The sequence below is a fragment of the Desmodus rotundus genome, chromosome 4 (genome assembly GCF_022682495.2).
Source record: "Desmodus rotundus isolate HL8 chromosome 4, HLdesRot8A.1, whole genome shotgun sequence".
Taxonomy (NCBI): domain Eukaryota; kingdom Metazoa; phylum Chordata; class Mammalia; order Chiroptera; family Phyllostomidae; genus Desmodus; species Desmodus rotundus.
This window is the reverse complement of record NC_071390.1, coordinates 94,269,967-94,414,145: the sequence shown is the minus strand read 5'-3', so window position 1 is coordinate 94,414,145 and position 144,179 is coordinate 94,269,967. Positions and strand designations below refer to the sequence as shown.

General features: G+C 36.9%; 1 protein-coding gene, 1 non-coding gene and 1 pseudogene across 3 annotated transcripts; all 3 read left to right on the top strand.

Moving 5' to 3' along the window:
- Window positions 1-17,237: 17,237 nt before the first annotated feature.
- LOC112317889 (U2 spliceosomal RNA) lies at window positions 17,238-17,372 on the top strand (annotated as a pseudogene).
- Window positions 17,373-40,565: 23,193 nt separating this feature from the next.
- Window positions 40,566-134,230, top strand: EMCN (endomucin). 2 transcript variants are annotated; one of them, XM_024574910.3, is made up of 12 exons: window positions 40,567-40,782; window positions 74,636-74,770; window positions 78,996-79,073; window positions 91,738-91,848; window positions 102,413-102,451; window positions 116,570-116,662; window positions 117,086-117,136; window positions 118,751-118,846; window positions 122,967-122,991; window positions 124,152-124,213; window positions 129,548-129,621; window positions 133,273-134,230. In XM_024574910.3, exons 1-11 carry the CDS (start codon window positions 40,713-40,715, stop codon window positions 129,580-129,582), a joined length of 795 nt encoding a protein of 264 aa, XP_024430678.2. In that variant the 5' UTR covers window positions 40,567-40,712; the 3' UTR covers window positions 129,583-129,621; window positions 133,273-134,230. The 2 variants fall into 2 exon arrangements, with proteins under 2 accessions (XP_045039726.2, XP_024430678.2); XM_045183791.2 differs by lacking the exon at window positions 102,413-102,451 and having other exon boundaries at window positions 40,566-40,782.
- Window positions 98,509-98,670, top strand: LOC112317883 (U1 spliceosomal RNA). Its single transcript, XR_002976145.2, has one exon. It is a non-coding gene; the product is annotated as a U1 spliceosomal RNA (small nuclear RNA).
- Window positions 134,231-144,179: the final 9,949 nt, after the last annotated feature.

Here is a 144,179-nt window from a genome sequence, read left to right as displayed (position 1 = left end):
ATTGCCCTTCTGTGTGGGACAAGTCAGAAATCATTGCTCCTTGCTCTGTCCCCAACAGGAACCCAGTCAGGTTATTCCTTTTCACAGCAGAGAGCCTATTTGTTCAGAGAAGGAGAATTTGCCTATAGTATCTGTGCGGCGGTTGGCAAGACCAGATCCTCTTGTGTTAAACAAAATAATAAAAAGGGGAAATATTTCTATTTCTGAGATTCAGATACTAAACAGAATTAGTAATATGTATGGAGCCCCAGGCACTGTGAAATGCATGTCATGATCGGATTAATGATATCACAGTTCACCCAGCTTCTCAAGCACGGCAATGATATTCCCAACACTGCACCTTAATTGCACTTTCCTCTGCCTGGAACTTTCTCTCTCCCAGTGTTTGCATGACTTGCTTTCTCAGCTCACTCAGATAGCTGCTCAAATCAAACTTTTCCTGTGCAGCTTTCTCTGAACACCATACCTAAAGCCACACTCTGTTATTTTCTACCCCCTTAGCTTGAATTCCTTTTTCATCATAGCACTTATCATAAGAGGTACCCAAAAATGTTTTAAAATAATTAATTAAATTTTATCCCATGAGGGGGATAATGAACCCTATTACCAAAGCTTAGAGAGAATTAAGTAATTACCCATTTAAACCAAGTTGCCTGACATCCGAGTATGTATTCTTTAATCACCACATGTTGGAATGTCCTTTCACTGATGGGATGATGTCTATTGTTTCAATGTTAAATGCAGGCAATTGAAAGAGCAGAGAGGCACAGAGAGTAAAATATTGCTGATAATGAAATGTCCAGACACTTGACAGATTACTGGGGCTATTAGTATGAAAAACGATGTGTTCTTCCATGCTATCATCAAGCAATTGAAAATACTTTTTTTTTTTTAACGAGAGGGTCAAGATGGTTTTATTTTAAGATCTGTACTTACTGGCAAAATTGACTGCAGTATATGCTGGGATAAATATTTCATTCTCTTCTATCTCTGATAGAAAGTGGAAAGAGGAAACACCGAAAACAGGAAACTGTGTGTGGTATCTGTAGAACAACAGTACGTAAGTCACTGAGCAGCTGAAGAATTAAATCAGAGGTATGTTTTGGCACATTTCACAGCCGCTACTCACTGCCCTTTGAATCTTTTTCTTTTTTATCATGCAGGTTTTGGATCTGATACTCCCTTTCTGTCACTATGCTTGAAATTAACATAATGTCACGGGCTAGGCTCTTCCTGGTAACAAGAGGAAATCAGATGGACACTCCGAGAAACCAAAGAATGGGAAGTCCAGCATAGGGCTGAGTCAGACTGCAATAGCCCCAGTGGCCACCATGATTATTTCTACGGTGTAAAACCTACTGATGCTGCTGTAGGTTTAGGTCATACGTTAGTTACATTGAGGCTTAAAATTCTTACACCTGATCCACTCTCTTTCTCATTGTCTGGGCCAGATGTCTGCCGCAGGGAATTACTGTAGTCTTATAAAAGCTTGTTGCTATCGTTTTAGAGATTGTCTCTTCAAGTTGCTTTAAGCATCTTCCAATTTTTCAGAAAGCTTTATAAGAAGATGAGATAGCATATAGGTGGAGTTGTAAAAATTTACATTTCCAAGTCTAGAGTTAGCATTGACCTCACATGCATTTGAAAGCCTCCCCCACCTGGCCATCTGCATCTCCTTCTCTAACTTTCTATGCTACCAAGTGAGAGAACACAACCATCTGTCTTCAGCACGTACATCCAGTTCCCTTACGGAAGATTTCCATGAATTTCAAACAAAAAAAGAAAGAAGTGGAAAGCAATAGACTTAATATATTTTTTCTCAATACCCACCCATCAGTTTCTTCACTAAATGTCCTGAACATATGTTTATTAGTGGCTGTGTTTCATTAAACTATTATCCAACTGAAAATCAAATCTTTTCTTTAATTGTACATTTCCTTGCTTAAAAAGCTGTTATTTCTAGTAGACTTTTCTATACATAATGGCACTGTATAGTACAACTATGTTGATCTTTGGCCTCCTGGAAGCCAATCAGCCTGGAAGCCATTCAACCTTCCCTAATCAGGCCTCGGTTTCTCTCTGGGGAGCCACTCCTCCCCCAAACCCCAGCATGTGGCTTATAGAGCTGACTCAAGTCTCAGCTACAGTATGGGCTTGTGGTAGAGGCCTGGGCAAATAGAAGCCACAGTAGTTGTTTTAGAAAATTTGTGTGGTCCAGCCAGCTTCAATAAGGGCTGTGTAACTTTTACTTGGGCTGCTGGGGGAGAGTAAACTGCTCCTTTCAACCAAGAGTTGATGAGGATGAGGCTTAACCAGAACATCCTACACTGCTGAGTGGACTGTAAAATGGTACAACAGAGAATTCTCTGTTTTTAAAGGAGTGAAACATAAATCTACTGTATAATCTAGACATTCCACTTCTAATAATGTGCCTAAAATAAATGGAAACATGTATTTTCACAAAGACACAAAGATGTGCACACAAATATTAGCATCTTTGCTCACATGCATGCTCAAACTGGAAACAATCTAAATGTCCAATAGTACATGAATGGATAACCAAGATATGATGTATGAATCCAATGAAAAACCACTCAGCAATGAAAAGAACAAACAATTGATAAATGTAGCAAAATGAATGAATCTCAAATCATTATGTTCAGTGAAAAAAATAAAGATTATAAAGTATGTAATTCCATTTACTTATAATATTAGAAAATGAAAATTAATCCAAAGCGGCAAAAACTATCTCAGTTGTTGGCTAGGGCTGGGAGTGATGGGAGAGGTCCACTGGAGAGGGGCGAGAAGATGCTTTTGGGGTAAAGAAATACTTGTTCATTAAGGGTGGTGGGGATTCACACTGTATACAACTGTTAACATTCATCAAATTGTGCACCTTTGAATATGTGCGAGTAAATTATAGCTCTATAAAAACTGGTTTAAAAAATGAAACAATAATAAAACCAATCAAATATCAGTCTATTTTTATTATTGCCTATGCCAAAAATTCCAAATGATCTTTTATCTAATGATCTAATATAATTATTATCTGACTAGATAATTATCTAATGATATAATTAATTAATTAATTATTAGGGAATTAATCTAATGATCTAAGTTTTAAACAATTTCTCCGGTTATGTTGCTTTCTATATAAAAGATAATTCAAAGAACTCCCAGTAATACAGTTGGTTCCTAACTATACGGATTTACATAGATGATTGTGTTGAGGGTAACTTGTCAACAGTTTGAAATAATTTGGGTTTCCTTTGAGTACGGTCAGTCCGTGATGTATTGGTGACTGTTTAACGATCGGATCTCTGAGGAAATAACGTGATTTGTTACATCTCCTGTACTATGCTTGCCATCTGAGCTAAAGCTACCAATGTAATATCACTGAGCAAAGGGCTGGGAAGAGATGCTCACAGTAGCCACTTGCCAGTGTGAGCCTCCACCAGGACAGGACAGAGTTGGATTATCCAGTCTTCCTGGCACTACCGGTGACTAATTCAAGCATTAAACTTAAATGAACATGATCCCAGTGGTTACATAGTCAAGAAAACAAGATTTTAATTACTTCAGTTCATCATTGTATTTGTAAATTATCTTAAACTTGCACAGTTTACTTTTTGCAACCACATGTTATTTTTTTAAATGAAATAATGTCATTTAAAAGTATTACTGTTTTTATAACATTTAATTAATTTGTTTTCTTTTGCATAGTTATACATACAAAATTTAATGAAAAAATTTACACCTATTTTTACCTCTATTTATTTTTTTTTGCATTATTAGTATTTATTCCATTACATGAATAGTATTGAAAATAATTAAAAAATTAGCTGTCTCAAGTGCCCAATATGCTAATAGGTAAGTAAATAGACTGATTATACAAGTCTGAAAATGTCAGTCATAAACCAAAATATAATTTTTTGAAAAGATTCCAAATGTGGACACAGAGTTTACTATAAAAGTAAAAGCTAGAATTGGTACTAGATGTATCATTTCTAATTAATGCATAATTTATTCTTTTATCAAAATCATAAACTGGAATTAAATTTGTTGATTGTGTTTAATTCATACTGCAACAAAAACTTCTGTGGATTTTATTTTTCAGTTTCCTTTTCAATAAAATTGCGATTGAAAATACCCACCATCTTTCTAGATTTAAACTTCTATGATACAAATGAATATTATTGTTTCTTTTTTAGCATTGACATATTTGTAGCAAAAAGGGTAAAGTTATGTACAAAACAAAATTAAGGAAGGCAAATTTAGGTTTTAGTATCTCAGTATCTAATGAAGCCAGAGAAAATTATTTAACCTGCAGAATTATCTGATCCTTCAAATAATTTTTATAAACTTAAAATAAAACAAATCTTGATTTTGAAAACCTTTTTCCTGGAATTCAGTAACAACTAATAATATTTATTAAGCACTTAACGTGTGTATCACCATGATAATCACTTTATGAATATCACCCCACTTGTTCTATATAACTCAAAAAATTTGAATGTCTCTGTTTCACAAATGAGGAAACTGAGGCATAGACGTTTTAAATAAATAGTTCAGAGTCACAATGTTAGTGAATGGAAACAGAAAGCATTTTGAGACTCTTGTTTGTTTGACTTTAAAGCCCATGTTAACACCAATGCTAATAATTCTGGCATTAAATATTAAAGTACATAGCTAATTTCCATTTCAATTTCACTTGTGTTTATAAACGCAAGGACTTCCTGGTAAGAGATTCAAAAGTTCAAAATGGAAATTATAACAGGAAAAGAAGGTTTGGAGTTTGCTATGATTCCAGTCAAAATTTCCATCCTCTTACAAACATTCCTCTGAACTCGGAAGTGAGTATATTTGTAGTTAATGTTACTTTTTATCTCTGTCTAGGTAATTGTGTATGACAGCTTACCTTGAAAAGCATCATTATTTTTTAGGGTAAAGAACAGATCTATCATGACTATCAATTCAGAATACCATCACTATGATAAAAAGAATGTAAATCATACATATTCTCAGTCTATTTTTTTAAAAAAAGAAAGAAAAGGACATTGAAGATAAGTTTTCTTGTTAACGTTAGCAGAGGCCATGTGCTTCCAACATGAATAATGTTCCTAAGTTATTTTGCAGGTACATAAGGAAAAGGATGGGGGAAGGCAGAGAACTGAACTTCTGTTTTGAATTAATGTGGTTTTGTAAAATTTATCTGTCACATTTAGTAGTTTTTTATGCATAAAATCCTTGAACTCAAAATAATTGTACAGACAAGAGATATGTGCCTGAAATATTCATGTGAATGAGTTAAGCACTTCTAAAGACCCTTTATTTTCCATACAGGAATGAAAAAACATGGGGTATTAGACACTGGGCCACAGTTCTAGTTTTATCATTTACTGCCTAGTAGATCTGAGCTAATCATTTAAGGTCTCTTAGCTTAGTGGTCAGCAAGACACTGTTCAAAAGTTAACAATGACCCTAGTTCTTCATCATTTCATTACATGTTCCCTCTGCTCCCAGCAAGCTCAATAGTCTACACCCACAGTTTTGAGATATGTGATGAAAATTCCCCATGCTTCTCTCCTCTTCAACTTTTACTTCAATCAATTAGTTTCTTCTTATATGTACATGTTTATTTATTATATCCTGATATATCTGTCTTGCCTTATCTAGTTTAGATATGCCCCTCAAGTGCCCCAAGTTTTGTTCATATACTGTTATCGTGGTATAACTATCCAGTGTTAGCTGTTCTTTATAATTTTCTGCACCTACATTTTTTCCAATTTTGTCTGTCTTCATTTATGATGTCGATTTTGTAGAATGTCAAAGCTTTTCTACAACTAAAACTGCAATTACTTTTGCACACCAGGCTGTAACTCAGGTGGACTTTTACATTCTACTTAAGAGAGAATCACACATAATAGAAAGTAGAAAATACAAACAGGGTTAGATTCCCATTCTACACTAAATATAGTTTATGTGCTTGGGCAGCTTACCAACCTTCTTGACCTTCTCTATACCTTGATTTCCTCTTCTGTAAAAGTAATGACTTTAAATTCCTAGGAATATATGAGATATGTGTATATAATTTCATTGGCAATCAAAGTTTCTTAAACTCAGATACTTAATTTATTCATTGCTATATGCCCAGAGCCTATAATAGTACATATAGGAACTTTCAAAAAAGTTAATTGCTAAATAAGTGCATAGCATAGCATATAGTAAATATTAATAAACATAGGTTTAATTTCTCCTTCCTTGCCTACCTTGAGCCTAAGTTCTTTTTGGCCAAGTTTTACCCTGTACACTTTGAAGATCATTGTCTTTCATATGGAAAGTAGAAGTAAAACAAATGTTGACTTGTTCTTCTTTCTTCTTTTTAACAGCACAACATCGGGGCCAAGAGTAACCTTTCCTTATGGTCTTTTTTCCATACAAAACAGAAAAACAGACATTTTGTTGTCCTCAGTATACTTTATAAACTCTAGTTTATCTCAGGTTTTAGTATTTTTATAGGGAATTTTCTGGTTAGAATACTTCTTTATAATCTTCTTTTGAAACGTGCTGCTTCTTCCATCATTTTTGCATTCTTAGATAACTCCCTGTAGAGTTACATTGATGTCTTTAGATGTCACCCCTTTTTCTGTATTTCAGGTTATTATTTATGATTGAATTGTTAGAATTTATTTTCTTAGAGATCTTATTCTTTTTGAATTATCCTCTTCTTTTAACTTTCTGGATATAGACTCATGGGTTTTTTTGTGAATATTTTGAAGCTGCACACATCAGACTATGCCCTGTATACATTCTTCCTTTGATTTTATACCAGCATTATACACCAAACATCAACTCTTCATTTTTTTGCAATGATTTTCAAAGTAGCAATCTCCATAGTTACCTCCATCACCTTCTAGAAGATGAATCTATTAATAAGATATATCAGTAATATATCAGGTTTTCTACTTTAAGTGGAATGAGATTTCCAAAACAACATGTTTTATAAGAGGGTTTCAAAACACTTGTTGTATATTTTAGTTACAATATTGTATTTTGATTGCAATATCCAACTCAGCCAACTGATCTAAGGTGTTAACTCCTACATCAGCATTTGTTAGTGCTTCTTTCTTTTATCTTTTATTTTTTCTCAAACACCTCCCAAATGCATACTACCAAAATAACCCCCTGCTTTCCCCTACAGATTAATGCCCTAATAACTTGGATAAAACTTGGCTGTGAGCTATGGGAGATGCTAATGCAAAAAGATCAGCAAGATGATGCTGGGCCAGGCTAAAATGACACCAACATAGCACGATTCCCTCAAATTTTAAGGCTATCCCTGGGGTCGGGATGAGATGAATAGTAGAAATCCTTTACATAATTTTTCTTCCAGTAAACCAAGTTTGAGTTCAACTGATGGGGGTAAATATGGCAGCATGTTTCAGACTATAAGATAAAACTGGAAATTAGAAGGACATAATCGAGCCCTCACGCCTACTGTTGAGCAAAGATGGGAAAAGCAGGGATAAGTATATCTTTTTACACATACAAGTGTGACACTTTTCTAATCAGTTAGGTTCCACAGATAAAGATTTATTTTCTGTTTTCACAATGTAGCCAATGTTCCAACAACCAGATCTGACTGATACCCATGAGACAGTACACCTCCTCCTACGATAATTTCAACTTTACAACGTGAAATTCGAAAAACCTGATGAGTAGACATCTCAAGAAACAAATATTACTCATGGTTCTTTCTGTTATTTTATCAAATATATCAACATTAATGGGCACTCTTTTAAACATTATCTGTCCTATACTTTCATAACTCACTGGATCATTTATCAATGTATTATCTCTTACTCAAGTTCAGCTTAAAGCAATGATCAGCTTATTTAGCTGTTTAGCAAGAATATAGTGTACACCATCTATTGAGTGGCATGTCAGAGTAGACTAACTGCAAATCTCAGTGGCTAAACACAGTTAAGATTTATTTGCTTTTTGTAGTCCAACGTCAACAGACAGAGACCTGTGTTCTCTGTGGTCATTAGGGACCCATGCTACTTGGATCAAGTGGCTTCACCATTCCTTGGGACCTAGGAGTCCTCAACTGAATCTTCAGCATCAGGTTGATACATAAGTGAAAAAAAAGTGTGCTGCCTTTAATCACATCATCCCAGATATGTACTACTTCTTTTTATATTCTGTTGGAGAGAATTTGACACATGGTTGCCAATTAAAGGGATTTAGAATGTCATTTAGTGGTGTGCTAAGAAAAATGAAAATCCGAATATTGGTGAAAAGAGGGGGCAGTCTCTGGCACAGGAGAATTTCATCTTTTTATTGCCATAAAGTACTATTTAGTGGGCCAAATATTTTTCTTTCTTTTCATTATTTATTTCTCTTATCTTCTCTTTCAAACATAAGATATTAAAATAAAATCTTTTTTTCAGATATCTTTCATTTTCCTATCCCCAAATTTAAGATTATTAAATGTATTCTTGATTTCTTAAGATCTGTTATTTACATGCAACTTTGTGCATTAGGTAAAGGAAGATGCAATCAATCAATAGTTTTGACTTAATGTCTCTCTTCATTGCCCCTTTAATTAGTAATATAAACTTCTTCATGAAAAACCATGTTAGGTGGATGCCACTTGATATGTAAGGGGATGACCACTTACCACTTCAAGCTTTTTTCACTATTGGGATAAAAACGGAATTTTTCCTAATTATTTTTTAGAATATGGGATATTGGCTCTTCTTCACAAGATTTTGTTTAACCTCCAAAGACATCGTTGTAGTCCTCTAATAAAATGTGCTTGGGAACTGGACAGATCTGGACTTGAATTCTATCCTTCCCCCTTTATTAGTCATACAATATTGGTCAAGTTACTTACAATTCTCTGAACCTCAATATCTTCATCAGTAAATGGGAGAAAGTGGGTCAGCTTTTCTGGGTTGGTTAGAGGGACCTGAGAACAAGGGCATAAACACCTGATACCCATTTGAGGAATAGAATATATTTTACAATTTTTCCTGAACAAATTCTTAATTTCAATTTTGAGTATTTCCTACAGCTCCATGGCAGCAGAGACTTCTTTTCCTCATGGTCATTTAATGGCTTCTAAGTGTTTTGGTCATAACTAACTCCTTCATTTTTCCCTACACGTAACTTTAGCTAACATCGACTACAAATGATTAATTTGATTTAAATCCTGTGTCTAATGTTTGGTATGCTGTAGTAATCATGAAAGCATGATCATCTTTTCTTGCTACTAAGAAAGCTATGGTATACAATGATTGCTACATGGAAATACGTTTCTTTATTGAGAAATTTACATTAGATATAAATTTTAGTTTATACTTTTCCTTTCTTTGAACATAATTCTATTTTAAAGTTAATATATATTTTATGTTCCTCTATATTTCAATGCCTGAAGATAAAAGGCTAAAAACCTTTGTTCATCATCTTATTGTCAAATTTTAAAGCATTTTAAAAAGACCTGGATTAGTTGCTTATTAACTTTTTTACATTTATATCAAATGTAAACTTTTGCAATCTTGGTAATGCCATCAAATATGTGTTCAATAGTCATTTTATTTCCATGAATATTAATTTTAAATATGACTTTTTAAAATTTAAACATTAATACTTTCATACAGTAATGTTTATTTTATATTGACATTCATTTGTTCAGTTTTTTGAAGTTAATCTTCTGTGCTAATTGCATTTTTACATAGTATACTTTCTATAGTCCAAAATAATAGAATTTAAATAATTTGTATGCAAAGTCACAGGCACTATAATTTTATAATCTTAGTTAACATTTCATTATTTCTACCCACTATTAACAAAAGGGGAAAGCAAGCTAGGGAAATTTAAACAATGATCTTCGCCGTGCATTAAGGCTGACAGAAGAGAGAATAAATGTGGAGCAAATGCTAAAATACTCTTGGAATGGCACCTTCCCCACTGTCCATCACAGTTAGCCCAGACCCACAGAATGGTCTCCTCCTAATCAAAGAAAAAGACAACATCTGCATCCAGGTAAGGACTGAATTTTCCAGTCTTCTGGAAAATTAAAGCCTGACCCAAACATACACTTCTGTTTGTGTCCTTTGAGACAGCCAAGAGTATGAGGTAATAATTCCAAATATCTCAAACATCCAGAGATGCCAAGGCTGATGCATTGTTTCCTATTTCATGAGCTCAGGACAGGATGCTGAGCTCATAAACACATTTAGGGAGTTTTGTGGGACACAAAATCACTTATAAAGCACTACCAGTCTCCATTTTTAATTCCCCTCCAATTAATTTTTATGACTGCTCAGGGAGTCTTCTCAATTCCCTACACAGATCATGAAATTTTGATTAAATATTTAATGAGATGCTTTGCACACATCTGTCTTATTCCCCAAGCTTCTTCATTCCAACCATGTCTATCCAATTCAGTGGCTCTTCTCTGAAATAAACTAATAAAAGAAACCCATTATCCCTTTATAGTATTACATTATACAGTCTTTTTAGTCTTGGCCTCCACAGTTACAGGTTTTCACCATTGTTGAGAGCCTAGTATAGTATGTGCTAGTCACTGTGCCAGGGATAAAGAATACAAAGATGAATAAAAATAGTGATTTATTTTCTCAAACAATTTGTAGTATATTTGGAGACATCAAAAAAGGTATCAACAGGAAGGTGAGAACGTACATTACTGTGAAATACCTAGTGCACTGATATTCTCTGACACAATTTTTTCAGGATTACATGGATATAGATTTACTCAAAAAATTGAGATTTATCCATTCAGTGCAAAAAATAAAATGGGATAGTGCATGAGTTAATCTTCTTGACTCTTCTACCAATAAATATACCACAAATTAAATAAATACATATATAAAATTGCCTTTGTTTATATTATTATTATGGTCATAGTTATTAATGCGTGTCTAATATTCAATACTTTAAGCATATACCATAGATTGTAATATTAAAATAAGGTAAAATAATGACAAAAGAGGAAATTAAAGCATCTGTGATATAAGAATAGAGAACATAGAACAGTAAAGAGGAAGCAAATAACTGCCTGTGGCTGAAGGGTTAGATGAGGCTTAATGAGGGAGTCACATTTATATGGAGATTCAAAGAATAGATATATAGATACATAGTTAACTAGCTAGATGTTTAGATAGATAGATAGATAGATAGATAGATAGATAGATGATATACAGGTAGGTAGGTAGGTAGGTAGATAGATAGGTGATAGATAGACAGGGAGGAGCTCACAGCCAGGAAGAGATTGAACAGAGAATACCCTACTCAGTAGGAGGAGTAAATGCATGAAAGTGTGATAGGTACAATGGCAAATTTTGGGAATGGTGAAGAGAATTGTCTTTTGCCAAAATTAGAGCTTTTATCATGTATATAATAGAGAGTTGAAGGTGTAAAATTTTTTTCTTTTTTTTGCCAGAGCTGCAAAAAAATTATACATTTGGTTCAATATTGTTTAATGGCTCTGGTTATCACTGTAATTTTTGAAGGAGAAATCGCCAAAATAGGAGACAAGTTAAGACACCCTTGCAAAATATTTTATAACCAAAAAGGTAAAGTCTAATATTTTGCAGAAGCAGGAATGGATTTAAGAAATATTTTAAATAAGTAGATGGTCTATTTTCATATTTTTGCATATGCCAGTCCAATTTTCCCAACACCACTTATTGAAGAGACTTCTTATTCCATTGTATGCTCTTGACTTCTTTGTCAAATATTAATTGACCATAAAGTGTGGGGTGATTTCTGGGCTCTCTGTTCTGTTCCATTGATCTATATACCTGTTCTTGTGCCAGTACCAGGCTGTTTTGATTACAATGGCTTCGTAGTACAGTTTCATGTCTGGTATTGTCATCCCTCCAACTTTGTACTTTCTCAAGATTGCAAAGGCTATACAGGGTCAACAACCAAAGTACCCATCAGTGTATAAGTGGATAAAAACAATGTAGTACATTTATACAATGGAATACCACACAGCTATAAAACAAGAAGAAGTAGAAGGCACTCTTACCCTTTGTGACAGCATGAAAGGACCTAAAGAATATTATTCTAAGTGAAATAAATCAGTCAGAAAAAGCTAAGAACCATATGATTTCACTCTTATATGGGATATAAAACTAAAACTCATAAACACAGACAACAGTGTGGTGGGACAAGGTGTGGGAAGGGGGTTGTACAGGGTAAAGGGAGCCAAATATTTGGTGACAGAAAATGATTTGATTTTGGGTAGTGGGCACGCAATACAATATGTAGATCATGTATCAGAGAAATCTACACTTGAAACCTATATAGTCTTATCAACCAATGTCACCTAAGTAAATTTAATTAAAAAAACTATATTAACTTAAATAAAAGAATGAGGCTGAGGTAAAAATCCTAAAATGAACATGCAAGAATGCCCTTCCTAAAGCAGACTTTTTAATCTGAATTTCCTTAGGTAGTAAAGGGGAGAGTCAAACGTTTTTTAGATCTTTTGTTTTTTCATAACCAGCTTAAAATCAATATCCACAACAGCACATTTTTGGGTAACCAAACTCTGATCCCCCACACAGGAATGCCCAACATAGTAGTATAAATACAAGTTACAGATCAAAAGATTGGTTGAGGTTAAACATAATGATTGTTTTGTTGTAATTAAGAGTTATAGTTAAAGTTGAAGAGGGAAGGCTGATAACAAACCACAAAGAATTTTTCACTAACTTATGCTGTGTTTATTGTTTTAGGCCAAAATCACTTTTGATAAATCAAATTGTTTTGGTTATCTTATTCAATGGCACAGTACTGGAAGCTAGAGGGCCATTGTTTCAGGAGTAGGCTAGGCATTTGAATTTTCTCCATCTCTCTTTTCCCTTTACAAAATGTTTATAACAATATCTGTTTTTACTTAGTTTTGGAAATTTTCAATAAAATATTTAATGAGAAAAAAGTACATAACTAAAATATGTCTACAAGAGATCCATTTTAAATTTATAATCCAGATATGTCAAAAATAAAAAGATGGAAAAAGATACACTATTCAAACTGTAAGCATACAAAAAGCTGGAGTGGCTATATTAATATTAAACAAAATAAATCCATGAGAATAGTATCATAAATAAACAGAGGTATTGCATAATGTTAAAATGATCAATTCTTCATTGAAGACATTACAATGCTATGTGCATGCTAAATTGACATAAGTAAAGAGAAAAATATAGAAAAATCTACGATCATACATGGATTTAAACCCAACTTTCATCAATTGATGACATGAAAAAAATCAGAATAACACATAAAATTTAGTTATATTATCAACTACCTTAAATTTAACATTTGTAGAAGAACACCACACCAAAACTAGAGAACATACATTATTTTAATTTTTTAAAGATTTTATTTATTTACTTTTAGAGAAGAGAAGGGAGGGAGAAAGAGACACATCATTGTGTAGTTGCCTCTCGTGCACCCCCTACTGGGGACCTGGCCTGCAACCCAGGCATGTGCCCTAGACTAGGAATCAAACCAGCAACCCTTTGGTTCACAGGCAGGCACTCAATCCACTGAGCCACACCAGTCATGGCAGAACATACTGATATGGACTCTGGCCAGCAGTGTCTGCGGTGTTGTGGATGAGACGAAACAAATTCACACGGACTACTAAAGTTCTGTGGAGAAAAAGGTGTGGCACAGCCGCTCTCTCAAGGGGAGAGCTTCGACCCTTGCCTTGACGGGCTTTTCTTGGCTTTCTGATAGCATACATCAAAGAAGGTTCTCATTCATTATGTTCAGGTTTGCTTTAGGTGATTACTTTTTCACAGATAGCAACAGAAAGGATGTTACTGATTACTTCTTACAGATTAACAAGGAAAAAATGTTGCAAATGCAAGGGAATGATAAGAGTAATTGGTCTGGTTACACTTCAGTCCTTGGGAGAATTAGCACAGACTTCAGGAAGTTACTTAAAAAATATGCAGTAAGCATTTGCTGCTTCAACTCAGGGTGAGGGAGTTTTAGCAAGAGCAAGTTACAAAGCAGCCTAGGTACAATGCAGGCCTGGTTTCCCACAGGAGAGCAGATCCGTGGGTTTGGTGTCCTGTGTGCCACCACGTGCCTATGAGCTTTCCCATAGGGCTGGGCTACATTTGCCATTCCATGTGGACAGGTTCCCTATACATACATTATTTTTACATGGAGATAGAATGTTCACAAAATTAAATTATGCTGGGCCATAAGACAAATAAGACTCCTACAAACCAATTTGTATTTTTAAAAAAGGCAATCTAATTTTAAAATGAGCATAAAACTTTGCTCCAGTTGTCTATCACTGCATGAGCCATATCAAACTTAATGACTTGAAACAAAAAGTATCATTTTTTTCTCACAAATCTTCAACTTGAGAAATGCTCAGATGAGAGAGCATATATCTGCTTTATGTGGCAACCACTGAGACAGCAGGAAGACTGAGGGTAACTCAATGCCTGGAGGTTGGAATCATCTGAAAGCTTGCTGATTTACATGTCTGGAAGTTGTTTCTGGACAGTGATGGGTAGCTCATCACTAACACACTCACTATTGTTCCTAACACACTCACCTGTCCCATCCAATTGACTGCTTGGCTTCCTCATAGCAGAGTGGTGGATTCCAAGAGTAAGCATCAGAAGAGGAAGTGGAAGCTGCAGGTTATTAAGGTCCAGGCTCAGAAACTGGCATTGCTGAGCAAGTGGCACCTGTTACCTATTAACAGGAATAGAAGCCTGAACACTTCATATTGGTATTAAAGTTGCCAAACATGCACACACACACAACACAGTAAAGCACTCACATAGAGAAGAGACAGAGCTTGCTTCAGTAGTGGGCATCTGTACTAGGTGGCTCATGGGTCCCAACTGGAATCTAATGCAGAGCAATTAACCTACACATGTCCCTTTTGTGCTGCAGCAAAAGGACTTCGTCCCTTCCCCGTGGGGGTCAGATACAGCAGTGGAGTTGGCCAACTGCAGTATGATAGGAGAAAGCAGAATGAAGGAGTACATGGTGAGTCTGAGGCAGGAACAGATATCCCCACACAAGGCAACAAGTCAAGCATGAGCTGCGAGGACTCTTCATCCCTCTGTAAGGAAGTATTCCAAACCCAACACCCATTTTGATGTGGCAAAATAGGGGTTCAAAGAATGCACGCACAAACTGTCTTTTATAGCACCCCAAGGTTTCTTCTGCCATATTAGATCAGTCAAACAGTCACAGGGCCTAGATTCAATGGAAGAGGATTTAGAACCTGTCACTTAATGAAAGAAGAGTAAAAGAGGTTGTGGGCCACGTTTCAAAACTCCCACAGTCCATCCTATGGCCACAAATTTTATCTCTTTCACAACTAAAATACATTTACCTCTCCTTAAAAAACCCTCAAAAATTCCATCAACTACCTGATCAGACTCCAATTTGAAGTCCAGGATCTTGTTATCCAAATGAGATACTGGTAAAAACACGGTAAATTTGTTTTAACTTATTACATATGGTTTCTTTCAATGTAAAGCTCTGTGAACCAAAGCAACATGTTATCTCCCCTCAATGCATCCAACATATATTGGTGAAAAGGTAAAGGACAACTGAATACTGCTATGGTCACATTCCAAGGGAAGGAAAATGTGAGACACACATCAGTCACACACATCAGTCAGCAACAGCAATTTGGAAAACCAGCTGGGAGTATGTTGCCACTTTCTTGATTAGGGTCAAGTACAGCTGCCTGGGAATAATTCTCTGTAGCTCATGGTTTCAAACTCTCTTCATTCAAAAGCCTCTATGAAGCATCACCTTAGATCTTCCTGAGGTATTAACAATGGCTCTCAAGGTCTGTCTTGGATTTGATCTTCGCTCTTAAATTTTTCTTACTTTGTGAATCTTCTGCCATCTGGAGAGACTAGAAATGAGGAATAGTTTTATTTTCACATCTAGAAAGTCTTGGCTCCTTTATATTTAACGCCCATTCTTTAACTGATCTCCCCCCCCCTTTGCATTTTATCACATACAAGAAGAATACATAGGGTGGCCCTTTGGATATTGTACTTGGACATCTCGTTAGCTATACGAGAAGTCAGCAGACCATGCCCTGTGATGTAACATCTATTCTGGTAAATAAACTTTTATTGTAATACAGTCACATCCATTTATTTATTTATTTTTTGGTTGTTTTCACACAATAATGGTACAGTTCAATAGCTGTAACAGAGAACATATAGCTTGAAAGCCTAAAATATTTACTATCTGGACCTTTATAAAAGAAGTTTGCTGACCTCTGATAAACTGATCATGGAGTTCATGGAGTTTCCCAAATTTCTCATTTTCAGTGTCACTTCAGACGCCAGTATTGCCACCTGTCCCACCAACACAAGGATCTGTTTTCCTTTGGGTTCCAGTTATATTTTCTTCACATTACTTTAAACCATCACTGACAGCCACCTAGATTCTCTTAAACTTCTGTTTGATGTCCTTAGGTTCTTATTTATATCCTGGTTTTCTCTCATCATTCAATCACAAAGCCAACATCACATGTTATAGTCTTTTTATGTACAGCAATTAAAATTTGTTCTAATGCTTCGTAGCAAACCATCCCATAGCTATATGGCTCCATACAACAACAGTCATGTACTCTGCTCACAAATCTACAATCCGGGTAAAGCTAAGTGCAGACATCTTGTCTCTGTTCCACTTAGGATTGGCTAAGGCAGTTCAAATGGGGCTAAAGTATCCATTTCCAAAGCAGCACACTTGCATTATGCAAGTTCAAGTTGGCTGTTGGTTCCTATTCACATGGGGCCCTTTACAGATCAGGTTTTCAAACTGCATGATGGCTGGGTTTCGAGAGAGACCGTTCCCACCCAACCAGGTAAAGCATATAGACTTTTGGAATCTAGCCTTTCTAGTCATCTGGCAACACTTCCACCCGACCACATCAGCCCAGGCAGTCGCTAAGCTTCACCCACTTTTAAGATGCAGTGACATACACCCTGATACCTGATAAAAGGAATGTCAGGAACGTATCCTATGAGAAACATATGCTATGAGAAATATTATTGTAGTTATTATTTTGGCAAATACATCTGCCACAGACTTCAACAGGTCTTTCACAAAAGACAGACAGATGAGAAATAAGCACACACACAAAACAGCATTTTTCAACAGAGAAATGCATGTTAAAACTGCAGTGTATCGCTTCTCGGCCTTTTGGCTAAGATCAAGTGTAGGACCTGTTCTTACCAGTTTAAAGCCGCAGTGAGACACCACTTCACAGCCACAGCCATTTCACACGGCTAAAATTAAAAAGACTGATAACGCCACACTAAATGCTGGCAAGGACCTGGAGTGGGGAAATATGGAATTTCCCCGTCTTTCTGGTGAGGCCATAATATGGTATAACCATTTTAGAAAACTGGCAGTTTCTTCAGAAGTTAATAAGAATTCCACACTTAGATATTTACTCAAGAGCATTGAGACCTTGTCCACAAAAGCCTTGTACAAAAAATTTTAATAGATGCTTTATTTTTAAAGGCAAAAACAAACAAACAATCTAGAAACAACCCAAATTTCCATCAATAGGAGAATGGATAAATAAATTGGTATATTCATACAAGTAATACTATTACCAATAAAATGTAGCAAACTACTAATATGCGTAATGATGTGAAGTGACTCTCAAAAGCATTATGATAAGGGAAAGGATCTAGACACAAAAAAGTACGGACTGTTTAAGTTCAAGAACAAACAAAACCGTACTTATATAGTGATATAAATAAGACACTAGTTGTACATGGGGTAAAAATTAATTTGGGCTGATAAATATATTCTATATCCTGATCAGAATGGTAATTCCCTGGGTTATAATATGTCAAAAGTTTTCATAGACTTTATTGCATACAAAATGTATCTCATTAAACAACTTTAAAAGTCACTGAGTTGTACACATGATGTGTTCATTGTTTAGTATTGATATTATAGTAAAAACATCTTTAAGAATTTGAGATAAACCTGTGAGGTTTTTAAAGAAAAATACACATAAGATGTCTAGTGTACTCATGACCCTGCTCACCTCTGCCCCCTCTTAAGAGCTATATGAAGGCCCCTGAGTTATTCTTGGCAGTTTTATATAGTAATTTGAACTTGCTTTTTGAATTTCTCATCTCTGTGTGATTCTGAACTCCGAACTGTCAGATTTCAACATCAACTCCATGTCTTGACACAGAAACCCGAGCTTTCACTAAGGCAGTACTTTTCAAACTTTAATGTGTCCAAGAATCTTGTGAAACTTCAGATTCTGACTCAGGAGGTCTGGAGCGGGATCTGAGCATCTGTACTTCTAACAAGCTCCCAGCTGACGCTGCAGCTGCCAGTCCAGAGACTGTCCTTGGAGGGGCAGAGCTCGAGTGAACACTGGTGTAGTTCCTTCTGCACCTCACAGCCCTGGGCACCTCAGGCAGGAATCTTCCCCAGTTTCTGGCACCTTAAATACAAACTATGACACCATTCTTCAGACTAATTCCTATGTTGGGCCAGCTCCAGGTTCAACATAAGGACCTTTTTTAACCAGTATCCACAGAGAAAATATGTGAGGACCTCATTAATCTGGGGAATAAGTTTTTCACTTCTGTTAATTTTCTAAATAACTGAAATTTCCTCTAATCTATATTTAATATTATTTTTGTGCATCTAACTCTTTGTAAGACTTGTTACACTTCCCCGAAGTCTTAAACAGAGAACACTAAAAATGATTGAATCTTTCATTATTAACTCAGGGACATTGTTAGCTGGTAATGCAGTGATACTCTCTGGAGCTATTGAGATCTGTTCATTCCTACCTAAAGAGGTCCTAGACTACAATTCTTCCTGCGCTCTGTGTACTTTTGGAAAATAGTTTTGTTGTTCTAATTCCCTAACAGACTCTCAGACATTAATTCTTATTATTAGACTTCAGATTGCCAGGCTTTAACAGTCATCTTTCCCTCTTCTAATTGTTGTTTTAATTCAATTATAACATCTTAAAATAAATAACCAAGCAATGGTATTATACATTTGTTTAAAATAAATGTAAAAAGACTCTGGATGAGGACCTAAAGCTTCTTCCTATAGCCTTAGCATCTAAACTTTCACCAATTGAGTAACCTAGAGGCTAATTTTGCTTTATTTTTATTATGGGCTATGTTCTACAGTGTTTTTGTTTTATGTTCAGTGCATAGAACCAGCAATAGAACCAGCTATGATGCTTACTAAAATTTTAGTTGCTAAGGCCTTGCGTTAGGTATGCCTACACACTAGATCCTGAGTTAGACCCAGGATTCTGCACTGACAGAACACCTCAGCGGCTTTCTGTGCCCAGAAAATTTTCAAAAAACACTGTTCCTGTATAAATGTCATTGTCAGTTGAAGATCAAAATACCTTCTTTAAATTCTCATTACATTGTCTCCTTTATCTCCTGTCTTGGTTAGATCAACCTCTCCATGCTGCACTAGAAGACTCATTTGTCACGATTGGGAAGCTTCTTATCATTAAATGACTCCACCTTTTCCATTTGTTGGGAGTGGAAATTAGATGGGAAGGTACTAGCTTACATATCAGGACTCTAAGCCAGGTCTGTGACCCTCCGAACTCAAACACTGATTGGATAGGGCATCCTAGTAGCCAAATCACAGTTAACAAATACAAGTTTGTCCTAGATAAAAAAGACAGATGTACAACTTAAGGTCTGAACTTAAGTTCACCTTGTTGATGTGAAAATAATTTCTTTAATTCAAAATATTCATCAAATATCTAACAAAGAAACTCCCACTGAATTTTAACATGCCCTTTAAAAGTGGCGCATCTTTAATTCTCAACTGCTTAAAGACTCATGAGAATACAAAGAAGCCTGAGATTTTTGTCTAGGGTAGAAATAAATAGAAAAAAACTCTCTGAGACAAATTCTTGTGGCCAAAAAGCCCCTCCTTCCCCTTCCCTGTCACTGTATCCTAGCAATTGACAGCTGTAGAAAAAGAATCACACACTCATGGTCACCCCCCTCAATTAGGTGGCTTGTATTGCCTAGATATCTTAGTACATTTTACTCAACATCTGGCTCTCTCATTTCCACAAGAATTCATTCATTCAGCAAATATTTTTAGAGCATCCATAGCCAGGCACTGTGCTAGCTGCTAGGGATACAGTAGTGAAAAAGCAGTTTAAAAAAAAAAACCTCTGCTCTTGAAGACCTTTACATTCTGGTGGGAAAGATAGACAATTGACAAGACAAAAATTTAAGTATATAATATAATATGTAACTACATGTGCCCAAGATGAGTAGGAAGGAGAAGATGGGGGTAAGAAGTGTGGGCAGGACGGTTGAGATGTTACTGTGGCCAGGAAGACTTCTCTAAGAGGCAAGTTTTGAGCAAATCCTGCAAGATGTGAAAATAAAAAATCTAGCCACTTGGACTTCCAGAGAGAGAGACTTCCAGATACAAGAAGTGGCAGGTGCAAAGGTCCTGCACTGGAATCATCGCTGGTATTCCCATGGGAGGCTGGAGCTGACCAAACAGACAACCGTAGGAGAAGAGCTCAGACAAGAGACAGGTAGCTGCAGAAGTGAGTGATGGCTGCTTACAGGTGTTCCTAAGGATTGTTCTGTTCTTCCCCTGGATGAGAGGGGAAGAAGTGATTGGTGGGTTTGAACAGAGTAACGTGATGTGACTCAAGTTTCACAGGCTTGCTCTGGTTTGTGCTAAGAATACATTGGAGAGAGAGATGAGGGATGGAGAAGCATGAATGAATTGGAGGATACTGTAATAACATAGCTTATAAATGAAACGACATAATTTTCTATACTGTTGTCAAATTCCCAACATAACCTGTTTTCCACTCACCCTTAGCTACTGGGAAAACTGGAGCAATTTTCTGAATTTGAAGATGAGGGAACTCCGTCCCCAGTCCACCACAAACATCTTCATATCTGCCACTGCATTGGACCTCTTTTCTAATCCCAATGGAGGAAATTATCTTATTCTAATTAAAGATAAATAGTAAAATACACTGAATGAGGATATTGGTTCTGGAAACAGATGCTTGAAATATAGTTGTCTCTTCCACTTCAATTCTGTGTGACTTGGAGAAGTTCTTTAGTAGTTCTGTGTTTCATTTTTTCATCCCCAATATGAGGAAAATGATGAAAATTACAACAGATGTTGTGAAGACTAAAAAAACTAATAACACTATATTCCTATCATTAAGAAGGGACCCTGGTATATAATCAGAGCTCAGTGGAACTTAGTCTCACCTTCCATGCATTCTATAGAGACTATCCTACCTCCTCACTTGAAAACTGTATCCCAATATGATTCTCCCTTTCTCCTGCATCTTCAACATTTTTTTCTTTAAAAAAATCCTTCTCTTCAGTAGCATGCTCAGATCTTTGCCATCTTTAAAAAACAACAACAAAAAGGCCTTCCTGGACCCTTAATAGCTCAGGTTTACTAGAAACTCGAGAGTCTGATACAAAAATTAAATGTATGATGCCATATTTGAGAGGAAAGGTGTGGCAAAGAAGGACATAAAGCAACAGGGAATGAGGTTTTAGACTCATGTAGCAGGTTGTTCAACAGATGACTGACGCTTATAATGTCTCTGGACAGGCTGCAAGAAGAAAACGTGACCACAGTAGTCCCAGGGAGAAAGAAAGGTGAGGGAATTGACTTGCTGAGCTCCCTTCTAGCTCTTGTTTTCCACTGGGCCATGTGTGCCCCTTGAGTGGTGTTAACTTCTTGCTTTTTTTAGTTTTGTGGTCTGATACTCTTAAATACCAGATTGCACACTAGAATCTGTAAGTATGGCTGTGATTCATCCAAATTCAGAAGTGATAAAAGAGCCAGATAATCCAGCAGTGCAACTGGTCAGCGTGGCTAATAAAGTGGCTAAGAGGGAGAGGTGGTGCTCCCAGGCAAGTGACGGGCGGAGCCCGGACAAGGAACCTGTATTGGTCAGGAAGAGTCCGTTGGCCTCCGCTGAGATCAACGATCTGAGATGGAGCAGGGCCAAAGGAATGTGAGTCACATGTAGCCCCTCAGATTTACCCCTGCCTCTTCAACTCTTCACAGACTTCTTAAAACGTTTGTCTATGTGCTCTGTCTATTCTTTATTAACTCTGCAATTTGGTTTCCACACTAGCCCTAACCCTACATTCAAGTAGCTCCCGGAATAGCAATCAGTGATCCCCATGACCCCGTATCCAAATAACGTTTAAACCCTTATCAGATTTGACTTTTTAGAATTGTTTGCTGCAAATCGACAATTTTCTTCACTAACTGTTCTCTGCCCTCGGCAAAGACAAGGACCTCTTCTGGATTTCCTCTTATCTTTCTGGTTACCGATTTTCTTTTTCTCTCCTGTGATTCCTTTAAGTGATAGAGTTCCTCAGGGCTGCATTTCAGACGACCTCTCCTCTCTTCACATGTTCTTTCTTGGCATCCCATCCACTCCCCAGCTTTCGTTACCACGTATAATGCAGAGCTGCCTCCTACAAAGTTGAGTCTTTGACTCAATTCTCTTTTCTGAACCCCAGTCCAGCTGCTGACAGTCTATTTTTATTTGGTGTTTTATAAACACCTCAGACTTTAACAAATACTCACACTGTAATGCTCAATATGCTCAAATCTTAATGCACGCTCTGCCCCACAAAGCAGCTGCTTCTTTTTAGTAGACCACTCTTTCACCCGTCTGATTGCTCACACCAGCAATCTGAAAATCACCCTTGACTCCTCGCTCACCCTCTCTTCTTATGTACAAATAACCACCAAGTCTTATAAATTTTACTTTCAAAATATTTCTTTAATTCATCTAGATCAGTGCACTTCTGCCCTAGGTCAAGCCATCTTTTGCTGGTACTAAAACAATGACCTTATCCTAGGCAGTCCTCATCTACCTGTCCCGCTGCAGTAGAAGTGATCCTTTCAAAAACATTTCCTAAATCCTGCACCTACCTCTGAGTAATTACTCTCTTTTTCCCAGTTGAATAAAAATTTTTCTTTATGTACTTGCAATTTGCATTTCCTGTTTCCCATATTTTAATCATAATGGGCCTGCACCAGAAGAGTTTCCCCTTCTCAGTAATTCCTTTTCTCCTACTCTTCCTAAACTGCTCAACAAAGGTCTGTTATGCTTGCAGTCTACATTTCCTCAGGATTTCCCGTCTTCTAATCATGCATCCACCCACATTACTTGTTGAGATATTGCTAAGTCCTTCAGGTATTTTAAAGGCCTCATCTTACTTCATGTGTAACTGTATTTGATAGTGTGGGTCTTTTACTCTACTTGGAAAACTCTTCTCCTTTTTCAGTCAAGAGATTTTAAACTTTTTAGATTTCTTTCATCTTTGTAGACTCCTCATCCTTCACCCAGCAACTAATGTTAGGATTATTGTAGGCCCTTTCTTCCTTGGCAATTTCACTCATTGTTATTCCTTTAAATTAGGGGTCCCCAACCTCTGGGTTATGGACACGTATTGGTCTGGGTCTGTTGGAAACCAGGCTACATAGCAGGAGGTGAGCATCAAGGTAATGCATTTGAATCATCCTGAATATTCCCCCACCATTGCCTTGTCTGTGGAAAAATTTTCTGCCAGGAAACCAGTCTCTGGTGCCAAAATTGTTGAGCACTGCTGCTTTAAATGACAATGTATACATAGCACACACTAAACTTGCAGCCCCAGCTCCTGCATTTTCTCCTCAGATACATGCATGCACATAGATACTTGTATCTTTTCTTGAATATCCCAAGAGAACCTAAGGCTGAAACATAAAAAGCAAACTTAGAGCTTCTGAAACCCTGTGTACTTCTATTGTTCTTCATCTCTGTAAATGACACCATTATTTAAATTTTGCAAGTCAGAAACTTAGCAACACTTTACTCTCCCTCAGTCATTAATTTAACCTTTCATCAAGTCCTCTCATTACGACCTCCTAAGCACGCTCACGAACAATGTTTGCTCTCATAGGGAGCAAGTTACTCTCTTTCCTGGAAGAAGTCCATGAAAACTTTTAGCCCTTAAGATGAAGTTCAATATCCTTGTCATGCTCTATTAAGATAGGCTTTTGCACGACCTGGTTCTTGCCCACCTTTCTGACCTCACTTTTGCTATGTCCTTCTTACTCATTTGTCTGCAGCCATGATGACCTATTTTTCTCTGCCTAGAATTCAGTGATATTTTTCTATTTCCAAATCTTCACAAATTCCCAGTGCTCTTTGTGTTTGCCTATCTAAGACTCACTCATCCTCTGGGTTTGATTTAATGTCTAGTCCTCAGAGAATTTTAAATTACTGGAAGTGCGGGTTTTGTTATATATTTTCATTGTATAATTTACGTTTTTCTTATAACTGTCATCAAAATTACAATTAAATGACAATTTTAATACTTAAATATTTATAATTGTTTCTCTATGTATTTAATCAAATAAGTGTTAAAAATTGAGTTGTGTCCCCCAAATTTATGTGTTGAAACCATAAGCCCCAATGAATGAGATTTGAAGATGAGGTCTTCATGAGGTAATTAGGTTTAGAGGTTCGGTCCTCATGAAGGGATCAGTGCCCTGGAGGAAGAGACACACCAGGGTTTGTTCTGTCTCTTCCACCATGTGAGTGCACAGTGAGGAGCCCCTTTGCAAGCTAGGAAGAGTGTCCTCACAAGAAACCAAATCAACCAGCCCTTTGATCTTGGACTTCCAGGCTTCCAGAATTGTGATCAATATATTTCTGGTTTTTAAGCCACGAGGCTATAGTATTTTGTTATTGCAATTTGAGCAAACTAATACAATTAGTAATTAAATATTATTAATTAAGTAATTTTAAAGTAACTAAAATTTGTCTTCACACCGTAGACACCATGAGGGCAGGTGTCCTGTTCATTGGTGTATACCTCATCCCTGTATCAGTGAAGGGCTCACAGTAGGTGTTTAATAAATTATGCCAAACAAATGATGATTTAATCTTCATAAACTGCCACATTTTATTTGTTTGACTCCAGTTTCTCTGAGAATTTCCAAATTGGTCACAAGTCTGAACTCCATCTCAAGATTTTTAAGATTTTAAGATTTTATTTTGTGAGCTGAACTTTAAGTTTTTGCTGTTACAGTCTTGTCAGCTCTCGTTGGAGTTGCAGACAGGGCAGAGGAATGTAACCAGGAAATCACTGGACCGAGAGCAGGGAAGCTGGTTCAGATTCTGGCCTGACCTACTTAGGTTCTAAGACTTTAGTGTGAGTGTTAGACTAAATAAAGACTTCTCAAGTTTCTTTTAGTGTAAACTCAACCAGCTGAATGGCTTTCCTTTATTTCAAAGACTGTCCAAAAATGTATCCAGTCATTAATCCTGTAGATTTAGTTGTATGATCTACTCATCTGATCAAGGGTTTTCCAGAGATAACAGGACTTTTCTTCCTGTTGTGTTCCAAGTTAGCATCTACAGCATAAATAGTGGAGGGCAACTGCTCAGAAATGTAAGAGGAGTTTAAAGATTACTCTGGATAAATAGTGTTCAGAGGCATAGAGGCTTGAGGAGAGTGAACTTTCCAAGTAGATTTGCAATCGATAGAGGGGAAGTATTAATTGGCCTTTGTGAAGACAAGAAAACAAAGTTAGTGTAGAATTCTCTCATTGAGGCTCAGTGGTCTCCCACGCAAATTATAATGATGAATGTGGAGAATGTCTGCTCTGTTTTCTAAAGTATAAAACGTCTAGACAGTCTGTGAGTATGTGTGTGCGTGTGTGTGTGTGTGTGTGTGTGTATGTGAGAGAGAGAGAGAGAGAGAGAGAGAGAGAGACCGAAAGACAGACCTGGTGCAGTTTATGCCACACTATATAGTTTTAGAGCCCTTTTTCTTCAGAACCATTTTTAGTTGAATATTTTAGACATTTTAATATCCTCCATTTAGCTCATCCACAAAGGACAAGAAAAAGATTTTGTGGGGCCTGAGGTTTATAAAGTATAGTCTTCATTTTTAAGAAAAAGATACAATATATGAAGGTATTGATCCATTTAAAATGAGAGAAAAAGGCACAGAAATTCCATATTTTAAAAGCCAGCAAATATCATAAATGTCACCCAAAACATGTTTCTATAACACTTATCTTCTACATGTTTTGGTTTGGCAATATTTGATCTTTTCTTCATATGACAAAGATTTTGTAAAACCATTTTTTATAGGGAGAAGAGAAAAATAACCAATCTTTCTCAAGATGGGTTGAACAAAATTTGTTTTAGGTCATTTCCAGTTGAGCCACTTAACTCCGTGATTGCGCAGAGATATACACCTGATTTTCGGAACAGTAATCCAAGAAATACTGGCAACCTGATAAAGCCTATTTCTCATAATTCCTATCAAAATAAAAACTTACATTGCATTTATACTCTATCATATGACATTTATTAAATGTTCTCCTGACCGAAGAGAACAAACAGAAATATAACTGATAATCACAAGAATTATCCATAAATTAGCATCTAACTCCATAATTGTAAACATTGTTTTGCTTCCACAATCCATAAAATTCCAGTACAAGAGCCATAGAATATATTCGTACTGTAATCAGACAATGGGCCTTCCCCATGCATGCACGAGGCCAATTAGTGCCGTGGCCAGTATAGATGTTCCTGAATCACTGAACACGACATACTGGAACTGCCTGCTATAACTTAAAGAAGTTGTACTGAACCGAGTGAAAAATAACTATAAACCACCCAAAATATATACCACCAAACTTAACGAAATTCCCAACTCAATTTTCCCTTAGCCATTTTCCCAAAATAGTCATTCCAGTGCTACCCAGCAGGAGAGAAAGAGAAACAATGGAGAGAGAGACAGTAAGTTGAACTGATTTCCATTTAAAGTATCTTCCTTTTGCAAATTTTATAGCAAAAATGTATAGCTATGTGAAAACGTTGCTATGTTCCACCCGCATGACCTTGATATAAGTATTTGCAAGTGAAAGCCTCTGAAGTGTGGATTTCATCAGCTTTGTGGTAAATCTGCCTCTGCCCCTAGATCTGTCTCTGGTGAAGTCTCATCCATCAGTGTATGATTTTTCTTGCAGAAAGCAGACAGGGGAAGGACACCTAAGTGGAGAGGAAGTCTGGCTTCCTGTAGAGCAGAGGCTCTTGCCATGGGCTCTTAAAGGGCTAGTAGTCCTGGGGCTCATATTTTGTCTTCTAGCTATTCTGTCTCCTGAAATGTCAAAGGGAAAATGAATTTATGTTTGGTATAGCGAGTGTTTCTATTTCTTTCACTATTTTTATCATGAAGAAAATCAACAGAAGAGACATGGTCTGCTATTTCTTTTTGGAGGTTGTCTATGCATGAATAATAACTACCATAATAAGAACATATCTGAAAAAATAGAAAATAGAAAGTTTCAGGCTATGGGTTCTTCTCACATCTCCAGTAACATCTTTCCTGTGTTTGTTTGTTTGGTTTTTGTTCTATATACAGTCTTTGTCCTTCTCAAGTCTCAGATCATTGTAATCATTAAATAACTTTCTACTGTAAGATGACTGTCTCAGCCTCAAATCTACCTATGGACAAATTTCCCAAAACACACGTTTTACTGCCCTGCAGGTTTGGGTTTAGAAAAATGTCTGAATCTGTAGTTTCTGGGCCTTTGTTTTCTCTAACAAATGAAGTTACTAACCCAGCATTTAAATAAACAGAAACATTCCCTTTCCTTCACTCCTCACCAACATTCCTATACTTACTAATGAGCTAGAAAGGATGTGTGGGGGGCAGGGCTGGAGTCCAAGGTATTGATGGACTCCCTTATTTGGAAACTGACCTTGAACATCCAATATGGGTTGGATATCTTGGTGAAAACCACATTGATTATCACCAAGTACAAAGGTTCTCTAGGTTGCTGATTGACAGATCCCAGGCTCCACATAGAAGTCACCCTTAGAGAGCCCTAGAGAAAACAAATAAAATAAAACACACACAAAAATAAAATAAAACAAAAACACTTATAGCTGTGCTTCCAAAACGTCAGCATACAGAAGAATTGCCTGGGTGACCCTCTCAATAGTATAATTTGGGGGTCTTATCTTTAGGATTTCACTGTTTCCTCCAGACTGAAAACCTATGCTCTTTATTTTTTCACAAGCATCCCTGGTGATTTTTATGCTTAGGGGAGCACTGTGCTACAATATTTCCAGGCCAGGTTGACAAACTGTGACTCTTGATGGTTATTACTGACACTTAGCTGAATATCAGACTGGCTTAGAGCCAATAGAATTAATATATAAGCAATCGAATATTTTCTCTTTCTGGCCTTTCCACATTTAATAATTTGTTCTAGTTTTTGTTTGTTTCTTTGTTTTATTTTTGGTGTTGTAATCAGTTTTAAAGTTTTATAAAAACTTAAGATATTTTTCACAAGTTAACCTTGGCTTTGGAACAAGAAATCTCTTGGGTAAATCCTCGTATTTTTAATAATTGTCAGATGTCCTTCTAAACTTCATACTTACAAGTTTCATTTTTTCTTGACTTCTTGTCAATGAACTATAAATGTCTTCCAAAAATTACACTTAAGAGACAGCAAGCAAGATCAATTGTGTCCAGTCTGCTGTGGAAATTTGGCGTACATTATTTAAAAGTCAAATCAGTTTTAGAAATTCAGAGCTACTCAATTCAAGAACAGTATCAGCTATGGAATTTATTGGATTTTCTGATTTTTAAAGGACAAAGGAGGAGGCTGAAAATAAAAATTTCAGAATAAAACTCCTGATTGTAATGCCAGAAGTGGGCACTCATTGCATGGGATTGTGGGCATTGTGACCATGGCGCGCTTGCTGTTTAGCTGTCTTCGCTACTTGCAATAAGCCTCCACCAAAGCTTGTCGTAGCTGTTAACAAGAGCGAAAAGAAAAAAATTCTTTCTTTAAACAAGTAATTTAACAAACCAGAGTTTCAATGGAATAGTACTTAAAGAAGCAAATAGACTACCATCAGAGTTTATAAAAATGGGAAAGCAATTTTCAATTATAGAATTCAAGGTTTAAAGAACCATCCTTGAAGTTCAAAAGAGTTGTTTGGAAAACGTTTAAAAAAGTGTACGTTCTATAGAGTTTGGTGGATAATGAAGTTCTGAATTCTTTGCGGTGACAGGAGCAACAACAACGATAACAGTGGGGACGTCACCCAGCGCACTCATGGCTCGGGGCGCCACAGTGGATCAGCTACTGACTTTCAGTGTCAAAAATCCAGACACTCAGCTTTGTCAAATGGGGGGAATTAAACCAACCTAGTTATATTCAAAAGAGCTTGGTTACATAGAAACACAAATGCTAGTTTATTAGTTTATATAGAACATAATTACTGCTAAGGACCTGAGACACTTGCCTTGTTGGTCAGCATGGCATTTTTTCCCAGGAGGATAATTCCACTTTGGTTGTAAACTTAAAATGAGAAGATTATTCGGACAGCATGAAATAAAATGTGGTATAATAAACTGATTAGACAGAACGCCATTCTACTGCAATCCCAGCTTAGTCACCATGTCTCAAATTTGAGTGTTTACCTCAGCCAAATAGAAAGGAAAAAAACCTAAAACCACTTGGAATATAACCATTACCTCAAGAAGATGGAGGTATTGTATTCTTGTTCTATAAATCAGGATGCAAATATAATGAGATTCCAAGGGGGATTCATGAACAATTATTCAAGGCAATTTAGAATATTTGGGATTTAAAGGCTCAAAAGCATAAAAAGTAATTACGTGTTTCCATAGACTGGACTCATTGCCACTTGAAAAGATCAAGCCAGGTTTAATTAGCTGTAAGTTTGGCAATATAAATGGAATTTGTATTTTAATTTAAAGCAATAAAAATTCTGTAAAAGTGAACTTCTAAAATACTGTTATTGCTTTTGAAAATTTCATTACACTGATGTTGACAAGTCTTGATAAGAATCAATTAGAAAGACTGATAGTAGTGATTTTTAACCTTTTTCATTTCCTCTATGACACACATAATCCAATTTCATTTCATGACGCACATAAACTAATTACTAAAATTCTGCAATACACCAAAATATACTTTTGCTGATGTAACACAAACCAGGTATAATTTTGATTCATTTACACTGGATGGCTATTGCTCTGTTGGCTGTTGTCATTTTTTAACTTGAGAATTTAAGGGAAAAGAAATTGATGCCCCTGACTAAACAGTCAGTCGCCGCATGTTTCCAACATTCTTACAGTGTGCCGCTTGTAGTACACCATGGGACCACGGCACAGTGGTTGGACATTGCTGACTAATCGCATCTTAAAATGAAGACTTCGGCATGTTTGCTGAGAGTGAGGACCAGCAAATGAAGTTGCTTTCTTTTAGATATTAGTAAGCACATGTATTAAAAATATATCTTCTAATGATCTAAATCATTAATTATTAACTGAGGTGACTATCAAAATCACCAAGAACATACACAGGGTCCAACTCCTACTTGAGTGTGCTTGGCAGTGGATGTGAATGTCCCACATGAGATGGACAGCAATTGGAACATTTCACCTAAAATGTCATGTGGTGTGCTTGAGTGTGCTATTGTTATGTTACAGAATTACATGCTTATGGTTTTGTAATAAAAGATTTTGTAATAAAAATAGGGCATTATTTTTACTGGACCCTGTACATATTTTCTTATATGTATGCCTGGTCCCCACCCTGGACTTCCTAAATTAAAAGTTTATGGGCAAAGCCTAAAAAATATTTTTTTGAAAAACTATATAAGGTAATTCTGATAATAAGATTCATGGTAAATGCAGGTGAAATCTCAGTGGCGGAACATCAGACAGTCCAGGATATCATATTGAAAACTTCCGAAGACAGGGAATTTGGATTCTGTGGTTGGACGTGTGCTCAGATACAACACTCATCTCCTTGTGAAAGCCGCTGCTATTGATTTCCTCTGACCAATTGAAAGGACTGGTCAGAGTGGGTGCCGGCTTTGTTTTTCATCCAAAATACTGTTATGTTTAGTTACACAGGGTGAGAAAATACTGAGCCAGTGCTAGTTTAATCAAGTTGAAAACATTTATAAACTATTCTAGCTGGTGATGACATAGAAATGACTTATTTTGAGTAGCTTGGTCTAAAAACCATTTGCACTTTGCTAAAACCTTTTGCATTTAAGACAAGCCACTTAATAATGGCCATGTTCTTAATTATTAACACCCTGTTCATAAAACTATTTGTGTTACTTATTGAAATATATTCTTGATTTTCAGAAAACTTAAAAGATAGTGTCTTATTTTTATATAGAAACCAATAGGTTTTAGAATGCATTCATTCCAATTATCTTTACTTTTTGAAACAATACTATCAGTTTGGTAGTTTCAGAACTAAGAACTGTCATTGTCATTTGGTAAATGAGTAAACTAATTGCTTCTATTGTAGTGTCATGTCCCAGGAACGTGAGGAGTGTCAAATGCTCCGGGTAATTTACGTACGTGAATCTCATGTATTATTTCCACAGCCCATGAGAAAACTACTGCTTTCCTCCATTTTAAAGATGAGAAATAGGGTATTAGAGGGCTTTACAAACTTGGCCTTAGTCACATAGAGAAAAAGGACAGAGCTGGGACACTTGCCCCTGACACCATGTTCTCCTGTCATATTAGAGCCTCTCAGTCCAATAAGAAAGTCTACATGGTCTCTAAGAAGCTGTTTGGACTTCGTCCCTCTCCACCCACCTACTGAACCAATCAATGAACCTTCAATTAGATCAATAAGGGCTTCAATGCATTTTATTGCTAAAGGAAAAATGGAGGAAGTAAATGTGGGGGAGAAAATAGAACTCAAAATAAAATTGTTCTAAAAGGTTAGGATCAGGGCTGCGAGATCAACCTAGTTGATACAAAAAAGTTAATTATTTTGTGCCAGGCACTGTGCTAAACTCCAGGGATAGATGACCAAGACAAATGTTCTGCTGTTGAAGACTTTACTGTTTAGTGTGGGAGGCTGGTGATGTCTGAAAAGTATAACCAATTTAATTTTAATTCCATCACATCAACACTTTTAAAAGAAAGTAATAAATGAGACCCTTACTGGTCAGGATGCACCTGAGTAACAAAATAAACTTGAAATCTCAGTGGTTACATCTGGTAGACGTCCATGGGTTGCCCATGCAAATTCACAGCAGATCTACGGTATTGGAGGCAGAGGCTCTGCTCCACACAGCCACACGGGAACGCAGGACGCACCGTCAGGAATGCATAGTCTCAAAGAGTGCCACGAGAAGGGGATAAAAAACACAGAGGACTTGTACCTGTTCTTTCACATATTGTCCTGGAAGTGGCATGTTACTTTTTTATTTTTTTATTTAATCTGTATTGTATTTTTTCCATTACCATTTAGTCCTCTTATGCTCTCCTCCCCCCAGCAATCACGACACTGTTGTCCATGTCCGTGAATCCTTTTTCCTTTTTGCTCGGTCCCTCTGTTCCCTAACCTGCCCCACCACAAGTAGCTGTGATCTACTCTTGATCTATGAGTCTGTCTCTGTTTTGTTTGTTAATTCAGTTTGTGATACATTACTTTTTTAAAAGCCTCTGGCCAGAACTAGCCATAAACACCTACCTAATATGGGGAGCTGGACATTCGGTAGGTAGTAAAAGTCTTGGCTACAAATCTCAGCTAATTTTGGCAAGAGTCTGGATGGAGGATATAGAATACCATCACCTGGGAAATCTCTCCACAGGTTAGCACAATGTTGATCTGAGATCTAGCATCCAAAGGAAAACCACACTAAAACAACAACAGGGAGAAGCATAGGCCAGGCTAAAAGTCAGAATCCTGGAAGAAAATAACCAAAGAAGATTGGGAATGAAATATAGATAAAGAGCAAGCAGTTTCTTGAACCTCTGGGGTATGGCCCAGGGACCAATGTAACTCTTTCATGGAGTTATGTGTAAGTGGTTTATTAAGAAAAGTGACCCAGTGCAAACACTCCGTTTCTAACTTTAAGTTTACATGTTTCTATAAATACCAGAAATCTATGCCTGAAAGTTGCCTTTCTCTGTTTGGGAAAAAAGAGAGAGAAAAACAACACAGTTTTTAGATAATTAACTTCAACTCTCATTCATCTGACATTTGGATGGGAGATGTAAATAAATCACCTCATCAAGCTTTTAAATTGGTTCCGATCTGATGCTGTGAAAGATTCTTTCATGTATCATGAAATGGCCACAGACATGGATAACACAAAAAAGGAATTTGGGAAAATGAAACAAGAACTAAAATGGGTGGGGAAATAAAAGGAGTAAACTTTAAATAAGTGAATTAATAAAGCAAAATGAGTAAATTAGTGGAGCATATGTAAAGTGAAAAGTAAAGGCATTTAGATACTATTTACTTTGCCAACTGAATGTCCCTGGTGGAGCCAATTCAACACCAGCTGGAACCCCAATTGGGGGTGTAGTCAGGGAGGAAACTCTTCCGTGCAAATGCTCCACTGTGATACAGCACTGCTATTAGGAGGCCCTGAGGCAAAGAGGCAACCCTGGGGCCAGGTCTCTCTATAGCTGGACGCTCTGCTCTGCTCCTCCCTGGTCTGCTCTGCCCTGTGCCGGCCTGCTTCACCCTGTTCCAGCAGGATGTCTTCATTGTTCCATCTGCAATGTTCCAGCTCCAGTAAGGGAAACACAGTGTCCTATCTTCCGTGGAAAGGAAAAGTTGCTCTCAGAGCCAGAGGGGCGCTGACTTACATAGACAGAACTCCCCCGCTCTGGTCCCTGCTCCGCTTGTCCTTGTGCAAATGAAAACTCTAAATCCTCACAGTTTGTTTCGTATAAAAAACACTGTCCTGATTGATCAGAAAGGAACTGCTCTGACTGGTTGATAAAGAAGCTGATGGGAGATACAGCTGCACAGCTTCGATTGGATGAAAGCCTCTGTCTCATCAGTTGAAAAAGAATTCCAGAAACTCCTTTAAAAGGGTTGGTTTGGATGGCAGAAGCACGGTGCAGGCAGGCAGTTCAGTACAGAGGCAGGGAGTTTAGTGCAGGCTTCTCCCTGAAATGCAGTTTGTGTGAGAGGCCCCTGTGTAGAAACGGCTGCTAGCTGTGTTTTTCAAATGTGAAGCCAGCTGGCCCTGGGGTCCCTTCTTGGAAGGTATCTGCTTTCTCAGGGTCCACAACTTACATGTCACACTTTTCTAGGAACATATCTATAAAAACTCCCTGGCATATACTACACAGTCAATAACTTTTAATAAATATTACTGAACAGAAGAAAAGGATATTTTTTCCTAAGATACTATTTCTGTCACATAACAAGTGAGACATCTGAGCAGAAATCGCAAATATGGGGTATATGGCAAATGCTAGGCTAAATCGAAAATTGAGAAAACTGTTGGAGAACTTTGTACTTGCCTGTTTATTTTTAAGTCTATTTACATATCCTAGATTTCCAAGGATGTAATCATTGCTGTACTTTATTAGACATAATTAAATAAATTATAAGCTATCTTATGCCCTCAAAATTCTTGGAAAAATCTCATTTACTTATTCTTGTCATTTATATGACTAGTGAAATAAATACACTTCAGTTTAGTTTTGTGCATGAAAATCACTCTATGACAGTGATTTCCAGAGCTTCCTAAGGCAGATAAGGATAAAGAAAATATTTTTAACTTTTTAACAAGAATGGTCCAACAGGAGAATGGACTGCCTCACAGTGTAACGAGGTCCAATCATCTCAACTGCTGAACGCAGGCTCATTCATAATTGGTCAGTGAGTTTCCTAAATGAAAATGTTAGGTAAGAATATGGACCAAAGTAATTTTTGTATATCTCGTTTTTGAGAAACTGTGTTTTATAATCCCCTACCCCCATATTTATGTCATTAAATATCAAGAGTTTTAAGAGATTAATTCCAATCAAGTTAAGGAGTTTGTGTGATGTGAGAAAGTCATCTTTACTTTATTTTATTATTTTTCATTTAAATTTACATTCAATATTATTTTATATTAGTTTAGAGTGTACAGCATAGTGGTTAGACAATTGTATACTTTACAAAGTGTCCCCCTGATATTTCACGTACCCACCTGGCACCACACATAGTTAGTATTGACTGTGTTTCCTATGCTGTAATTTACATTCCCGTGACTACTTTGTAACTACCAATTTGTACTTCTTAATTCCTTCACCTTTTTCACCCAGTCCCCCAAACTGCCTCCCCAAAAGCTACCATCAGTCTGTTCTCTGTGTCTATGAGCCTGTTCCAATTTTGTGTATTTGTTTATTGTGCTCTTTAGATTTCACGTGTGAGTGAAATCACATGGTATTTGTATTTCTGTGACTGACTTGTTTCACTTAGCATAATACCCTCTCGACCCCTCAATGCTATCACAAATGGTAAAATTTCACTTTTTTTATGGCCTAGTAATAAGCCATTGTTTATTGGTAACAATGGACTAGTAATAATACACTCATTTATTGATGGGCACTCTGGTTGCATCCATATCTTGGCTATTATTGTAAATAATGCTGCAATAAACATAGGGCTGTACATATTCTTTCAAGTCAGTGTGGTGGGTTTCTTTTGATAAATATCCAGAAGTGGAATTGCTTGGTTCTATTAAAAGAATAGACAATTCTAAAAATAGACAGTTCTATTTTTAATTTTTTGAGAAACATCCACACTGTTTTCCATAGTGGCTGCACCAGTCTGCATTCCCACCAAAATTACACTAAGGTTCCCTTTTTTCCACATCTTTGCCAATACCAGCTGTTTGTTGATTCATTAATGATAACCATCTTGACAGGTGTGAGGTGATATGTCATTGTCGTTTTAAGTTTCATTTTCCTGATGATTAGTGACATTGAAGATAAAAGTCCTATATGCCCCAAATTAAAAGACACTGAAGAAATAAACTGAAGAAGTTAAATAAATGGAAACATGAGGTCTGTCCAGAAAAAGTCCAACCATTGTTAACATAACAAGGATGGTTTGCACAACATCAGTGTAACCTGGCAGCCAAGGAGAGTGGACTGGAATGTGCATGCGTGAACAATAATGACTTCTTACTGTACTAGTCAGTGGGGGCAGTAGATGCTGTTGAATAAGCGTGTGTATTGTATGGCCACTGCACTCAAAATTACAGGTAGAGCAATGAATCTTCATCAAATTTTGCATTACGGTTGAACAGTTCTCCATGGAAAATATTTGGGTGATTCAGAAGGCCACAGCTATGGGCAACTGGTGATTGGCAGCTTCATGACGATAATGTGCCTGCTCATGCATCACATCTCATGCAGAGTTGTTTGGTGAAACATCAAATCACCCAGGTGACTCAGCCTCCCTACACACTAGATTTGGCACCCTGAAACTTCTGGCTTTTCCCAAAACTAAAATCACCTTTGAAAGGGAAGAGATTTCAGATTGTCAATGAGATTCAGGAAAATACAACGGGGCAGCTGATAGTGACTGGGAGAACTGTGTGAGGTCCCAAACTGCCTACTTTGAAGGAGACTGAAGTGTCATTGTCCTATGTGCAATATATCTTACACCTTCTTCAGTAAATGTCTCTATTTTTCATATTACATGGCTGGATACCTCCTGGACAGACCTCTCTTGTATATACTGTGCTCATAGACAGGAAGGACTAACATCATTAAAATGTCTTTATTACCCAAAGTAATCTATAGATTCAATGCAATTCCTATCAAAATACCAATGGAATATTTCACAGACCTAGAACAAATAATCCAAAAATTTATATGGAACCACAAAAGGCTCTGCATAGCAACAGCAATCTTGAGAAAGAACAACAAAGTTGGAGGAATCATGCTACCTCATATCAAACTATACTACAAAACTATAGTAATAAAAACAGCATGGTACTGGCATAAAAACAGTCATATAGGTCTGACCTTTCTGACTGGACTTTAATGGAACAGAATAAAGAGCGCAGAAATAAACCCACATCTATACGACCAATTTATATTTAACAGATGAGTCAAGAATCTACAATGGGATAAAAACAGTCCATTTAATAATTGGTGTTTGGAAAATTGAACAGATATACACACACAAACATGAAACTAGACTACTTTTTTATACCATATACAAGAATGAGCACAAAATGAATTAAAGACTTAAATGTAAAGTTCATGCCATAAAACTCCTAGAAGAAAACATAGGCAGTAAAATCTTACATTTCTGTTAGTAATATTTGTTCTAATATATCTCCTTGGGCAAGAGAAACAAAAGAAAAAAATCACAACAACTTATCTTTTCAATTAGACAAGGAATGCAGAAGGTAAATTGTGAAAAAACAGAAGCAAAAACATCTGTACATCTCTCAGGTTAGGGTGGTTTAGTTCTTTTCACACGTTATATTTCATTAAAGTACTCTTAAGTCACACACTAATAATTAAAATATTCAATTAAGGTAGAATACAAAATGTTTGTATAAATATTCCCTCAAAATATTAAGTTAAACAAAAGTAAAGATCAAATGAAAGCTTTTTTAAGATAAAAAATACATGTTTACTTAAAAAATTTAAGAAAAATAAACAAATGTAAGATTTTAAAAATCCGTAGTTCACTACCAGGAAATGAACAGTGTTAACACTTGTTAACATTTTCTATTTCTCTTTCTCTCCCTCTCTCTATATGTATATATATACATACATATACATTTGCATATATGTTAAATGCATGTGTGCATACAAATGCATATGTACATGCAATAAAATATCATGAATGTATTTTTATGTGTATAAAATTTCTCTAATACTCTTTTGTCACAGAATAATATTTCAGATTATTCCTAATAATTAATGTTGCTGGCAACATTAACGTGGACTTTAAGGAGCATCTTCATTTTTAACAAACCTTCCTAAACAACTGATTTCAAGTTGAAAGAGTATGATTCTGTAAGAGTTTTAATGTATGTGGCCAAGTCACACCCAGAAAGGTCAGACCACAAAAATGAGACAGTGACCAAACTTGAGCATTCATCAAAACTGAATATTGTCAGAAAATATACCTTATTATTACTCACTTCCTTTCTAATGACATGCTATATATTCTTAAAATTATTTATTTATTTCTAGAGAGTGGGGAAGGGAGGGAAGGGGAGAGAGAGAGGGAAACACTATGTCTCTCCAATGCTCCCAAGCAGGGACCAGGCCCGCAACCCAGGCAGTGCCCTGACTGGGAATCAAGCCAGTGACTTTTCAATTCACAGGCTGGCACTTGATTCACTGAGCCACACCAGCCAGGGTGAGATGCATATATTTTTTCATTTTGCTGAACTTCCTTTATGATGTTCTTTTGTCTACTTTTCACTTTCAGAATCATTGCTTTATTGTTGATTAGTAAGAAGTCTTTATGTATTAAAGTTATCAAATATTTATTGTGTATTATACTTTACAAGTTTGTCACTTGCCATTTCATCCTTGGTCATGGTGTGTCGAGCCAAAATCTTTTACTTTGCACGTAACAGGTCAAATCTATCTTTGAGGTGCTCTGCTTCTGCCGTCACATATAAAATGTCCCCTCCGCCCAGCTATATGCAGACAGTCATCCATAGTTTCTCCTAAAATTTGATTTTGTTTTTTACATTTAAATCTTCACCATGTAAGAAATTTATTTTGGTATTTAAGTAAAATAGAAACTTTATTTTAAGATGGTTAACAACTTGTCAAAAATCACTTATGAAATAATACATCCTACTAACAACATTTATTGTATATTAATATCTCTCTACAGATGTCTGCAAACATATCTATATATCTATACATATCTACAAATATATCTGTATTTATATATTTCTGTGTCTAGTCGTCTTTTCAGTGGCAATCACCACTGTTTTAATGAATTATTTTACCTTAAAATATCTTCTGATTTATTAAGACAATGATGATCCATCATTTTACTTTTCTATTTTTACCTAGTCTTTCAATACATTTTTTTAAATTTTAATTTTAGTTTTTTCATCTATAGGTCCTGTCTTCTAGCTAGACATAATGTTTTTTTATCAAGCATCAGTCTTTTCCATGGAAATGCCTCGCAGTGAGGGCTCAGAAATCACACTGCTATTGAATGCCTGCAACAGTGATCATGACCAACATCCGTGGTGACCCCATGTGCCGAGAGCTCCAGAGATAGAGCAGAACAAGGAGCAGGAAGTGAGGTAATGTGAGTGCTGGACTGTGAGTACATGGCCACACCCCGGCTTATTTCTGGCGTATGCATGTGACATGTATTCATACACATTGCTATCTTTATTCTCCCCAGGATATACCAAATAAAGGGACAACTCCAAAGGCAGTCATCTTAGAAAATTAATTAGAAAAGATGACTCACATATACACAAAATAGAAACTTGGAGGCTCTCCTGAGACGTGGCATAACTTTGGATAAAACAAGCTGGTATTCTGGGGTGTTTTGATCAGTTGACTTGCTCTCACCCCGCTCATAATGAATCCTTCCCAGCCCTAGGCAGCAGTGAAATGAATGTACATCCTCCTTATAAACACGTAAACATATAATTTTGGAATGGTTTTTGTTTGTTTCTTTGTTTTTGTTGTTGTTTTTGTGGAGAAGATGAATCTATACTGATCCATCAACACTGTTTTGCCCAGGAGGCTTATGCCTAAAAGTATAGGAAAGGGCAGCCCGCTGAGATGAGATGCGCCGACTGTGGCTGAGGAGGTGTAGCGTCACTGGCACACACAGGGACTGCAGCCAGGGTTGTGACTGTGTGCTCACCGTATTTTAGTCAATGGCTTCTAATGTTAAAGAGACCCCTGATACACAGAGTGTCTGGCCTGCTTGGCATCCTGATTTGAGGAATTCATCCCTCCCGACTTACTGAGGTGTTGCAAGGGCACCCCATGCCAGTGCCATTGCAATAGCATTTTCTAGAGAAGGATTGTAAGTATTTTTTTCTCAAGGGATTGTAAGTATTTTTTTCCTATTCGTCAAATTTCAACAATAAAACCCAGTAATAATCAGTGAACATTTACATGTCTTTGCTTACTTCTATTAGAAATATCCTGAGAAACTTCCCTGGACATCCCTAAGAAGTCTCTTTGCCTAAGGGCAGAGCATGTTCTATTTAATAAGGTTTTGCACTTGTCTTCAGAAGATGATCACTAATCTGGCTTTCAATTTGGAAACAGAAAAGTTGATTCCTCGTGGATTTTGCTCTAAAATTTAACCCTCAGGCAGTTAAAGCCTCTTTATCCAAACTGAGTCACTCTTTAAAGAGGCCCCTTTATAACCACTCCAAAAAGCAATTTCAAAACAAAAGTTAGAAAGTTGTATGACCCATTCTCAAGAAAGATCTGTTTCTGTTCAAAAGCCACCCTGACCTTTTTGTTGAAGAAGAACAAAATAATGTAGTAACAAAAACACAAGTGGCTGCCAAAGGAAGAGAGAAAAAAAAAAGTTCCTGTAAGGGACTGAAACAATAAATCTCCTCTCTGCTGAACTCCCAAAGGGAGTGTGTGTATTTCCTCCCGTTCTTTATCGGAGCCCCCGAAATAAGTAGGAATGGGCAGTGGTTGTTCACAGTCAGCACACCTTTTCCATTTGCTAATAAGGCCCTGCCAGACTGGGAGGGAGGTGTCCCTGTCTGACTCCGGAGTGAGGAGCCGCTGCAACCCTCCACCGGCACCATGAAGCTGCTTCAAGTGACCGTCCTTTGTCTGCTTCTGGTTTCCAGTCTTCGTAGCAGTGAAGGCAACGGTACCATTTTCTCTTATTCCTCTGGCGGTGTGGATTAGATGTCACTAGCAGGGGCTGTTAGCCTCAGTTTACCACCAGGGAGCTTCCCCTGAAACTTAGATGCAGCAGTGCATTTGCTGAGGGGAGGGTATGGGTGCTGGCTGTGAGTGCCTAGAGCAGGCTCCACAGAGAGGATGCGGCTTTCCCTGAAGGGAAATGTTTGCCGTGCGGCAGCCTTCAAGTGTGGTTGATGGCGTCATAAAGGTTCTGGAAATACACAATGACCTTTTTAGAGAATAAAAGTCTGGGATTAAAAGCTGGTTTAAAGTGTTCTCTTTTCAGACAAAAGTCTAGAAATAACAAGGTTGTCATGTATGGGTGACAGGCTGTAGTTGGAAAAATCTCATTGCAGATGCTGGCCTCTGCTTTTACCAACTACATTTCAGCTTTGATCAACTGAGAGGTTAAGTTGCCTAGAGGAGTAAATTGTAGTATTTTGAGGAGTGGGGTAGGTAAAGAGGAGAGTCATTTGATGAACGTTTATAGATGTTTGCTCCAGAAATATGCACATACTTACACATAATATTTTTGCATAACATTTCAGGGTATTCTAGACATAACACCCTACCCACTGATTGCAGGTTCTGAAACTCAGATGAAGGCTACATACTAAAGGCTATGTATGTACCTGCCTACGCCCTGACTCCATCAGTGACCAGCTGCAAGAAATGATACATTTGTCTTTTAACCCTTTTAGAAGTATTCATAGTAAACAATTAAATACAATCGATATTTATTAGGCTCCTGCCATGTTCTCAGCAGTGCAAGGAATAAAAAATAAACAAGACATTGTTCTTGCCCATAGTGGTAAATGTACTATTGGGAGAAATAAGCATGTAATTCAATACAAGACAGACTTAATAAATGTGAAAACCAAGTACAAACTGTCATAAAAGAACTCAGTTGGGAAAGATTGACTCTGACTCTGAGAAGCCTTGGGGGAAAAAAAATAAAAATTTCTGTTCTAATTTCATTTTGCTTGTGCTCTTTTCAAAAGTTTGCTTCCTATAAAATTCTAATTTCCAGTGATAATATAGGAAAACATGAGCACACTCCTTCTAAAATACATTTATCATTAATTTCTCAAATATATTTGTAAATTTAGGACAAATTCATGAACACTTCAAAATCACATATGATTGTTCACTATGCATCTTGAAGTTTTCAGGGTTATGTTGCCATGGCTATCAAGGCCATAAAATTTCCTTGGAAGAATTACTAAGAATCTGATTTCTTAAACAAAGAATATTTATGAGGTGTCACAGAAATCAATGCACTAGTTTAGAAGCAGCTCTTCAGTATGCACGGGAAAGACTAATAGGAATCCCGATGCCCTGAAAACACTGCTCACAGACAGGTGTCGGGTCACTGTAAACTCTGAAAGCCGGGGTGAGGCTGCTCTCCGCTCAGGTCCGTGAGCATCATGAAGACACCACTTTTCTGGCGTTGTTAAACTCTGAATGAATACGTCCTTCTGAAAGCAAAGAGGAGTAAGATCAACAGACGCAGTCTGCAAAATGTGGCCGTTAAAAAGGAGGGAAGGTGAAGGACAATCCAGAAATGGTCTAGCAGATTTTTCTACACGGACATTTTTGGGAAAACACCAACCCGCTTTAGCTCACTGGTAATGAGTCTAACCTCTCTGTTAACAGTGTCTTCTTTCTAATGAACTATTAACTCCAGTAAGATAATTTCTCATTGAAGCAGAGACAACAGTTAGATAATGACTATCTTCTTCAACCTCTGCCAACAAGCCTATGTTAACTTTAGGCAAATGTTTGTAAAAACCACTCCATTTGTCTTAGAAGAGAAAGCTCTAGTTTGGGAGTGTAATTTGACCATCTAAGTGGTGCCTACGAGCTGGAAGACATTTTCCCATCCACGTGTATGATTTTGTTGCACCTGGCTCTGCCTGTTTTCTGTTTTCCTTTGCATATACGGTACAGGAAATGAAGCATTTCCCAAGCTGATTTATTAAGATTTTTTCCTAACTCCCTTTGCCGGAAACACTTTGATTTCAAAGCTTTATATAGTCTCAAAACTTAAAATACTTAACATATTTCATCGGCATAGTTGATTTTTGGAGGTGGGGAGGGAGGCATTTCACCTCTATCAAATTCCCAAGTTGTCCAAAAGGTCCATGCTTTTTTTTGCCTAGTACTTTATTCATAAATAATGATCTTTTAGAGAAATTAACTACTTTATTTTTCTTTCTTATTCTTTTGTCAAGTCAGTCTGAAATTTAAATAAATACAATATAGTACCTTGTGGTCTTTGAGAAAATCAAGGGAATCTTTCCACCTGGAAGTGAATGACTTTCTGTTACTTGGTTGGTAGTATAATATTTTACAATCTCCAATTTGGAAAGCTATTCCATTGAGATATATATGGAAGGTTCCTGAAAAGGAACTGTCATTCTTTCCCGAGGTTTTCTAAATTATATTCCAAGCTGAACAAACCCCTACAGTGGCTTTTGAGCCCCTTTGACTTGTAAGTCTAAATCGGTAAGCGTTTGAGTGTGTGACTGAAAGAAGTTAAATAAAAGAGGGATCCCAAGAAAAAGGATGCCTTGAAACAATTTAATCTTCAAGCATCATTTGATTTTTCAACTTTGTATTAATTTAGGAAATATTAAAATGTTTTAGGCACTTATAAGTAAGAACAAATATCACTTTATTGGTATCTGAAGAATAATTGCTTGGAGAAATTCATTTGTTAGTGATTGAACATTCAATTTCATGGGGGAAATGGATTGTACCCACTGAAACACACACTAGGCTAAATGCTGTAGGTTTATGGAGATCAACCAGACTCAGCCTTTGCCTTTAGAAGTGTGGGGAGAAAGGAGGAGGAGCCAAGTAATTATAACTTTGATTACATTGTATCTCAGTTTTGGGTGTAGGGACATCAGAAACATCTTCATCTAAAAGTGGAAATTATGATAAACTACGAAGCTTGAAAATGAGAAGGTTCCAGATGAATGTGAATTCCTGAGTAGGAACATTAAGCATCAATATAGTCTAGTCAGGAAACGAGAGACAGTCACAGGTTGGACATAGATAAATGTTGGGAAATAAGGATGGAAATACAGCCTCTGGATATGTTGAATACCAGGATGAAAAATATTGTCTCATATAATTAATTAGTTTAGAGCCTCTAAATGTGTTGGAGTATGGGAATTATGTGATTGGCCTACACATTGGGAAGATTAATCTGTGAGAAGGACATAGACCGACTATGCAGTTAGGAAAGGCAAAAGTTAAAGAAAATAGTTAAAATATTATTGCAAGTCTAAGAGTCTGTCAATAAAATGAAAAGAAGGGTCTGAGGAAAAGTTTTAAGAAGTGGAAAGTCTGTGATTTGACGTGTGATTGACTGGCAATGAGGGAGAAAGTGATGTGGATGTACAGAGGGTCATTTCAATACTAGCAGTAGGGAAATGACTCCAGAGCAGAGATAGGGAAAGGTAGAAGGTGGTTTAGGGAGAAAAATGATGCATTTGATTTGGGACATGGTAAGTTTGGAATCCTATAAGATGTTCAAATAGATATACCCAGCGGTAAATTGGAATTGTCTGGTAGATAGTTGGAATTGCTCTGGAACTGGAGGTTATGTTGAGGAAGTGAGTTTTCTTTACTCTGGAATCCCAAGAATTCTTAAACATGCTCATTGTAAAAGTAACAACATAGAAAGCAATTTATTTCTCTTCTGGATGCTCATATTTCTGTCTCATGGTACTTCTTTCTAATTCTGTCATAGTTATTTGTGTTTATAACTTACCTCCTTTACCAGACTATAAGCACTTTGAAAGTAGAGCCCATACTTATTGTTTGTCTAGTAACAGTCCTAAACACATAAGGGCATAATTTGCTAAATAGATGCATAAATGAATGACATAGTTACCCTCCTTTTTATTTTTAGTTCCTTCCTATTACAATCACTTTTCAGATTGCTACCTTGACTTTGTGAAAAGGTTATGGACAGGTGTGAATCACAGAACTTAACATGGATAAAAGTGGATTATTTTGATTCTTGGCTATAAAAGTAGGCATCAAATATAAGGAAAGGGGCTTCTTATCAAAGTTAAGCCAATTACCAAACTTCAGCAGGAAAGGAGGAGATAGGGGTAGATGGACAACCTAGTTTCAGGTGATAGTAATTTACACAAAATCTGGGGGAAGAAACTGCTATGTCTATAATCATTGGGAGAAGAATATCTAAGTAGATTGACTCTACTTTCCCCCCTTTGGGGCATCAAATACTTGAAATATTTTCTTGTAGTTATAAATATTCAAGGAGAAATCTTATTCTGAACCAACTTCCCCAAAATACAAAATGGCTTTCTAAAAGAGCAAAGGTTACAAAAAGAGAGGTTGAAAGAAAGTTAACTACTACACATTGTTAATTCATGTGTTATTTTAGGAAACACATAAGTTGCTTTAGAGATCATTTTACCAAAACTTCTTTTTAGCTTAATTACTATCAACAGATATTACATAAAACGTGGGATTTGTTACAGGAAGAGTGACCCAACAGGGAAACAAGTCTAGGGGAAAAGTATTCACTTCCCAATCCATTGGTTTAGCCTTCTTTCTCCACTACTTATTTTTTAATGGTCTGTACCTAAAAGTGGATGCGATCATTCAAGAATTCATATTTTCAAGAGATTCATAACAGCTGTCACCAGCAAATTCTCTGGCAATTTTATCTTGCTGATTATAATTATTCAGATATTAGGAAAAAATAATGAAGGTTGAGTGTCTCAAAAAAAGTTTTTAATTTACTAGAAAATTGCCCAACCTTTCCTTTTTGTTGATGAAGTTACATTTCAAGCTTCAAGTAAATATTTTAACTTGTAAATAAGTAATCTTTATTCATTTTTTTAGTCATCACTTACCAACTTCCTCTTCCTCTTTGAGAACAAGTTGAGATGTGCATTGCTTAAACGGTGAATGTCAGAGCAGGAACTTACTCTAAGGGACATTCGGTTCCTGTGTAGTAAGTGTCTTTTTTCCTGTTACTGAATTCCTATGAATCATAGGTCTGTCTATCAGTGTAGGATCATAGTGCCCCCATGCAGTGTTGGAGAAAGCTCTTTCAGTTAGCAAACAAGATTCTTTTGTACTGTTACTCTCAATATTAGCATCAACGTGGGAAACATTAGCAGTGTTAATTACATCTAGAAGGGCCGCTATATGGTACCCAAATTTCAGGCAGTCATAGGAAAAATCGTTTTCTAAATTTGAATGGTGATTCTAGGTCTTGTAGAATAATATATTCATAGAGGTAGTCATAACCAGTCTCTGGAAGCAACCACAATATTACTTGATACCTGTTTGGTCTTTCCCTCTATCCTCTCTGGCCACGTTTAGTTCAGCCATTGCTATGACAGCACAGGATTTATTATATTTTTTTAATGGGGACATTTTGGTTTGGATAATAATGTGTGCCTAGGTATTGATTAGTTACAATTTCTCTAACACTAATTAATACTCACTATTTTTCTTCCTCTTCACTTCAAAAAAACCCCTAAAATTAAAAAGCTTTGATCAATCTTTTGTTGTACAAGTTAAATGACATTCTAAGCAGGTCCTATTCTAAGGCAATCATTTGTCTGTTAGAGTCAGTAATAAACTATATCTTCAGGTTAGGAGTCAAAAATGTCCATGTCACTGATGTTAGTCTTGGCATTCTGCTCATCTGAAATGCGAACTGCTTCTTAATCCATTTAATCAGTCATAGTATAGCCTAAATCTAAGTTAGTTGTGTCAAAAACGACTGGAGATCATCATTGGATTTGGTACAAGTTAACCCAAATGAGTGTCATCTTATCATCTACTGACATCTACTATTTATTGTGCCTGACACTTTAAACACATTACTTCCATCACAACACTTCAAGTTCAGCTTTATTATTCCCATTTATTGATTAAGAAACAGAGGTTTGGAGATAATATAAAGTTATACTAGGGTAATACAATTAAACCAAAGGACATTGTTCTTCAAAATCTTCCCCTATAGTCTGCTGCCTTCCAATGTAGTGAAACTACAGTAGTGATTTTTTCTGATAGAAAATAACAGGGATAGAAGTTTGCCACCTGAGTAATTCAGAACATATTCAGCATATCTAAACCAACAGCTAAGACAATAGAGCTATGAATGAATTTTTAGCAATAACAATCCTCTTAATATTCTGAATTCAATGAATTCTTATGGAATGGGTTGAAAGGAGTTGTAGAAATTTGCATACCTACTCATTGTTACCTCATTGTTACGCTATTTGAAAAAAAGGTGCTTGGGGCTCCAATATTCACTGAAGCCAAGCGCAGCCTCTCACGCCACCACCAGCTGGTACACTGATACAGATGGGTTCCTAGGATGCTCACCTAGTGGAGGAAGCCTGTATTACAAGGGGCCCACCCTCCAGAAGATAGATAGTTCTTTTTAGGGGGGGGGCCCAATGGTAATTAACCTCTTTTTTCCCCCAGAACATATCTTTGGACACTTAGATTATACTTACTAACTAGCTCTTGCTTTAATTTGGAGAACTGTGTTTTTTCAAAAGTCAGCAGAGTTGAAAATGCCTAAGGTAGTTTGGATTTGTTTTCAGTAACTTGAGGGCAATGTTTATTTTTATCCTTGGCCTGTGTAGTGGAGAAGTTGTGAGTGTCATTTTGGGATACTCTCTTGGCTGGCTGGTCTTATTTGACCTGCTTTATGAAATCGACTTGCCATCTTAATTATAGTATAAATAACAGAAAATGGCTGTGATTTACATTAACTGTACAAATCCCACAAGAATGGCATGAGTATCTGAATGCAAGTTTGAATCATTCCCAAGTCTTGCTCATGCACATACAAAAAAATTGGCATCCTATAATTATATGCATCATTTATCATGTAATCCTGAACAATTTAGATCAAAGTAGTTCTCACCCCCACTAGAATAAAATGTAAACTTATGGAAATACGGTTACAAAGACATGTTGATTATAGATTTCACTTCTCTATTCCTGTAGTCTTGGTTCAGTGTTTTGAGAAATTAACTGTATTCTTATCATGTCCAGAAGCAAAGACATCAGATAATTCAGTTATTCCCAGGTACTTAAACTTTCATTGATCAATAAATAATCAAAATATCCTTTGGAGAAGTGACATTGTATTAACAGCTTTTTACTTTTTCAAATAAAGACACAAAACCCCTATACTATGTGTACTATTTACCAATATTTTACATTTTAGCACACTCTCTCTCTCACAATATCACAAAGTTCTTATATTTTATGCTTACTGAGTTCTGACTGGTATCATAGGTCAGCACTGGGCCAGGGTGGAGAGTGCGCTGTCCTTGCCGCCAGGAGCCCTTGGTTGTAGTTACCAAGCTTGCTGTGTCTGAGCCAAGCAATTTTTTTTAACTGCTTAAGGCTTGAATTGCCACATCTACAGAGTGTGGTTTATCTAAATGATACTAAAGTTTTCTTCCAGATCTATGGTGGTATGATCTTACTATAACCAACAATTTATATATATTTCACCTCAAGTGATCTTGCTTCACTTTCATCCCATTATTCCTAGATATATTCACAGGAGCAAAGTTTCCATTGTGTTTCCTAATGTTTACCTCCTTGGGGAATTTTCAGATAGGACTGTTGGAAAGTATCTGCTTTGCATGTGAAAGGCCTATTATCTGCCTTGAGGGACATTTCTCACAGTACACACCAACAAATGATGTTTTTAAAAAGATTCTTTCCACGTGGTATTATGGCATTTGTATATAAGAGATTTGGGGTGGGAGGGGAAAAAAAGACAGAGGAGAGAGAGAGACAGAGAGAGAGGGAGAGAGAAATTCAGACATCCAGAAGACTGAAAGAAAGAATGAGGTTAAAAAAGGTTGAGATAGTGATAGAGTCTAGGAGAAGGAGAGAGCCTCTCTAACAGGGCTGCATGGGAAAGCTGAAGAATGAGAAGGGGAAGAACAACAGAGAGATGAAGGGAGTGCTAAATGCTCTGTTAGGGAGAAGTATTCCCCAAAGTCCCTCTGGCCACTTTTTACAGGCCCAGTACCCAGTGCAGTTCTTTCTTATTAAATCTGTCAGCCCTTAGTTCTCCATTCATTTAACTTGCAGAATATTGTACGTTTTCAAAACACTTTTCAGCAGTCAATTATTTCATTGAATCCTTGCCATTGCCCAGGGGATTGAGAAGACTGGTGTTGTTTGTGCTCCTTATCAGAGGAGGAAAGCCCAAGAACACACACTTTGTGACACAAACCAGTACCTCCTAACAGTTATCACTCATAAGAATCACCTAAGTATCTATTAAAAATATTTTTTCCTAGGGTTCAGTCCCAGAGATCCCCAGAACCCCTTTGAGTAAAACAAAACCAAAACCAAACAACAAAAAGAAACTGTTTCCAGCAATTACTACTGATAATTTTTACACATTAGTACATCAACACATTCTCTGAGAGATCTTGGACTGGACTCAAGTTTCCTGACTAGTCATCTGAGTCCTTTTGATTGGCCCATACCCACAAGATAAACAGAGATGTTTACCTTTCAAGGAAAGTTCTGGGATCTAGTGTTCTCAGGGAAAATTTTCATATTAATTCAGTGTAATCTCTCTCTCTTTTTTTTTCTTTTTTCTTTTTTTGCTTGTACTGGTTTAGGCTAATAGGAAACGAGATTTGGCCAAGACAAATATTAGTTGAAGGAATGAAATCTCCCTAGGCACACAGGCTTAAATTCCAGCTTTTCTGACCATCTCTTCTTGAGGAGATACCCCTCACTCCCCACTCATTGTAAGATCTTACTGATTGCTTTCAATTCTACTAATTACCCCCCACCTGTTTTCATTAACACTGAAAGACCCTGGGCCTCTTCCCTATACACTTGTTAAAAAAATTAGCCACCTTGAATAAGAGAGTATCTGATTAGGGAAACAGCCACAGTGATTCTCATCAAAGTTTCAAGTGGGGTCACGATGTGCTTGATACTCCAAACACAATTTATGGTTTCCCAGGGAATTTTGAGAGTAGGGAGGATTAAAAGACTAGTATTAATAAATAATTTGTGAACATGAAAGGAAATGAAAAATCTGCGATGTTCTAAATTTGAGCTAGATATGCAGGAAAACTTCTCATACTGAAAATGGCAAACAAATTTGTCAATGGATTCATTACTCTGCCATTACTTAGTAAGCTGGAATAAGTTATTAGATGTCAATAGCCTTTCTCACAAAGTTCACTAAGGAGCAACCTCTGGCACACAGCCTGCAGGTGTGTGTTGTTTGGCCACATTGTTTTAATACTACAAGGGAATAGTACTTAAAAATAAGAACATTTCACAAAATAACAGTAACTAAAAAAAAAAAATGGAGAATATCCTATTTTTAGCTCTTCGGGCCAACTCTGGGACTCACATTTCCTCATGGCAGCATTCATTAAGGCTGGATAATGTGTCCCTTTAAATAGGGAAATGTTCTCTCTCCTACAAACTTGTGTGCACTTACATGCGACCTGATTCTCTTGTTTACCTCACTGCTGAGGCCCTGTGAACATTGAGTTAATCCTTTTGCCTATTTTTATAATAATTGAAAATTCTGTCCTGTGGCTCATGCCAATGTGGAATAAAATTCTACAAAGTGACCTTTTTAATAGGTTCTCTATTTTTCTGCTTCTCTGTTCTCTCTCCAGCCCCTTTGTGACCACTCCATGGTGGGAGCAGGGTGAGGGAGCAGTGAAAACATTGAATGAAATGTGTTACTTGACCTGGCACCGTAAGTTGTGCCCAGAGCCTGGCAGATGGTTAAAGCCAACTGCTGAATGATGCATTTTAATGGGTTCCTCAGAGGTGTGCCTTTGGGCCTCTCTCTCCTGTAGCTCCTTGGTTCATGAGGATGTGTCCTTATTCTGAGAATTCACTGGTTACTCTTCCCACAGCACTGGCAGTCCTGTATTAACTAGATCTTCAAGATGCTGAAGTGTCCAACTCTCCATAGCTCTAAGGATAAGAACTCTCTCTCTCCATTTGGTCCACAGGAAACAATCATTTACCTCTCTCTTTAAATCCCTGCCAGGTCAGGCTTATTCTCAACGTAATAATGACTCTCCTGGTCCCATACCGAAGCAGCTAGACAGCAAACTTTCATTTTCTTGACTTCCCAGGTATGAGTCAGATCTGAGGCCACTATGCCTTTCAGCTGTAGAGGGGCCCACATGTTAAGGTAGGTTTGAACTGCAGAGGGCTATCAAGTCTTGCTCCTTGGTGGTGGGAAACTGGGAATGGGACTCAAAAATATAAAAAAGTATTCTGCAAAGACAAGCTCCTCTCAGATAATATCTGCATGTCCCACTCCACACTTTGATTTTTCTGATGTTATAAGTGGGCAAAAGAACTCAAGGGTGCACAGAGCAGGCTTCAGATATTTTACTTGAAAATCTATGTATGATTATTTGTCCCACCCCTTTGTAATTTCGCATCTTTGTACCTGATTAAAACTTTAATGTTCACATTCCATGCCAGATAGCTTGTACCAGTCTTTCCTTTGAAACAAGTAAAGACCCAAATGTCTATTTTTTCTGAGTTTATTGTAATTATGCTATAAATTAATAACATAATTAGAACAATTAAAATCTCAGTATGTTTAAAAATTAAGACTTTCACTTATAAGTAACCAGTAAATCATAGAAAAAATCATGAGGAAAAATCTGTTCAGTTGAAAGAGAAAAAATATTTTATAACAAAATGTGCATGATGTGACTAAACCAGTGACTAGAGAGAGGGAACTTTTAGTCTTAAAAGCACATATAGTTTAGAAAAATTTTTGAAGACTAAAATAAACCTAAATAAAATGGATGGGAGAAAAAATAAAAGTAATAGCAAATATTAATGAAATAGAAAAGAAATATATAGCATAACAATTTCTGTATTAATAATGAGATAGCTAAACCTCTGTCAAAACTAATCAAGAAAAATAAGAAAAGGAACAAATAAATAAACATTAAAAGGAGACATTACTACAGATGCTGCTACACATTTGTTTACTAAGTGGATAAGATGAAAAGCTTCATACAAATAATTTTGGAATTTATATGAAATGAATAAATTTATAGAAAAATATAACCAACCAAAACTAACTCAAGAAGAAATACAAACTTTTATAGGCCTTTAACCATTAAAAAAATCGGCCCTGGCTGGTGTAGCTCAGTGGATTGAGCACAGGCCTGTAAACCAAAGGATCACCGATTCAATTCCCAATCAGGGCACATGCCTGGGTTGTGGGCCAGGCCCCCAGTTTGGGGTGTGTGAGGGGCAACCTCATACTGATGTTTCTCTCCCTCTCTTTCTCCTTCCCTTCCTCTCTCTAAAAATAAATAAAATCTTTTTAAAAAATTGAATTAGCAAGTAGTAGTCTTCACACACACACACACACACACACAAATTCCCAGTCCAGTTGGTGTCACCAGAAAATTATACAAATCACTTAAATAATAAGCAAACTAGTTTTATATACAATTGTCCAGAGAATAGAAATAGAAGTTTTACTTCATAACTTGTTTCATTAGGCTGGCATATGGATGAAATCAAAACCTACCAGAAATATTATAAGAAGGGAATACTATAGGCCAATCTCATTATAAAAAAAATGTAAAAATACAGTAAATCATAAAAAAAGGTACTTAAGTGTGTCAAAGTTGGGATTGCATTAGCAATGTGAAGTGGGTTTAACACTAGGAAATCAATCAGTATAATTCACTACATTGATAGAATACAGAAAAAAATATATAATCATTTGAACAGATGCAGAAAAAACACTATTAATAATTCAATATGTATTCCTCATAAAAAACATTTAGGAAATAAGACTATAGGGGATTTTCTTAATCTGATGAAGTAGCTTCAAAAACTATAGCCATCATCATAAAAGTCGTGCATAACAGAGGAATGTCAGCTTTCCCTTTGATAACGAAAATAACACAACCTTGCCCAGAAATATTACGTTTATCAAACATTGTACTAAGTATGCTAGAAAACGCTGTAAAACAAGAAAATAAACATCTCAATTAAAAAGGAAAAAATAAAACTTTTTGTAGATGGTATATACTTGTGTAAGTAGAAAATCCACAAGAATTTACTGATAAATTATCAGAATTAGAGAATTCGTCTACCTCGCTCGTATGGCTCAGTTGGTTGGAGTGTTGTTCCATAAATTGAAAGCTTGCAGGTTCAATTCCTGGTCAGGGTACGTGCCTACATTGCAGGTTGGGTCTCCACATGTACAAGAGGTAACCAATTGATGTTTCTCTCTCACATCAATCTTTCTCTCTCACATCGATGTTCCTCTCCCTCTCTCCCTCTCTCCCTCTCTCTCCCTCCCTTACCCTCTCTCTAAAATCAATAAGCATGTCCTCAGGTGATGATAAAAAAAAAGGAATGTATCAAGTTTTCTGGATATAGAGTTTATATATTAATTGTATTTCTATCTATGCAACAAAAATTTTTAAAGGAAAACATAACAATATGCCATTACAGGAAATCAAAACATATCAAATACCTATAAATAATTCTAATAAAAGATATTCATGACTTCTATGAGAATAATAATAAAAGATTATTGAGTGGAATTAAAGAACACCTTAAATATTACTAATATATAATAATGTTCCTTGATTTGACAACCCAGTATTTTAATTTTGTTCATTGTCTCCTAAAAGACCTATAGATTCAATACAATTACAAATAAAACCCTGATAGATTTTATTGTGGAATATAAGAAGATGATTATAAATATTTATGTGGAAATACATACGGTCAAGAAAATCTTAGTAATTCTTGAAGAAATACAAGAAAGGGGAATTTGCTCTACCAGTTATCAAGTCCCATATCAAAGATGTAGTAACATCTTTGTTGATGCAAAAATTGTTGAATTATTGCAAGTTAGACATATTAAACAATAATGTCATCGATGCCATGTAGATCAGTAGATAGAATAGAGAGCTCTGAAATGAACCCACAGGTATATGGATCTTTGATATAAAATAAAGATAGCACAACAGAGCATTGGGAAAGCATTGGCCTTTCCTCAATGCTGCTGACGCACTCAGGAAGCCACTAGGGAAAAATTATATGGGATTCCTGTATGGCAATTCAAGTAGCCAATTCCAGATGAATTACTTACTAGGATGTAAACCTGAAAACTTTAAGAAGAATATATAGGAGAGTATTCTTGTTACTTTATTCTAGAAAATACACAAAAAGTACTAACCATAAAGGAAAATACGTGTATTTTATTGTTTTAGAATTCATGACTCTATTTATCAAAAGACACAGTAGCAAAAGTGAAAAGACGGCCACAAAATGGCAGAAAATGTGACATGATAACCACTGACCAAAAATACTTCATCTAGAAATGTATATATAAAACTATAAATCAGTAAGAAGAATAAAAATACCATATTTTTGAGACTATAAGACGCACCCCCCCAAATTCGGAGGAAAATGGGGGTGCACCTTATAGTCCGAATGTAGCTTACCTTGCTCGCTGGGGTTGGGGGACAGTGGTGGAGCTGGGTCACAGGAGGCAGGAGCTGGTCGCCACTGCTGGAAGCCGGTGGCGGCAGGAGTGGAGCGATGCTGTGGGCCCTGGGCTGGGAGGAGGGGGTATCCCAGCGGTGCGAAGTAAAGGAGGCAGGAGCAGAGTCCCTGCTGCAGTATACTATAGTGCTAGGGAGGAGGGTATAGGTGGTGCAGGCACGTTAGAAAAATGCGGCGCAGGTAGGTGCCTCCGTCACGTGACTGGTGTGTCCTCCATGAACATTAACATAGGCAAATTCTACTACAGGGTCACCTGTTAATGTGGCCCTGAAGCTGTTGCAAAACTACAACTCCCATTGTGCTTGGACAGGTTGGGATAATGGGACCTGTAATTTGGCGACAGCTGCAGAGACACACAGGTTGTACAAAACTGATTCCCCCATACAAGAGTGTTGCACAACCTGTGGCCCTCCAGCAGCAGATCTCCCCCATAACAGTGTCAGCAGCAGAGCCCCCCATACCAGTGTCAGCAGCAGATCCACCCATAACAGTGTCAGCAGCAGATCCACCCATAACAGTGCGTCATCCACTGATGTTCTCAGCTACAGCGCCCCCATCACTATGAAGGACACAGTGCTGATAGTTCTGTCATTACTGTATTTTGTTGTAGAAAGATATGAGAGCGTACGGTAGTCTCCTGCTGAATCTACTGTAATTGTGGAAAGATGTCAAAGCAGAAAAGGATTCCTGCTTTAAAGGATGTTATTAAATATTTTACCACATTTTTTGCTTCAAAATATTTTTCCCTATTTTCCTCCTCTGAAACCTAGGTGCATCTCATAGTCCAAAAAATATGGTAATCCAATCCAAAAAAGGGGCAGACTTACACAGGTACTTAACTTTTTCATAAGAATAGAAATAAAGTATGCTTACAGCAATTTTTTATAGTATGCAAAACTTAGTGGAGCACAAATGACTAGAATTGCAAGTTAATAAGCAAATTATGGTTTATTTGTTCAATGAACTGTATACAGTGACAGTGAACAGACTACAGCTGTAGTCAACAAAATAAAATATCATAAAATACAGTATTAAACAAAATACAAAAAATATCTACAATATATTTCCATTTGCATTAAGTTAAAAACAGTCAAATCTAAGTTTTATTTTATTGAGATGTACATATAGACAGTAAATCTATAAAACAGTGATTTTCAACCCTTTTCAACTAATGGTACATGTAAACTAATAAAATTCTGAGGCATAGCAAAAAATATATATATTTTTACTGATCTGACAAAAAAAGGTATAATTTGATTTACTCACACCATATGGCTATTGTTGTGTTGCCTGTTGTCATTTTTTTTTTTATTTGACAATCTAAAGGAAAAGAGATCAGTGCCCCTGACTAAATAGTCAGGTACCGTATGTTTTAAAAACTCTTGGAGCACACCAGCTGAAAATCCATGCTATAAAGAATGGCTAGAAGTGACGACCATAAATCAGATTAGCTACGGGTAACCTCTAGAGCAGCAGGAGAGGTGTGTAACTCACAGAGCATTTCCAAGGAGCTTCTGAACAGCTGATGATATTCTATTCCTTAAACTGGGTCATAATTGCACCAGACTCCTAAATTCATCTTATCCTTTACTGGCTTATAATTTAGTTTGTAATGTCAAAATCAAAAGCCTTAGTCAAGCCTAACTAGATTATTGTAGGGCCCTGACTTCTGATTTGTAGAGTAGTCCCCTCCTGTCTGTGGATAATACTTCAAAGACACACAGTGGATGCCTAAAACCATAGCAGTACCAAACTCTCACTTTTTCCCTTACAGAAGGTCCTTTTATGGCTTTTCTTTGGCATATCCAAATCGCCATTATCACTATTCTTGTGCTTTGAGTCCATTATAAGTAGAATAAGGGTAATTTGAACACAGGCACTTTGATGCAGTGACAGTCAATCTGGTAACAGAGAATGCTACTAGGGACCAATGGGCAGGGAGTGCATACAGCATGGAGACACGAGACAATGGGATGATTCACAGTGCAGAGGGGAAGGCTAACGCCACTAGCTTATATCAGGACTCAGAAGGGTGGGCAATTTACAACTCATTAATTGTTTTTGTCTGGAATTTTTCATTTAACATTTTGGACTGTGTTTGACTGTGGGTAACTGAAATGTGGGATAAGGGGAACAAACGTATATATTTTCTTCTCCAATAGGTATTTGAGACAGTAAATGATTATCAATCACCTTACCTATTCAGCCTTTCCTTTCTACCAATATTATCAGGCACTTAAACAATACTGATTTTGGGGCTCCAATGACCTTGGTTTTTAAAGGATAAGAACCAATATGTTTGAAAAATGCATTTCTCCATGTAAAAGGTGAGGATTAAAAAAATGGAGTCAAGGCTGACTTTCTGCCATATGGACAAGCTGTAATTTGGTGCATTTCATGGTACTTTAAGATTGATTGGGTGGCCTTAAAAGGCTTTCACCTGAAGCAGTATTCCTAGGGTATGTAATGAGTGTAACTGGTGATACTTGAGATAACTGTAGGCATATATGGCCACAGAACTAAGTAACATTGACTGAAATCTCTACCATACCTCTGGTTATCTAAGTGTGCATTTAGTGTTCTTACGTGTATACTATACCTTACACCCACTGACTTCACCTGTCGACACAGAGAGAGAAGGACTCAAGCATGGAATCATCGTCGTTAGTGATCTCTATATAGAAAATGACTTTTCATATTTTTATTTTTATGGTTATTTCAGTTAAAAACTAAATTTAATTTTAAAAGTGTTTTGATTTTAAGAAAATGAGGAACTAATAGGAGATAAAGAGTATGAAATACTCAAAAGTGGTAGAGGAGTGAATTAAATTCGGGACACACTTTGCTGGAGATTAAACCTTAAGAGGCAGCTGCAGTTAAATTTGGCATTGCCTCTCGTCAACTCTTTTCTTCTCACTAGTAGGCTGTGAAAATGGGCAAGAGTTTTGAGGACACTTTGATAGTTGGTAAGTGACTCTTCTGAATTTAACAAATACATTATATTTCAACCTTTATAACCCAGCAGAATATGAAGTGTAATGCTTTCAAATATTATAGAATACTCACAAGAGATAAGTGCCGAAAACATATTCTTCCTATAAATTCTCCCCAGATTTTAAAGTGAATCTATATCAGAAAAAAATCATAAATCCAAATTTATACAGAATTCAACACTATTGAGGTCACAAAAGAGCAGAGATATGTTTACAAATAAAGCAAAAGGAATAATGATTTACAAACAAATTTAAACCCAGGAATTTAATTTCAGTATAAAATTTCAACAATAGATCATATGTTCAATATAAATTCAACACAAAATTTACTTTTTAGCCATTGGTAATACACTTTGCTTACTCAAACAACCAAAAGAGGGACAACTACAAATTTAAGAACAAAAAATTACCAGAACTGCCAGAAAATCGAACTATATGGAAGTCCAATGACCAAGGAGTTAAAGAAACCTTCATCCAGACCAGTAGGAGGGGCGGAGATAGGCAGCCAGGTGGAGAGGATGTGCGGCAAGGCAGTGGCTACAGACCAAGTGGTCCCACATTTGAGTGCAGATAAACCGGGAGGCTCTACTGGGGAGCGAGACAGACCACGCAACCCAGGATTCCGGCGTGGGGAAATAAAGCTTCAATCCCTCTGACTGGAAAAATCTGTGGGGATTGAGGCGGCAGGAGAAACTCCTAGCCTCATAGGAGAGTTCATTGGAGAGACCTTCAGGGTCCTAGAATGAACACAAACCCACCCACTGAGGAATCAGCACCAGAAGGGCCCAATTTGCTTGTGGGTAGCGGGGGAAGTGACAGAAAGTCAGACAAGAGCCCAGCAATTGGCATTGTTCACTCTCAGACCCCTCCCCCACATACAGCATCACAATGCATCCACTGGGTTGCCCCGCCCTGGTGAACACCTAAGGCTCCACCCCTTACTATGTAACAGGTGTGCCCAGACAAAAAATATGACCCAAATGAAAGAACAGAACAAAGCTCCAGAAAAAATACAAATAAGCAATGAAGAGATAGCCAACCTATCAGATGCAGAGTTCCAAACACTGGTAATCAGGATGCTCACACAAATAGTTGAATATGGTCACAAAATAGAGGAAAAATGAAGGCTATGAAAAGTGAAATAAAGGAAAATATAAGGAAACAGGCACTCAAATCAATGGTGTGGAGAAGGGAGAAATAAACATTCCACCAGAACAGAATGAAGAAAGAAGAATTCAAAAAATGAGGAGAGGCTTAGGAATGTCCAGGACAACTTTAAACATTCCAACATCTGAATCATAGAGGTGCCAGAAGGAAAAGAGGAAGAGCAAGAAATTGAAAAATTATTCAAAAATATAATGAAGGAGAACTTCCCCAATCTGGCAAAAATTATTCAAAAATATAATGAAGGATAACTTCCCCAATCTGGCAAAGGAAATAACTTCCAGGAAGTCCAAGAAGCTCAGAGAGTCCCAAAGAAGTTGCATCCCAGGAAGCAAACACTAAGGCACAACATAATTACATTACCCAAGATTAAAGATAAGGAAAGAATCTTAAAAACAGCAAGAGAAAAGGAGACACTTACCTACAAAGGAGTTCCCATAAGACTATCAGCTGATTTCTCAAAAGAAACTTTTCAGGCAAGCAGGGGCTGGAAAGAAGTATTCCAAGTCATGAAAGGCAAGGTTCTACATCCAAGATGACTCTACCCAGCAAAGCTATCATTTAGAATGGAAGGGCAGATAAAGTGCTTCCCAGATAAGGTCAAGTTAAAGGAGTTTATCATCACCCAGCCCTTATTATATGAAATGTTAAAGGGACTTATCTAAGAAAAAGAAGATCAAAAATATGAACAGTGAAATGGCAACAAACTCACAACTATCAACAACCATACCTTAAAAAAATAAACCCCCCCAAAAAGAACTAAGCAAACAACTAGAACAGGAACAGGTTCACAGAAATGGAGATCACTGCAGGAATATCAGTGGGGAGGGGGAGGAGGGGGAGAGGGGGAAAAGGTACAGGGAATAAGAAGCATAAATGGTAGGTAAAAAAATAGACAGAGAGAGGTTAAGAATAGCGTAGGAAATGGAGAAGCCAAAGAACTTATATGTATGACCCATGGACATGAACTAAGGGTGAGGAATGCTGGTGGGAGGGGAGTACAGGGCAGAGGGGAATAAACGGGAGAAAAAAAATGGGACAACTGTAAAAGCATGATCAATAAAATATATTTAAAAAATAAAATAAAATACAGTATAATTATAACATTTTGAGGATTCTGGCTATTCAGGAAAAAATGTACTTATATTTACAATTGAATAAAGGTCTCCTGTCCAGTTCAGCACTGATAGTAGAAGGCACACAGAAATGTTAATGCCAACCTGATATTCATTTCTAATTGCTTGAAATCTGTCATTCTGGTATATCTTACATAATGATTCTAAACAAATAAAAATGGTTAATTATGCAAGGCACCATATTTTTAGGCATTCTGAACAAAATAAACTAATTATATACTGATAATAATGAGAGATTATACATAATTGGTTTCTCTTACTATCTCTGTTACTCTGTCAGGAAAGTAAATTTAATTGTTCAGACAGGAATTTGTCTTCAAAACCAGAAAAAATCAGTTTACAAATAAATGTCAACTGTGATTTAATGGCAACCTTCACAGTTAGAAAATACTTTATTGCTTAACACCAGTGATATCTCAGATTTCAGTAATTATTGCTGCTGCACTGAAGTGTTTATTCCATAGCTTGAGAATCTATATTTTTTTATTATCTATCTTGCCGTATTTATGAAGCAAACAATTTACAGCCAACACTGTCTGGAATAATTTACTACGGAACAAATTTATTATCATCCTCTGCTCAGCAAGCACATAAATGTGACTCAGCAATTCTGAACCCAGTAAATGGTATTTAATAAACTAAGAAACTAATTTATATAACTCAGATGCCACCGGGATATCTCCGTCCTTTAATATAAAAATATGTTCAGATCGAAGACTTACTCTCTGCTCTGAGGAAAGACCAATGCTCCACATTTCTGCAAACGAATCCTTTGTGGCAGAGGGAAGATTAAGTTCTCAGGCTCACCTTTTTTTGCAGCTACCTGCATCCTTCAAATCTTGTACTCCATTTGGTATCTTGCAACGTTTAACTTTGCGTGGTCAACAATGAAAATGCAGTTCCCTGTCCTTCATACATGCCCAGAAAGGTTCTCTTAACTAAAGTTTGGGTTGGTATTTGCAGACTGCATGTGTAGAAACCAAATTTACAGAAGAAAGGAAGGTTTGACGAAAGGAAGGTTTTATGTCAGAGTTAAGGATGAGTTTTAAATATCTCTGTTCTTAAATTTCCTTCTTACTTGGCCTTTTCTCTTTTCTGTTCCTCCATATATTCTGTCTTTTCAACCTCGGGGGTAAAAAACTAACAAATTGTTTCAGGGGTTTTTTTTTTTGGTTTTGTTTTTTTGTTTGTTTTTGTTTTTCTTGAGCAGAGATATTCAGATCTTTCTAGCTCTTCCTCACATCTCTTTTTCTTTCAATTTTTAAATTATTTTATTGTTGTTCAGTTATAGTTCTCTGCATTTTTTCCCCACCTCTCTACCCCACCCCAGCCAAACCCACCTCCCTTCTCTGCTTCTGCCCTCCCCCTCGGTTTTGTCCATGTGTCCTTTATAGTAGTTCCTGTAAACCCCTCTCCCCACTATCCCTCCCCCCCACCCCTCTGGCTATTGTTAGATTGTTCTTAACTTCAATGTCTCTGGTTATATTTTGTTTGCTTTTTTTCTTCTGTTGATTATGTTCCAGTTAAAGGTGAGATCATATGGTATTTGTCCCTCACTGCCTGGCTTATTTCACTTAGCATAATGCTCTCTAGTTCCATCCATGCTGTTGCAAAGGGTATAAGCTCTTTCTTTCTCTCTGCTGAGTAGAATTCCATTGTGCAAATGTACAATAGTTTTTTGATCCACTCATTTACTTATGGGCACTTAGGCTGCTTCCAGCAGTTGGCTATTGTAAATTGTGCTGCTATGAACATTGGGATGCATAGGTTCTTTTGGATTGGTGTTTCAGAGCTTTTAGGGTATAATCCCAACCGCAGAATTGCTGGGTCAAAAGGCAGTTCCATTTTTAATTTTCTAAGGAAATTCCATACTGTTTTCCACAGTTCTCACATCTCTTACAGCCTGGACATCCTTTTGCATTCCAAAAATCACCTTTAGAAATGCCACATCTGACCATTTGTTCTCAGATGAGAACACATTTTCCATCTGGGTCTTCGTTTTCCATGCCTACTATTGGCATCTGGTAATGGATTTTTGGAGGGTTCATTTTTCTAGTTAAAAGTGGATGATATCATGCAAGAAGGCACTACTTTAAAATAATGAGACAAATGAATTTCCTGATTTCTCCCTCATCAAGAGAGCAGGTACTTCCCAAACAGGCTTTGAAAGCATATTCTGGAAACGTGTCTGTTGCCTACTATTAAATACTAAAATCTGTTGCAATGTTCAGTGTAAGTTCTTTCTTTTTCTGAGGGCTGCATCTGTCCCTTGACATACAGAGTTATTTTTAAATGTGTTAGATTTAATTAACCCACCCCAAGTGACTACTGTGATGGCATCCTAATGAAATGTTCAGAATATTTTTAATTTGGAAAACATGCCATATAAAAGCTAGTCTCTAAAATCAGAGAGCAGACACCATAACTCCCCTGTCCTTGTGTAAATTCATGATGGGCCTTAGCGGGCATGTGGGTCAGTGCAGTTTTTCCATCACTAATGTGGAGAAACTGTGGGAAGTAGGTTTACCGAAAGCACTTAGCAATGGGATATACTGGAATCAAAAGGGCTTATAAATCCTTTGCTCTGTAAGTCTTTGCTTGTTTGTTTCTAATTAAAAAGAATGAGTCACGGGTGTGTAAAGAGTGTCCCTAACCATTTGCCCAGAATGGTTGAAACAAGATAAATTCAGATTCAGTTTGTGATGCTAGATGAAGCCTTTAGTCAAAATAACAAAATTGTACTGTTATTGATATACAAAGATATATTGTACAATGAAGTGGACCCCAATTTTCTGAAGATAAATCTCATTTATGTGGGATTTGCTATGAACTCCTTTTCCACAAACATAATAATTGTACCCACAGGTTTAGAAATAGAATGCTTCTAAATATTTAGCAATTTAAAAAATGTTGTATTTTATTACTCACAGTGGAAGCTATACATATTTAAAAATAGTAGCATGTGGGTGACTTTTTTTTAGTATACAGACAGTATTGAGTGTGGATACACATTTCATAATCGCTGGGAAAACTCTGCAGACCCCGGTGGCACCACACCCGCCGCATCACAGCAACCCTGGGCCTATTACACCATGCAAAGTCTCTTACTCCCACTGCACAGAACCAGCTTGCAAGTTTTCTTTCTATTATCCTGAAATTTTTCCATTCTACTACTATAATCAAAATTCCTCAAAAAATGGTGTAAGTGTGTTAGAAAAAGCAAATAAACTAGTTTATAAAACCTGGCAAAGTAGTTGTCAAAGTTAGGACATAAGTGGGAGACAGGTTATGATTTAGGGAAGACTTTAAGTTTTTCTCAGGAAGACTTTACCACCTTGAACCTACTGACTGTGTTGGACATGGCCCTGTAAGAAGTTAATCAAGTACTGGGGGACACTATAAGCAAGAAACATAAATTTGTTTGACCTAATGGTTTTTAATTATGATAAATTTAAGTGCAACCCAGATATGAGCTGCACCTCCCACCTTTTTATATATATTAATCTTTTGACTGTACAAAACCCCTATAGGGTGGGTTTCTATAATATTGAAAACTGAAGCTAAAGAGATTAAGCAATTTGCAGACAGTTTCATGGCTGGTAAGTGGTGGAGCCCGACCTCGAACCCAGCAACGCGGCCCCAGAGCCTTGCGGCATCCTCTTCCCGTGCCACACTGCCCCTTGCTTTAATTCGGGCTCACAGATTATCTTCAATTATTCAGTGTCTTTCTTAAATTCACATGGAACATTAGATATATATGTTAAAAAAAAAGTTGATGCAAATGAAATACAGAGGGCAAAATAGTTATTTGATGTGATCAAGGTGAAGTAATTAGTGATTTTGTTATAAAAGCGAACCAAACAATAATATATTTACCATATCACTGCTGCTTTATGCCAACACAAAAAAAGATAAACATTTTTCCTGCAACATTGCCCTAAAAACAGGACAAGTGACGAGTAAAGTCATAAAGACACTAAAGAAGTTATATCTTAGAAAGTCCTGCATAAATTTTCTCTGAGTCATTTGACACTACAATAAAAAGTTGACTATTTTACTTTAAAATTTCTAGTACAATTGTTTCACACTAATGCTCTGATAATGAACAACATAAGCCAAAACTTGGAGCTAAGAGATTGTGTTTTGTTTTGATTTATTTAATAATCCCTGATGGATAAAGGGGCTGGCTGGTCAACCAAAAACTGATGATCAATGTTTTTAACTTTCAATGCTTTTCCTATCTTAACAAGTTATATTCATTTTCATAACAATTAGCAATAAGATAAAAATGTCCTCTGAAGTCACTGGAGTACTGAAGTGTAGCCAGCGATACTGCAGCCACAGATGTGACTGGAGTCCCAAGACTCTAGGCAATGTAGAGGGAAATACCTGAAAGATGGAATTAGAATGTAAAAGCTTGCTTACTGTTACACACGCTTGTGTTCTTGCAATATCCATCATTGAAAGTTTTTTGTCCCTTCAAATAAGTCTTTTCAAGGCAATAAAAGATTGTCTTTGAATTTTCAGAAGGTATAAATCAATTTTTGTTCTTTTTAAAATATTTTTAACTAAAAGTATAGTCCTTCAACTGATACAAATTAAGTAACATTTTTCCTTTTATTATTATTTTTTAATTACTTTATTGTTGTTCAATTACAGTTGTCTGCATTTACCCCCCACCATTCACTCCCACTCAGCCATCACCACCTCCCTCCCCTGCTTCCACCCCCCCTTGCTTTTGTCCACATGTCCTTTATAGTTGTTCCTGAAAACCCTTCCCCCCATTATCCCCTCCCACCTCCCCTCTGGTTACCGTCAGATTGTTCTTTAAATTAAGTAACACTTTAAATCAGCTAGAGAGTTTTCCTTTACATTTGGTGAAGACAAAAACAACAGTAGATTAAATGAAAAATAAGATATCTCAAATTCAGTCCAATATGTTCTAGCTCCAAATGCAATATTGTAGACTAATTTTAGAAATTCAGTCATCCACCATTAAATATAGACATGAACACACACTGTGCATGCACACACATACATGCACATTGGTGGGAGGGCGTTGACCAGCTTATTAGACATGAGCTCTATTCGTTCACATAGGAATTAATTTACCTATACAAAATACTTCATCTTGTTACACTTGGTCTTCTATGTGGAAAAGAAAACTTTAAAACAAAGCATTCCAAATGTTTGTTTCAAACTCTGTCTTTTATCTTTCCTTTAGTTCTTCATAGACAAACACTCTAAAGGGAAATACGCTTTATCCAGGTATCATTGTCAAATTGCAAATGAATGTAGACACTTTTGTTCCTTAAAATACAGAATTCCCTTTAGGGCTCAGATTTCTCCCAGATAACAGATTAATTAATATCTCCATAAAGCCATTGTGGAAAACTGGTGAAGTACAAGCATCCTCTTGGTCTGTACAAATGCAACTTTACTTTATTTTTTGCCATAATGAATATTTACATTATAATTAAACTTATAGCTGTAAAGACTTTGTTCAACAGCCACCTTTTATAGAGAGGAAACTGAGGCCCAGTGTGGTAAAGTGGCTCAATCAAAATTACATAGTTAGTTAATGTCAGAATTGCCAGATCTGTTTTCCTTCTACTTCCCATCATGTCATTTCATATGTGCAAGTCACTATTCTGCGCTAATGTGATCTGCTGGTAAACGTGTCTAGTGAGGCCTTCCGTGTTTCAGAAGAAATGCTCAGGAGAACCTATAGTTGAAACCCAAGACTTCAATGACTATATTCTAAGTTCAGAGGAAAGCGGGAGCTGCCGTTAGAGAGCTAACAGGAGTGCAACTTCCTTCACTTATCATGGCCCCTAGATGGAGCCCAGAAAAGGGATAGAGCAGTGCTGTTTCTCCTAGGATGAGAGGGATCCCCCTGCATCCAAACTGTTGCCGCTCCTGAAGCCATGATGTGGGCCCAAGAGACTTGCTTGAAAAGATTGCTGGGCCATACCCCATTGCGTGAAGCCTAAGCATCTTGTTTCCTTGGAAGGTACTTTTTGAGCTGTAGAACCACACTTCCTCTCTGCAGTCACAGCACAGCATGGTGGAAGGGACTGTGGGACAATTGTCTACAAGCCCAGAAGTATGGCCAGGTTGTTCCTTTTCCCTCTTACTCCCACCCCTATAAGTGTTAAATAGAATCTTTGCCTTTTTATACCTCAAGGAATTGAAATTCTTCAAGAAAACTTGGACCAGTATACAAAAATCCTTTATCATAGAGTCTACCATTTAAAAATATCTCATTATTATGGAAGATGATTTTTAAAGAATCACAGTTCTTTTGTGAAGGACGAGTAACTGCATTGCCCCACAATTTCCAACCTAACCTAACACCTGAGCGAATAGAGGCATTTGCCTTGTACACCTTCACTCATTTGTCAGCAAAACACCTCATATTTTCGGGTCCATTTTGCAGATATTGTTCTTTTCTGTTTAAGAAATTCACCAACGTAATGCTGCCTTACCGTTCTCCCCAGAGGGGCCAGGTGGCTGAGACACCTGTCCACACTCAGAGCCTGCTGGGCTTGGCGCTCGCTCAACACCTCACAGATGGCTGGCAACCTGAGGAGATTCCTGTTTTGAGCACAACTTTCTCCCACTGATCTGCAATTTTTCTCTTTGTAAAAAATGAAACTTTCTTCTTACTTATCCCCAAAATTTATTCCACCTAGAAAATTTAAGCAGTCTCAAAACTTTTCTGCTCGCTACAGTACCTTGTTAAAATTAATTGAAAATGTACTTTAAATTTAAAATGATTTTCTGAGTTGCCACTAGCTCTGAGGTTTTTATTAAAAATTAAATTCTCCTGTTTATCTCTCCCAAAGTAGTTTGCTTACAGTGTCTAAGTCATCAGTGTCCCCGTACAGGCCACATATTATGGGGCCTCTATTGACTTTCCCTTCTACTTGACTACCCATATGAAACTTTTTTCCATGTTGTGCTAAATTATTTGATTCCTCTTGAACCTCTTCTTGCACAAAAATGATTGTAATTATTCCAGACACATAAAGAGACATCACCTTACCTTGATTTCACTTCACATTGTGTAAAACTAGCTATGTATAATATTAATCATAAAGCACCATTTTTATATGGCACTTTAGCATAATCTTACAGCTCTCTCTCTCTCTCTCTGTCTCTCTCTCTCAGGGGACAAATTCTAAAAAACATAGTTTTATTTAATAAAAGTTAATGGAGGTAAATAACTTATTACTTATATGTTTCATAGAGGATTTATGAAGTTTTGGATTAATGCAAATAAAAGAAATCATTAAGGATATATTCTAACATAGTAATTGCTTTTTCTTTCAATTGAGAAAAAATTAAGTGCATTACATTTGATTGGCAGTGAGCCAAAGTGAGCCTTTGCTATGTCAAAAGAGAAGGACCGCCATTAGTGTAAATATGTGTTGATACGACACTGGTCATCGAAAGCAGTTGGTAGTTAATCTTTAATGAAGGCTTTGTTTTGATGGGAACATGAACAGAGGTGCAATATTTTATTTAATTAATTAATTTAAATATAGTTTTATTTTATATATAAATTTGTCATATATTTTGTTTTTTAATATGCATGTTTTAATGTGTGAGATAAAATTGAAATTTTCAACTCAAACTTCATTAATGATCATTTACTAACAATTATGGTATAAGGTTCTCATTAAACAAGAATTATAATGCTAGCAATTACTGACAAATCATTATGAAAAGGGACCCTCCTACCAATTATAATACACTGATTTATGCATTGCTATCAACGCAAACTTTATGAATAGATGCACGTTCATTATAAGCTGTGATGCTTAAGGCGGTAAGCATCAGCAATTGTAACTAAACAATGGACAATTGCTTTGCTTCATGATAAAATCTGTGTAAAATTTCTGAACGTCTGAAGCATAGCAATATATAGACAGTGGCATTGCATGAAGATGATATGAATTAGTGGAAATAATATATAATAAGCTATTAAAATATAGAATTATCTACTTTATCTGAAATTCTCTAGATTAGTTGGTCTAGGTGAGAAAATTATTACCTAATTATGGTACTTTGAGGGTTTATGGGACCATTTAGTAATTAGCATTTTACTGTAATTACATGTTTCTAAAGAAATTATTCTTTTGTTTCTTTAAAGAATTTAAATCTTTCTTCTGAAATTTTGTTAATAGCTAAACCTGGCAAAGTAAATATTTTTTTCAAAGGCAATTCAGGGGAAAACAATGCTGTCTCCTTCAGGAGTGCACTCACTTTCCCGTATAGCAGAATGAGAAACGATAACAGATCTTTCGATGCTGCATAATAGAGCTCTGAATTGGGAGCCAGGGGGACATTTTTACTAACTGGTGTGGTGATCTTCTGAAACTACCGTAAACTAATATATTTTCTAAGTCATGAAATGTAGAGATTATATGATGTTAGGATATTTAAAACTTCTTGGCAAGTTTCAGGTCCTAGAAAGCTAACTTAGTCATTCAGTATTAGCACTGACCTAGAAGCAGCAAGTTCTGTTCTCTTAAGTAGTGGATTTCCAGGGGCCTTGAGACACGGACGTGGTAAGGAAAGAGATAACTGCTCAATATGAGGATAAGTGACATTCTAACTTTTAGAGACTATTTGTGAGTTACCCAGAAAGATTAGAGTTGATGACTCAGCCATTTGAAAACAGGAGAAAATGGGATACTTGGTTTCCAGCCATAGCTGAATTCTCAAACACAAAATATATAAATTCATATAAGAAATGTCCCATATGGTGTTCTGTATGAACACTGGGGAATTTCATACCTTGAACTTCAGAGAAAGGAAGATTATTCAGAGTGTGTGTAAATACCTTTGCATAAATGTATCATGTAATTTCTACAATTAAAATAGTTATTTGATTAAAATCCCAACAATGCTTTGTCCTTTGACAGCACCGGAAACTAGTGTCGGGTGTCCCAGGCTGGGTATGTGGGCATGGGCGGAATCAGGACAAAACGCCATCTGTTTCCCTCGGAACTTCCCAAGAGTAGCACTCTCTGACTTGGCACAAGCAAAGTCACTGGCACAAGCAAAACACAGGTTCTGTTAAATTTACCTCTAATCACCTTGGAGAGAAAGAGAAGGAAAATGCTACTCACTATATCTTGTGAAGAGAAAATACTTCAGGATAAATTGTTTATTATGACATCAAATCAAGCCTAGAAGAACCATAAATACAGTACAATCACAACTGCTTCTTGCATCATGAACAATAAAATCTTCAACAGTGGGAGTTGCTGGGAATAATTCTTATTCACCATACCATAAGAAAAAGCTTCTATGTGCAGCATTTTTTAAACTGAGTAAATCTTTATTTTTCTTTTTAAATATAGTTTCAGCAGATTGGAAGTTTCTCTTAAAGTGTTGTTGAATATGGAAATATTTTATGTGTGTATGTACATGTATGTAAAAGAATGAATGTTATTTTTAAGAAAAATGGTGAATTATGCCTGTTTCCTCATTCTAGGTACATAAAGGCAAAACACTAGTCACTTCCTCCCTTTTACTATCACACCTTGTTCAGAGAGCAGGTGGAGCTGGGGTATGTGGTTTTGTGGGAGCCACCTACTCTTGGCAAAATGTGTGGTAGTTAATAGTATCTTCTCTGGGGTCAAGGCTACCTGAATGAAAATTTCAACTGCAGCACTTCCCCATGTATCCTGTGGCCAAGCTGCTCAGCCTCTTAGAGCTTCAGAGTCCTCATCTGCAAAACGATGCTCATAAGAGTATGAGCACCGTACTGCCTGCCTTTTGTTGGGATGAAATGAGACAATCCACAGAAAGCACTCACATTGAACCTGGCATGTGGTGACATTCAATACTTTTAGGAGTTGTCAGTCCTTGCCAAAAGAGGCCATACTCTGTTGAGCAGACTGAAGAATTCAAATAGAAATGGAAATTATGAGCGCTAGTAGATTAAGGTTTACTCAAGGAAATCAGTGGCCATATGTGTGGAAGAGGATGGTGAGGAGGAAAAGTCTTTCAGTCCATCTCTATCTTACCTCATCAGTGGGTAGAAATTTGCCTTCTTGTAATTTACCTCAATTTATTTCATGGTGGGAACTCACTGATCTCACCTGCTGACTTCAAGAGGGCAGAAGATATTTCTAACATAAAAATGGGACTTTCAGAGCAATTCTACTCGTGTCTTCTCATTCTCTGCCACACCATTGCCTCATCACTTTTTTTTTACAGGAGAATTTCTGTTTAGTCATTTTCCCAAGTTCCCCACTGATGCACTGATATTGTCCCAAGTCCCAACTTGGTGTTCAAGATTCTCTTACAATCTGGCCTCCAGAATTTTACCAAACATCCACTACATCCTTTCGCAGAATGCTGCAATCCAGGCAAACAGAACTGTTTGCAGTCTTCTCAGTTACTTCTCAATCCCCCACTCCAGACCTTTGCTTGTGCTCTCTCCTCTAGTGTCTGCAGAAACACTGTTCAACCTCCAGCTCCTATGTCAACTCCCTCAGGAAACATTCCTTGCTTGTGCCAGCAGGTGCTCATCTTTTACCTCATAAGTTCCTGTCCAATTTTTTGTCTAGTATCTTTCAAATTTTTTAGCTGGAATCACAATAAGAAATATATCTTGCATTGGCACACATTTCCTTTACATTTACACACACACACTTCACCTACACAAAAGGTTCATGAGATTATTTGCAAATCATTCTAGTATTGTCTCTTTTTTTCTTTAATTTGGCAAAAGACCTAACTGTGATCCACTAACCATATTGTATTGTTGTTGTTGTTAAAACAAATTTATGGGAGTAACATTGGATAATAAAATTATACAGGATTCAAGTGTACAATTCTATAATACATCATCTGGATATTGCCTTTGTCCCCACCACCCAAAGTTGAGTGTATGGTGACAGAGGAGATTTGACTTTGGGTGGCGGCCACAAAACAATTTTAAATCACTCTTTAACTGCATCATAAACTGCGCTTTGAAAAACAATGGTCTATGTACAAAATATCCTTTATTATTTATTTTGTAGAGGCATATGTTCCCCACCAGAATGAAAGCTACATGAGGGTGATAATATGTGGTACCTTATAGAACCTTTTACTGTATCAAATAATGCCATTCATATTAGTTACTACATGTTTGTAGAAGAAAAGAAGGGAAGGAAGAAAGAAACGAAGGAAGAGAGAAAGGGAGGGGGAAGGAAGGAAATAAAAATACCTCTGAAGATATCAATTAAACTCAGAAGTCAAGGTTGTTAATATTTAGGTAGTCAATAGATGAGAATCATTCAAGTTATGTATAAGAAAATTTTCCAGTAAGTGTGATATGTGCTTCTTTGAATAACTTCTTTAACCACGAACTAAACTTAGGAAATAGTGTCACATCATGGACTCTAGGAGAAAAAGAAAGATAATGAAAACAAAATGACTAACAGAAGATGACCTCACGCATGCTATGTTATTCTCTGTGATGAATACTGTGGGAGGGAGTGGGGCCACACCAAGGGTGTGAAGTATACCCAAGAGGCAAAAAAAAGTTTTAGACTTGATTTCCATAAATCCAGTGAAAGGTAGTTCTGTCATTTCTGTATGCGCTGAACACATCTACACATGCTGAATACATCAAACAATTTCTGCTCACTGTCTATAAACAAAGTTGGTACTAAGCTCTAACACTTCCAAGCGCCTCAAAACTATAAAGCAGCGATTTTCAACCAATGTGCCACAAGAATTTTAAAACATGCAATACCTAACTATAGAATCAGGGCATCTCTTTTCCCTTAGATTTTCAAATAAAAAAATGACAACAGCCAATACAACAACAGCCATCCAGTGTGAATCAAAATTATAACCTTTTTTTGTTAGATTGGCAAAAATATATTTTTGGGTATGCCACAGAATTTCATTAATTAGGTTATGTGTACCATGAGATGAAAAATGTTGAAAATGGATGCTATAAAATGAAATAGGACATACACCCTATCTCATGGCATCTGAAATATTGCTTTTCACTGACATGAAAGATTATTGGTATTTCCCAGATTCAAAGAAAAAAATTTTTAATTAACTTTATTTTTATTCACTATAACTAAAGAAGTTAACACATTATATTTTAATGTAACAAAAGTTATAATTGATGAGGTTATATCTACATTTTAAAGGATTACAATGATTTTAGTATACCCAAGGACAATATTTAAATTGTACTATTTTTGAAATGTAAAATGCACAATTATAATACCAGGCTACATATTTTATTTTTTTAACATTTTAATTTTTAAAATTTAAAAATTACAGTTGACATTTAATATTGCAAAGAGAAAAATTTTGGATGAAATTTAAATTTGGAAGTCATACTGATAACATACATTTACTGAAATGACATAGCTAGTTTAGGATTTGAATATGTCTTTGTTATTCAAAATCCATCCTCTTCACTAAATTCTATAGTATATTCCATTGACTCTACAACATAAAAATAATGACTTCTACAGACATGAATATTTTTTCTAAGTTCTTTGTAGACATTTGTTTGTTGTTTTTTCATCTTCAAACTAACAGTGAGTGTACAGAGACAAGAATAACAAAATAGAAGATTAAAAGCTTGTATAAATTACAAAATTATGTGAAAAAAAATTTTCATAAATCATTGAGAACTCCTACCTCACTCTGAAAAAGTAATATTTCAATGGAAGCTCTAAGAATTATTATTAAATATTGACTTTCTACTACCAAAATAGAATTGTTAAAAGTAAATATAGTTGCAGCCAATATTGAAGCATAGGTAAATAAAACTTTGCCTCCTCACACAACCAAAAGAAGGACAACAACAAATTTTAAAACAAAAAATAGCCAAACCTGCCAGAAAATTAACTGTATGGAAGTCCCACAACCAAGGAGTTAAAAGAGAAACATTCACCCAGACCCATAGAGGGTCAGACCAGCAGCTGGGATGGCAAGGACTCAAGGCACGGTGGCAGCTGGAGGGCCGGGAGAGGCAGTGGCTGGCAGAGCAGGTGGTCAAACATTTGCGTTGGACCCCCACCCCACATACAGTGCCACAAAGCAGTGACATGGGTTGCCCACCCCTTACTATGTAACAGGTGCACCCAGACAAAAAATATGGCCCAAATGAAAAAAACAGATCAAAGCTCCAGAAAAAATACACCTAAGCAATGAGGAGAGCGCTAACCAATCACATGCAGAGTTCAAAACACTGGTAATCAGGATGCTCACAGAGATGGTTGAGTATCATCACAAAATAGAGGAAAAAGTGAAGGCCATGAAAAGTGAAATAAAGGAAAATGTACAGGGAACCAACAGCGACGGAAAGGAAACAGGGACTCAAATCAACAGTTTGGAGCAGAAGGAAGAAAAAAACATTCAACCAGAACCGAATGAGGAAATAAGAATTCAAAATAATGAGATTTTCGAGATCCTCTGGGACAACTTTAAACATTCCAACATCTGAATCATAGGGGTGCCAGAAGGAAAAGAGGAAAAACAAGAAATTGAAACATTATTTGAAAACATAATGAAGGAGAACTTCCCCAGTCTGGCAAAGGAAATAGACTTCCAGGAAGTCTAAGAAGCTCAGAGAGTCCCAAAGAAGTTGTATCCAAGGAAGCACACACCAAGGCACATCATGATTTCATTACCCAAGATTAAAGATAAGGAGAGAATCCTAAAAGCAGCAAGGGAAAAGGAGACACTTACCTACAAAGGAATTCCCAGAAGAATATTAGCTGATTTCTCAAAAATAAATAAATAAATAAATAAACCTTACAGGCAAGAAGGTGCTGGAAAGAAGTATTCAAAGCCATGAAAGGCAAGGTTCTACATCCAAGATGACTCTACCCAGCAAAGCTATCATTTAGAATGGAAGGGCAGATAAAGTGATTCCCAGATAAGGCGAAGTTAAAGGAGTTCATCATCACCAAGCCCTTATTATATGAAATGTTAAAGGGATTTATTTAAGAAAAAGAAGATCAAAAATACAAACAGTAAAATGACAACAAACTCAAAACTATCAATAACTGAACCTAAAAAACAAAAACAAAAATGAACTAAGCAAACAACTAGAACAGGAAGATTCACAAAGAAAGAGATCACATGGAGGGTTATCAGCAGGGAGGGGTGGGGGGAGAGAGGGGAAAAAGGTACAGGGAATAAATAGCATAAATGGTAGATACAAAATAGACAGGGGAAGGTTAAAAATACTATGGGAAATGGAGAAGCAAAGAACTTATATGTATGACCCATGGACATGAACTAAGGTGGGGAATGCTGGTGAAAGAGGGGTACAGGAAGGAGGGGAACAAACGGGAGAAAAAAATGGCACAACTGTAATAGTATAGTCAATAAAATACATTTTAAAAAAGTAAATAAGTAATGCAGATCATAATTGCCTTTATTTCTATGCCTTTGGTTATTACAGTTTAGAGAAGTAAACCATTTGAAAATGCAGATTTATGGTGGCTTAATGGCCAAAAAATTAAGCATGTTGAATATTGCCAATATTTAGTAAAATATCCGCTGCCCAGAGAGTGCCTATTTAATTATTTCATCTGACATTAGTTAAGTTGACTTAAAAATAGTGTTAAATTTCGAATTCACACATTTGTTCTTTACTAGTTTTTTCAGACACTATTTTGTTTCAGGCTCACAGACTGCTCCTTCCAGCCATGCTCACAATTCATGTCATTGGTGAGAAGCAGATGGGGTTGTGAGTGAATGAAAACCTCAAGGCTGAACTCGTAACAATCAGAAAATTAATTTCAAATGCATGCCCTATTGACTGGGTTAGCAGCAACATACATATAGCTTATTTTATTTAAATGTAATAATCTGAGATTTGGCAAAATAAATGTAAATTTTAATGTGACCACTTCAACACAATTTACTTTTTCAGATGATCAAATCCCAAGTGCTCCTGCGTCCAGCACAGCAGCATCTCCTTCAAAAGGAACATCTGTCTCACTGCCAGTCTCAGGGTCGTCATTACCAGAAGTTGTTACGACATCCATAGCGGGAACATCTCCCAATGGTAAGATAAACACCTAGTGAAATATACTCTTAACCTTAACAAATAAAATTAGTACCACCTATGTAATTTAATCACAGGAAAATAATTTGAGGCCTTATATCTATTATGAAGTTCTGTGCTATTTTAGTATTTTGAAACTCATGTTATTTTGGATTGGATACAGAACCCTGAGGTCTCAGTAGGCTTCTTTGATAATGTCCCCTTGGATCACTTCCTGTTGGAGAATTATCCTATTGCAAAGGTTAAATACACAAGGTTTATTTTTAGAGTAGAATAAAATCACCATTTCCTAAATCATAAAAATATCTGTCTAAATGTTTTAGTTCTCCACTTAAGCAGCACAGCTGACAAGATGAAACTATGCTAATAACAAGCTGATTGTGTTAGTTTTATCAGGCTGATTACAGCTTTAATTTGTAGGTTTCAGTAACAACGTCATCATTATGGTTACTGGACTCAGTGACAACAGCATCATGTTTTATGGCTCTAGGTATTAAAAGGAATTACCTTACCATCCATGAAAGTAAAAGGAGCCATTAAGATCATTGAATTAAAAACTCAAGAGGTTATCAATCCAATGAATACCCTGTTGTTTGTCCTGCAACATACATAAAATGAGGCAACTCACTCAGGGCCAGTAATCAATGGAGACGAAACATAAAACTGTTTGTTGATCACATGTGGGCAGAAAACCTGGTTAGAACGGTAAGTTCACAGAAAGACCTGATAATCATATACCCTGATGAATGACTGACTAAAATTCCCACAGCTGTCTTTCTTGCCTCTCTATTCTTCACCCACCTTTTGTTCTGATGCCAAACTTAAACACATGCTGAGGGCCCATGAGGGCTAGTTAATTAGGCCTGAAAGGGGTGGTGATTCTCATGGAGGATATTATGAATATAGTCCATTATTTCTGAAATGTTTAATTTTAAGGTGAAACCTTAAATGCCTAGAATTTCTCTACAAACCAGGAGTAAGCATTACACAATGAGGTCACCACAGGGAATTTTATTTCTAGAATGTAGTGCAGGCTTTATTTTCAACCAACAGAGGCTCCAAATGACATACATAATCAGGAAGCATGAGGCCTCCAGTCCACTCCTACACAATGTACTTTTACGGTTTTTAAAAATTGTCTCAGTCCTATTTCCAGGGTTAATAATGCTCCCCCAGTTAGTACTGGCTTGACATGCAGAACCAAAAGGTTGAAGTTCCACAATTGTTATGTTAGTTACTTGGAACTTATTATTTTTCAATAGGAAGACCCCTAACCCTGCCTACAATGATTTGTGGTGCATAACGCTATCCAAACAACAACACAAATCGCAACCACTATGTTAAAGACAATGGAAGGACATTCAGGGAAGGAATTCAGACAGAATGGTCATTTCTGATACCAGGAACGTATCTTAAGTTTCTGACTTGGAATGGAAACTCTGTGCCTACCCAGGTAAAGCACAGCTGAGAGACATCTTTAGTGCCTTTATAGTTGGGGGCTTCTGTAAAGGGACCCTGAAGCACCCTTCCCTGAAGCAAGTGCATAGAACACTTGAGATTGTGTGTGTACACACACACACATACACACACACACACTTCTCATTCCTTTTCATGGGCACATTTACTGCTTCCTAGACCCCAGTTAATGAAAATTAAGCTCTGGTCTGTGTTTTTCAAAAGTACCCCAGAAGACTTTTGAATTATTCACATTCAATGGTAAAAATTGTAATAGGCTAGAGAAGCTTTGGTTTTTTATTTTTATAATAAAAATGGTCACATAAATCCTAAAGTAGAGAGTACTATTAATTAATATCGATATGCTCATTTCCCAGAATCAAGATTTTACCACCGTTGTTTCATTTTTTGTCTTCCCTCCCTCTTTCTTTTCCTTCCTTCTTCTTTCTGTTTCTTTCACTTCTCTCTTTTTATTTGGTTGTAAAATATTTTGAATGGAATCCAGACTTTATGATGTTTTACCTCTACATACTAACTGTGCATCTCTAAAATATGGAAAATTTATTACATAGAAATCCCTGAAGTTAATAATAATTTCTTAGAATCATCTAATATTTGTTTAGAGGGATTTTAAGGGTTAAAAATATAGTAAACTCGAATATAGCAGTGAAGAGGGGTTAGGGGAAGGAAATGAGTCCACTCTGGAGTCTCTCAGGAGAGCTGTGGGGAGAGTGGTGGTGAGGCAGATGAAGGAGGAAAGGCGGGCTCTGTGGCCGCAGTCTGCTCTGACACAGGACGGGCACCAGAAAGTCTGGCATGGTGGCTGGGATAGATGGGGTCATCAGGCAGCTGGGGGTCCATGATGTCTACAGGCAAATGAGAAGGGAACAAAGGCAGAGAAAGGAACTCCTTTCTGTCTGGCTTACTTCATCAGCATTTTTATATTAGGGCATAAGGAATTGAACTATGTATACTGGACATTGCCCATGATCCTAAAAGCAATATAATGAATACACAAATAATGAAGATGATAAGAAATTTGTCTTGAATTCTCGTATTCTAAGCAGTGTATCAGTATTAGATGTCTTCTTAACTTCACACCTGTGAGAGGATTTACATATTGGGGAGTTTTATACAATATAACCTCCTTCGAAATAACTATCTTTAGATTATACAATAATATCACAAAAGGTATATCTATAGTGAAGTGATTGCATATTCCCCTCATCCTCGTGGCCAACATGGTCATTTTAGCCACAATAAAGTTTTAACAACAAAAAAAGCATGTCATGGAGAAGCTTCTTTATTTTCATTGTAAAGCTTCCCAATCAGATTATCTTTTTCAAATGCCAAAAGACACTTGATTTAATAGTGTGCACGTGCTTCTTTTTTTTTAAAGATCTTACTCATTACCCTGGCTGGTGTGGCTCAGTGGATTGAGTACTGGCCTGCAAACTGAAAGGCCACAGGTTAGATTCCCAGTCAGGGTAAGTGCCTGGGTTGCAGGCCAGGTCCTCAGTTGGGGGTGTGCGAGAGACTACTGATCGATTTTTCTCTCCCTCTATTTTTCCCTCCCTTCCCCTCTCTCTAAAAATAAAATAAAATCTTTAGAAAAGAGAAAGCCCTGGCTGATGTAGCTCAGTGTATTGAGCACTGGCCTGCAAATCAAAGGGGTGCCGGTTCAATTCCCAGTCAGAGTACATGCCTGGGTTGCCGACCAGGTCTCCAGTAGGGGGAACTTGAGAGGCAACCACACATTGATGTTTCTCTCCTTCTGTTTCTCCTTCTCTTCTCTACGTAAGATCGGATCTTATTTATTTTTAGAGAGATGGGAAAGGAGAGAGAAATAGAGCAGGCGAAACATCAATGTGGGAAACATCAATCAGTTGTCTGTCGCATGCCTCCAACCAGGGATCTGGCCCACATCCTGGGCATGTGTGCTGACCTGGAATCAAACTGATGACCTTTCAGTTTGCAAGATGATGCTCAACCCCTGAGCCATACCAGTCAGAGCTATAAGCTATAGTGCTTATGTGTATTCTAAAGCATGTATATTTTCTTTCTCCTGAAAATGGCAAAAATTTTAACATCAGAAAAGTGAAAAATGTGCAACTAAGGTGGGAATTCTTGCAGCGATGGCAAAGGTGATGGATAGAGCTTTGCCCAGAGCAGGGCTTGCTCTTAGGAGGTTTACCCAATTAGAGATAGGACTTGATCTCTTCCTAAATTTGTATCAAAGGCTAATGGACAGAACTGAAAATCAATATTTTGCAGACACTGAATATTATCATAAATTGAACTTCTAAAATACAAAGATAAACCTGAAATTTCAGTCTTAAATCAACACAATGAAATGTGATTCATAAAAAAAGAGGTATGTTATTCTCAGGTGTTATTGACCAGGTCATTTTTCCCATGGGAAAATCATTTTTTTTACAATAATATTTTTTGCACATTTTAAGGTCCTCAGGTAACAAACTATAGTTAAAACTTGCTCTGGGGGCCTCTAATAGGAAAATGTGTGTATGCATGTGTGTATGTGTGTGTATGTGTGTGTTTCCATAGGGCCAGTCAAGTATTCGGTACTTACATTTCCCACCGTGGACAAAGAGAGCTGGAAAATGCACAAATTAAAGATAGGCAAACACTTTTCCAGTACCTCTACAGACAGTTTACAGCCCACCTCCAGATTTGACTGACTTTTATTTACTCCTTGGCAGGTGAGATGAAATTGTGATTAATAATAATGTCATCTATCTTATCAAACTAGGAATAACTAACAAGGGGTCCGTACCAACATCTCTGCTGCCAACAGTTCCTTCAATGACCACTACAGTTAAAGGTGAAGGTGAGTAATAATGTGTTTTGCCACCATTTTTCTTTTCTAATTTGCACACCATAATGTCATATACCATACTGTATATTCTTTTAAAGTACAGAATTGCGTGTTTTTAGTATACTCACAAGTTGGAAAACCATCACCACTATCCAATTCCAGAATATTTTCATAACCCCAGAAAGAAACCCTATATTTGTTAATAATCACTTGCTACTCTCAGCTTCCCTTAGCTCCTGGCAGCCACTAATCCACTTTTTCTCTCTATAGATTTGCCTATTCTAGAAATTTCATATAAATAGAATCCCATAATCTATGATTTTGTGTCTTACTTCTTTCACTTAGTATAATGCCGTTAGGTTCATCCGTGCTGTGGTGTGTTTCTGTAGCTCATTCTTTTCTATGGCTGAATAATATTGCATTATATGGATTATTAGATTTCATTGACCTGTGTATGCATTGGTGGACATTTGAGCTGTTTCTACATTTTGACTCTTATAAATAATTCTGCTAAGAACATTTGTTTACCAGTTTTTGTGTGACCGTGTGTTTTCATTTCTCTTGGGTATGTATACCTTGAAGTGCTGAGTTACCACGTGGGAACTCTATGTTCAACTTTCTGAGGAACTAATTTCTGGAAGAGCTGCATTGTATTATATTCCCACCAGAAATGTACGAGAGTATGAATTCTCTATTTTCTAACCAATACTTGTTGTCTGTCTTTTTCATCATGGCCATTCCAGGGGGTGTGAAGTGGTATCTCATTGTGGCTCTGATTTACATTTTCCTAATGACTAATGGTATTGAGCATCTTTTCGTGTCCTCACTGACCATTGTATATCTTCTTTGGTGAAATGTCTATTTAAGTCCTTGCCCATTTTTTAAAATTGAGCTATTTGTCTTTTTATTGTTGAGTTGTAAAGGTTTTTTATATATTTTGAACTAGATCCTATTGGATAGATAACTTGCAAATTCATTCTCCCATTCTATACGTTGTCTTCTCATTTTTTTGATGATACCCTTTGAAGGATTAAAATCTCTAATTTTGATGAAGCAAAATTTATATTTTCTTTTGTCATGTAGAGTAAGCAAAACTTTACCTATCTTAGGTTTTCAGCTGGGGACTTTAGCAAAAAGACTTACAACCAAAATGAAAAAAAAAAAAAAACTAACCCAGTTTATTAACACATGCAGAGCACATCATGTGAGAACCTTAAACTAAAGGTAACTCAAAACAGCAGCTCAGAATTCATCTTATATTATATACCATCTTCAACAAAAACAACAAAAAAAACCCAATAAATCTGTAAAAAGAAAAAGAAAAAGAGAGAATGACAGGACAAAGAAAAACAGTTAAGCCCCTCTAGGGTGGCAGACTGAGGGAGGGTAAATATATGAAAGGAAACGTAATGGACTAAGTTTTGTTTGCAAATTCCTCTGCTGCCTTCTCTGGGCTGATAAGGGTTTGTCTCCAGTAAAAGGAGAATGTATATCCTGCCTCATAGACAGAAAAAGGGAAGCTTTTCCTGCATTTGCTGCTTCTTAATTGCCCTCAGCTTAAATTTTTGTCAAAGACACATAGTTGGGGGTGACACTCTAGTTTTCTTCAATCACTTGTGCAGTGGGGTCTAATCTAAGAAACCATTGCTCAACTCAAGTCACAAGATTTACACCAATGTATTCTTCTAAGAATTTTATAGTTTTGGGTCTTATATTTAAGTCTTTGATTTTGTATATGATGTAGGGTAGAAGTCTGGCTTCCTTCTTTCACATGTAATTATTTATTTGTCTTAACACCATTTTTTGAAAAGACTATTCTTCCCTGATTTGAATTGTCTTGGCACTCTTAATGGAAATCAATTGTGTTTTTCTGGACTTCCAAATTTACTCCATTTATCTTTATGTCTCTCCTTGTCCCAGCATTATACACTCTTAATTACCAGAGTTTTGCATTAAGTTTTGAAATGAGTGCTCCAACATTTTTCTTCTTTTTCAAGATTGTTTTGGCTATTTTGAATCACTTGAATTTTCATATAAATTTTAGAATCAATTTGTCAATTTCTTCAAGAAGTCAACTGAGATTGTGATAGGAATTACATTGACTCTGGGAAGATCATTTTGGGAAATGTTGGCATTTTAATAGTCTTAATTCTTCCAATCCATGAATATGAGGTGTTTTTCTATTTACTTAGGTCTTTTCAAATTTCTTTTGATAATGTTTACAGTTTTCGGTGTCAAAGACTTGCTCTTCTTTTGTTCAATTTATTTCTAATATTTTATTCATTGTGATGATGTTATAAGTGGAATCACTTTATTAATTTTACTTTGGATTGTTCAGTGCTACTATACAATTTATTTTCAAATAGTTAATGTGTACCCTGCCACCTTATTGAGCTCATTTATTGGTTCTAACTTGTGCATGTGTTGTGGGGGGGGGGTTCCTTAGGATTTTCTGTACCCGTGATTCATCTCCAAATAGAGATGATTTTACTTCTTTCTTTCTAATCTGGATGATTTTTATTTTATTTTCTTGCATATCTGCCCTGGCTAGAACCTTCAATACAACTTTGAATGGAAGTGGTGAGAGGAGGTATCTTTGTTTTGTTCCTAATTATAAGGGAATGCCTTTAGACTTTAATCATTAAGTATGATGTTATTGTGGGCTATTCATAGATGTCCTTTATCAGGCTGAGGAAATACCTTCTATTAGTAGTTGGCTGAGTGTTCTTACAAGACACTGGATTTTGTCATATATGTTTTCTTACTATATTGAAATTATTATGAGATTTTTAGCTTTCATTTTGTTCATATGACATATGATATTGATTTCTGTATGCTGAACAAGCTTACATTCCTGGATAAATCCCACATGGTCACTGCATATAATGTTTTTTATATGTATATAGCTGGATATGATTTGTACTATTTTATAAATATTTTTGTGTCTACATTTATGAGATATAGGTTTGTAAATTGTTTTTTTTCTCGTGATGTTTTTATCTAATTTTGGTATGAGGTTAGTATTAGCCTCATGGAATGAATTGGGAAGTGTCTCCTTCTCTACCAATTTTTGGAAGCCTTTGTGAAGAGTTATTCCTTAAACATTTGTCAGAATTTACCAGTAAAGGGGGTCTTGTACTTGTATTTTAATTGTGAAAAAAGTTTGTATCTCAACCTCTTTATCTGTTATAGGTCTATTCAGACTTTCTATTTTTTCCTGACTTATTTGACTAGTTGTTGATTTGCTAAGAATTTGTCCATTTCCTCTAGCTTCTCTAATTTGTTGGCACACAACTATTTGTAACATTGCCTTATAATCCTTCTTATTTCTGTTAAGATGGTAGTAATGTCCTCTCTTTAATTCAGTATTTTGGCAATCTGTGTCCTCTTTTTTTGCCAGCCTAATTAAAGGTTTATCAACTTGTTTGATCTTTAAAAAATAATGATTTTATTGATTTCTCTATTACTTTTATTGTAATTCTTTCCTCTCTAGTCTTAATTATTTCTTTCCTTTTGCTCCCATTAGGTTTAGTTTGCTCTTCTATTTCTAAATTCTTAAGTTGGAAGGTTAGGATATTGATTTAAAATCTTCTTTCTTCTTTCTTCTTTAATAATCATTGGTTTATGCCAATAAATTTCCCTCTGAGTGCTATTTTTGCTACATCATATACATTTCCATATACTACATATTCAAGTTCATTCATCTCAAAGTGTTTTCTAATATCCCTTGTAATTTAATTGACCAATTTGTTTTTTAGAATTATACTGTTTAATGTCTACATCTTTATTAATTCCTTCCTCCTAAGTTTTTAAAAATATTTTTCTTCTGTGCATTTACTGTCTATCAGAGGTTACTCTTCTTAAGCACTTAATTTTAAAATTAAGTTGAATTTAATTAAAAATAAGTGGTATAGAGACTATTCTAAAGAATATTATGGATATCCTTTCTCATTAGGCAGAGCATAATAAGCCTGACTTGCAACTGCTTTGCAATTTTTTTTAAATACTATTTTTTAAATAGTGCATTTGGCTCTCATCTTAAGAAATTTGTTATCATTTTTAGATTGCTTTAATATTATTATTTAAACATTGTTATTTAAAGACATGAATATGAGTTTCAGAAAGGTTAACTGGCATAACAATTTTTTAAAAAACAAATTTTGTAGTAACAATTTTTTTGAATTTGAAACTTGGTCCTTTAACTTCAAATTTTTCTTTCTACTTAACAATTTCATAACCAACTATTTCTTAATGAATTGATATTATTTTAATCTCAATTCATCACTTGGTTAGTAAATAGTGATCCCTTCAGGTAGTAATAAGACTCACATAGCTTTTCTTTTTCTCCCTCCACAAAGTGGTCACCAAATTCTGTAAATATTTGTTTGTTTCTTTCTGTTTTGGGTACATGTTCTTCTTTTTCTCTGCTTTCAGGCTATCCCTTTGGAGATATTGCCAGCCTGCTATGGATGGTTATTTCTTTTAAGTTACTGCTTTAAGTGCGAGCAACTTAACATGCACACACAAAAACAGCTTGTTAGAATTATGTTTACAAAAGACTAAATAAGTCCAGGTGAAAGGTCATGTTCTTGAACATAGTGTAGGAATACTACACATACACTAAAGGCATGAAAATTGATGAGTTCAAAAACTGTTTTGAGCAGTAGGAAAAATGTCTCAATAAGTGTATTACATCAAATGGAAGGTACTTTGAAGGAGACTGAAGTTTAAGCATGTAAAACTAAATATATAATTTTTAAAATAAATCCTGTGTTTTGGGGTCCTCCTTCATATTCTGTAATCAGGAACAAACCAACTCTTTTTCACCACCAATTGCACAGTACCCCATTGCACAATTGTTGTGAACCAGTTTTCAAAAGAGCAACTCAAATGTTCCAGAAGCTTTCAATGTCCCCATAAGCATTGTTGGCATTATTCACTGATACGTAAAAGCTTGTAGGTATATAGAACCACTAGATAAGAGAAAATAAAGGAGAAGCTTCTACCAATGTATTTTCTGGCTCTAAGAAATGCAATTAAAATAGATTTTAAAGAAGTGGAAAGTCAACATGTACTTGTTAGTGAAGTCGATAAGGAAGAGCAAAGGTTTGAAAAAGAATCCCAATTTACTAGATTCCTGTGAAGAAGTCATCAAACTACTACAATACATCTGATTTCTGGGTTACTTATGCAAATAGCAGCTCTAAGTACAACTTTATTCCTCTCCTAGGATCTATCCCAAATTCCTATATGAACTTACCTTGGTAAACTGAGTTAGATGATGGACGGAACTGGAGACACGTAAACACCTGTTAGCAACGTCTCAGTGGCAGGGAGCCCTTCAGTGGTCTGTTCTGGCTCTGCTGCCTTGGGGTTACATTCAGGTTCTAAGTGGTCTTGCGAGAGGGAGGACAGTGGGTCATGAACTTAAACCCCCTCATGTAAATGATGTGGAAAAGAAAAAAATATAAAATTTACATTGAACTAAAACTCTTGTTGTCTCCCACCAAAAGCCGTAGTTATTTAAATTTACTTATATTTCTTGAACACCACTATTTTGTTTTCTTCAAAAACTTTGAAATTCTTTTATAGCCTGGTCCCATAGGGGGAAAGGACTAAAGGAGATGAGGTCTTAAATTCTTAAATTGCTCCAGTGTTTGGCCTACACACCTTTACATATCTTTTATTTTATGTTTTTCCTCTTCAGCTTAACATTTAAACTTATATATAGTCAGGGGCATTGATTTTCACTTCCAGGGAGGAGATCAAGAGAATCTCATCTACACCTTAAGAAGCTTCTTTCCGGAGTTGGAACCAAGATGGCGGTGTAGGTAGACACACTGCGCCTCCTCGCACAACCAGAACTGACAGAGAATCGAACGGCAAGGGGGTCCGACACCAAGGAAATAAAAAATAAACATTCATCCAGACTGGTAGGAGGGGTGGAGACGGGCACCGGGGTGGAGAGGACTCCAGTGGCTGTGGCAGGACCCAGACTGGCGGAGTGTGGGACGAACGGAGCAGGCAGTCCGAGCACTAGCAGACCCTGCAGCCCCACATTCGCGCACAGATAAACCAGACGAACGGCGGGGGATCGAAGCAGACCACGCAACCCTGGGCTCCAGCTTGGGGAAATAAAGCCTCAAACCTCTGATTGAAAATGCCCATGGGGGTTGGGGCAGCAGCAGGAGAGACTCCCAGCCTCACAGGAGAGGTTGTTGGAGAGACCCACAGGGGCCTAGAGTGTGCACAGGCCCACCCACTCGGGAACCAGCACCAGAGGGGCCCAGTTTGATTGTGGGTATCGGAGTGAAAGATTGAAATCCGGAGGAGAGTGAAGCAGGTGCCACTGCTCCCTCTCAGCCCCTCCCCCACGTACAGCGTCACAGCCCAGCGACCAGCATTACTCCACCCCGGTGAACACCTAAGGCTCCGCCCCTTAAAGTAACAGCCGCGCCAAGACAAAAAAAAAAAAAAGGCCCAAATGACAGAACACTTCAAAGCTCCAGAAAAAATACAACTAAGTGAGGAAGAGATAGCCAACCTATCGGATGCACAGTTCAAAACACTGGTTATCAAGATGCTTGCAGACTTGGTTGAATCTGTTTGAAAACCAGATGAAAAAATGAAGCCTATGCTAAGAGAAACAAAGGAAAATGTACAGGGAACCAATAGTGATGAGAAGGAAACTGGGACTCAAATCAATGGTATGGACCAGAAGGAAGAAACAAACATCCAACCAGAAAAGAATGAAGAAACAAGAACTTGGAAAAATGAGGAGAGGCTTAGGAATCTCCAGGACACCTTGAAACGTTCCAACATCCGAATTATAGGGGTGCCAGAAGGAGAAGAGGAAGAACAACAAATTGAAAACTTATTTGAACAAATAATGAAGGAGAACTTCCCTAATCTGGCAAAGGAAATAGACTTCCGGGAAGTCCAGGGAGCTCAGAGAGTCCCAAAGAAGCTGGACCCAAGGAGGAACACACCAAGGCACATCATAATTCCATTACCCAAGATTAAATGCAAGGACCTACATCCAAGATTACTGTATCCAGCAAAGCTATCACTTAGAATGGAAGGGAAGATAAAGTGCTTTTCAGATAAGGTCAAGGTAAAGAAGTTCATCATCACCAAGCCCTTATTATATGAAATGTTAAAGGGAGTTACATAAGAAAAAGATCAAAAATAGGAACAGTAAAAATGACAGCAAACTCACAGTTATTAATGACCACACCTAAAACAAAAACAAGAGCAAACTAGGCAAACAACTAGAACAGGAACAGAACCATAGAGATGGAGATCACATGGAGGTTGTCAATAGGGGAGTGGGAGGGGGAGAGGGGGGTAAAGGTACAGAGGATAAGTAGCATAGATGATAGGTGGAAAATAGACAGGGGGAGGGTAAAAATAGTGTAGGAAATGTAGAAGCCAAAGAACTTATACGTATGACCCATGGACATGAACTATAGGGGGGGAATGTGGGAGGGAGGGGGCGGGGGAAAGAAGCTTCTTTCCCAAGTCTTCCGCACACTTTGACACACCTCCCTGGGACTATTGGTCCACCCACTTATGTTCCTCACAATCGCTCCATGAGTAGTTCTTTAATATTACCCCAGAAGTCAGTTAAATGAATCAGGACATTAATTTAACTAATTTATCCTGGACTACCCATGTTGTCATGGGTACAGAATCTCTAGAGAATACTAATCCATAAAATGATCCCTGAAAATGTAGGTTCTTGGGAAATTACTTCAGAAAATACTCCTCCCTGGGGTTTTACAATGCACACTAACACTTTTTTAAATCTTAGTAATTCTACCACAGACATTTGTTTGTTTTTAAAATCTATGCAGCTTCAAATAATTTGACTATAAAAAATTACTATAATTTAAATCATATGATTTCAGAAGAATGAAGCTGCTTAATTCCCTTCCCTGAAAAATTTAACTCCATAATCCCTCCCTTTCAAGTCAATCTGTTGTAAATACACCTTAAATTTCTAATGTAATTAATGTTTACACTTACAGCTTCCTCCCAAAAATGTAGTCTCCCAAAATACACAAGATGAATCCCATATTAATATTTTCAAGATAATTATAAAACAGCCTCAATCCCTTTTCTCTGTACTTATACTCTAGTATTGATGTGTCTCTCTCAAGTATCTCTTATGTTAGATTTTCCCTATTACAATTCAAATATAGATTAAAAATTGTTTATATTTTGTCTTGCATACATTTCAGCTAAAACAAAGTTCTTAGAATTAAAATAGCATGAATTTCAAAAACACGAATCCTAAAAATGAAGCCAATATTATCTCAATGTTGCAATGTAAATTAATATTTCTCAACTAAAATAATGTTTGTCAAATCTAATACATATATTATTACCTTGACTTACAGTGCAATGTGAACCTGGAGACTAGTATTTTCAACTGGTGTGCAGCAAGAATTTTTAAAACACGCAATACCCAACTATTTAGTCAGGGGCACTGATCTCTTTTTTCCTAGATTGTCATATTTAAAAAATGACAACAGCCAACAAAACAATAGCTGTAAGGTGGGAATGAATCAAAATTATACCTATTTTTTGTCAGGTAGAAAAATATATATTTTTTGGTGTGCCACAGAATTTTGGTGATTAGTTCATGTGTGCCATGAGATAAAAAAAGGTTGAAAATCACTGCTGTAAACCAAAGCAAATACGTAGTGATATCTGGGGAGAAATGGCCATATAGAAAAAATGTCCAGATGGAAAAGAAAGCAAACCATGTAAGTGTGGAGAATAGCTTTAAGGTTGGTTTTCTTCTTTCTCTGAAGTGACAGACACTTTTTGGCAATAGTTCAGAATCTTCTATGTGTGAACACATAATGCGATTAAGACAATTTTTCCAAGGAAAGGTTATACAAGGCTATGATTCTTATATATTAATATGTGTCAGTCACCCATTTCTCCCCTCTCCTGAGACTAGGAGTTGAAACATTTTACCATACTAGTAAAATTTAAGAATTTACAACTTTGCCAGCATTATTCTCTGTATCTATTATTCTCTTCATTGTAGGTCCACTATGGATATTTAAAAATATCTTGATTGCCTTTAAAGCATTCGAGATTCTTTCCATTGCATATTTGGAAGCATTGAAGATACCTTCCATCGCCTAACTGTATCATTGACAGCCTCTCCTGAAGTGACTGTGGACTCTAAGTCTAATCTCATTTGTGAAGTATATTCCATATTAATAATAGGTAGTTCTCTAAGCCAGATCTTTGGCGTTGCATCCTCAGTCAGCTGTTCCATTATCCTACCCTTTTGTCTGTCTTTTTCTCATCTGGCAGCTCCCCACATCTTTCTTAGCTATATATTCTCTTTCTATTGCCAAGATTGTTGAGCTACTTTATACTATGAAATTTGTTAGACCGTTAGGGTATCTTTTCCATGTTTTCTAATTTTAGCTTAACAGAAAAATTATTCTCCAAAGATTTCTGAAGACAATCTCCTGTACTGATGTTTTCCAAGCTTTTTTTAAATTCTACTGAGAAGCAAAATCTTTACCCCCACATGAGTCTCTATCCTCAAGTACTGAGTTTCTGCACCTTGCGTGACCTTCCCCTTCTGTGCTATCACAGATGTCAGTTTCTACCCTCCTGCTGCAAAAAGACCTTTCTTTACTTCCTCAAGTATTTCCCTGTCAGTTGAGTACTTCGATATGTATCTGAAGCTTATGCCCATTGCAGCTTATTCTTTCTCATATGCAGTGTTAATGATGTAGCTTGTGTTTGAATTTATTTTACCTTTGTTTGCATGCCAATTCCTGAAGGCTTTTTGTGTGAAGACGTATTTACCCACTGCCTGTGAAGTTTTTTTGCAAACTATTATGCTATAGAATGGAAAGTGGCATTTCTGGAAGGCCCCAGCAATTCCAAGTTCTAACCTACTTTCTTGATAAAAATCTATTAAATCACTTTCCCCCCATTTCTGGCCAACATCCTATCTAGCTAACACTAAACATGCATGCATGCACTGACCAGCATACCTGTTTTTCTTTACTAACCCAATGTTACTAAAAAAGGCTGAAGGGCATCAATCATTTTGTTTTTATAAGATGTGTGCAAATACAGGTTGTTTCAAGTAGACTTATTCCAATGTTATTTCTGAAAGCTCAGATTATTTTTGTTGTTAATTTTCTTTTAAAAAATGAACTAAGTATACTTAAAAGATTACTTTATTTCTCCTGTGATCCTTTTCCTTAAGGCTAGTACACCTACCTAAAAATTATTTCTCACAGCATGGGAACCATGGTACCATATTCAACTATTACTGCTTCCTTACCATCCCCTTCCTAGGGTAGTTGAGTGATTAACTTTCGCATCACAAAAACTTGGATTCATGTCCTGGCTCTCTCCTGCTACAAGTTATGTGACTGTAGGGAAATTATTTAACTTTACTGAGTCTTTCTAAAATATATTTTATTGATTATGCTATTACAATTGTCCCATTTATTTTCTCCCCTTTATTTCCATCTGCACTGAACCCCCACCCACTAGCATTCCTCCCTCTTAGTTCATGTCCATGGGTCATACATATAAGTTCTTTGCTTCCCCATTTCCCATACTATTCTTAACATTTCCCCATCTGTTTTATGCCTACCATTTATGCTTTTTATTCCCTGTACCTTTTCCCCCATTCTCTCCACTCTTCCTCCCCTCTGATAACCCTCCATGTGATCTCCATTTCTGTGATTCTGTTCCTGTTCTAGTTGTTTGTTTAGTTTGTTTTTGTTTTTTATAGGTTCAGTTGTTGATAATTGTGAGTTTTTTTGTCACTTTACTATTCATAGTTTTGATCATCGTCTTTTTCTTCGGTAAGTCCCTTCAACATTTCATATAATAAGGGCTGGGTGACGATGAATTCCTTTAACTTCACCTTATCTGGGAAGCACTTTATCTGCCTTTCTATTCTAAATGATAGCTTTGCTGGATAGAGTATTCTTGGATGTAGGTCCTTGCCTTTCATGACTTTGAATACTTCTTTCCAGCCTTTCTGTCCTGAAAGGTTTATTTTGAGAAATCAGCTGATATTCTTCTGGGAATTCCTTTGTAGTTAACTGTCTCCCTTTCTCTTGCTGCTTTGAAGATTCTCTCCTTATCTTTAATCTTAGATAATGTAATTATGATGTGCCTTGGTGTGTGCTTCCTTTGGTCCAACTTCTTTGGGACTCTCTGAGCTTCTTGGACTTCCTGGAAGTCTATTTTCCTTTGCCAGATTGGTGAAGATCTCCTTCATTATTTTTTTGAATAAATTTTCAATTCCTTTCTCTTCCTCTTTTCCTTCTGGCACCCCTATGGTTCAGATGTTGGAACATTTAAAGTTGTCCTGGAGGTTCCTAAACCTCTCCTCATTTTTTAAAATTTCTTATTTCCTCATTCGGTTCTGGTTGAATTTTTCTTTCTTCCTTCTGCTCCAAACTGTTGATTTGAGTCCCTGTTTCCTTCCCTTCACTGTTGATTCCCTGTATATTTTTCTTTATTCCCCTTTGCACAGCCTTCACTTTTTCCTCTATTTTGTGACAATACTCAACCATTTCTGTGAGCATCCTGATTACCAGTGTTTTGAACTGTGCATCTGATAGGTTGGTTATCTCTTCATTGTTTAGTTTTATATTTGGAGCTTTGATCTGTTCTTTCATTTAGGCCACATTTTTTTGTCTGGACTCACCTGTTACATAGTAAGGGGTGGAGCCTTAGGAATCCACCATGTGGGCAACCCACATGACTGCATTGTGGGGCTGTATGTGGGGGAGGGGTCCAAGAGGGAACAATGGCGCTTGCTTGGCTCTCACCTGGCTTTCAGTCACCTCCTCCACTACCCACAATCAAATTGGGCCCTTCTGGTGCTGATTCCTGGGTGGGTGGGTTTGTGTTCATTCTAGGACCCTGTGGGTCTTTTCAACAAACTCTCTTGTGAGCCTGGGAGTTTCTCCCTCTGCCTCAACCCCCACAGGTTTTTATAGCCGGGGTTTTGAGGCTTTATTTACCCAAGCTCAAATCCCGGGTTGCTCAGTTTGTCTTGCTCCGCAGTTGTTCCTCCTGGTTTAACCACGTGCAAATGTGGAAGTGCCCAGTTTGCCGCCACCTCGCCTTCCAGGTCCTCCAGCCTCCACCTTGCTATGCATCCTCTCCACCTTGGCTACCCATTTCCACTCCTCCGACCAGTCTGAATGAATGTTTCTTCTTTAACTCCTTGGTTGTCAGACTTCCATACAGTTCAATTTTCTGGCAGTTCTGGTTATTTTTTGTTTTTAAATTTGTCATTGTACTTCTTTTGGTTGTGCAAGGACATAAAGTGTATCTACTTATACCTCCATGTTGGCTGGAAGTCTTTTCTGAGATTTTTAGATGAAATTATTATCATAATTATTATTTAACTCATAGGATTACTATTATACTTAAATGAGATAACCTATTGCAAGCATGTAGGAGAGTCTAATGTGCCTCTTAATTTCTTTAACTGGATCACTAAAATGTAGACATTAGAATGTTCAATTTCTAAATCTTGATCAGAAGACTTTCAGTAATTAATCTTTAAGTTGTAACTGGATGCTAATATGAATACTAATGAGACTGTTTGGTGGTTGATTATACCTCTGATGGCTGCTGATTCTTTTTACATAATTAGGAGCTACAACCAGTGATGTCCTGAAGAAAGACTTGACCTCCGCAACTGTAACAGTGACAAATCTTTCACTTCCAAGTACTGTTTCAACATTACAAAGTTCCCAAGACAAAAGTAAGTATAAGAATTTGTGCTGAAATGTTAAGCTAGTGTGTTAGATAGAATTAGACTCAGAATGTTTTTCTAGACCACTGCTACTGAAGAGTCATGCTTTCCCCAAATTCTCTCCTAGTCTCTACCAAGTGAGACAACCATTTGGCAGTATTGGTTTATACGGTGATACTCTACCCTTCCACAGCCACAAATGGCTGGGTGCTGATGAAGATCAATTCAAGGGTGGGCAGTCACCTGTGGTATCTGGCACAAAAAATGTGGACTTGGCCTATGAATTAGAAAACTTTGATAAATGGGAAAATTCTTAGAAACAACAAATTGCTAAAACTGACTCAAGATGATAGGAAATCTGAGAAGACCTAAAACATTTATAGATATTGCATTAGAAATTTAAAATTGTTCCATGAAGCAAACTCCATTCAAGATGAGTTCACATGTGAATTCTGTAAATTATTTTCAAAAGAAATGAAACAATTCTTTTCAAATTCTTTCATGAAGTAGAAGTGGGAAAAGTATATAAGTAATTATCTGAGGCCAGTATTACCCTACTACCAAAGCTAGAAAATAATAAAAAGGGAAAGCAAGTCTAGAAAACTACAGCCAAATCCTTCATAAATATAGATTCGAATATCCTTAATAAAATATTAGCAAACCAAATTTAGTGACATATAAAAAGGGATATAAAATTATGATCACATGGGATTTATGCAGGAATGCAAGTTTGGTGTAGCATATGAAAATCAAATAATATAATACACCATATTAGTAGAATCAGTAGGTATAGAAAAATATTGACAATATTTAACAAACACTAATAATTAAAAATCTCATGATATAAGAAATAAATTGATACTTTCTCAAAGTGATAAAGGACATCAGTGAAACACATACAGCAAACACCATACTTAATAGCAAAAATCTTATGTTTTTCTCTTAATGTCTGGAACATAGCAAAGATATCCATTGTCACCACCTCTATGAAAAATGATAATCAAAGATTCTAGATAGTACAATAAGGTGATAGATACACAGATACATGGAGAGACAAACAAACAGATAGAACCATTTATCCAGCTTAGAAAGAAGAAAACAAAACAATTTTTCTTAGCAGATTACATCATCGTCTGTGTAGAAAATTCTGAGAAACCAATAAAACTACTGGAATTAATAAAGAATACTTTGTATCACAGCATATGAGATATAAATATAAATGATATTTTTTCATTTATATAGAAGTGACAATTCAAAAATAAAATTAAGGAAATAATGTCATTTACAATTGCATGAGAAAGAATGAAATATATAGAAATAAATTTAACCGTAGGTGTGTAAGATTTATACACTGAACTACAAAACATGTTCTGTGAGAAATTAAATGTCTAATTAAATGGAGAGACATTATTTAATCATGGATTAGAGGACTCAATATTTCAAAATATCAGTTCTCCCAAGTTGATAAATAACTGATTAATATATTCAATGCCATCCATATCAGAATCACAGCAAGCTTTTTTTAAAGAAATTGATATGCTCTTCCTAAAATACATTATATAGAAATAAAAAGGACCTGCAATAGCCAAAACACCTTTCAAAAACAACAAAGTTGGAGGATGTACACAAGCCAATTATAAAATTTACTCTAAAGATATAGATATAAAGACAGGGTGCTACTGAGATAATGAATGTTAATAGTAACATTATTAATAATAGTCACACTGGAAATAACCCAAATATCTATGAACTGATGAAATGGAACATTCCATTGGATTTTCCATTTGGAATGAATTTGGAATTTTCAAAAACATGTGATAGCCATACAATGGAATACTATTCAGCAATTTAAAGAGACACAATACTGATACATGTTATAACACAATGAACTTCAAAAGTATTATGCACAGTGACAGAAGCCTTTCACAAAACATGACATATTGTGTAATTCCATTTATATAAAACATCCAGAATGAACATTTTTTTAAGGAAAAAAAGCAGACAAGTGGTTGCCTAATGCTGAAGATGAGACTAGAGATTAACTGCAAAAAAAGGCTCACGGGAGTCTTTTGTGTTAATGAAAATGTTCTAAAACTGGATTATATTAATTATTGCACAACTTTTATAAATTTACTAAAAAGTAGTGAGTTGTACACTTAAAATTAGTTGATTTAGTTTTTAATTTCTTTATAAAGCTTAGATAAAAAAAACAAAAGAAAAGAAAATGTTGACCTAAGCCAATCAAATTCCTTGGGTCATATGAACTAGAAAACCCAAAGAAACAAAAAAAGTGATTAGGTGTGGGAACTGAAGCAGCAAGGTTTCAGTACAGTGAGTCTGAGACAACCATGGTGATTTCCATGCTTACCTATGACACAACAAAAACTTTATGAATAAGTAGAGTTGATAGAGAAGAATGGAGACAGTATATGGGAAGATGGAGAAACCCTATAAGCAAGATTAAGTTGTTCGTGAGGGACAGAGAGAATAGCAGGACAAATTTCTGATAGATTTTCTTTTCCAGTTTATACCTTCTTAACAAGCACTTCCCATATCCTGGCCTCCATGATATAAAGGAATCTGTACTTTTATTGAAATTATAGTGACTAGAAGAGCTAGTAATTTTTCATAACAGCATTACCAGATACCATTTATTATAAATAATGGATGCATTTTTGACATATCCATCATCCTTAATAAGCAGCAGCTACAGATGACTCAGTCTCTATGTCTCTTCCTGGGAGACCTCTTAGATAAAAGAGATGGCAAGCGGGAACCATGATGTCCAAGGCCCACTCTTGTCTTGAAAGACATCAGGAATATCCATTTTCTTCTTTTTCATTGTAATCATGTTAAGCACAACATAAATAAGGTTGCCTAGAATGAGTCTGATTTCACACAATAATTGTGAACTAATACTTTTTTTATGAGGCAGTGACCACACAGAGGAATTGGAAGAGCAGGGTCATTTCTATTTCACATGAAGAGCATTTCCTGGGGTAGTGTTTGGCTTCTTACAAGTAGAACCTATTTTGTAAGCAATATGTGTCTGAAAGGTGCCTTTAGGAAATCAAAGCCTCATGGACCTCATCCTATGACTGCCCTGAATACAAACAAAAATAAAAGTAAATATGAATCTGCAAAATATGTAACAATGGAAGCTTACACTCCAATAATTAGTATGCTGCAGTTATACACATTCAGTGACTGGTGAGGACAATGTCATTCAGGCCCATAGTTTATTCAAACTAGCTCTTATACAGAAGTGAGTGGCCAACCCTACAAGTCACTTAAGACTCCTCATTTTATTTTGATGTGTACAGTAAAATGCCCTCTGCATCTCAATTCTAGGGACTACTGTATTCATTTGGCTTCTAAACACAGAATTTGCTTTGTTCCAAGTAGTTTTAAAAAACACCCACAAAGCTTTTTCTTGAAAAATCAACTACCCCAGAAAGCAAAATAATGAAATAAGGGTATTTACTGCTGCCCTTTCTATTCGTCTTTCCATTAGCCAAGGACTATGCTAAGTCCTTTAGATATTTCATTATGGAATTCATTTCTCCCCAGATCATGCTCATTCTCAAGGTGCTTCCTCCTTAGCATGGACTCCACGGGGTATAGTGAGTTACACACATTTCCATTTGTACATGATGAAACCAGGAGCCTGCCCAGATTCCTGGTTAGCACCCTTTCTATTCCCATTCTTCAGATACATAAACATTTAAAATTAGTGAGGCCAAGATAGAAAGGCAGGAAGAAAACAAAACAATCTACTAGTAGGGGAAGGTTGAGCAGCTGATGACTCATCTCCCTATACAGGATCTATATAGGCAATGGGTCCTTGGATATCAGATAAAGGCACTGTGGGTACATTATATCAAGTGCAGGTTTGATTTGGAGTAGAGAAAAGTTAATGAAGTTTCTGCTTTACTCCCCAGAAAGGCAGATTGAAGGTCTAAAAAAAGGATGCCTGAAAACAACATTTTTCTTTAATTTTTTCCCATTCTCTTAAAGTTCTCTCTTTCTGTCACCCCCCACCCTCTCTCTCTTTGATAGCCTTGCTGGGTAAAACAGTCCTGGGTGTAGATCCTTGCTTTCCATGGCTTTGAATATTTCATGGCAATCCCTTATGGCCTGAAATATTTCTGTTGAAAATCCAGACAAGACAAGCTAAAGGAGTTCATTACCACCAAACCAATATTACAAGAAACATTAAAAGTCACAAATACCATATAATTTCACTTATACGTGGAATCTAATGAATGTTAAGTGTATTACCTTGTTTGCTCTTATTCTGTTTTATTCTGCCTGTAGAAGACACATTCTCAAAATCCTAAAATTTTTAAGATAGAAATCCTCATTCATTCACTGTTCTGACATTAAAGAAGTGGGGGCCCTTTGAATTAATTACAAATTAACTCATTCACCAAGGATCCTTTAGAGGGCATCTGCGTGCCATCACGCTTCCTAGCTTCTGGGGAGGGTCAGCAGCCCTCTATGTTCCCCGGCTTGTAGATACATTGCTTTACTCTCTGTCTCCATCTTCACACGGCCTTCTCCTCTGTGTCTACTGTTCTGTCTTTGTCTTCCCTTATGAAGACAAGTGTCATTGGGTTTAGGGCCCAATCTAATCTAGAAAGATTACATCTCAAGATGCTAAATAACATCTGCAAACACGCTTTTTCCAATAAATTCACATTCACAGGTTTCAGATGCACATGTCTCTTCAGGGAAGGAAGGGGTGTCACCATTTAACCCACTCCAGACCATGTCCTGAATTTGCTCTTACAACACCTAGATTTCATCACCAATACATTTGTCATTGTCTATATGCAGGGCTCCTTGCCAGGCACTGAGGAGTGCCCATTAATGGAAAAGTCAAGCCTCCAATATCTAAACTGTGGAAGGACTGGGTGTGAAACTGTCATAAAACTACAGATTGTCGCTTCCTGAGTTCCCTATTTCTGCTAAAGGCTTGAAAATATGGCATCCTCTCTGACTCTTCTTTTTTCATTTCCTGTGCACATCCTGATGATTTCTGAGGAAAGAAGATAAAAGGAAAAAGGAAGATGGAAGAAAGAAAGCAAAATAGATGCTTTTCTTGGTGGAAAATGAATCATTCAGGTTTCAATAACCAGATTTGAAAGCAAGACTGTAGGGAAGAGGATGCTACTCCAATATCTTCCTCTGGTGAATTCAGACTTAGCCAATGGGAAAAAATTGTGGAATAAGATTTTAGGTAGCAAAATGCCAATACATAACTCCCGTAAAGAAAGTTATTGAATAGAATTTTTTATTTTTCTGAGCCAAAACTTCTGCTACCATAGCATATACAATATTACAGAATTGAAATCTGAAGGGGAAAACCTGGCTTTTGTTAATTTGAAATGAATAACACATAGATAATCAGTATGTTACTAAGGACTTATTTATATTTATATATAATAAGTAGTCTATCTCATGTTTCCATTTGAATAATTTGTCCTAGTTTAATATGGGATTTACTTTTATACAAAGCATAGATAATTGTATGATAACCAAGTAGATATTTTAGATATATTACTGCCTGAAGATGAGAGGAGCTACACCCAAGCCTGTGATTTTCAAGGCAACATACTGTTCTTAAAATAAAAATTGTGCATTCTAACTATGCTAAGAGAAACTTGGCTTATTGGTTGTGAATAATGATTCTGAAGTCATATTGCTTAGGGTCAAATAATGGTACAATCATTTATTTACTAAACTTCTCTGTGCTTCAGTTTTCTCATTCATAAAATAGTTTATGATAATATTACACCCTTATCAGATTCCTGTGAATATTAAAAGAGATAAAACATATAAAGCTTAAAACAATATATGGTAAGTAAACACAGCAAATTTTAGTTATTATTTTATTAATACGTGTCCTTGCAAAGCCGGGCAATGCTAGTATTGATGATACCAGTTCCATAAATAAGAAAACAGGTGAAGATTACATACCTTGGCAGGAGTTAAATTAAAAAAATGAAATCCAAACTCTGCTTCTCTTGCCTCAAACTCCATTTCTCTTGCCTCAAACCCCATAAACTTTACTATATCACAGTTATTTTTATTACAGATACTTCATGTAAAGTATCTAAAGGAAGTAGAAAACAACTAGCTTTTAATTGGGTGTATCATATGCGTGACAGGTAGGGGTTCAATAAATACAGCACAAGAGAGTGACTGAGTGACTGGCTGAGAGAATGTAAACCTGCAATGCTAACCAGGGTGCTTTTCTCCATGTTGCCCACCACTCCGGATTTACTCGTGACTTCCTGTGTGTATGTGTTTCCTGCCTCCTCATTAGTATGGTCCTTATTTCTCCTTCCCCTTGCCCTTGTTCCAATTTCTTATTCAAATTCTATACATACCTCAGTATTTCCCACAACTTAATGAGGGGTGCCAGATATGTGTACCATCTGCTCTATTATTTATTTAGTACTTTCTTTAAATTGATGCACTTTTTATTCGTAAATTTGTTTGAAAAGGAAACCATCATAAATGAAAAACCAGTTTCAGTTGGCTTAAGCAGGAGCTATAAAATCACTATGATGTAAGCAAAATAAAATTAAGTTCTAGCTAGATTTTGTTGCTGGCCAAAGGCTCTGAGTTTGAAGCTTGCTTGTCCTTGTTTACAAAAATTAATCAAATACCTGGCAGGGGAGATATCATGATTGTGAAGATGGTTTTCCCAGGGCCAGGCTTATCCCTTGCATTCTGGATGTTCTGGCCCCTGCAATTTCCCCAAATGTAGGACACTCATCTGCATCATTTGTGGTAGTACAGACTGTATTCTCACTTTCTCCTAAAAACAAGAAAAAGAAAGTCAAGGTAAACCCATGATAGTCATTAATGACATATTTGCACTAAACTGAAGTTTTAAAACTTCCTCTTTGAAATAATCAAATACTGGAAGAAAACTAAAAAGAAATAACTTCCTAATTGAGTGTTTCAATGTTATTTAATGCCACTCTCTAGTACCACCTTATAGAATCTCTCACACAGTGCTATGCATCTCGTCCTTTGGAAAACATTAATTTATCTGATCTCCCGGACTCATTATTTCTTTTGTAAATGGCATGATTTATTTATGCAACTTATTTGGGAATATTGTCATAGCATTTCTTATATGCTAGTTAGTTTGTATCATTTCTTGTGAACAGACACAAGATGAATCCTCAAGATAAAGTCTTAGTCACAAGTCATGATTCAGACAAACAAGAGATAATCTCACATACAATGATTCAGTCAATGCCATATATGGAAGAATAATAAGGGAAATTGAATTGTTTATAGTAAATTATTTTAAGCAAATCAGTAAAGAATTATAATAACTGTATATGGTATTTTTTTTAATCTTGGACCTGTTAATGATGTTCTGTGTGTAACTATATACACATCTATATGACCGGAAACACAATATCTTTTGTCAGATAAAAATATTTAGCAAAGTTATTTGTTGTACTGTTTAAGATTTCTGTTTTGAAACCAAATTATTTGACTAAAGCGTAGCTTTAGATTAATGTGAATTAAAGTTTAGCAATTTAGAAGTTCATTTGCATTTCATAAGACTTTAGTTTCATATTGGAAAATCAAACTCAGTGAACAGATTTTAATTGACCAACTACCCTGACTAAGATGTTGGTCTTTGTTAAACATCTAAGTTTCAGAATAGGTTAAAAGGATGCACTACACTCATTTGTTATTTAAATTTAATCACTTCCTCTATAGATCAGATCTTAGCCCTTTCTCAAAACACATGTGTATTATGAAAAGTAGGACTTAATTATATAAGCTTTCTTTTCAAAATAGTTTAGTGAAAGAAAGAGTTGTCAACTTTAGTAAAAGAGGATGGAAATTATAACCAAGAGATCTGAATTATAATCATTGTACTCCCTTGAGAAAGTAGTTTCACTTGTCTCAGAAAATGTTTGCAGATGTGCAAAATAAGAATCTCTCTTGTAGACATCAACAAATAAGATATGAGACTAACCATAAGAGTGCTTTAAAAATGGTAGGTGTGATTATCCAACTAGATATATTAAACAAAGCATTAATTTTCCCTTAAACCTAGGCAGGTATAATTAGTCTTATTTATTACTATAACTATTACTATTATTTTCTATTCTCATTCATTCATTCCATATGTTTTTTTTACCAGAGATCTATAGGGTCCAACAGAAGTAACACCTGCTTGAGTGTGGTTGGTAGGGTACTAATATGGGTGTAATAATTTATACCTTTAATTTGGACATTTTATCTAAAATGTCATATGGTGTTCTTGAGTGTGATATTGTTATGTTACAGAATTACATGCTTATGGTTTTGTAATAAAAGATTTTGTAATAAAAATGGGGCATTATTTGTGCCGGGCCCTGTATTTTTGCCATATCCTAGTGGTGGACACTGTAACTGTTGTAAAACAAGTAATCTTGGATGGAGCTAGAGAGTATTACGCTAAGTGAAATAAGGCAGGCAGAGAAAGACAAATATAGTATGATTTCACTTATATACGGAATCTAAAAAACAAAACAAATGAACAAACAAAATAAAACAGAAACAGATGCATAGAAACAGAACAAACTGATGGTTTCAGAAGGGCCTGGGGTGGGGCATAGGTAGAATGGTGAAGGGGTGAAAATGTTTGGTTATAAAGTAAGTAAGTTATAGGTTATAATAGGGAATAGAGTTGATAATGTCGTAATAATTTTTGTTACTAGATATAACATGGTGATCACATTCCAATGCATGTAAATGCCAAATCACTATGTTGCACACTGAAAACTAACATAATATTACATATCAACTATACTTTCATTTTTTAAATGAAAAAAGAAATTTCTGTGTCATGGACTTTACATTCTGACAGCAAAATTAAAAAAAATAAAGTATATGTCACTGTTAGTAATGTAAGTACTATTGAGCAAATGAAGCAGATTGGTGGGCTAGTACGAAGGGAAATGAAGATACAACTTTAGTTAAGGTGGTTGGAGGAGGCTTATTTGAGTGGTGATATCTAAGCAGAGTCATTAAAGGTAGAAGGAAGCTGATGTCAGCTTGAGAGAACAACACTGAGGCATAGAAAAGCAGAGAAGATATGATCTCACCTTTAACTGGAACATAATCAACAAAAGAAAAAGCAAACAAAATATAACGAGAGACGTTGAAATTAAGAACAATCTAACAATAACCTGAGGGGAGGAGGGAGTGTTTTCCAGAACTACTATAAAGGACATTTGGACAAAACCAAGGGGGAGGGTGGAAGCAAGGGAGGGAGGTGGGTTTGACTGGGGTGGAGGAGAGTGGTCTGGGGAAAATGCAGACAACTATAATTGAACAACAATGAAATAATTTTTTTTAAAAAAAAGCAGAGAAGACTGAGGCAGGAAGAGCCCCCTGACTTTGATCTAAACAGGGGTTGACTTGCTGATGATGAATTGAGCAACAAGGCAGGGACTACTTCCTGTAAAGACTTGCCTGCCATAAGAATAGGGAACTAATGAAGCAGCCAAGTTTAAATTTAAAAAGATTTTTTTAGATGGCTATTATTATAGCTACCAAGGGGAGAGATATGAGTTCCAGAGGAATAGTAGGCAATTAAGTGATAAGAAATATTTGGAATATATTTTGAATCTAGAGCTGATGGAGGTGAGAAGTAGAAGAGAATCATGAATGGCCACTCCATTTGGCATTGTGCAACTGGGGGACAGTTGAGCTATGCACTGAACCGGGAAGGCAGGGGGAAAAGCAAATTTAAGGATACCAGTCAAGTGAACGTGCCAAGGAGGCAAATGGGTATGCTAAACACTAATTATTGGGCTCCTATTTGTTTCAAAAATATTTTCCGTATTTTCCACATGGCAACTATTGCTCATAGTGAGTATACTCAAAGTTATTGAAATGAATTTTGATCATGATTATCTCAAGCAATTTGACTTGTAGAAAGCTCTTCTGGACTGTATCTACTTTAAAGGAGTCCCTAAGTTTCAAAGATATCTGTCCGAACCTTCCTGGATTTTCCTCAGGGCAGGAGATGCGTCATATCCTATTTGGCATACAACATATAGAGCATCCACCGAAGGATCTGTAGTTGTCTACGTTATCTTGGTGTATTCAAGATGTGAGTTTGTCCCACATGCTCTAAAGCAGGATTCAGCAAATTGTGGCTTGCAGGCCAAATCCAGCCCTCACCTGTTTTCCTCAGTAGAGTGTCATTGGCCCACAGACGCACCTATACTTCAGGTATGTGTGGCTGCATTCACACTCCAGCACTCAAGTTGAGTAGTTGCAACAGAGGCTTATGGCCCACAAGTCTGAAATATTTACTATTTGGCCCTTTAAATAAAAGTTGTCTGACCCTTGCTGCAAAGTATCTTTTAATCATGAGGCCTCGTGATTTTATTATTTAAGGGAAAGTGATTCATAGACGACCTAAGCTCTATATTCATTTGCCATCTAAAATAATTACAAGAATAGATCTGATATGCAGATTTTAGATTAAATGATATTCAGCATTTAATTTCAGTGATTTTTTTTCTTTCCTTTAAAGCTAAGAATTCGAGTTCAATCAACACAACACAAATATCAGGTAAGTTAAGGTTTTATCCTTTGAGGATGTTCATGTGTAAAATCCCCAAAATGAGACAAAGTAGATCAACCAGTTAGAGGGCAGGGTGAGATAGTACAGGGAAAACATTACATAGCAACTAAGATGTTTAAGAGACCTTGTATTTAAAAATAAATGCAGACCAGGAAACATGCAAGGTTGTGCCTGAATATTCTGTGGTTTTAATGAGTGAAACCAGCCCTGGTACATGGATGAGGCATGTGGAATTGTCCTCTGACCAGAACCTGCTGTCTTGGGTCTGTTTCTATGGTTGGCATACCCTCTCGCAGAAGTATAGTGAGTGTATGAGCTGTCTTCTCTGTGTTTCCAAACAAAGCCTGTCCTGGCATCCAAAGAGATGATGTCAATAAACCATAGTTAACTGCCTAAAATATTGTCACTTCAAATTGCTCGTTTTGCCATCCTTAGTTTTAAACTGAACACATTTTGGATGATGGAGCAATAGGAACTGAAAGAGATCATTGGGTAGGGGAAGATGGTCACATTAAATCTTCCTCTTGTTTTGAAATCAGCATTATTTGGACAATTCTTATCTTTCTACATCCTACCTGGTACTTTAATAAATGACAAATCTCTTAGGTTCTCAATCCTCATGACCTTCAGTATTTATAAAATGAGAAATATGTGAAACAAAAATAGAAGATTGTGTAACTTTTTAGATAAGGGAAAAATAAGGCTATGAAAATTTCGAGTGAATCTATTAACATTTTCACAACAAATGTTCAAAATAATCATCAGTCTAAATTCTATTTTTTGTGTTTGAAGGCTTCAAAACTGAATTGATTATGCTTTTAACTTTTAAGTATTTATCTTCTACATAATATATCTCATGAATGAAGTTATTTTTATTAATTCTCTGTATTTCATCTCCTCACCACATTTTTCCTCTAATTTCCACCTACATAGTCTGGAAATGCACTCAAAAGAGAAACTGGGAAAAACAAAGCAAAACAAAACACAAAAACAGTACATCCAGGCAAAAAGGGCCCTTTGCTTTGGCTGATGCTGCACAGGTTCTGGAGAAGTTCTTCCCCTCTGCTTAATGGATTGGTTATCCTGGAGAAGCCGCAGATGGGGAAATAGGAAGCTGCCAAAATCTTCAGCTCATTTTAAGGAGGGATGAAGCAGGCTTTATTTTGTTTAGAAAAGTTGAATTTACAAAATTCTGTCTTTAAATATAATTTATTTTTAAATGTAATGAAAAGCCCATTTAGATTTTAATTTTGAGTTATGGAAACTAGTTCTCCTAAAACAGTTAATAAAATGAGCCAATGATTTGAATAGTGGACTAAAAGGAAAAATGAGACTGATTTTTAAAACACAAGGAAAGTCAGGCTCAAGTTGCAGATATATGTTGTGGCTAAAGACTAAATCAAGATTCATTAAAAAAATAATATTTATTAACAACATATTCATTATACCTCTGTTAACAACTGCAACTATGTTTGTTTATTTAAAATATTGTTATATATGTTTATCAAAGATGTTCAAATATCAAATTTGTGAAATATTCACCTGTAAGATCAAGTATAAGAATCTCTTTTTCTTTTAATATATTTTATTGACCATGCTATTACAGTTGCCCTATTTCCCCCCTCTATTCCCCTGTACCCTGCACACCCCTTCCCACCTGAATTCCCTCCCTTTAGTTCATGTCCATGGTTTGTACATATAAGTTCTTTGGCTTCTACATTTCCTATACTACTATTAACCTCCCCTATCTATTTTCTCCCTACCATTTATGCTACTTATTCTCTGTACCTTTTCCCCTTCTTCCCCCTCCAACTCCCCCGCTGATAACCCTCCGTGTGATCTCCATTTCTGTGATTCTGTTCCTGTTCTAGTTGTTTGCTTAGTTTGATTTTGTATTTTTTTTAGGTTTGGTTGTTAATAGCTGTGAGTTTGTTAACATTTTACTGTTCATATTTTTGATCTTCTTTTTCTTAGATAAGCCCCTTTAACATTACATATAATAAGGGATTGATGATGATGAACTCCTTCAACTTGACCTTATCTGGGAAGCACTTTATCTGCCCTCCCATTCTAAATGACAGCTTTGCTGGATAGAGTAATCTTGGATGTAGGTCTTTGCCTTTCATGACTTGGAATACCTCTTTCCAGCCCTCTGGCCTGTAAGGTTTCTTTTGAGAAAGCAGCTGGTGGTCTTATGGGAACTCCTTTGTAGGTAACTGTCTCCTTTTCTCTTGCTGTTTTAAGATTCTCTCCTTATCTTTAATCTTGGCTAATGTAATTGTGATGTGCGTTGGTGTGTTCTTTCTTGGGTCCAACTTCTTTGGGACTCTCTGAGCTTCCTGGACTTCCTGGAAGTCTATTTCCTTTGCCAGATTGGGGAAGCTTTCCTTCATTAGTTTTTTTTTAAGTAAGATTTCAATTTCTTTCTCTTCCTCTTTTTCTTCTGGTACTCCTATTATTCAGATATTGAAACATTTAAAGATGTCCTGGAGGTTCCTTAGACTCTCCTCATTGTTTTGAATTCTTGTTTCTTAATTCTTTTCTGGTTGAATGTTTTTTTCTTCCTTCTGGTCCCAACTGTTGATTTGAGTCCCTGTTTCCTTCCCATCACTGTTGGTTCCCTGTACATTTTCCTTTATTTCACTTTTCATAGCCTTCACTTTTTCCTCCATTTTGCGACCATATTCAACCAATTCTGTGAGCATCCTGATTACCAGTGTTTTGAACTGTGCATCTGATAGGTTGGCTATCTCTGTCACTTAGGTGTATTTTTTCTGGAGCTTTGATCTATTCTTTCATTTGGACCATTTTTTTTGGTCTGGGCAGCCTGTTATGTAAAGGGGCGGAGCCTTAAGTGTTCACTAGGGTGGGGCAACCCACATCGCTGTTTTGCTGTATGTGGGGGAGGGGTCCGAGAGGGAACAGCGCCACTTACTCCGCTCTCTGTCCATTTTTAGTCACTTCCCCTGCTACCCACAAACAAATTGGGCCCTTGTGGTGCTGATTCCCGGGTGGGTGGGTTTGTGTATGTTCTAGGACCCTGTTGGTCTCTCCAATGGACTCTCCTGTGAGGCTGGGAGTTTCTCCCATTGCTGCCTCAACTCCCACAGGTGTTTTCAGTCAGAGGTTTTGAGGCTTTACTTTCCCCTACTGGAGTCCTGGGTCGAAAGGTCTATCTCACTCCCCAGTTGTTCCTCCCAGTTTATCTGCACACGAATGTGGGGCTTCCCAGTCCACAACCCACTGCCTCACCAGGTCTGCCAGCCACTGCCTTGCCTGCCAGCTGTTGCCTTGCTCCACCTGGCTACCTATCTCTGCCCCTCCTACCAGTCTGGATGAATGTTTCTTCTTTAACTCCTTGGTTGTCGCACTTCCATACAATTCAATTTTCTGGCAGTTCTGGTTGTTTTTTGTTTTTAAATTTGTTATCCTTCTTTTGGTTGTGCAAGGAGGCACAGTGTGTCTACCTATGCCTCCATCTTGGCCAGAAGTCCAAGGATCTCAAAATAATTAGTATTTCTGTATTTGGGTAGAAGCTGAGGTAGAATTCCAGCCTACAGAAATATCAATACTGCTTCTTTTTTTTTAATAAATATGAGCTAGTATGAATGTGTTTGACTAGATCATACATATTTCTCATGTTTGACATTTTGCATATGCATACAGCTTTAATTTTCTTGAAAAGTGATGTTTTTACCACCCACTTCAATAACTATTAGTAAGGGTCTAGAAGCTGATGATTGTTTTATAAAGGATCTTTTTTGACAATCCAAAATAAGTAAGGTAACTGCATATAAAGTGTAAATTATAAGAAATTATACATAGGTGTGATGTTTAATATTACATAAAAACATAAAAGAAAGGTAGTTGTATGGAAATGATTGATACAGATCTGAAGACATATCCATTCATTCCATTCAGTAGTATGCAGTACATAGCTGTAGTTAACGATGCTAAGCATAAGGTAATGTGCTCCATGTCTAAAGCACGTATAAAACTTTAGCTGCCCACTTTAACAGATCTGGAAAGACGTCAAATTTAGGATGATATCCTATTAAATATACAGAATAGTATGTCCCACTAACTGTGGATTAATCGTAACCATCACTAACTGAGGCACTCAATGATATGAAGCCTTTCCTTAAGTGTTCCCAGGGGAGACTTGTCGGCATCATAAATAATTATAAAACTGTAGTAGTTGTGTGGGTATAAAATGATAGAAAAGTTTCAGATAAACTTATGTTAAGATTGGTGGAGGTAAAGATTTTTTTCCCTTTAGCTGGGGTTATGTTGTTCATTATGTATGCAGAAAGCAGTTTAAGAAAGATGAAGAATGAGTTTATGAAAGAAGTGACCTTTTAGCTGCCAGATTATTCTGCCTACTCATTTTTCTAACTGAGCTCGTGAGGGGATGGAAATACCTACTACAAAGTGATGAAAGGCTGTTTACTCCCTAGAGATATATGCAGACATCATGTGGCATGTGGCCATTACAAGTTTAAGCAAAGATGAAATTCACTTTTCTTTAGCATTATCATTTTTTCACAGACTTCTCCTTGTAAATGAACCTCTTTATTTCTTTGATAAGAGAGCTCAGCTCTGGGAGAGAAAAAAAATGGATATACCATGCCTCAGTGAATTAGGAAAGGAATAAACCACTTACCATTAATTTTCTAGAAAATACAACTTGCCTATTAGGGTTCTCCAGAAAAACAGAACAAATAGGATAGATAGATAGATGATAGATAGATGACAGGAAGGAAGGAAAGAAGGAAGGAAGGAAGGAAAGAAGGAAGGAAGGAAGGGAAAATACAGATAGATACAGATAGATTTATTATAAGGAATTGGATCATGCACTGCAGAGGCTAAAAAGTCCCAAGGTCTGCAGTAGGCAAGTTGGAGGCCTGTAGACTGAGGAAAGTTGATGGTATCATTCCAAAGCCTCTTTGTACTGGTACCCAGGAGAGCCAATAGTCCCAGTCTGAAAGTCAGCAGGCTTGATGATCAAGATGCTCAAATAACTCATAGAGTATGGCAACAACATAACAGAAGAAATGAAGGTTACACTAAGTGAAATAAATAAAAATCTATAGGGAACCAACAGTGAAGGGGAGGAAGCTGGGATTCAAGTTAATGATTTGGAACATAAGGGCGAAATAAGCATTCGACCAGAACAGCAAAAAGAAATAATAATAATAAAAAGAGATAGTATAAGAATCCTCTGGGAATTCTCCAAAAGTACCAACATCCAAATCATAGGGGTGCCAGAAGGAGAAGAGGGAGACGAAGAAACTGAAAACTTATTTGAAAAATAACGAAAGAAAACTTATCTAATTTGATGAAGGAAATAGATGTACAAGTCCAGGAAGCATAGAGTCCCAAACAAGTTGGACCCAAAGCAGACCACACCAAGACACATCATAATGACGTTACCCAAGATTAAAGATAAGGAGTACCCGAGATTAAAGATAAGGAGAGAATCTTAAAAGCAGCAAGAGAAAAGAAGAGAGTTACCTACAAAGGAGTTCCCATAAGACTATCAGCTGATTTCTCAAAAGAAACTTTGCAGGCAAGAAGGGACTGGCAAGAAGTATTCAAAGTCATGAAAGGCAAGGACCTACATCCAAGATTACTCTGTCCAGTAGAGCTATCATTTAGAATGGAGGGGCAGATAAAATGCTTCCCAGACAAGGTAAAGCTAAAGGTAAAGCATTGGTTCATCAACACCAAGCCATTATTACATGAAATATTAAAGGGACTTACTGAAGAAAAAGATTAAAACAATGAACTTTAAGGATTATATTTATTTACTTATTTATTTTTAGAGAGGGAAAGGGAGGGAGAAAGAGGGAGAGAAACATCAATGTGTGATTGCCTCTGGAGTGCCCCCTACTGGGGACCTGGCCCACAACCCAGGCATGTGCCCTGACTGGGAATAAATCAACAACCCTTTGGTTCACAGTCCAGTGTTCAATCTACTGAGCCACACAGCCAGGGTCAAAACTATGAACTTTAAAATGGCAACAAATTCACCACTATCAACACTAAATGTAAAAAACAAACTAACTAACTAAGCAAACAACCAGAACAGGAACAGAATCATAGATAAACAACCAGAACATAGAACAGAATCATTTGGAGGGTTATCATCTGGGAGGAAAAAGGAGGAGGAATGGGGGAAAGGTACAGGGATACATAAACATAATTGGTAGGTACAAAATAGACAGGGGGATACTAAGTATGGTATAGGAAATGGAGAAGCCAAAGAACTTGTATGCACAATACATGGACATGAACTAAGCAGGGGGTGGGGGCAGGTATTGCAGGAGGGAAGGGGGTACCAGGCAGTGATGGCAAAGAGGGAAAATTTGGAACAACTGTAATAGCATAATCAATAAAATATACTTAAAAAAAATAAAGAGTCAGTATTTCAGTTTGAACCAAGAGGCAGAAAAGACTGATGACCCAACTCAAGGCAGTCAGGCAGGGAGAGTTCCTTTGTGATCAATGGAGGGTCGGAATTTTTTTTCTATTCAGGGCTTCAGTCAATTAGATGAGAACAACCCATATTGGAGGGGAATCTGCTTTACTCAGCCATTGATTCAGAGGTTAATGTCATCTAAAAACACACTCACAGATACACTTAGAATAACGTTTGACCAAGTATCTGATCATCCCTTGGCCAAGTCAAGTTGACACGTGAAATTAATCATTACAACAGTATTCCAGTAGTGACCAGCACAACTTGGGAAGGATCTCATTGTACCCATTTTCTTCACTTTCCTTCGCTGTATTTTAGAAGCCCTATTGCCTGTAGACATTAAGTTTGATGGAAAATCAGAAACCAGAACAGATATAAAAAGTACCACCCATCCTGATCAATGGCCTTTGAAAAGGAGAACACTTTGTCCTATTACATTCACTGTGCTTAACATCCTATGTGCTGCCTAGAGATTGGTTGCTGGTTTCCAGGAATTCATATAACACCAAGTATGAATCATTATATACATAAGATTGTTTATCTGAGTATTCTAATTTTGAATGACAGAATCTTGACACTATTATTCAGTTAAGATCTACTCAAGCTGAAAATACACATATACCAAAGCAATACCTAGTGGTGTATATTTTTTTAACTTGTAAATTTTATGATGCTTGAAAGATTAGTTGGGAATAAAAGAACTCACTTATACAATGAGAAGTATATCAATATTTATGTGGTAGGGAGGGGCTGCCATAAACGTCCACTTAAAAAATGGTATAAATCTGGGTATGGCTAAGCAGTTTCTCCTCTGGTTCTGGGATCTGCTGTGTCTCTGAAACATTCTGCACTGACCTTGTGCCTCTCTAGTCCACACTGAGAGGCCACAAAATCTCAGTCTCAACCTACCAGCATTCATTTTATGAGCCAGCATTTTTCTATGGTATTATTGCAGGTGTGTGCTCCTCCAATAAACTCTACAACATGTTTTATTTCAACACATTAAGAATAATTCTGTCTCCTTGCATGCATCTGCATGGTCCAGGTTGGCCTATTGAAGGGAGGAAGGATGATTCAATTTGTCTTAAAGGAAAAAATACATTCCTGACAAGAGCCTAAACTGAAATAGATTGTATTTCATGTAACAAAACTACCGGGTGTGAATTTATAACATTCCTACTGAAATACAGCAGCTTTGGCAGCACTGAGTTGTGGCTGACTACACAGAGCTAGGGCCTGCATTCAAATCCTGGCTCTGCCACCTACTTGCTTTGTGACCTTGGGCAAATTAAGTTAATCTCTCTAGGTTTCAGTTTCCACTTTGTACAATGCAAACATTAATAATTCTATAATTGAGTGAGTTAATATTTGTAAAACACTTCAAATAATGTCTGGCACATAGTGTCCAGGGCTTGAAGACCAAATCTTTCTAAATATTGTTATGTCCATCATCATTTGGATTGCTTACGTTCATGCTCTCAGAAAGCGTATTGCACAGGTACAGTTAAGTGTTGAAAAGCTGCTCAGTGTTTTCAGGTCACACTATTCAAATTGTGAGTCTGCATGTTGGGGGAGGGTTTAATGCAACTACATTCTAAACCTTTCAGAATGCACACAAAAAAACTTAATTGATCATTAATGATGATGCCCCTAACAAGTAAGATAACTCATTTCAAATGTGTTGGCTACATGGTGTAATGGAAAGGAAACAAAAAGGGTTTTGAGTCATACTTGGCTTATGGTTTAGCTCTTCCACTATTGTCAGATGTGTTACCTTCTTTGTGAGCTACAGTGTCCAGTGTCTCTTATCTTTAAAGCACAGGATTCAAATGTTTAAGAATAAGGTGAATTAGCACATATGGAAATAATTAGCACAGTGCCTCATTCATTCTTTGTATATTATTCATAAATTTATGTAAATTAATACCTAGTCATATTCAAATCACAAAAGAAAAATACATCCTCTTTCTTCAACATACATTTCTATGGGCTAATTCAAAGTAAATGAATCTTTATTCACAGTTTTTACTGGGTTAGAGGACACTATTACCTAAGGTTAGTCACGTTGATGGCCCAGAGTACAGTAAAAGAAATTGGAGATAAAACCTTTTTCTTGCATTGCGTTAAGAATACAACTATGTAAGAAAGGTAAGGTCTGATGAGGGCAGAAATCAGTTCTCATCATGTGAAGGCAGAAAGCTTCCCCTTTGATATTTTACCCATTAAGTAGACAGGTCTGCCGTCACGTGCAAATGCATTCCAGCTGTGACAAAATCGGCATTGAAAAGAAGCCTGACAGGAATCTAAAATGTTAAAGACAAAAGAGACTTCAGGGGTTACATCAGCCCATTCTCTACTCAGAACACAGATACCAAACACGCTCGCAGCATTTATTGTCTGTAACACTTATGTGCCATTTATTTATAATAAACCATTTTCCTCCATGATAGCAAAAGCCCAGGGCAGACCATGCTTTTTTTCCCTGAGTGTCAAGGTGCTCAGACTCAATTCTTTTGGCAGTGCCAGCAACTACGTTAACTCTTAGAAGGAACCTGTCTGTTTCTTCAACTTGCATTTGTTCCGATTTCCTATTTCTATTGTATTCATTTTACAATATATATCATTGCTTAAGTTCCTCAAATCCTTCTCGATAAGAGTTAATTTTTCAGTAAGAGTCAATAAACAATAACATAGTCTCTCCTATTTTGATCCCTGACATGCTGTGTAGTTTTACTCTTTTTCTCTTTACATCTATCAATTTTGGGCTGTGCTGGAAGTCCTTAATCTCTTGTACTCTGTTGTATTTCCTTCCACATCTACTGTTGAGCCCACAGTATGTATCTATCCTTTTCTGTTATTGCAAAATGAATGTAAAAACTAATAATGCAGTACTTTTAAATATGTAACAAACCTAATGCTAAGATTGAAAAGGCCATCTCATTAATACACTTAGTCTTCAACACCATTCACCTTTGCTGCCAAAAGTTTATGCATTTAGCAAAGACTTGTGCAGACCCTACTTCTGGACACTGTTCTAACATTTGGAAACATCAGTGAGCAAAATAAATATCCTTGCCCTAAATAATTTTTTTATTTTGGTAGGGCAGAAAAACTATAATCAATAAATATATTAATTAACTAAACTACATAGTAAGGTGGAAGGTGATAAGTGCTATGAGAAAGAGAAGGTGCAGAGTCATTTAGGAAGGAGAGATCATGAGTTCTGGAGAGGTACAGTTTGCGTACTTAAAAAAGTGGTCAGGGAAGCGCCCCTAAAAAGATCTGTGTAAATACAAGAAACAAGCAACCCAATAGCTGGGGGAAGAGTATCCCAGTAGAGAAAGAACTTGAAGAGATGTCTGGTATGTTTAAGAAACTGCACCAAATACATGGGCAGGGGGCAGGCAGGGGATTGCCTGGGCATATTACCCACGGTTTCATGGGCTATTGCAAGAACTTTGGCTCTCTCTATAATCATGGAATGGAAAAATATTGGAGGTTTTGAACAGAAGGGTGACACGATCGGACTCATGTTCCATACATATAGCTGTGAGATCTGAGGAAAGACCATCGGGTGAAGCAGGAATACCTTTTGCAAATTTTCCAAGAGCCAGATGATGTTAGCTTAGACTGAGGTTGTGTAAGGGTAGAAGGCATGAAATATTCAAATTCTGGATAAATTTTGAAGGTGCATTCAATAGCTATTCTTGATTATGTGTGGGGTAGGATGAAAGAGATGAGTCAGAATAATTCTGAGGTCTTTGGGCTGAGCAGTTGAAAGGGATGATTGCCATCAGCTAAGATGAGATGGCTGCAGATAAAGAAGAGGTCCAAGTTTGACATGTTGAGTTTAGATTGTTATTTTTTTCTGAGTGAGCATCTGGACTTATGAAGTTAGAGTCTAGGACATAGGTCTGGGCTGGAAATATAAATTTGGGGATCGCTGGCATTAGTGTTGTATTTAAACCTTGAAATTGAATTTGATCACGGAAGAAAATAGTGTAGTTAGAGATGAGAAGTAAGGACTAAGTCCTGGGACTGCCAAAACTGTGAGTCAGAGAGAAAAGAGACCAAAGAGGCCAAGAAGAAGTAGGCCATAAGGTAGGGGAAAAAGAAATAGAATGTGCTTTACCAGAAGCCACATGAAGAAAATGTTTTAAGAAGAAGTACATGATTTAGTTTCAAATACTGAGAAGTTCTTTTTAAAAATGGAACAGGAATCCATCAAATTACAGTTAGAGACCAGTTTCAACTATTTATAAATAATTCAAAACAATTAATCATCATTCAATTCAATTGAATTTAGCCCCTCAGACACATTGAATGTACACATATCAATAAAAAGTGTAGAACACATAAGGGAAATAAAAATAGAATATAGTCTTACTTTCTTTTTCACATTAGATTGATTTTTCTTCTACTATATCTCACTCTTATCTGCCATTAGCTACTGTATTATATGACTTCCTCTAAAGAAGGTTCCAGAAGACCATCAGGGACTCTTCCAGTCCAAGTCTCTCCTCAGAAGAGTTCATGGCTTCCAGGAGCAGCCTGCTTTTACATTCTTGCCAGGCTCAATTATTGGTTGAGAGCAGCCTGGGGAAGGCATGGCTTCAGCCCAAACACAGGGATGGAAGCTAGAGAGCAGGTGGGGGATGTTGGTCAATTACACTCTCCATAGTGTCCATTCTGTGAAATGCATTTTCATAGCTGATACAGGTGCCTGGGGACATCAGCAAGGTCTCTGTCTTTAAAACTCCCAAAGATTTATCTAGTAATTGGTTTACAGCAAGGGCCCAATATGTGCCACTGTCAGACACCAATAGGATTCAGTTTGCATACATATTATTATAGCAGTCTTGGTTCTGAAGGTCTCTTCATTTCAATAAACTTTGTTCTGAGGGTCTCTGCCTCAAACAGCCAGCTGCAAGTTCTGGCCTGAAGTTCGCAAACTGGATTTAAATCATGACACAAAATGTCAGCAACTGAATAATCATTCCAATCACCAAAAGTCAGAGTTCTAGAGCAAACCCAAGTCATCAAAGAGTACCACCCACTTCCTTTTCTCTTGTTCCTGACTAGAGCAAAAAAGCAGTTGAAAACATGGAGATTTCTTAAGAGTCTATTTCATGTATTATACACTTAAAATTTTGGAGAAAATTAGACACATGGACTTTGGTTGAAAAGTACAACTCTCTAGAGGCCTAATTATAAAATAATAACAACATTATAATATAATACATTAATAAAATATAAGTTAAAATATATAATTTTATAACATATATAATATAAAATATTAGTATCAAGTACTTTTCTAAGCAATTTAAATTATTTTTACTCATTTAATTTTCACAATACTGTGATGTGGAATTATTATAATCACCATTTGTAGATGTAAAAACTCAGACAAAAAGCTGTTAAGTGACTTGCCAAAGATTCCACAGCAAATAAATGCAAGAATCAGATTTGAAACCAGGTACTCAGTCTTCAGAATTATGCTCTTAACCATCTATTATACCTCTCTTGTACCTCCTCTGTCAATACTACTTTAGTAGTGATGTAGGATAACAGAATATCAACAAAACCTGTAGAGATCGTTAGCTCTGAACACATTGTGGTTCCCACTCTCTTAGTCACAGAATGAATCCCGTTAGGCTCACAATTGATGAATTCAGCCAAGACCCATAATTTCATTAATATGACCATGAGTTAACTTCCATTCATGTAGCATGACCAGTATTTAAAAAATAAAATCAATCTCTTTTATTTATCAAATAAAAGAGAATAGAAAACATCAGAAGGCATTACATGTAATAGAGGTAAGTTGTGTGTATGTATGTGTGTGTTTGCATGTGTGTGTACTGGACTGAGAAATGATTTACTAACTGAAGGTTGAGTTTAAAAGAAAAACAAAAAAAATTTAAGTTTTTGTTCAGGGGTCCAAGGAATTCTCCTTTTAAGAAAAATTGATTCTATTGCCTACCTATAGAACATTATTGATAATAGTTGACACTGGGTCATCAACACAACTTAAATAGGAAAATTGGAGTTTCATCTGAACCAGATAGATTATACTCAGAACTGTAGCTGCCACTTAACCTGTCTATGAGAATATAATAACCTAGGGTCCTTGAAAATTAACCCTTGGAAAATTCCAGATGGATTAATGCCATTGGTTATTTAATCAACCATCTCTTTCTCTACCAAAACAACTGAAAGGTCATTCATTCTTATTAAAACACTTGACACTGAAAAAAGCAACTAAAGGTACCAAGGTTTCAGCTGGATCCCACTTTTATGTAGCACTCCTTTTTCAGCCCGCTTAGTGCACTAGCCTGACATTTTCCTTTGTTCTTATGCGCATATATCTCACTTCCTCTCACAAGTCTCTTGCATGGCAAGAGCAGTACAGACTCTAAACGTTATTCTTCCCCCACAGATGTCAAAAACGCATGAGCATGCAACACATGCTGGGCTGTGGGTAGCGCAGAAGGAAAGATCCAAGACAGTCCATAGACAATATCAGTTTCTTTGAGGCAATTATATATGGCCTCAACACTCCGCAAGGAGCCACAATCAGAAGAGATGCCTCTTTAGTCCATCCAGGCTGTCAGCTACATTTTCCTGCACAACCAGTGTGCTCAGAGCTCCACGTGGGATATGGTGGGAGTGGTGGCCTTCCCATTCCAGGAACTTGCAATGCAGTGGAGAGATGAGGTAAACAGTTGTGATAAAAAAAAAGATACCACTTCATACAAAAGAAAAAGAGAATGATTTTTCAAAAATTTTCTAAATACCAATTTCATTTTATACCAAAGTTACAAGAATAAGTGCTATATTCTTATAAAACATTTGATTATGTATATTTCTTTGAAATTCTTTGAGATTTCTGGATTTTGAATAATATATTTTTATTTATTTTGTGTTTCAGTCCTTCTGACTAAAAAAGATGGCAAATGTTGACTTACACAAACAAAAATAATTATAATAAGTTTAATTTACATTTTCCTTGGAAAAAAAGATCATGGATAGTAGTGGAAACCAAGCAGCAGCTTCTCTAGATAAGACACATAAATTTCCTTCTGTGCCTGCTGAGCTTTAAGGATGAAAATGAAAGCATATTTTTATTTTTCCCCAATCCTTTTAACTGTAGCCTCCACTGCAATTTTTCTCTTCAACCACTAAGAAACACTATGGAAATGAAGAGAAATGAAGTCCTGTGTATTTATGTTCACTTAAGGATGGGCGATGGGAAAAGATCACTATCACCCAAAGTTATTATACCTGAAATGTGATTAATGCTTTTGCATGGATTTTCATCCCAGAAGAATCTCATGCAGCGGCTGATACAGACCATAGCCTAAGATGAGAGATGTGCCCAGGTTTTCTGGGCAGTTCTTGAGAACATAATACTGATACCCAGGTTTTGTGATTCTGAATTTAATCATCATTACAGGAGTAATAGATGAACTTAGGATTTAAGTACAATTATATGTACCCTATTATTCAACAAGAAACAGTTTTCACTGATGTTCAGAGATGCAAAGTGTTTGAATCTGCAAAGAAATGCAATAAGAAGATTGATACTATAATCTGACTCTGGATTTCTGATTTTTTTCTTACAGTTAGCACTCCACAACCAGATGCCTCAACTTCTAAAACTAGTATATCACTCTTAGTATCAACAACACTTCCAGAAAACACCTCGTCATCTCAAGGTATGACTTCTGTGTGCCTGACTAGAAACTCGCTTTGTTTAACTTCTTCTCACCAAGAAAACTCTATCGTTTTTTTTAAAACAAGCTTTATTAGCTTATAATTGATATTCAAAAATGCACATCCACAAAAGCGGGGACACAAGGACACTGTTGGAGGTGACATATCCTACTACTTGATTGTGGTGGTGGTGTCATGGATGTATGTCCCAACTCATCAGATTGTATACATTGACTCCCTATCAGTCTTGATTTGCAAAACAGAGTTCTTTCAGAATGAGGTCAAATGTACTTATTTGAAGCATCCTACCTATAGATCACAGAGGCTTACTTCAATGAGGGGTTATGGGAGAATGAGGGGAGGATTGTGAGGATTGGCACACATTACCTGAAAGTAATTTATTTTTTTCTTCCTTAAAATAATAGGCACCCAGAGTGCAAAAAATGCAAGTTCTTCGACCAACCTGTCTCGTTCCAGTGAGTAACGTTCATAACAATAGATATGTGGGATATTTGAATGTTACCAATAAGGGAAGGGATTGGATTATAGATAGACTTTCATCAGCTTTCCTAAACCTGCAATCCCATTATAATCCTATCGAACGGGCCACTTGCTTTGAGAATTTCCTGCTTGTGAGTCTGGTCTTAATGAGCACACCTTTGAGATTATTTTCTTACCTTAGTGCTAAGCAATTACCACCAAATTTCAAGGTGAATTGATAAGACTAATCTCAGATAAGCCAAAGTGCACACAGATCTCCATAAAAATGATTGTTCACCTTTACAAAACTTTGTCTTTATGTTAAAAATGGCCCTTTAATAAATGTTCCATTTTAGCAAAAACAGATGTATGTCATATAACACACAAGGTGGGGCAAAGCCAGTTTACAGTTGTTCATATGGACAGGAGCACAATAGTTGATAAATAATAACACAAGAATAAACTATGTTTCATGTGCTCACAACTGTAAACCTGCTTTTGCCCCACCCTGTATGTGTGTATGCTGGGACTAAATGGGGAATATTCATTCATTTCCCTGGAAATTAAGAGTAAGATGAATATGTATGAAGCTGCAATTCTAAAAGATTATTTTGGGTTTGGGTAAAGCCATCCTGTTCAATAGGACAGCTTTGCCTTTACTGACATGCTGACTCATGTCTCCATTGGGGAGGGCATCTCTCAAGGTCTCATATGAACCCAGAAGAATTTACTTGAAACAAATATTTAATAACAACGGAAGAGTAAACCACCCTACAAATGAATCGGATGACTGTTTTCATTCCCTGATAAACACAGCGAATACATAAGCAAGCAGATAAGAATCCCTAACTAAATGCTAACAATAATTTCTACGTCTCTAGTTATATCGCTAGGACCGTGTTTTCCTTTCATCGCTATTGTTTTAACCTGAGAAATGACTGTCAGAAAAGAAGGCAGATGCTTGAAAAAAGTAAAGCCCTCCTCTTAATAAAAGGAGGAAACACCATAATTGCCCAGATATATACTTAGGTACATATGCACATCTCCCTTGAACCACGTTTTTCATGGTTAGAAATAATATGCACTGTGATATATAATTATATTCATTTATGTTATTTTATGCCTTTTCTAGTTCTAAGATATTATTATGGAAAGATATTAGTATTTTAGAAAGCCAGCTTTGTAACTAAGGCAGACCCAGTGTAGACTATGTATGTTCTTTTTCCCAATAACTTCATGAGAAAGTAATAATATAAAGTAGTAAAGACTATGACGTGTGAATGTAGAGCTGACTCTGGGTCTAGAGAACATCTTCTGCCTCTTGTTCCCCATCTTCTCACTCCTCTGGTCTCCAGAAAAGTGGGGAACTATCTCCTTAAGGTTTGAAATTTTATTTCAGAAAGGCTGCAAGACTGACATCAAGTGGATATGTCAGAAATGACAACTAAGGCAAAACCCATGAATCAGATAAATTTTCTTGGCTTCAAATACACTATTTTAAATAGAATGATCTTTAAAGAAGAAAGCATGCATGCTTTGGCTCGGCTTGTAAACTATTTATTGTGAAATTCGGTTCCACGCTAACTGACAATGTCTCCAATACTCTTTAGGTATTATTTTGCCGGTGGTTATTGCTCTCATTGTACTAACACTTTCAGTCTTCGCTCTGGTGGGCTTGTACCGAATGTGCAGGAAGACAGACCCAGGTGGGTAACAGTGTTGTGTTTCATTTTGTTTTCCTGAAAGGAGAACACACATGCTGTATCAAAACTTTAATTTAAACTCTTAAGGGAAAAGAGGAATTATAGAAAGAAGTAAAGTGCCATATTGCTTGATCACAGAAATAGTGGGGAAGGGACAGAGAAATCCATGAAGTGCTGGTGAACGTAAGGGGTGGGGACAACTACTAGTGGCAGGTATTATCAGATGGGGACAGGTACTTTTTAATGAAATAGCCCCAGCTGTGTGGGTGTTTGGGGGATGTGGTAGTAAAGAACGCATGAATACATGCTTTTTTGTAGTGAAGATTTGTTTTCACTTTTGTTTTTGTTTTTGTTTTCCATGGAACAGAGGGTAAAGAGAAGTCTTGCTAAGAATCTAGTTCAGAGGCCCATAATCTCAAGAAGAACGTTCTGTGACTTAATTCCTCCCCTGGGAGGCACAGCTTCCATCCAATGAAAGTGTCTTCCCTGACAGCGTGTTCTGCTAATCGAATTGGTTCCTCGGGATTGAACATTATTGCAAGTTGTAGTGGGATTCTAGTTTGACATTCTCTATTATCTTCCTTAACATCTCTTCTCCTTTTCTTTAAAATGACACCGCTGTCTTTTAAACATCCTCACTCTTTGTTTTCTTCTTGTTAGTTCATCTTCTCCCTGCCTCTTAAATACTTGTAGTTCCTATAACAGTATTATATTTTTTACACAAATCTTTTATTTTAATACAGATTTAGATGAACTGAAACACTGCAAAGATAGTTACAAAGAATTCCTATATATCCTATAGCTGTTATTCTTATTAATAATATGATACATTTATCACAATTAACTAATATTGGTCGATACATTATTATTAACTAAGGTCCCTACTTTGTCAGATCTCTTCCAATCTGTATTGTCTGTTTTCTGTTCCAAGAAGTGGAGGTTTTTATTTAGCGCTTCACCTGAAGCACCCTCCACTCAGTTGCTCACGACTCCCTCTGTTACCTTGAGCATCAGCCAGCCGTTCCATCCAGGCCCCTGCCCCACCCGTGTGCTGCAGCATTATGTGTCCCTGCTTTGTGCACACCAGTCTTTCTCCTAGAATGCCCAGCCTACCGTTTAACTCCTGTACCATGCCCAGTCTCGTTTGTCCATTAGCATCTAGCTCAAATGCCAATTTAACCTGTCTTTTCATAGCATGCCATCTCTTTAAGCAGAATGGAGTGTCCTCATTTGAAATGCTATATAGAATTTTATAATATTCATCATGCTATAGCATAGTTACTTTTCTATGTGCCTGTTCCCCCTTAGTCTGTTCCAGGAAAAATAGCATAGACTAGGTGGCTTAAACAACAAACTTATTTCTTACAGTTTTGGAGGCTGAGAGATCCAATTGAGGTGCCAGACTGGGTGCCTGGTGAGGGTCCTCTTCCTGGTTCATAGGTGGCCACCTTATCACAGTGTCTTCACATAGTGGAAGGAGCAAGAGAGTTCTCTGCGGTCTTTTTTATAGAGGCACTCAGCCCATGAGGACTCAGTCCTCATGACCTAATCAAGTTCCAAAGGCCCGACATCCTAATACCATTATATTGGGCATGGAGATTGAACATATGCATTTTAGGGGAACGGAAACATTCAGTCCCTAACATCAGGCAGCCTCTCCAGCCACACACCACATAGTATTCACTCTGCATTGTGTATAATATATAGCAGAATCTACTATGTACTTGCTGAGTTGAATTTTTAAGTTATCAGTAAAATAGAACCTTGTCATTCCCCACTTTGATTCTAAATATTTCATTAGGTTCAGCTGGGGTGGGGTGGAGGGATGGGGAGAAAAGGCACACAACTGTAATTGCATAACAATAAAAAAATTTTAAAAAAATAAATAAATAATAAGTATTTCATTAGCAGAACTCTACTTAAGTCTCAAATACTATTAAAAAGTAAAAATCCATTTTTTATCAGATATATAAGCTACATTTTCCTTTGTTTACCCCACAGACAGTGTGTCCCCAGGATACCAATGAATGCTGCTCCTGAGGCCAGTTCTTAACCATACACTGCATGGCTGGCTTGGTGCAAGAGCACGGCAATGTAGGGGAAGTTATGAGGAAAAAGAAAGAAAGAAAAAAACATTAGCGTTCATTTCAGCCCTTGGTGGAAAGTAATAAGAAAACAAATCAATGACTCTCCCTTGGGGAGTTAGTGAATAAACTTCTTAATAATGTCTAAAGTATGTTTTCTTACTGAGTTTCCAGAGGGGAAATATCATTTTTATAAATCAATTTAATTTCTCTAAGTTTCTAAACCACCAATATTATCTTTTATGGGAAATCAACTGTTCAAGTTGAAGTCTGTGGAGTACACAGGAGAAGTAAAAACTTAATGGGCTAGACCCATTTGTAAAAATACCCTTTATTGAAGACTGCTTTGCAGAGGAAGATTTGCAAACAAGTTATTTGAAAAGTTGACATTTGCTATTAAAGAGGACTCTATGAATAAATTAAATCATTCAGGAAGAAATGTATAGAATTCCTACCATTGTGAAAAATAAAACGAAGTAAAATAAAATAAAATAAAATTTGTACCACTATGGAGAGTTATTCTGAAGACATACAATACCTTATAACCAAGTTTGGCAATTGCACTATTAGCCAAATCTATTTGCTTATCATTAACTTTGTTTGCCAAACAGAATTTATAGCATTGTTATCATTAAATTGGTACCATTAAACACCCACAGTAATCACTCTTCAATATGTTGGTGAGACTTCAGTAAGTTCAGAAAATTAATAAACCTACTCTGCTCACTGGAAGACAACATGAATCAGATTCAGTATGAAACTGAGCTTATCTGGATAACGTTAACTATAGTCTGGGCTTTAGCCCAAATAAGAACCGCATATAGTCTGTTGGTACACATCCACCTGGTAATAAACCCATATTACAGTGTTCCAAGGGAAAAATCTTAAAACAGGCATACAAAAAATACCCACTCATGTTGGAACAGGGTTATGAGCATCACAGGTGATATCATATAGAGCACTTACAATAGGAATTTTTAAATGCTGTTAGAACCTTACTGACAGTGGGGAAGACCAGGTTCAATATAAGTGGTGAACAGCACATGGTAACATGAACTAAATCCCGGGCATTAAGGGTCATGGTGGTGTGTCTTAGCCAAGGTGAAGTAGAAGTAGCCAAATATTAGTGGAAATCAAGGTCTTTATAAAACAACGATGCTCAAAGGCAGGAGAAATATATTGAAAGGGCTTTATATATCCAATGACAAGAGCTAGATTAGAGAAGGAAAGAAATCCAAGAGACAGGAACTGAGGAGCAATGGAACAAAACCACAACGAAATCAGGAACAAAACAAAGGAGACCTTAAGTGATTACATATTTTGCCTAATAGCCCAGAGTTAGCACAAGGTTTTACCGCCATGGCTTCCGGAGGCCATGCTCGTGTGCAGAACGAATCACCTGAGTTCTCACCCTAAGCCCAGGTCAGTTTCTGCCAGACCCTGCGGAGCAGCCTGCCAAAGCCTACAAAAGATTAATTGCCCTTAGTTGCCTCAGTGACATTTTGCAGGGCACTTTTGAGAGACCGAATCAGTATGATTCAGATGCAATTAGAAGCAATATTGACACCATAGTTCACCACAAATATAGTGATTTGTGTCCCCAGAAAGAGCAATGTATAAAGAAATGTCAGAAATCCAATTCTCTGATATAAAAAGGTAATTCAATACTTTGAGGACAATGTTTTCCAAAGGTATGGAAATAAACAGAGACAGTTTCTGGTGTTTGTGGAATGTGTGACAACGAATCACCATGTGAAACTACAGGATGAACATCAGCACAGAACGAAGGTCAGGGGGTTCGGCCTGGTTAGGGTTATCCCATGAGAGCATTAGCCACACTCCTGAGGAATGAGCGGTAACCCCACGAGTGTCTGAGAAACTGATCAATAAGGCAGGGAGTGGAGAGAATAAAAAAAGGTAAAAACTGGCTTTAGAAATATCTCTGCATAGAAACTGGCAGTGTCTAAGGTTTGTTTTTGTTTTTGTTTTTTGTAGCCAAGCTTCTTCCAACTCTAGTAACAATTCTCTCCTCTCCTTAGGCACACCAGACAATGGAAATGACCAGTAAGTAAGGCTATATCACGTTTCTTTTTTTCTGGAAGCTCTGACGGTATCATTTACATAGGAAAAATATTGATCTTCTACTTATACTTCTTGTTTTTTAAAGAATTTGTGTAGAAAGTACTGTAAATGGAGTTTAACTATTTGTCAGAGCTCTCTCTTTTCAACAGGGAAATTCCAACAACTAAAAGAGGATTGTTCTTAAGCTTGAATAAAGTATTAGAATGGAAAATCAAAAAATAAAATGTAAAAACAAAGGAATGAATATAACTACAAGGATAAATACCATAGAAAACATACCTAGAATTTTTAAATAGTTTTCCCAGGGAATTTTTCAGTGCATTTCTCACAGTTAGGGAAAAACGTGGATGCCCCTTGAGACAGTTCTGAGTGGCTTTATTGACTGTAGAGTGTGTTCTGCCTTTTTAAAAACAAACAAAACAGTTGTCACCAATCCAGCCAGCTGGTGCAATCAAGGTGCTACGAAGAGACAAACTGTCAAAAAACAATTCTGTGGTTTGTAATGTCAAAAACCATTTCTGTGGTTTCCTTTGTTGACTTGAATTTGTACCCTGCCTTCATGTAGGTGTTTTTGTATGTTTATCAGGCTATGAACTTTTGAAATAAAATTTGTAGGTCACCCACCCTTCTTAATTAGAAATAAAGGCTTTTGAGGTGTCCAGGGAAAGGAGCAGCAATTTGAAACTGTTTAGAATCTGAGAGACAGGTGGGAGCTCAGTTAAAATAGTTCAGACCCTATACTGCAGAATCCAGGACCACATCAGAAGGGATACCCCTAGAACTCAGCGGTAGCCCCCAAAGTTTGGAAACATTTATATGTCTTCCCTTTCATAACTCAGGACTGGAGACATGTACCATGTAGACCTTGTGACAAGTGTTTCACATGATCCATTTTGATGTTCAGTTTATCAGATGATCATTGCTGTATCAGAGGGATGGCAATTTATTGGCCTGATTCCACAAGGGGGAAATGTTATAAAAGTGCGTCGATTTGTATGTGAAGCACAGGTTTGCCATAGAAACACATGAAATACATATGCTTGTGTATCTTCTTCGTTCTGAGTATATCATGTTTACTTTCTATCACAGACATGCAATGCTAATTATTGTGGCACTAATTTAATGCTTTCTGTTCCAAATAGACCTCAGTCTGATAAAGAGAGTGTGAAGCTTCTTACTGTTAAGACAATTTCTCATGAGTCTGGTAAGCTCCCAAATTGCTGATCAGATGAAAAATGTTTATTTCAAAATCTAACTTGGATTTTGTTCGTGTTAAAACATAACTAAAAAGTATAACTTCTTTGGAAAGAGTCAATTAGTAATTCCCACTAAATACCAAATTTTCCTATAAAGAAAAGATAAGCCCCCAAAATGTACGTTTTGGTAAAATTACTGCATTATCTTGCTTTTAGAAGTTGCTTTTTATAATGTGTAGATGTGTTCTAAAGAAGGGGTGGCAACTAGGGGCATTTTCCATTCCTCAGTAGGGGTAAAAAGAACATCACATGTGCTAAGGGTTTTTATCATCGCTGTTATTTTGTTTCATTTTTGGTAATGGCCGTGTGTAGTCCACAGGGACCAGGATTTGTCAGTTAAAATGTAAATCATGTTTTGTATAATTTCATATGATTTTAATTGAGTTTCCCCATGAGGACAAAACACAGTTTCCTGTTGATAAAATTTGCATTTCATTTTCCATTTTCTTATGTTTCAATTTTGCTTGATTTGTATGTAAAGGTTCTTTTCAAAATATAGATATGATTTGTATGAGTTATAGTATATCAACAGCAATAATAAGTGTGATTCTACATAGCTTTTAAAATTAAAAAGCACAGATTATTTTCTTGCTTTGAGTAGGCCACATATTTAAAACATCAGTATTACAAAACAGATAAATAATAAATAATTATTAATTTTACAAAAAAATTCATGTGGCTCTAATTTAAATACCAAGTTACATTAACACATTTACATTATTCAGTTCTCCCAATTTTATCGATGCAAAATAGACTGAGAATACAGATGTTATGTAAAGTGTGAATAATAGAATGACAAATAACATTATAAATATGTAGCAAAAATTTTTAAAGATTTTATTTATTTCTAGAGAGAGGGGAAGGGAGGGAGAGATGGAGGGAAACATCAATGTGTAGTGTGCCTTTTGCACACCCCTTACTGGGGACCTGGCCCACAAACCAGGCATGTGCCCTGACTGAGAATCGAACCAGTGACCCTTTGGTTCTCAGGCCAGCACTCAATCTACTGAGCCACACCAGCCAGGGCAGCAAAATTTTTTTGTAAAATAAAAAGTTATATTTTCTCACTTCAAGAACAAGATATGAAAGGCTGAATTAAATTTCAGTTAGGAAATTCTAACTAGAATAAACTACAAGCTGTGCAAAGGAGAGGAAAGTGGGGGATATCCGTAACAGTGTCAAAATAAAACAAGAGAGAGACAACAGAAGATGTGAAAAGTTCAACCACCCAAAACCTGCAGACATGCCCAAACCCCTAACATGAGCCAGCCACTCTCTTAAGAGACACTGTCTTCATTCATGTATCTCTTCCACTCGTTAATGTACATGGTTCCTTTATTCCTACACTGTTCTCTCAGATGTAACTATCTGAATGGGCAGAGGAGTGAACTTCATTCATAGGATAACTGGAAACTACTCACAGGTTTCCCTGGCTATTCACCCGGTGCCACTAAGTAGCCAAGCCTATTCTACCAGGTCAGGGAAAAGCAGCCTAAATGTGAACTAGTCCTGAGTAAGTTCAAGCAGAATCCTGAGCGTGACTATCCCATTTGTCAAGAAGAGTTCTCAGAACCTGCTCATGACTTGCAAGCAGGCATCATAACAATGTGATGTGCTTTCCCTTACCCCTGTGGGAATTTAACCTAACACTGCAGCCTCAGGGCTCTTCAGGCTGGTGTTGGTGTGCCAACCTGCACTTGCATGAAGCCTCCGTTTAGGAGCCCGGGCCCTCCTTGAGGGGAGGGAGCTGCAATCAGGACCACCTACTGCACCATCCTTTCCTACCAGGGAAATGACAACTGCCACCTGAATTGTGGCTTCTAGGGCAGAAAACTCTAAAGAAGCTTCCGTTACTTGATGACAAATGTAATATCTGACTGTTCTTTAAGGCCCGCGGAGAATGCTGCCTACACTGGTACCTCCCGCCCACAGAGTAGCTGCAGTGATAAGTGGAAGGGGCTGTGGCGGGATAGCCAAGACCCTTGGCTCTCCAAGGCCCTTTTCTTCATAGGGAGGCACATTCATCATGGAAATAATGAGATCTGTTCTCTGGTACTTCTAGTTCTGCCAATTCCCACTTAGAACTCACACCTCATTTAATAAAATAACCTCTTAATGGTCAACCCAGCTGATGACCATGGAAAATGTTTGGTCAGAGGACAAGACTGACTGAGTGATTCGGAGTCAGTTTCCACAGCCTAGAGTTAATAATCTAAAACATGATGATCTCCAAATGCTCCTTGTGCTGCCACAGTTTCATTGAAATCTGGTTCCTGAAACACTCACACATCTCTTTCCACTGCCTTTCAAACTTATTCAGTCATGCTTTCTTTATACACTCATGTTCACTATACTCAACAGAAGTTACATGATAATTATTTTCACTTAAACTCTTTCGCCCAATAGTGACATCTTTCCTAAAATATAACTAAAATAAAATCTGAAATGATTAAGTTTGATCAAAGTTCACAGATTTAGTCCAATTTGCCCCTAACTCTTGTATAGATTATTTCTAGAAATATTAAAAATACAGAAAATAACTTGATAGAACAAATACCTGACTACCCATCACTCAGAATTGATAAGTGATACATTTTACGTTATTTTCCTCTAAGGAACGCAGTGGGCATTAAAGTGCCTAAATGGTAACAAAATGAAACTTGAGCTTCTGTGACCATAAGAGTTCACTGGATTGGTCAGTATTTCAATTTATAAACTCTAGTCTTATATCTGAAAATAAATTGTGTCATTTTAGAGGTCAGTAAATCATGTTTCCAAGGAAACAGCCCTGCAGCCACCCGCCTTCGAGGGAAATGCCAGTGGGTGCTAAAATGTCTGGGTTTCTAGAAGCCTCCGTGAACCCTAGTTATTGCTGATAAGACAGTTCCTTGCCCCCACGCCTCCTCAGATCCGGCCATGGTGTTCATCTTTCCAACCCCCTGCTTCTTTTAAGTACGTTCTCTCTCCAGCAGGGCTCTTCTGCTGAAAATATTAGCCCATACATGTCCAAAATTTGATTACTTAAATTAGGAGGCTTTTTTAAGTAAAAGAGAAAGCCTACTAGAGTATAACAAAGAACATGCATTTAGAAAAAGATGAACAGCAAACATGAGATACCACACAGCTTCAGTAGGAAACGGGGCCACGTCAAACACGCCGTGACAGACTGCAGGGCGTACGTGTGAGACGATGCACACTCAGTGTGATTTCCACTGATGTCACATCTGAGCACGTTGAAACACCGTATCTCAGTTGTAATATTAAAGGCGATGAGAATTATGAAGAAAACTGCTTAAATTAGTTAAAGACTACATGACTCCACAGAAGAAAGAAAACATAAGACCTTTGAATTTAGTTTCAAAACATTACTTGATTTTGAACCATTTGGAAGAAGAAAAAGCAGATCTGAAATCATTATAATATTGCTCTGCTTAGAAAACTCTGATAAGTGTGTCATACGCTCAGATTAACTTCAAACACTTTAGCATGTCTGCCAGGCCGGCCATGGTGCGCCAGACTCCCCCGGCTCCGTCTTGAACCACTTAACAGAGCATAGTCCCCAGATGTCATTCATCCCCTGCCCCTGTCTTCCTCCATGTGCTCAGGTCTTCTGAAGGAGGAGATGGTGCCTTGGTCTCCCTACCTTCCCCTCCTAAATTATGACAGTAACCCATTATCATTGTATTATTAGCAGGCACACTTGTATTTGCTAATTTATTTTTACAAATAAAAGTTCATCAACACCAAGAAAAGAGTAAAACTGTAAAAATCAACAAAAAGATTAATAGATTTATAAAGCCATACATAGATTCAGCCTCTGTCTTCCCAGTCCTTCAGTATTTGGCTCACTCTCTGCATGCATTTTCACTAAATCATCCTTAGCTCCCCCAGCTGTACACGGGCTTTCTTTCCTCTTGTTGTTACTCTGGCAAATCAACATACATTACCATGTTGGAATATCTCTTTATGGCTTAAACTCCTATTTTAATATTTGACCAATATACATAATGGAGGGTAGAAAAATACAAAGTAGGAAAAAAATAAAAATTTTCAAGAAACACAACCTTGTTGCAATCACTATTGATGTTTGGAATATTTTCTTCCATTTGTTTTTTCTAGGTACATATGTTCCATTTGCTTTTACCATTGATATCATTATTATCATTGTTATTGGAATCAGATTGCTGTTGAATCTTTTTCACATTGTTTATTCCCAATTAGAGAGCCCTTGAAGGGAGAGATTAAGAATTGTAATGATTTTCTATAATTTGTTTCACATGACTTCTGGGAGACAGTAGGTGTTCAATAAATGTTTACTTTGTTTACTTGTCATTCCTGTACTTCACATCCACAGCTTCCAGGAGGGGCTGCACCTTCAGTGGGCAAGGAGCTGCTCTGGGCTTTGGGCTGTGAGAGCCATCGCTCTCGGCCTGGCATTTCTCAGAGCATGGGGCCCAAGGAAAGTTCCCAGGGCAAACCCAGTTTGTTCTCCTCATAGGTTTCTGGCACTGTTTATTACCTCCATGACCATGCAGGTAACAGGTGACATCAACAACATTCCCGAAAGACAGATTCTCTACATGGTAGATAAAACCTAGAGCGAAATGATGACATTTATTCTCAAAGCTGGAGATTTTAATCCATGTTGCTTTTATTTAGTGTGACTGGTGTCGAAACCTGAATCCACCTGAAAGACACAGGTTATGTGAAATGTGTTGATCACGAATCCGGAGGCATGTCTCTAAACTGCCTAGGTTAATATTTGTCTTTATACTGGGCAGTGGAATAACACTGTTATTTTGAGTAATGTCCCCTGTGTCATTCTGTATGTCACCAAAGTGTTCATGCTGACCTATAAATTCATTTTCACAAAACTCTCACTGAATTAAACAGAGGATCCTAGAATGTCTTCTTGATAAAATGGCACTTTAAATATATGACATAGTTCTACTTAGGCAGGGCCAGCTAATAGAACAAACAAAAATCGATAACTCATTCCCTAGGGTGCCTCTCTTGTTATCGCCTCCCACTCACACCCATCCGCACTCCCAGGGAGCTAGTTAGCATTGCTCCTTTAGGGTGAAAACAGAGGATGGCTGAAAAAGCTCATAAATCTTTGTGAACAATTTCCAGACCTTACCAAGAGGTAAATTGTGGCTTTAATGTCATTCTTGCAGGGAAATTAGACTTTTCTTGAAAAACAAAGAACAAGCCAAGAAATTTTATTTTCATCCTTATCTGCTCTCTCAGCTTACAGATCAAAACATATCTTCTGTTTTTAGGTGAGCACTCAGCACAAGGAAAAACCAAGAACTGACAGCCTGACGAATCCTCCCCACACCTGGGCGGTAAATATGTAAGTTTCCTGATTTCATTCACTGAGCTACTCAGTGATATCTGTTTTGTTAGGCTGCTACAGCTTAGATTATTTTTAAAGACTTTTGTAAAATGGGAAGTTAATGATCTATGGTAGTGAAACCATCAGTCTATTTGTCTAAAAACAAACACTGAAATGATTTGCCAGGGGCTGTAAAAAATTCTTCCTGTTGCCCTGCCTACCTCAGGAATGACACAATTCGCTCTTCCCGCCTGTCGGCGATGTTCGCTTCTAATTGCAGTTTCCTTTCACCTGGGCCACTATACACACACTGACAGTGGCAGTTAGACAGGGTTCTATTGCTATTGAAGACTTGCAGGGCTTGAAATGACAATGCTTATGAATTGTAGTTTATTGCAGGAAAGGTTATGGGACAACAGCTCCACTGAAGTTGAGATGTACATCACAGGCAAAGGCTGGCTCAGGCCATGCAATCCAGGAAAACCAGCTCAGAGGTCTGACTGTCCTTCCTCAGTAGGGATGCACTAGGGTGTACTTCCTCTCTGGGTCCAGGAACCATGGATGTAGGCTCCGAACACGATCCAAAATGCAGTCTCACCTGGGCTCTCGTATACCCAGCTGGCCCTGAAGGAAAATTCTTGCATAAAACTAGCTGAGTGACAGAGCCCTCCAGGTATTTCACTGAGACCACAAGCAGATGACTAATTTCATTAAAATAAGTTAATCAATAAATAATTGAAATTTTTCAAAACTCTGGTTACAAGCAACACTGTTATTCTGCATACTTCATGCTTTGACCAGGAATCAATGTAAGCAGGTATGTTTCTTAGTTCATTGACATAGCTCAGGCCAATTTTAGGCCTGCTGGAATGAACTGTCCATGCCTAACATGGGATTGTCTTTTGCTTCCCTAGAATTGTTAAGGAGATTTTTTTCTGATTAATTTAGCTTTCATAAGAAGCATTGATTAAGTGCCCACACAATTAGTGTTTGATGCTTTTTAGAACGTGCAGAAAATTTTGCCCTCTGACAACTATAGATTTTTTAAAAAGAACAACAATCCATATAGGCCTATAATTGGCTTCACAAAAATCACAGGCATCAGGGCAGTGTCCGGGGGGAAGAATATTGTTGTGTCCACTATCTATCTGTGTGTCCTGCCCAGCCACTAATAAAAATGCTATTATGGACACTCTGATAAAAACTCCAGTTTGTTTCTATATTAGTGGTAGATCTTTGAAAAGAAAAAGGTCACTGCAATATTAATCACAAGCATTATCCTACTCACATAAATCCAGATGTTTACCTTGCTGATCTATGCTGCACACTCTTGACTTCACTTGGAAACACACCTGTGGAGGAGTGTGATTCAGTTGAACAAAAAGTGAGGTCTTATTCCTTGCCAAGTATGCGGCCAGGTATAAAGAGGGACAAGACATGGTTAATGTCCTCAAGGAGCTCATAAAAGTGGAGAGAAATGAACATAAGGAATATTGCTTTAATATAATATGGGAAATAAGGAGATAGTGGTATGGAAAGATAGACATGGCACTTTGAAGTTTAATGGCAAATTTTTTAGAGAAGATGGTATTTGGCCTGATACTTACAGAATAATAATAAAAATAAGTAACCTAGGTCTTTCTAGGGATGGAGAACAATATGTACAAATGCAAAGAACTGTAAAACTGCATGATGTATGAAATAATTCACAAATAATTGGTTAGCCTAGAGCTGCACTGTACACATCTGTCATTGGGTCAGTGAGCCATTGATACTGTTCCGCGATGAGATTAACAGAAACTGAGTGTAAATACTTAAAATGTTGTTAGATACTGAGCACCAGCCTATGAAATGAAAGGTTACTGGTTTGATTCCCAATCAGGGTACACACCTGGGTTGCAGGCCTGGTCCCCAGTAGGGGGTGTGTGAGAGGCAACCACACATTGATGTTTCTTTTCCTCTCTCCCTCCCCTCCCCTCTGTCTAAAAATAAATAAATAAAATCTTTTAAAAAATTAAAAAAATAAAAAGTTGTTAGAGCAATCTGATATTGCTGCAACATTCCCTTCATGTTATTGTATTTTTTAAAAAATCAGTTGGTAGCTGATTAGAAATTAAAAAAAAAAACACATGGTTCATGGTTCTTCACTGTAGAATGCTTGGGAAGCACTCACCTACAGGATAGAGTTTAGTTCCAGCGGACTGGGAAAAGAGGCTGGAGCAGAAAAGGCACCAGAAGTTCATAGGAAGTTCCATTTACCACAGTAAACTATAAAGTCTTCACAGGATGAGAGTAAAATACTTTCTTTTTCTAAGCAGAATAAAATGAGATTCTTTCCTCCCTCATTAACGCCATCAAGAAGTCACTTACTCATTTTGGGAGATCTTCCAACTTTGGATATAAAGCACACCCAGGAAATGAGCCCAGAATTGGAGAGAGAGGGTCTGTTCCACAGTCATCCTTATAATCATTGTGCTCTTTCCAGGCCACACCATGCTCTGGCATGTGCTGGACCCTCTGTCAGTGGCAGATGCTCTGGTAGAACATCAGAAATACTCTGTTCTATAGTTCTTCCCACACACAAAGTCTTGACAGAGAGCCTATGGTCACTCTCTGCCCTTCAAACTGCCCCCCAAGCCACGGCAGCCAGTGGCCAGCTTTTCCCTATGCAAGGCAACAGTGCAACCATGCCTACCAAAGACCCTGCCTCTGCCAACCGTGCCATGAAAGAGTAGGGTGCAGGTCTCCACCCCAGCGCCACTGGCAACCCCACGCCCACCCTACCATCCTCCTCCCAGACTCTAGCAAACCGCCAGCACCGCCACAGCAGCAGAAAACAACTAACCTCTGCCAGGTCAGGCCACTACCCCTTTCCCACCTGACGCACAGAAGCTGCTACCTCCTGCTTCTCTGGAAAAACAGAGAAAATTGTTTCTGTCCTGCTTAAAAAAAATGTAGTCAACCAAAGTTCTGTCTCTCCTGTGAAGGAGAAGTAGAGAGTTTTCTGTTCATTTTTCTCCCAACGTATTAGGAGAAGAATGGGTTTCGTCAATAAATTTCTTAATTACATTGTCATCCCAAGCAACAGACCTTGAATTGTATCCCACTGGGGATAGAGTACAGTTAAGAGTTTTAATCAGAAAAGAAATATGATGAGACTTGCGCTTGAGACACATTGCAAACATTTACTTTGGAAGCATAATTCAAAAGGAGTGAGACTCTGAGCAAAGAAGTCAGAAGACTAGTGCAATATTGTCCAGGGAAAAAACAAGGGCTTTACCATATCTGCAGGGGCAGTGGAGGTGGACATGAAGAGAGAGAATGGAATAGAGAAATGCCAAGCCAATAAAATTCTCCAGCAGTGGTGACTGATTGAATGCGGGCAGTGGGGGATGAGGAAATTAGGGCCATAGATGACGTCCACACTTCTAGCATGAGTGTCCGGATGAATCACGGAGTTGATGCGCAGATGGGAGTTGTGGAGTGAGGGTGGCGGGTCTGGGGGGCAGTATAGTGGTCTCCCTTTCAGGCGTGTTGTGTTTGAACTGCTTGTGAGCTATTCAAGTGACTCTACTGGGCGGAAAAAATTCCACTATTCTCCCCCATCCTCTCCCCCAACATCTCCACTTCTTCACTTTCTTGAAATATGAACTGTTTTTTCCCCTACAGGCTTAATCTTCAGCTTCTGTGCTCCAGGAGTAGAAAGAGAGAAAGCCCTGTGGAATTTATCCTGACTTCCATCCAACTCACAAATCTATATAAATCATCTATTCCAACAAAGCAACACCAAGATGACATACAACAATCTGATAGAATCAAAAAATCCTGGATATCCCCTGTCCTTTGAGATGGGAAAAGGCACATTTGTACATTTTATAAGAACATTCTCAGAAGAACAAATTTTAGGAAAGGTGTTTGTGAGCAGTTAACCTGAGAGCCCAGGTGTGTGGGCTCACTGATATTAGGACCTTTCCTTGAGTTTAAAGTTTCCAGAGCTGACAGTTTTTATCCATAGGGACTTTCCTATTTTCTTAGTGTTCTTCTATTACCTAATGTTTGTATTTATTGTTTTCCACTATGTTAATGCAGGGAAATTTGCAAGTGTATTATTAAATATTAGATAGAAATCATGATGTGCCACCTTGTACATAAAGATATTTTATTCGTATTTTCATGTGTTACTTGTAATAAATAATTACTGTATTCAACACACTAAAAATCATAATGTGACTGTGAAAATGGCAATGGTATTGTCTTCCATAATCATGAATATTTTGGATGGGTTATTAGATTATGAGAACTCCATAATGAAAGGCATCTGTTATCATTTAGAAAGGGACAAAGGATTCACATATCAGACCCTGTTAGAGGTAAGTCATACCGTTTCTTTGGTCTTTCTATTTGTAATTCATGCCATGTAACAAGGATATAAGGGCCTTTATGATGCTCTGTGCTGCATTCATTAAGAAGATAAACAGGATTGAAAGTTTTTCTTAATCTTTTTGGTTAATACTATCTGTGCATTTTTTATTTCTTTTAGAAATGTAATAATTGGTTCTATCAATCATTGTTAAATCTCCAGTTTGTAGAAATGAACACTTTATAAATACATAATTGTGATACTGTTTTTCAGTGTGTCCCTTTCCTAAAACACACACACACACACACACACGATTATAGCCACCACTCTGTCAGGAGCACTTTCCTTTGTGGGAAGCTGACTGATCAACCTTGACCACTTCTTGGACACATAAAATCAAAATGTCATGTTGGCTGAAGTTCTGTGGAAAGTTTCAAAACTAGTAAGCTGCCAGTGGCAGCTCTAACTTTTATAATTAACTAAACTGATTTTGTTGTTAAAACATCTTGGTGATATGAGGGCAGTGTAGTAGAGACAGAATGCTGTATATACAGCTGCCCTTTAAATACCTTTTGTTGCAATGTATTTGACAACATTCAGCTTTAGGGATTCTATAAATAATCATCTTGCTTTTAGCTTCCTGATGTCTGCACATCAAAACACCAAGAAAGCATATCTCTATTTCTGACTGGTGTCTCTGTTTCTTTGGGAAGAAAGATAGGAAACTGGAGGGGAAAAGAAAGTAAGAGGGTAGAGGGTCAAGGATCTTCGATACATACGCTGTCCCGGAGAGATGCTTTGTCCCTGCTTTACTCTAACCCACAAGTCCTTTAAACTGGTGTGACGGTGGCCGGAGCATGCCATCCATGGGGCATTTGTCTTCAGAAGGAAAATGTTCCAGTACCCCTAGAACGCTTCACTGAGCTGCTCAGCAGAAGCCTCATTAAACAGAACGTACTGCACAGAAACAAACTCTTCCACAATGTAAATTACTGCAAGTGATGTGTTATCCTGGTGCCTAGAAAAACCATTTTCTTGACTTTTTGTAAGAACTGTTGGAAGAATTTGTAACAATTCGGGAAAGGGAAAGCTTTTTAATGGTCATGAAAGAATAAAATTCATTCTGGTTCAAGAATTGTACATAAAGAATATCTTTATACTAACAACTACAGCACTATCTTTAAAAAATCAAAATGATGCCCTGGCTGATGTGGCTTAGGGATTAAGTGCTGGCCTGTGAACCAAGGAGTCGCCAGTTCGATTCCTAGGGCACATGCCTGGATTGCAGGCCGTGTCTCAGGTAGGGGGCATGTGAGAGGCAACCACACACTGATGTTTCTCACCCTCTCTTTCTCTCTCCTTTCCCCTCTCTCTAAAAATAAATAAATACAATCTTTTTTAAAAAAGTGATATGAGGATTGAGGAATTTGCAGAGATATTCATGGTATTTTTATACCATCCATCTCAGAGGTAATGCCAGCATTTTTATAAATCATCTTAAACTTCTAATGAAATAGGAAATTTTGTTATCAAGCCAATATTATCATTAATCAGATACTTTTTAATTATTGGACTTAAATTGTCTACTTTTTCTGCCTGACTTGTTACAAGCTTTTTATTCTGATATACAGTTCAAATGTCACTGCAGAAAAGGGATGGACATATTTAGATCAAAGGTAAACTTTTCTATGTGTTTATTCTGCAAGACAGTATGAATATAATTTAAGTCTATCAATAGTCAGGACATAAACAAGAGCTAATTAACCAGCACTATGGTTACCTGCCAGTAAGAGGATATTGCTGGCTGACACACTGGCTGTGACCAGCAAGCAGAGAAAGACTTCTAAATTCCCCTTGCTGAGCCGAAATATTCCATTACATTTCTGACAAATCTGTATCCTATTTCTTGTCTACCTGCCATGCTTATCTTCATGAGGATCAACTCAGGACTTCAGAGAACCATCAACAATGAACCTACCAGCTTTCCCTGATTTATCTCAGTTAAGCTCAATTTATGATCATTCAAGTTTTTATAAGGTCCTAAAAAGAAAGCTGAGTATGTCCTTTAAAAGTTGTGTTTTGAGTAATGATAGTCTCGAGACTGTGAAGCTGTTAATTTTTGTCTAATATTAAAGATATCCATCATTGTGATTAATTAAATAATAGGTACCATGAACTGAGAATTTGTGATGGATTATCCAGAGGTCTCCCCTTAGAAATTTCCCCACAAGCACAAGCAAGACTTCTCATGTTCCATTAAATGAGTATGCTTTGTCATTGCTTTAAAGGGTTTTGTCCTATGAGCCTGAACATACCTATTTCCTTGTCTGGATGATTTTTAAAGGAAACCCAGTTTTGATAAATTTGGAAGTAAAAAAAGGTAGAAAATACCCCATCAAAACAGCAAAAAGAAAAAAGACAACCTTAAAAATTGCAAGAAAAACAGTTACCTGCAAGGGAGTTCACATAAGTTGGTTTCTGAACTGAATCTTTGCAGGCTATAAGAGATTGATAAGAAATATTCAAAATGATGAAGAGCAGGGAACTATAACCAAGACTACTGAGCAAAGCTATCATTTGAACTGAAGTAAAGATGAAGAGCTTCCCAGACAAGAAAAAGCTAAAGGAGTTCATCACCACCAAACTAGTACTATATGAAATGTTAAAGCGTCACTTTTGCAAAGAAAAAGGATCTAAATATGAATAATAAAATAACAATAAAAACATATATATCAACAATTGATTCCAAAAAATATATAAATGAACAAGCAGAACAGAAACATATTCAAAGATACAGAGAACTTTTTGACAGTTGCCAGAGGGGAAGAGTGTTGGGGGGATGAGTGAAAAAAGTCACACAGTTAAGAAGTACACATCGGTAGTTGGAGAATAGCCATGGGGATGTAAATTATAGCATAGGGGATATAGCCAATGATATTGTAATAACTATGCATGGTGTCATAGGGTTATGAGAGCTTGGGGAATGGTCACTTAGTAAGTTATATAATGTTTAATCATTGTGCTGTACACCTGAAAATAATATAATATCGTATGCCAACTAATATTGAAAAAATAAAAAATTATTTACAGTTAAAAAAATACCCGTAGAGTAAAGCCCTAACATGACCTAAAAGCAAGCTTTGAAAGAAAACAGCTGCTAATCCACAAAATATTTAAAGGCCTCCCAGGACAAAGTCTGATGATCTTTTATAAACAAACTGAATGCAGCAAAACAACAACTCAATAACATGAAGTTCCAAATATTCAACTTCCAATTTAAAATCATGTAGATGCTTCCAAAGATGTAAATCATGAACCATAACCATGAGAGAAATTAGTTGATAAAAATGTGATCAAAAATGATAAAAAGGATGGACACTTCACAATTCCATGAGAACAGTGTTATCTTAATAATAACCAGCCAAAGACATTACAAGCAAATAAAAGGAAATAAAACTATAGGCTTCTAGCCCACATGAACATAAATACAAAGATATCAAAGCCATTAACTAAATATTAGCAAAAAATATTTAGAAATATAAAAAAAATAAAAAGTGAGATTATCCCAGGAATCTAAAGTGGTCTAACATTTGAATATCAGTCATTATAATTCAACATATCAACACAATACAGAAGAAAACATATTCTTGTCTCAATAGATATAGAAAAACATTTGATAAAATTCAATATTTATCTATGATAAAATTTCTCATTAAACTAAGATTAAAAGGGAACTTCCTCAATTCAATAATGCAAAATTATGGAAACCTACAGTTAACTTTTACATAAAGGGGGGAAATGAAAAGCTTTTATTTAAAATTAGAAACAAAGTAAATATATTCACTCTTGTCACTTCTAATCAACATGAAATCTGAGGGGTTGGGGGAGGGAGGTCCTCCAAATGCATTTAATGCAAAGAAAATAAAGTCTTACAGAGATTGGAAAGGAGGATGACAGACTCATATATAAACCCTATAATACCTGCAAAAGAGCTACTCGAATTAATAATTGAATTTGTTGTGGTTGCAGACTGATTTCTTTTGCTTAGTAACAAAGAAATGAAAGCTGAAAAAGTATACCATTTACAAAAATGCCATCAAATATAAAATTCTTAGGAATAAATTTTACAACATATGTACACACCCTGTACATTTTAAGATGAGAGAAATTAAAGAACACCATATCAAAAATTCAAAAACTTAATATTATTAACATGTCAGTTCTACCTAAGTTGATTTATAGACCTATCACAATTCCAGTCCAAACCAATTTTCCTCTTTGATTGAAAAGAAATTGATGATTCCAATGTTTGTATGGAAATAGAACAAACTTACAATAGCTGAAACATTTTATTTAAAGTTGAAGGACTCACCCTACTACAATTAAAGACTTACCATAACATTATAGTAATCAAGACAGTGCACTATTGACCTAAAATTGTAATTTAGATTAGATTTCTGGTCAAGATGGCAGTGTAGGTAGACATGGCTCACCCCTTCACACAACCACATCAAAACTGTCACCTACAGCTGTCTACCGATAGATGTAGGTAGAACAGCTATCACTCAGAACTGTCAGAAATCGAGTTGAAAGGAAGTCCGACAACTACAGAATTAAAGAAACCACATCCATGCAGACTGGTAAGAGGGATGGAGATATGGAATGGGCCAGTCCCACACTGTATAGTGGATACCAATTCAGGAGGGATATCTCAGGAGTGAGGAGTCCCACCCCACACCAGGCCGCCCAGTCCAGGGCTCCAGTACAGGGAAGATAAGTCCCTTCAACTTCTGGCTGCAAAAACCAACAGGGATTGTGTCAGTGGAAGAAAATTCTGGAGCCCCAAGCAGTTTCTATTAAAGAACCCACCCACAGACTCACCTACTTAGACTGACTCTCTCTGAGCATCAGCACTGGGGTAGCTGCTTGAAAACCACCAGTGGCATACAGGGAGAGGCTGAAGTGTCTGGCATCAAGGCGAGCAGAGGGCAGTGTCTCTATTCCAAACCCTCCCCTCACAGAGCCAACAAGCTGGTACCATATCTGAGACTACATCAGTCTGGCTAACAATGTTTGGTCCACCTTGGAGATCCCCACAGACTCCTCCGAACCCAATTTAAGGGCCCACCCAAGTTGCTTTTCCATATGAATGGCTGATGTTGACTCTTGCTGCATAACTGCCTAAATCCTCTCACACAAGCAATAGCTGGCTTCAGTGAGCTCCAGGCCCAGCACTAGCAATAGCCAGCTGAGATTCACAGCTTGGCTTCACCTGGGAATCTTCAGGCCCAGCATAAGTAGCAGCCATCTCATATTGTTTTATAGCTCAGGCAGGGTGGCTCTGAGCAAAACACAGGTGGGGTCTGACCTTGGCCTTCACCATCCAGGAAATCCCAGGGCCAGTGCACCCAGTGGACAGCTACAAACCATGTTGGAGCACTACCACCCTGCCCCTCCACAGCTGATCCTCCACGAAGAGTGGGATTGGTAGTCAGTGGTCACAGCCAGTCCTTGCAGCTGACTGGCCTGGGTAAATCACTCCCATTGACCTGCCAAAAGCAAACAAATCTCAACTACAAGAGGTGGGTATACTCAGCCTACACAAAGGGCACACCTCGAGTACCCAGCTTGGGTAATAGGGGAGGCTATGCCACTGGACCCTACAGGACCCCTGCTACCTTAAGCCATGCTACCAAGACAGGGAGTCATAGCAGCTCTACCTAATACACAGAAACAAACACAGGGAGGCTGTCAAAATGAGGAGACAAAGAAACATGGCCCAAATGGAAGAACAAATAACAACTCCGGAAAAAGAACTAAACAAAATGGGGATAAGTAATCTATCAGATGCAGAGTTCAAAACATTGGCTATAAGGATGCTCAAGGAACTTAGTGAGGATCTAGGAGCATAAAAAAAATCCAGTCAGAATCAGAGGATACACTAATTGGAATAAAGAACAATTCACGGGAAACAACAGTAGAGTGGATGAAGCCGAGAATCAAATCAATGGTCTGGAACATAAAGAAGTAAAAAACAAGCAATCAGAACAACAAAAAGAAAAAAAGAATCCAAAAAACACGAGGATAGTATAAGGAGCCTTTGTGACAAATTCAAGCATTCCAACATTTGCATAATAGGGGTGCTGGAAAGAGAAGAGAAAGAGCAAGAAATTGGAAACCTACTTGAAAAAATAATGAAAGAAAACTTCCCTAATTTGGTGAAGGAAATAGACATGCAAGTCCAGGATGTACAGAGAGTCCCAGACAAGTTGGAACCAAAGAGGACCACACCAAGACACATCATAATTAAAATGCCACAGATTAAAACAAAAGAGAGAATCTTAAAAAGTTGCAAGAGAAAAGCAGTTAGTTATCTACAGGGTAGTACCCATAAGGCTGTCAGCTAATTTCTCAAGAGAAACTTTGCAGGCTAGAAGGGATTGGCAGGAAATATTCAAAGTCATGAAAAGCAGGGACCTACAGCCAAGATTGCTCTATTCAGCAAAGCTATCACTGAGAATCGAAGGGCAGATACAGAGTTTCCCAGACATGAAAAACTAAAGGAGTTCATCATTACCAAATCAGTATTATATGAAATGTTAAAGGGACTCATTTAAGAAAAAGAAGATCAAAGCTATGAACAATAAAATGGCAAAAATACATATCTATCAACAACTGATTCTAAAAAACAAACTAAGCAAACAAGAAGAACAGAGACAGAATCTTGGATAAGGAGAGCATTTTGTGGTTGCCAGATTGGAGGGGGATTTGGGAGAATGGGCAGGAATGAGAGGGGATTAAGAAGTAGAAATAGGTAGTTACAGAATAGCCATGGGGATGTAAAGTACAGTATAGGAAATGGAGTAGCTAAAGAACTTATACTCTTGACCCATGGACATGAACAATGGTAGGAGGATTGCCTGAGGGAGTGGGGGTTGCTGGGTGGAGGAGGACAAAGGGGGGAAAAATCAAGACAACTGTAACAGCATAATCAATAGAATATAATTAAAACAACACAATTTAATCAATGGAATAAAATAGATATTAAACAGGAAATGTATGCTTTCCTCCTATATGCATGTGTATATATTATCAACTTCTTTTTGACAAGGACGCCATAGTAATTTCATGAGAAAAGTAGTCTTCTCAACACATAGCTCTGAAACAATCAGATACATGTGTGTAAAAATGAAGCTCAACACTTACTTTATGTCTCATGCAAAAACAACTTGAAATCCAGGTCTATAACATCTGCCTGCTTTAGAGCCAGTAAAGATTTTCTAATTAGGATGTAAAAGCCCAACTAAAGGATAAATGAAAAGTTGAACTTTATCAAAACTACGAATTCTGTTCTTCAAATGAGCATAGTATACTGATGATGCTAGACAAAGAAATAGAAGAAAACATTTACATTAAATAGGCCTCTGACAAATGGCTTGAATATAGGACATGTGAGGAACTCAAAAAACATAAAACTAAGAAGTTAATACACTGAAAAATAGAAAAAATATTTGAAAAGGCAACTCAGAAAAGAAGATAACATGATTTTCCAATAAACACATTAAGAGATACTCGATATTATTTAGTCATCAGGAAAATGCAAATTTAAAACCACGATGAGACTACATATCTGCTACACGTCCACAGGAATGGCTGAAATTATCAGACTGGTGGTGAGAATACGGAGGAACCTGAATCTCATACACTGCTAGTGGGAATGTAAAATCACACAACTGTTTGGAAAACAATTTAGCAGATTCTTCTTGAAAAAAGTTTAAAAATTTAAATGCATACTTCTCATATGACATAGTATCTCCACTTCCATGTATTTACCTAAGAGATACAAAAACATATGTTCTGCCCTAACCTGTGTGGCTCAGTTGTTTGGGCATCGTCCTGCAAAATGAAAGGTCACCAGTTTGATTCCTAGTCAGGGCACATGCCTGGGTTTTTGGTTTCTTCCCCGGTCCGAGCACATAGGAGAGCCAACCTATTGATGTTTTTCAATAGGTTGAATGGCCTGGGTAAATCACTCCCATTGATTTCCCTCTCTTCCCCTCTTTCTAAAAATAAATAAATGAAACCTTTTTAAATGTGTATGTCCTGGCTATACAAATATCTATAACAAAAACGGTCATATTAACTCTAGTCGAAAGCTATAAGCAATAAACAAATTATAGTATAGTCATAGACTGGAATACCACTCAGCAGTGAAATAGAACGAACTACTAATGTACCCTACAAAATAGACAAATCTCAAAATATTATGCATTAGGCTACAAACAAGAAGCCAGGCACAGTGGAATGCATACTTTATTCCTCTATTTACAGAGTAAAGACATCAGACCAGTGACTGTCCTGAGCCAGAGATGAAATGGAAGTGCCAGGAGAGAAGCATAAGGGAATTTTTTGAGATGATGGAAATTCCTGTAGTTTGATTATGCTGCTGGTCACATGGGTGTACATATTTGCTAACACTCAAGCCAAACACTGAATGTGGGTATATTTTATATGCACACCATACCTTAATAAAATTGACTTTACAAAATATTTTATAAGCATCTTTTTAAAAGGAGGGATTATATTACTAACTTTCTTTTATGGGCTGAATTGTGCTTCACCCCCCCTCCCATTCATATGTTGAAGTCCTAACTCCCAATACTAACTCCTCCTAATGTAAGTGAATTTAAAGATAGGGCTTTTTAAGTGATAATTAAGATTAGATGAGGTCACCAGGGTAGGCCCTAATCCAATATAACTAGCTTCTAAGAACAGGAAGTTTGGACAAAGAGAGAGAAAGAGGGAGAGAGACAGAGACCACAGGAAGATATGGGGAGGAGATAGCCATCTACAAGACAAAGAGCGACACCTCCAAATCAAACAAACTTTGATTCCTTATGCTTGAATGTCTTGCCTTCAGAATTGTGGCAAATAAATTGTTGATGTTTAAACTACTCAATCTGTGGTACTTTGTTACAGTAGCCCTAGTAAACTAATACATTTTCCTACAAGGTTATTGAGATAATGAAATGAGATTATAATGTATTGGGAACACAAGAAATTAACTTTTTTCTGCTTTGTATTTCTCAGTGAGAATCAGCATTAGAACTACTTGAATTTATATTCAAGACTAATGGGCAAGCCTAAGGTCCTTTTCCAACAACTGGGAGAATTTCTAAAGCTTTCTATTCTGCCACTAGATTACAATCTTTTATATTTTTAAGCATCAAAATTCTAGTGTCACCTGTTAATATAAATGAACTTTTAGCAAAGTTAACATTTGCCTGATAAGCTGTTAAAATATAGAAATGTTTTAGTGCCATTGATAAATAGCTGCTATTCTGAGCTCACTTACTCCCTAGGTGCCCCTCCCACACCCCAGCCCTCCTGGTCCCTCCCCTGGGACCTCACATCTGTCTAAGATCCAGCACCTTCATGCTTGGCAAAAGTGAGCCCATCTGGTTTTTCTTTTTCTCTTTCTTTGACTTTATTTTTCTTTTTTATTTAATTAAATATCTGGGATTAACAGTGGTTCATAAGATTATATAAGTTTCAAGTATGCAATTCTGTAATTCTCAGTTGTCTATTGCATTGTGCGCTCACCACCCAAAGTCTAGTCTCCTTCTGTCATGTATTTGACCCTTTACCCTCTTCATCCTCACTCAACTCCCCTTCCCCTCTGGTGACCATCACACTCTTGTCCATGTTTGTTTTGTTTGTTGTGTTCTGGTTTTTTATTCCACATATGAGTGAAATCATATCATTCTTGTTCTTTGAGGCCATCTGTCCTTATAAGTCAATGCCTTGTGCCACACCTACAGCTAGATATCTTAACTGTCACTACTGTTTAGGGCTGTGTTTTGATAATGGGGATGAAACCCATAGGAAGTTTAATGAGATAATTTTTTTTAAATGTGGATTTGCTTGATTCTGTAAACATATTTATTTTGTTGACCAAATGTGAGCCTGGATCACCTCAACTTAAGTACACATAAACCAATGTTTGCAATGTTTTAAGTTATAAAATCTTACCTGCGTACTCAAATTTAGGGCCAGGTCTTGACTGGCCTTCTCTAGTATCACAAGTTTATGATTCCTATGTACTTTCTTGCTCACAAATACAAACTAAGCCTGTGTGTGTGTGCATTCTGATAAAGGATACAGCTTCTTTGTGGTGCGGTGGTGCTGGCAATATATTAGCAGGTTTCTCTTGCTT

Excerpts from the sequence above, each read along its gene's own strand:
- EMCN (XM_024574910.3), top strand. The coding sequence starts at position 40,713 with ATGAAGCTGCTTCAAGTGACCGTCCTTTGTCTGCTTCTGGTTTCCAGT. Across the intron at positions 40,783-74,635 it reads TCGTAGCAGTGAAGGCAACG|ATGATCAAATCCCAAGTGCT; the intron begins GTACCATTTTCT and ends TTACTTTTTCAG. Across the intron at positions 118,847-122,966 it reads GTGCAGGAAGACAGACCCAG|GCACACCAGACAATGGAAAT; the intron begins GTGGGTAACAGT and ends TCCTCTCCTTAG.